Genomic DNA, 121,526 nt, shown 5'->3' with positions numbered 1-121,526 from the left:
TCTAAACCTGTGAGACACATCGAAGTGGACACGGTTCGAAAAATTAAGCTGGTTTTCGGTGAAAATTTTAACGGCTGATGAGAGATTTTGAGGTGATTCTGTCGCTTTAAGGACTTCCCACGGAGCGAGACGTCGTGCAGCGCTCCCAGGCGGCGTCATCAGCCTGTTTCAAGCTTAAAACCTCCACATTTCAGGCTCTATTGATCCAGGACGTCGTGAGAGAACAGAGAAGTTTCAGAAGAAGTCGGTTTCAGCATTTTATCCGGATATTCCACTGTTAAAGGAGATTTTTTTAATGAAAGACGTGCGGGCGGATTGCAGCGTCGGCTTGCAGCCGCCGCGACGCTCCGCCACAGGAAAAACACCTCCGTTGGAAGCCTTAAGGACAAGTTGGAACATGTCCAGCTGTTAAACAATTTCTCATATACTCACTCCACTGAAAGCCATCAAAAGCCGCCTGGATTTTACAAATGGTTATCAACACGGAGGTGTTTTTCCTGTGCCGCCGCACCGCGCCGGCTGCGTCCCGACGCGCGGACCCGTCCGCACGTCTTTCATTAAAAAAATCTCCTTTAACAGTGGAATATCCGGATAAAATGCTGAAACCGACTTCTTCTGAAACTTCTCTGTTCTCTCACGACGTCCTGGATCAATAGAGCCTGAAATGTGGAGGTTTTCAGCTTGAAACAGGCTGACGACAGCGCCTGGGAGCGCTGCACGACGTCTCGCTCCGTGGGAAGTCCTTAAAGTGACAGAATCACCTCAAAATCTCTCATCAGCCGTTAAAATTTTCACCGAAAACCAGCTTAATTTTTCGAACTGTGTCCACTTCGATGTGTCTCACAAGTTTAGAAAAAATTTTGATCAAACAAAGCGCCAGTCTCTCAGCAACTTCTCAGACAAAGGAATTCCGACGAGGGGCTGGACGACTCCTCCCACAAGGAGTGCTCACAGGCGAATGACGTCACCGACAGGCGTGGAAAAACTCACGCATGCGCACGAGGGTTCAAGCATGTCTGACGTAAAAACATATGAATGAAATCCATATAGTTTTTGAAAAAAATAAAAAGGACCTATACTTTATTGACAGACCTCGTATGTCGTGGACATGACAAGCGAAGCGCTTCAGCATCTTACCATGTTCAGACTGTTTTTTCAGGGGGGAGCATGAGCATGGCTAAAACCTAAATGTCTATTTTTGTTTTTATTGAAAGAGTGAGTACCCATGTTGTGCCCGTAGCAATGCTAATTTGCAAAGTTTTAGTTCACACGGTTTGCGCCCATCAAGGATCGAAAGGATCCCTCGGTTTGTGGCTTTTTACAACAATGTTGTCTGGTTTGTGCCTTCGTCTACCATAAGAGTGAGCTTTGCACCGCTGTGTGGCGCTTCGCTTGTATAGCTACATTAATACAAGCGGCGCGAAGCTCGCTGTTATGGTAGATGAAGGCACAAACTAGAAGTGGCACAAAACAATCCGGAAATGGCACAAAAAAATCTGCTCTTAGGGGAAAAAGCTGTGAACTGTGTGAAATACAACTCCGCTAATTAGTGTTTGCTATGGATGCAACATGTTTTGGTACTCACTCTTTCAATCAAAACAAAAATAGACATTTAGGTTTTATCCATGTTCATGCTCCCCTGAAGCATTTACTCAAAAAAGTCTGAAGGAGCTAAATGACATGGTGAGATGCTGAAGAGCTTTGCTCATCATGTCTGTGACATATACATATATAAATACAGTGCACAACAATAAAATAGCAATAACTGTAATATCATGGTAATAAAAAAAATACATGAAAATTAAAATACATGAATTAGAAAATAAATAAATAATAACAATAATAGTAATAATAATAATAATAATAGTAATTAATTCAAAGATAACCATAAGTATCAGCAAGTTAATTTTAATGGCATGCCACAATGAAATGAAGCCAATGGCACCCAGAGAGAGAGAGAGAGAGCAACGCCTTCACAACAGATATTTTTTTGGTTCAGACATTTTGTATCAGAAAAATATCAAAATATCAATATCTGTTTTGTTCACAAGTCTGTGCATATAATCATGACATGTTATGATAATGTGTCCTGAAATTAATTTAGACTGGTAGTATTTCTTGCAAACAAAGCACTTGCTGAAGGTGAGTGTAGCACTCGGAGGCCTGACAGCTGTTTTCGTAAAAAAGCAAACTTTTCCTTTATGAGTGATTTAATGTCATATTATTTCCCAGTGTCGGTGAATGCAGTGTGCACTTCCATTTGCATGGAAACACTGTGTTGTTGTCCCAATTGGAAAAACAGATGAAGATACGTAAATGTGAAGCTACTAGTTATAGATCAGTTGCACTGACTTCAAATTTATGTAAAATTACGGAGCACATGGTCACTTATAGAGTAACCTACATAGTAAAAATTAGAGGGTTACTCAGTCTCAATCAGAGTGGCTTTCGCAAAGGGAGGACGACCATGGATCCTGTGTTGTGTTTGGAGGATTTTATTAGGAGAGCTCAAGCTAATCAGGAACCAGTAGGAGTGGTCTTTTTTGATATCGAAAAGGCATATGATATGTTGTGGCAGGATGGTTTCATCATTAAGCTTGAAGCCAAGGGAATGGGTATGAGACTGTTTAACTGGATTATGGATTTTTTTTTTTTTTAAGAACAGAACCACTGAAGTAAGAGTTGGAGTAGCCCACTCTAGGATTTATCCAACAGACAATGGAGTTCCACAAGGGAGTGTGTGAAGTCCCTTAGTATTTAATATCATGATAAATGATATTTTCTCAGAGGCAGTTGTCAATTTAGGAAGGTTTTTGTATGCAGATGATGGCGCATTGTGGGTTAAGGGTCAAAATCATGCATTTATTGTGACAAAGCTTTGGGTTGCTGTCAGCGTAGTGGAGAGATGGGACAATAAGTGGGGTTTCTGTTTTTCTGTGGATAAAACACAGGCCATAATTCATCAATTCCAATTAATCTCTATGGCAGGCAGTTAAGCAAGTTCAAGCGGTGCGGTTTTTGAGTGTCTGGATGGATTGTAAATTGACTTTTGGTGATCATATCCAGAGAGTTGTCACAAGACATAAAAAGGCAACAAATATAATGAGGGTTTTGTCGGGAAGTAGCTGGGGAGCTAGCATGAAGTCTCTGAAGCAAATCAATACTGTCATAATAAGATCTGCCTTAGATTATGCATGTATTGTGTACAGCTCAGCTGCAAACTCTCATCTACAAAAGTTTGATGTGGTACAAGCTCAGGCCCCATGTCTATGTTGTGCAGATTTCAAGACGTCATCAATCCCAGTTCTTTAGGTGGAGGTTGGACAATTACCTTTCACCTTGAAGTATACTGGATGAATTTACAAGGTCACAAACAGACACATCCGACCAAATCTGTTTTAAACCAATATTGGGAGCATGGTAAGATTGAGTCCAGTAGTTTTGGTTGGGTAAGAAACTGTCAGGCTCGGAAACTAGGTTTGCCTAGTTTAACGCATAGTTGTGAAGTACTGTTGTCTATTCCCCCTTGTTTTTTTCCCATGCCCCAAGTAGATTTTGAGATGGAGAAACTGTCAAGGGACAGTAATATGTATGGTGGCATGGGTGGTCTAGTTCAGCGGTACCTTGCTATGAAATATACAGATGTAATTCATATGTGTACACTACAGATGAATCTAAAAATCTAGTCACTAGAGGTGGGTGGATCCATCCTAATATCGTTAATATCGATACCAATGCTGGAATTGATATTGAATGATCCTCATGTAAAAAGATCGATACTCAAGCTTTTTTTCTCTCCCGCACGGACTGACTGCTGTGCACACAGATTCATCAAAGTCTACTCTCTGTCTGTAAGAGCAGCACTGTGCTGTGTCACACAACAAAGAGCAGCACACCCTCCCCCCTCTGGTCTTTTGTTGTTGCGTCGTCACATGGCTCAGCGGCGCCAGTCAACAGCCATGCAGGTAGGCTCAGCCTGGCCCGCCCACTCAGCACTTTCCTCAAGTCAGCCCTCTACCTCAGGAGATTTTGTTTTAAATTGCGTTGAGTGATATTTTTTTAAACAAAAATGTTGATTGTCATAATAAGTATTTTGTTGTCACGTACAGTGTTTGGCGAAATTCTATCCTAGGTCTTTTGGATCCTTTGGATCTATGAAGCTTAAATATGAAAAAGTATCGGTATCAGTATTGATATCGGCGATACTGGGCCTGTATTTACTTGGTATCGGATCAATACCAAAATTCCCGGTATCGCCCACTACTAGTCACAGAGACGACAGGAGCAGCAATTTATAGTCCCAATTTAATAAGACAGCCATAAAAAGACTGTCAGGTCATTTAGCTGACTTTTCTGTGGAACTGTGAGTGATTTTACTCACACTATGGTGGGTAAAGGAGGTGAACATCAGTCACCGTGTCATCTGATCAGATTCAATGGCAGCATGACTCGGCATTTCAAATGGCAAATCTGTTTGCAGGCCAGACCTCTGATCAATGAGATTCTGCAAGGCTTATTTAACTACAGCAGCAGAATGTTTCAGTATGTTTCATGTGGGTTCAATCTCATTCTGGAATTGAGGCCAACAAAATAGTAGATCAGCTGGCAAAAGCAGCTCTGAAATAAAAATACAGATCAACATTCCACTTGGAAATCCAACATCATTGTTGGAAATCCAACATCAATGGAAAACATGAAATTGTTCAGTGTTTGAGATGAAGCAGAAGAGAGACTGTTGAGCATGTGTTACTGGAGTACCAAGAATATAAGACACAGCGAACAATTGTATTAGATGATGTTAGAACAAAAGGACAGAGCGGTTTATCACTTCAGGGATTACTTTCTTTTGCTAGAATTACACCACCAGTTTGAAAGCATGTGTTGGCATATTTGAAGGGAACAGGATTATTCAAAAGAATATAGTACAGTGTAATTCCCCCTTTTTTCTCCACAATTCCTTATTAATATAGCATCAGAATCAGAATCCATTAATGCTCCACACCCAAACAGTTGGTGGCGGTAATGCACCGTGTTGGTTTGCAAACCGTCAATAAACTCAAAGGAAGAAGAAGAACAATCAGACGAAGAAGAAGTGACAGCAGCGTGTCCCCTTTTTGTCCAATCAGCTTCCACTGATCTGTGACAAGAAAACAATTTGAAAGTAGGCGCGTTTTTCTTCCCTGCTCTCCCTCATCGAAAAACGGGAGGTTTTTTCTTTATCCAGAATGGGCGAGCATATACAGAAGAAACTGAAAGAAAATGTTTTTAGTTACACGAAAACCCTGGAACGAATAATCGATAAGGTATGTTTGCTAACTTTAACGCAGGGCAGCGGTGTTTAGCTGTACAGATTGCTGACCTGTGAAAAATCATGTCCAACAGTATTCACACCTTCAGGACGACGGAGAAGAAGTTGACCTCAGCGAGATAAGCGGGAGAGGTAAATTTAACTAACAATCTGTGCTTATACTCTTTATTTCGATAAGTTACAGCAGCTGGTCGTCAACTGTAAACCTGACAGACGCAGAATGGATAAACAGCGCCCCTGTGGTGTTTCTTTTAGATTGTTGGGCACTGATGTACTTTTTGATGTCGAACCCAGAATTTTGGGATTCGAAGCCAAAATGGCAAACATGAGCTCAATGGAGAAGGTTATATTTGATTTAAGGTGCCCTTCACAACACCTCGTGATCAAAAGTCCACTCTTGAAAACATTTTTCGTACTACTACGTATAATAATTTCTTATTGACAACTAAAATATTAAAATCAGTATTAATCTGGGACTAATTCTTATCATAGGTCTGGACTAAGTTTAATTGAAAGTTTGCTTTAACTTTGGGCGTTACTGGGTCCATTTGGGGTTCTAGCTTTAAAATCAGGTCAGTTAGGATGAGGGAAGCCAAAAATATGGAAGTGATTGCGACTCTTGTGGTTAGTAATCTTATCAAACAAACATGTAGGTTGTGATATCATTTTTTTTTAAAGGCAAAGAAAAGGTAAAAATGTACAAATACAACACACATTAAGAGGAACAGATAAATTGGAGGAAGGGAGAGATCAGGATGAGAAAATAATAGTAAAAAACCCCTCTGGAATGCATCCCTGGACATCAAAACCCCTCCAAATTTTTGGGGGACCTTGAGCGGCCCCCAGACCCCCTTCCGGCAAAGGTCCACTTTCACTACAACCCCCCCCCCCCCCCCCCCCCCCCACTCCATTTCAGATTCTGCCTACAGGCCTGAGATTTTAATTGGTATTGAATTGAGTAAGTTCTAGAAAAGCTGTCCTGTTAAGTTTGTTTACCCTGAAGTATTTAAATAATGTGTGGGTTAAAGCCTCTTTACTCGTATAATATGATAGCTGCATTAGAAAAGAGCAGCAATGGTTAGTGAGTGAAACAATCTTGTTAAGCAGAAGAACAATTTCCTATTTGCTTAGCTGTCTCAACCTTGTTTTACCTTACATCCTAGGATTTGATCACAAAAAGGTTTCTGTAAAACAGAAGAACATCTTATGATTTGGCTGTAGGGGGGAAAAAAAATTCAGTCTGTTGTTTTTTTTTGCTTTAATCCCTGCAAAGATAATCAGTTTATTGTTGGAGAGGAGTGAAGAATATAGTAAATAATTCATTTTTTATGAAGTGGAAATCAGAGAATGTAGACATGGAACAGACTCAAATTCACCAGTTATCAGAATAACTTGCGACAGCTAAATACTGCTGGATTTAAAGCGGTCATTCATTTGCGCAGTCTCACTGATTTATTTTGCTTTGCTCTTTGCATGATGAAGCGTTGGCACGCTGTATGACCCTGGGGAAAAGGACACTGTCCAAGATGGATTCAAAGGTTTGTCTTTTTATGAACATACAGCATTGTTTGTCACATGTGACACAGTACGGTGGTTTTCTGCTTGTGAAGCACAACTGACTACTCTGTTTGCGCTTTGGCTCAGTGTCAGTACGGAGTGACATCACTGCACCGAGGTTTGAATAGTTTCTTCCCTCGTATCTTGTCCAGATACGAGGGATGTCTAGTCATGGTTTTTTGCTATTGTCTAATATTATCCAGTAGTTCAAAACAAATTCACCACTTTTTAAAGAAATCTTTATAATGCTGCACAATCAAACTTTCAAAAGGATCCCAGTACAACTATTTAAAAAAAGTTTGACTTATGAACATTTTACATAATATTTTAAAATGAAATACTTAATTAAAATTAAATTACGATATGAACCATGTCAGTGAATAAAGAACAGCCTTTGTCAAAATCTTGAAAAGTAAAAAAAAAAAAACAGTTCATAACTACAAATTATTTATTTGTTTATTAACAAGAAATGAGTGTGTATATTGTCTGATGAGAGGGTATGCCAATTTTATTTATAACCCTTTCTGGATAAATACATTTATCGTATCCATTGGTCAGAATTCATTCAGATCAGAATCTGGCTTTAATTTGACATTGCACAATGAGGTACAGCAACATTTAGGTGCTCATTACTACAAAACGGTGTACAAGACACTAAAAACAATGTTCAAAAACTATAAAAAAGATATGTTACAAAAATACACATACTAAAACATATATACAGATGTGCTTATAAGAGAAAATGTGTGAACATAATAAGTCTTCCAATGCAGTGCAATGTGATGAGGCAGTATTAAAAGTGTAAAGTGATAATAAAGTGTACAGTGGCTACATATACTGAGGTAGTAGTATGTGGTTAGGTGTGAGGACTGTCTGTTCTGAATTCTTGTGGCTCAGGGGAAGAAGCTGTTTTTAAGTCTGGCAGTGTGGGATTTGATGGACCTGTAACCCTGTCGAGAGGGCAACAGGTCAAACAGGTGGTGGGCTGGGTGAGAGGGGTTCAAAGTTTGGAAAACATGGACTGGGATGTGTTCAGGACTGCCACCAACAATCTGGATGTGTACACAGAGGCTGTGACTTCATACATCAGATTCTGTGAGGACTGCTGCATACCATCACGCACCACAGTGAGGTATAACAGTGACAAACCCTGGTTAATCCTAAACTCAGACAGTTGAGGCTGCGGAATGAGAAGGCTTTCAAGAGTCTGGACAAGGTCAGATTTAAAGAGTCAAAGTACAGGTTTAGCAATGCAGATAGGGGAGCTAAACGGCTATACGCTGAGAAACCTCACCAATTCTCAACCAATGACTCTGTGAAGGCTCTCGGTTGTCCAGGTGATTTCCGTAGTAGAGAAGCTTGAATCTTCGACACACCTCTCCATTCATAAGAAGGATGTCAACAGACTCTTCAAGAGACAGAACCCAGGCAAAGCCGCCGGACCTGTCTCTGTCTCCCAGCCATACTGAAGAACTGCACAGACAAACTGTCTCCGGTGTTACAGACATGTTCAACACCTCACTGGAGACATGCCAGGTGCCAGCATGCTTCCAGACCTCCACCATCACCCCCATCGCCAAAAAAAACAAAGTAGTACAGAACTTGATGACTATTGACCCGTCGCCCTGACCTCTGTAATGATGAAGACCTTTGAGCACCTTGTCCTCACACACCTCAAGGCCCTCTCTGACCTACTCCTGGACACCCTGCAGTTCGTCTAAAGAGCCAACAGTTCTGTAGACGATGCTGCCAACATGGCCATCCACTTTATCCTCCAGCATCTGTACTCCCCAGGAGCCTATGCTAGAATTCTGTTTGTGGACTTCAGCTCTGCTTTCAGTACCATCATTTTTGCCCTGCTACAGGGCACACTCTCTCAGCTTGGCATGCCTGACATTGTTAAAATATTAGGGACAGATTGGGCAGACCCCACATATAAAAGACATCATCTGCATACAAAGATATATTGTGTTTAGTGTCATTCACCATTACAGGGGTAATGTTATCAGATGGACGAGTTATTTGAGCCAGAGGCTCCTGAGAGCGCAAATGGGAAAGGGCTTAAAGGACATCTCTGTGTGGAACCTGTGGCTATCTTGAAAGTGGAGTAGCATGTTTTACCTGTGAGTACCAGAGCTGTTGGATTACTGTAAAGCACTTTGACCATGTTTATAATAGAGCCTGACTGATATGGATTTTTTGAGGCTGATAACGATATTTGGATGAAAAAAAATGCAGATAATCGATAAATCGGCTGATTTGCCTATAGCCGATAAATCAGACGATATTATTTATTTATTTATTTTAATGAATAAAATGTTCTTTTTTGGACACTTAACAAAAAATGTATGAGCTAAAAGCTGAAGCATTGTCCTCGTATTGATTAACTTTATAACTGAGAAAAATTTTCAAGTTCAAAAAAATGAAAAAATGCAATTGGACTAGTTAGGGGGCTATTCAAACGGGACAACTAGTAACATATCACTCCTGAAAACGATCTTTGCCATATCACGTGAGGTAAATCTGGATCAAAAGTCCACGGAGTTAACTTGTCAGCAAAAAAAAGTAAGTTTCTATCTCATATCATTAAAAAGTTATTTACAATTTAGTAAAGCTTGGTCCCAGCCGTCGTATACAACAGCATCGGCCCCAGAGGGTTATATACAACAGCATCGGCCCCAGAGGGTTAATGGCGAACGGCAGTAATTCCAACCCTTCCGGACAACCAGTGAATCTGAATATTTCAACCTCTTAGCAGTAAACGAAAGTTTTCATGCGAGAAATGAGGTCTACACAATGTGGGCTTAATAAAAAGTGTGACCGATGCAATGAAGCACATTTGACACATTACTACATAAATTGAGTTAATCAAGCTGAGTTGAACTGAAACGGGAGAAATGTGGGGTGAATGTAATCGCAGTTATTACAAACAACATCCTTATAAACTTACTTGTATGCTTTTGTCAGCCGATCAGTGCAGTGTGACGGGGAACTACAGGGGCTGGTGATGAACACATTTAAGCAGGGGTGTAAGCAGCTCTCAGTTGAATGGAGTCAGAACTCCATCTACTGGACAAACGGTGCAAGGACATTTTACATTGCCGACAAACATTATTTCAGTAACTGTTCTGTTTATGAGAAATTATCGGCGTTATGTCGGCAAAATTTTGGCCGATAATGAGTACTTTGAAAAGGGCTTATATCGGCTGATAATATCGGCTGGCCGATATATCGGTCGGGCTCTAGTTTATAAAATCAGATCCAAGGCCTAGTGAATGAAGCGGAGACCACAGATAAATGGTAATGTATATGGATTTCATTTATATAGCACTTTTCCATCTGCATCAGACGCTCAAAGTGCTTTACAATAATGCCGCACATTCACCTTGATGTCAGGGTGCTGCCATACAAGGCACTCATTACACACCGGGAGCAACTAGGGAATTAAGGAGCTTGCCCAAGGGCCCTTAGTGATTTTTCCGGTCTGGTGGTGATTTGAACCGAGGATCCTTTGGTCTCAGGCCCAACGCTTAACCACTAGACCATCACCTCCCTTCATATACTCAGATACTGCCATTCAAGGCAGTCAAACGCCTTCATGGCATCTAGAGAAAACACAGCAGCAGGGAGAGGTGAAATAGATGCACATTGTATAATTATGAAGCAGTCTCCTCCTCATATTAGCTGAGGAGGTCCTTGATTTAATGAAGCCCGCCTGGTCACAGTGAACTAGTTTAGTTATTAAAGGCTGAAGCCTGTGAGCCAGTAACTTAGCAAATATTTTAATGTCTGCATTCAAGAGGGATAAGGGCCTGTAGCGTGAACATTCCTGGGCGTCTTTAATTTTCTTAAGAAGAAGCAATATAATTGCTGTATTAACATCTCTTGAAAAAGAACCAGCATCCAACGAGGCATGGACCATGTCAAACATTAAGCTTGGTTATTCGACAGTTTAATTTTGGCAAATCTTCCTCTGGTAGTCTAGACAGGTGCACATCATTAAGAAAATCCACACAGGTCTATTCATTATATGTTCATTATTGTTTAACTAAGTCATAACAAGATGCAGTCTACCCATCAAAGCGTTGCTGCAAGAGGTTGTCAAAAACAGCAAGCTTACTTTTTCAAATAATTTAAAGTACGAGATTGTTTATTATGAGAAGCAAAGCATATGGTATTATTGCGACTAAAACTTTTAACAGCATTCCAGAGAATTCTTGGATCATTGACAGACCCTTTTTTAAAGGTAAATTTGGAAATACTACATTCTGAAATATTCGCTACAGAGGAATGTTGTGTTAAAGTGCCACCTAGGGGCACTTTAACACAAGTGGTGGAAGTCAATGCACAGGCAACTACTGCCTTGTGATCAGAGAGCGCAAAAGGCAAATGAATAATACTGGAAATATTATGATAGCAAATATATAATCATTACAGGAAAATGATTTATGTCTAGCTGATCAATGTGCTGGGATTAAGCATATGCCAGAGATCTACTACTCCAGTCTCCTCCATCCATGTGCAAAGAACTTGTGAAGGATGTTTCTGATCTAAGTTTTCAGAGCTGCTAGACCTATCAATCCAATAGCTGACCACAGAATTGAAGTCAGCACCTACTATAAAATTAAAACCAGGAAGTTCAAGCATTATCTTAGTTGTCAGATTAAAAAAAAAAAAAAAACTCTTATCAATAACATTAGGGGCATATAAAGAAATAAAAGCTACATCAGTACACTATGTGGGGGGGGGGGGGGGGTCCTGGACCTGAGTAAACATAAGGAACAACAACAAGAACAAACAGTAATGCAAACACAACATAAGAAGCAGAAAGTAAACTTCCTCACCTAAAGCTCCCATGGAGAAGAGGAAGAAAAAGGACTCATCTGTTCTGCACTGCGTAATTGCAGCTAAACAAAATAAAATAATATAGACTAAATAAATTCTGAAACTACCTAACTTGTTCTTGGAGATGAAGTCAGTACATAAGTAGTCCAAGTTGAGGATATGATCACCATAACTACATTGGCCTGATTTGCGTATAAATAATTAGGTCATGGGGTCACCGAGTGCAAAATCTAATTTTGGTTGAGCTCGGCACAAAACTTTAGTAAAACCTATAACTGATGCCAAGGTGCTTATTTGGGCTTAAATAATTTCACAACTGCAGTTATCCAGTGTATGATTTCATCCAGACGTATGCAGCTATTGCTGGTTCATGGCTTCTTTTTCATTTTTCTTTCTCCGCTCCACCAACAGTTTGACTTCTGTCAAGATGGTGACGCTGATGAGACTTCCCTTTCCAATAGTGACGGTTTTGTAGAAGAAGATGGTGCGAAACTGTAATAAATAAGCAAATATTTAAACTGTACCTTGGCAGGGAATTATACAGCAGATTTAAAATGGAGCAATCCATTTACTTCCTTTTGAATTTCAGGTGATCTGTATTTTTCTTTTTTTTCCCAGGGCTGTCTAGAACTGATGGGGCACCAGTGACTCTGCAGTCACTAGATGAGAGTTGCAGAAACCTTTTTGTGACCGATCTCCAGCCGGAAGACCAAGATGAAGATCTGAATGCAACGCTGAGAAGTGGAGGCAGCACATTAGCAGATCTCTACCCCAGCATGGTCAGTCGAATCGGGAAGGTCTGGCACCGACAGCATGTGTCTGACGCTGCTGAATCCGTACTGAGGAGGTACCGAAGGTGGCGACAGTCATCAAACAGAAATAACCTCAACAAAACCTTTGATGTCCTGCCAGGAAACAGCCAAAGAAAGAGAAAAGTCCAGCCAAGGCTCAGTGCGACAAAAAGCAGTGAACACACTCTTAAATCACCCATACGTAGAGCAACAAATTTGAAGGCTTGGCAACACCACAATCAGTCTCCTGGCAGGGGGAGGAGCCAATTCACAAGAGGGCAGTATAAGCCCATCTTAGTCCTGGATTTCAGTGGCCCCTCGACTGTTCCTTCTGTGCCTGAGACTTCGAAGTCAAAGCAAATCCCACTGAATGAGATGTTCACTGTCTCTCAACTGTCCCCACATTTGCCACCACAGCAGGAAGAGCTGCCCTCCAAAATCACTGTCAGTCCTGCACGATTCTTTAGCAAAATGTCACAAAGAGTGCAGAAGTCCGAATCCCCTGTGGCTGTAACACAAACCACTGCTTTAAATGAAAGGTCCATCAGCCATGGCTCCCCAGTTACTCAGAGTCCCTTAAAAACAGGGATGACGACCAGAGAAGGCCTTACTGAATCACCTTTAGGGCTTTTCAGAAGCCCCAAATCAGAATTTGTGGGAAGCTGCTCCAGAGAACCTACCGAACCAAAGTCAATGCCTTATTTTCCATCTTCACCAAAGCAAAAGCTCTGTATGCCACCACGGAGGCTTTACACTCCAGAATCTGATTGTTCGGTCAGAGTACATCCATGTTCGTCTCAGCCAGGCAAAGCAACAAGCCGTCATGGTCTACAGCGCCACCATTCCTTCAATGACGCCTTGCTGTCAAGCACCCCGTCTTACTCTGCAAATCAGCTTGACGATGAATTGACTAAAATCTTCCACAAGTTTGTCTGCAAGAATAAACTGTACTCCAATAATTGCACTTCCTGCATTTGTGCTTGGAGCTCAGAGGCCAGCAGAGGTCACTCTTCTTCAGTTTTAGCAGCTCTCTCCTTGTCGCCCCACCGTTCTGTTCTAAGGAAACGCCAAAGGGAAGTGGACCATGTCTTCCAGCCACAGACCAAGCACTGCAGGAGGGAGACCTCCATATACTCACCAGGGTCCAGCTGTCATAGCAAAATGGTTCTGAGGCACCACCTCCTTCCTTCCGAGTCAAAGCCAACTTGTGAATTTTGTCTCTGCCGTAGACAAAGTGCTTTTCGAATGCTTGAATGCCAGCAGTCCTCAGCAGTCACACAAGAAACGTGATCGACTCCAGGCTGGCCTGCATCTGCAGCCGCGTCTTCTGGCATGTGTAAGTGGTTTTTATTTTTTTTATTGTATGCCTGCATTATGAACTTTTCCAAAATCAGAATATTATACAAATAATGGATATTTCAGTGGAATGGTAAGAATACTTGCATGAGTTGAAAGATGGAATTATCTCTTTCAGTCACGAATGGAAGTATTCTTTCCATTGAATGAATGGGCAAAGATTGAAGCCTTTATCTTTTTCTCTTGGTTGTTCCCGTTAGGGGTTGCCACAGCAGATCAATCATTTCCATCTCACCCTGTCCTCTGCATTTTCTTCTGTTGCACCAACCACCTGCATGTCCTCCCTCAGAACATCCATAAACTTCCTCTTTGACCTCCCTCTTCTCCAACTGTTTGGTGGCTCCATCCTCAGCATCCTTCTCCCTATATACTCTGGGTCCCTCCTCTGCACATGTCCAAATCACCTCAATGTCACCTTTCTGACTTTGTCTCCAAACTTTCCTACCTGTGCTGTCTCTCTATATTCAGTCCTAATCCTGTCCATCCTCCTCACTCCCAAAGAAAACTTCAGCATCTTCAGTTCTGCCTCCTGTCTTTTTGACAGCACTACCATCTCTAAACTGTACAGCATAGCTGGTCTTACTACTGTCTTGTAAACGTTCCCCTTCATGCTTGCAGATATCCTTGTCACAAATCATTTCTGTCACCTTTCTCCACTCACTCCACCCTGCCTGCACTCTCTTCTCTCTATAACGCTCTCCATTACTTTGGATAGTTGACCCAAGTATTTAAACTCCTACCTTTATCACCTCGACTCCTCACTATTCCACTGGGCTCCCTTTCATTCACACACTAACTCAGTCTTGCTCCTGCTGGCTTTCATTCCTCTTCTCTCCAGAGTGTATCTCCACATCTTCAGGCTCGTCTCAACCTGCTTTCTACTTTCACTACAGATCACAATGTCATCTGCAAACATCATAGTCCATGGAGACTCCTGTCTGATCTCATCTGTCAACGTGTCCTTCACCATTGCAAACAAGAAAGGACTCAGAGCTGATCCTTGGTGTAATCCCAGCTCCACCTCGAATGCAACTGTCACTTCTACTGCACATCTCCCTGCTGTCACACTGTCCTTGTATATACCCTGCACTACCCTCACATACTTCTCTGCCACTCCAGACTTCCTCATACAATACCACAACTCCTCTTGGCACCCTGTCATAAGCCTTCTTTAAATGCACAAACACACAATTCAACTACTTCTGGCTTTATCTATACTTTTCAATCAGCAATCTCAGAACAAACATTGCATCTGTAGTGCTCTTTCTCCGCATGAAAGTATATTGCTGCTCACCTGTTTTCTAAGCCTAGTTTCTACTCATTTTTCCTAACTTCATGATGTGGCTGATCATCTTTATGCCTCTGTAGTTACTGCAGTTCTGCACATCACCTTTGTTCTTAATCAAACCAGCACACTTCTCCACTCCTCAGGCATCCTCTCCCTTTCCAAAATTTTATTAAACGATATGGTTTGAAACTTCACTGCCATCTCTCCAAGACATTTCCTTGCATCCACTGGCATGTAATTTGGATCAACTGCCCTACTCATCTACCTCATAGCTGTCCTCACGTCATCCTTACTAATCAATTTCACTTACTGATTTACTTCCATCCATCCATCCATCCATTTTCCTCCGCTTTATCCGGAGTCGGGTCGCGGGGGCGGAAATAAAGGAAAAAATAAAGCGGAAAATAATTTTCACACACATTTACTCAAAACACACAGCAAACTATAATAAACAACTGTTTTGACACTTCCATCCATCCATCCATTTTCTACCGCTTTATCCGGAGTCGGGTCGCTGGGGCAGCAGCTCAAGCAAAGCCACCCAGACCTCCCGATCCACACACACCTCCCCCAGCTCCTCCGGGGGAATCCCAAGGCGTTCCCAAGCCAGTCGAGAGATGTAGTCCCTCCAGCGTGTCCTGGGTCTTCCCCGGGGCCTCCTCCCAATGGGACGTGCCCGGAACACCTCTCCAGCGAGGCGTCCAGGGGGCATCCGGAAAAGATGCCCGAGCCACCCCAACTGACTCCTTTGGCTTTATGGGTGATTCTTTAAGTACGGGCACTATTGGCCTTGCAAATGTAATTTCCACCACACCATTGCCTTACAATATAAAGCGCCTTGGGGCAACTGTTTGTTGTGATTTGGCACTACATACATGTGCTCTGATGTCACTGTTTATCTCCATAGAAACTACCCAAACAATCTTTCATACAAACTGTTTAAAGGGACACTACAGTGTTGTGATGGAAATTACGGCAATAGTGTGGGACAACTACATTTTGTTTAAAAAAAAATCACAACAGTTGTATGACATTGAATACCCCAATTATGTTTTGATTATTTTACTGATATTTTAATCAGAGATATTTTAAAACATTAGAAAAAACATTTCTTTACCATTCATTTTTATCATTGAAGATCAAAAGTCTGGGTGTGGGACAAGCACAAAACGGCAATATTTGCATATAATGATGCTGAAAAGTGAAAAAGTCATCATAGACTACTAGAACAAATTTCCTAACACACTTTCATTGTAAAGATAACTATAAAAGTGTGAAATTTCCCCTTTTTTCTGTTTTTCATACAATATGATCAAAGGACATAAGTGCCCATAGTCTAAGAATCACCCTTATATGACACCAACATAGATCAGTCATTTGATATCAAAATTACACAGCTTCCTTTTCCAAGAAGTAAAAACTGACAGCAGTGGTTCAAGGACAGCTCTGTGTGCACACAGCAGTTGACTTTGCCCAGAAAATGACGCGGCACTGAGCAAGACCGGATTAGTGTGGGTGGGGAGGTACACGTCTGCTTTCCTCAGTCCAGTGAAAAAAATCACTATAGGACCCATTCTTCATCCAAGTGATTCTAAGTTTGCCAAAGACGTCCCCAAGAACACTGTAAGCTTCTATCAGCTTATTGCATATTGGATTACACTCAAGCCACAAAAAAAAAAAAAAAAACCTATCTGGCTGACCTGATAAGCCCGTATGTACCGGCTCGGGCCCTGCGTTCTCAGGGTGCAGGACTTCTGTGTGTTCCTAGGGTGAATAAAATGTCTGCCGGTCACAGAGCTTTCTCCTACCGTGCCCCAGCTCTATGGAACGATCTCCCAGCACACATTCGGCAGTCGGATACTGTGGAGACTTTTAAATCACGTTTAAAGACTCATTTGTTTTCCCTGTTTTATCATTAGTGTTATGTGTTTTTATTCTTGTATTCTTTTATGGTTGTCTTTTTATTGTTTTAAATTTGTTTTTTTATGTGTGAAGCGCCTTGAGCCAATTTCATCGTGAATTGGCGCTATATAAATTAATAAATTTGATTTGATTGGATTAGTTTCCTTGTATCGGGACATTTTTTCAGAGGTAGTTGAGTCGTTCAGTGGAGTGAAACTTATGGGACAAAAATGTATGAAAAATGACTTCAGTCATATAATGGAGCAAATAAAGTCATGTGACATACCATACAATCAAATGACAACGATCTGTGTAGGTATTATATAAAGATCTTTCATTGTCAGTTACATTGTTTATTCTCATGTAATATTTTGCAATTTCAACCAGTCCATTAATTGACTGGTTTATGGCAGGTATGTGTCATTGTAACAGACCCAGGTCCATGTTGGAGTCCTCTTCTTTAATTCAGCACTTGGAAATTATCAGTTTTGCCTAGTTTCTGATGCTCTGCAGGCAGCAGTGGTTGAACTGCTTCACAACCCTGCTACAGATTAACACATTTCTGGGGGGATGCCAAAACACTTTATCAGTGCATCATTAGGTGGCTCCTCTCCCAGATGTTTTGAGCTTTTATTTCAGTGTGTGTGTGTCTGCTGGTTTCCTTTGTCCAGACTCCTGTTTGAGAGGCCATGCATCCTGGAAAGGTTCTTCATGCTGTTGTGTTCCAACAGATGGCGCTTGTAAAGACGTGACCATGTCATTGGCATTTTTTTTTTGTAGTACTGTTAGTACATAATATACTGAATACTTGTATAAACCTGTGCTAATCAACATACAGACCCACCTTGGATCTACTGTGGTGACCCCAAATGAAAACAAGGGCGCAGCTGAAGGGACTTTTACTATTGAATACATAAAAATGTTTATCTTTCAGCGGTTAAATTGATGGCTGCTGTACATTTAAGTGTTTTTGGTAACTGTTCTATGCCCCCTGTTATGTTCTAACGGACCACCCCCCCTCCCCCCAATGTTGTATTGTCACAGCTGAAGTTTCAAGTCTTAATTTTTCAAATAAAACTGTTCTGTAAAATTATGTTTGACTTTTCTTCAAGTCAAAATAATATACAACACTGCATTTTCTGTGACTCATTGTCGTTCCACTTGATGTAATTTCACACAACCATCATATCCTTATAAACAGTATATTTTCACAGAAATGTTTCTAAAAGTACACTTGAGGAAAAAATGTCGATACGATTTCACTTTTTTGGTAACTAGCCTTGCACTTTTCTGATAGAAATGTTTTTATTTTTTTAAATAAATGTGGCAGTTTATGGCTTGGAATGCAAAAAGTACAACAGAAAGCATTTACAGTTACCTTGAAGATCAACATATACAACCACAGGAGGGCAGCAAAAACACTTCACTACAAACAAATTACTCTTGAGGTCCATGAGCACAATTATAAAAAAAAAGAAAACTTGAAGGCTTATTGTCCATTTAGTGGTGCAGCTTTCCTAGAATTTCCATAATTGTGCAATTTGTGATAAAGCATAGAATTTGGTACACATAGCAAAAGGTATTCCAAATAACATTGGATACTGAGCCATCTTGAATTTTCAATATGGCAGCCATTTGTCAAAATGAAAATGCTCTAATCTTAAAATATACCACATTATTTAATCATAAGATTCTATAAAGGTATGGTTTGGACTGTGACTCCATGGCATGGCTTTATGGGGTAAAAATGGCAAAAAGGATGACAAAGGTCAATTTCAGTTTGTACAGGTGTCAAAAGTTGCTCTAATTTGATAAAATACGATAAATTGGTTAATAGTTAAAAAAAAATAGTTTGCACCATCTGTCATGTTTAGTTATCACTTTACAGGGTAACATGTCAGAATCCAATGGACTTTGACCTTTAATTTGCAGACCAATCATTCAACACAGTCAAAACTATTCCATTTATTAATCTTAGCGCAACCAATAATTTTCACCACTTTATACCAAAATTGGAGCAACCTTATCTTTTGACCCCTGTACAAACAAAATGATCTCTGGTAACATTCTTCCTGTTTTTGCCCCATAACATTCAGTCACAGTTATTCAAACTATGCCTTTTTGGAATAGTTATGATCAGACAAATAATATGGTATACCTTTCCATATGACTGTAGCATTTAAAAAAAATTTGGTTCCCTGTGTAATTCTTCAATGACTACAGGAAGGCTTGATAATCTGAAAATAAAGTTAATTTAGAATATGTGTGCAAAATGTATTTATTTTTTTCACAAAATGGACAATTATTTTGCTCTGTTGCCCCACTAATTGGCTGAGTGGGCAGCTGGCTTGTTTTATTGGCTCTCTTTGAACAGGAGGGTGGAATGTCTGCAGTTTCTTGTTAAACAGTACACACGCCTGTTCATGCGATTAAAGAAAATGGTCCCAAATCTCAGACTGCATATATTTTTGCTCAGTGTTTATTTAAATAAAAGTGACATGTCCATTGGTTGTAACTTTAGAAGATTCTGGCTGTTGCTCTTGGGTCTCTACAAAAATCGGATGGAATGGATTTTAACACTGAAATGGGAAACTAATAAAGAGTGGCTACTGAAAGTCCAAAGATGAAGATTTTGGACCATTACATGCTATGATATTCACATTTCTGTGCGAGCCCACCAGGCTAGTGAAATTAAATTTGCATTCTATCAGGACACTTGATGCCTACCACTGCTCTGTGCAAATGCACAGTGTGCACGCTGGCAATCTTTTACCTTAGACAGTATTTCTAGGATGTAAATCCGGTAGTATTCTTCTGTACTGCATGAACCAGTATCAACTATAACTGATAACAGGACAGTTTGTAATAAATTTACAACAGTGACTGACTGCAGTTGGGCTTTCACCACTCTAGCTCCACTGGGTATTTCCCTGTCAGACAGGCAGTACAGTGGCCCACTTTCTTCTTGAATGTATGACTGGAGCTTATTGTCTTTGTCTCCTGCCACGAACTGATTCCTCCCTGGACGGCTGCTACGAGACCTTCCACCGTCAGATACTGAACACTGTCAGCACCTAAATGACAGTTACAGACAATCCATCAACACAAAATATTTGAAATCAAATGCCAAAAATGCACAAATTAAGCACAGAAAGAAAATTATGGAAACAAAAATTTAAACTGAGGTTGCATACATCTAAGAACCCACATTATCTTAAATAAAACAAGAAAGCACACTTGTATACCAAGTATTCGTATGTCTTGGTATTGGTTTGATAACTGGTAGTCTTGTGTTTTTACAATCGGGCAGATCGAGAATTTTGTAGGGGGGGGGGGGGGGGTGAACAAGTCTGTCACAGAGATTGAAAGTTTAGGTGCCATTTCACCACAAAATAAAACCACAGAGAAAAGATACTTTATAATGTATTTTTAGTCATTTGAACTTGTATTGTACTATGTTGAATGTGATGTTATGACAACAAGTAACAGAACATTTGAAGTGTCTGTGGTTAAAAAAGTGAATATCCTTGCTACACCTTGCAGAATCATGGTCTGGTACAAATGTTTTAAGCTAAGTCACTTGTTGCTGAACAGAGGGATTGCCCCAGCGTGGCATGAGTTGGACCCACTTTGCCTGTTTGTAAATTGAAGTTACTGTACCCCATGTAAAGGAAATAATAATATCTTCTGTTGTGTGGGACTAAGTGCACAGCTCCAAACGCTGCGCGGTTCTCTGCTGAGTAAAGTTGGAATGACAGATTCTGGTCGGAATTAAAAACTTCAAAGTGAATTGCCATTTTAAATCAAAAGACACCTCTTTCCAATCGTAATATACCGATCTAAACAGTTTTTTTTCTCCCAAAATGAGACATCCTCCATTCTTTATGAGTTACATTGATCTCGACATGCAGTGCAGCTGTTTGTGAGACAGCAGCTCAAAGGCTATGGAGTTAAATTAGTCTCATTAATACCTGAAAGGAAATGCTTTTGACAAAACCTACAGATTTTGTTTATTGCTATTTATGTCCAGAGATCTACAATCCAGTGACCAATTTCATATTTATTTACTTTAAGACTCAATAAAATGCTGTTGACATTGAAAACCTGCAAAGCTTACTTTTAGTACACAGAAAATTCACATGAGGTATAGATAAGGGAATCGATAAAGAATCGGATCGATAAGCGGAATCGATAATGTCATCGATATAATCTTATCAAAACCCATCCCTAGCTTTAACAAAATGTGGGAAAAACAGAAGCTCTATCAATATTTTCCAGATGCACTGTATACTACCATTCTATATTGTTCAGTAAATATGGTGGCCGTTAGAGGGTCTTAAATTACACTCGTGCTCAATTTTGAACTTTTCCAAGCAGAGACTGCAGCTGAACCACTGGAGTATAGAAAAGTTTGAATCAAAGCTGGTCTCAAAACAAGAAGCCGCAGCTGATTAACTTCATCAAACTTCCAACAGTTTCATTAAATAGTGAGTTTTAAACCATGGTTCAGATACAATAGACAGGTTCCTATATAGTCTAACAGAGTAATAATTTGATGATCTGAACGGCTTCCTGAACAGCTTAAGACGGTTCCACGCTGTGATTGATAAATGCATCATTATTGTCATCTGACAGGTGGTACTCCGTGTGAATGAGTGAGAGAGAGCAAACAAGCGTTAGAAGGTTACTGTATTTGCCTACAAATATACACTCAGTTGCCACTTTATTATAGTGCCTTGAAAAAGTATTCAGCCCCTTGGAATTTTACACATTTTAATTTGTTTATGCCATGTCAAATATAAAAAGTAATTCAGGCTTCTCAATACTAAAATTATCCCCCTTAAATGCAAACTCAAAGCAAATCTCTACAACTTGATATAAATTAAATGAAAATATTAAAGTCAAGATGATGGATGGTCCCCTTTGGGGTAACACATACAAGTAATCAGTTTTATTGCCAGTTTTCTTCAGAAAAGTCAGGGGATGGATACATGAACATTTCCAAGTCACTGAGTATGTTTTGTACTTAATCTGCATCAGTCTTTAAGAAATACAAGCAGTTTAGTACTGTATAGTAACTGGAGGAGGCAGTTCTCAAAAATTGAGTGACTGCATATGAAGGAGAAGAGTGAGGAAAGCCACCAAGACAATTCAAAAGAAGTTATAGGCTTCTCTAGCTGTGCTTGGAGAAATTGTGCACAGTGCGTGCTTTGCATTTTGCATCACCAGTTATACAGCATCATGATGGTATTGAGAAGGATTTTCATGAAAAAAAGTCTTGAAAGTTCAGTTGCAATGTTCCAGAAGATGCAACTGAGATGCAAGCCTAATTTGATTTGTCATGTTCAAAGAAAATTCTTCTCTGCTCCACTTCACAATGAAGCTATGAGTGAAAAGTTGAAGTGGCATAAACAAATTAAAATGTCTAAAATCCCAAGAGGCTGGATACTTTTTCAAGGCACTGTACATATACCTAGCGAAACATAATGTAGCCCTGAAGCAAATCCCCCTTTATGAATAAATGAAGGTGCCCTTTAAAAACAACAACAAAAAAACAATACCACCAGCCACCGTTGGATATGAGTCATATCAACAGGCTGCATTGTTCGATGTGTGTTAACACTCACCAATGTATCCAGCGATGTCCTCAAACTCTGGCTTGTTGGCAATGAGCTCTTCCTTGGTTGGAATGTTTATGCCCATGTAACAAGGAAACTTGATGGGTGGAGACGCAACTCTGATGTGGACCTGCCAGTATTTAAGAAGTACACATTACATTAAGACTGGTATAAGTAGCTTGTGCACATTCTTCTTGTCAATAAAATCAGTGTCAACTTTGCCCAGCTGGCAGCATGCTGCTGTTGTGTTTTGAAGTACTCCAAGTAGTAATCATTCTGGGAACAGAGCCATATCTAATCTGGCTATCTTTGCATTTATGGAATTGCCTGGATCAGAGTGACAAAATAAAAATGTCCAAACAAAATGATGCAGCAATTTCCTAAACTGTCGTGTACCAACCTCTGTTGCACTAGCTTCCTTCAGCAGTTTTATGATGGGAGAGATGGTGTTTCCTCTGACAATGGAGTCATCAATTAATACAACTCGTTTCCCAGCAAAGTTGTCTGTCAAAGCCCCAAACTTCTTGGCAACACCCAACTGCCTCAAACGAGTGTTTGGCTGAATAAATGTTCTCCCAACATAGCGGTTCTTACACAAAACCTCGATGTATGGCAGCCCAGACTACAAGAGAAGAAACAAACAGTATGTGAGGTGTGTCGAGATCTTTGTGTCCTGTGACACTTGTTTCCAGTGTGTGTGAACTCAAACCTGCTGGGCGTATCCCAACGCAGCAGGGGTTGCGGACTCTGGTACAGTACTGACCACATCAGCATCTGTTGGTGCTTCAATGGCCAACTGGCGACCACAGCGCTGCCTGACGGTGTAGACCATCTGCCCTGCAGCACAAGTAAGATTCAAGGCATGATGAGTGTTTAGCATAATGATGAAACAGTAGTTGAAGGTGTTATTTTTGTAAGAGATGGACTTTATTTTTTTGAAATAGTATGTAGTCAGGAGCAAAGATGCGTACAAAAGGTATACTGGGTGTTAATTTTGAAGTTGTACACATCAGCGACAGGCATCAACATTTCATTTCCATCAAAGGGCCATATATTCATGCCAGCCTAATAATTACATAAAACTCATTGTAGCTTGATGTGCTTTTGTTTTTAATGAACAATACAGTTTCAAGTTTTTTGAAAGCTAGCTTCAAGAAGGTTATGTGCTTTTTCTTAGTCATTAATGCAGCTCTGCTGTATTAATGCATAAATATGGTTCAATAGTTATTAAGAACAAATGGTGTTCTCCGTCAACGTTTTTTTTTTTTTTTTACCGACAACCCCCACCGCCCACCCCAAAAAACAAAAGTAGTCTATATGAAGATGAAAGCACAAGAGATGAAGTGTCTGAAAATAATACATCAAGGAATTAACAAAAGCCCCCTAATGATGAATGATAAAGCATTTTTTATTTTCATGAGTCTGAAATACATCTCAGACCCAGACAGATTAATGGTGAGGACTGTCAGCCAAGAAGCAAAACATTACATACTGACGTAAAAAGATGCTTCGCCTTTGTCCTGGTGATAAACTGTACATTTTTGTCTAGATTTGTGTGTTGATACACACAAGTATGATGACATTCTGTTGTGCCCAACCCCCATACCAAATACACAATGGTGTGATGATACAATGTATTTAACTGGCATTAACTGTATAAGACAGCCACAGGTAACAGGACTTCAGAATGGTGATAAAAAAAAGCCTACCTTCAAAAATTGAGTCTGGTCTGGCAAAGTAAACATATTCAAATATACAGAAGGCAGGAGGGTCTCCCTCGGGTCGAGGAACAATGGTCAGAGATTTAACACCACGTTTGGATATCTGGACTATCTCTCCTGGTAGGACTTCTCTGTAATACCTAAGAACCACAAATGGCACAAAAGTCCAAACATACAGCTTGCACAGATGGACATCACAATAAGATAATGTTGACCATGGATTGAAAACTTACTTGGCACCGATGGACTGAAAGCTGCAGGACTCTGACGACACAACCCAGCCCTCAGTGTCGTCCTCTGCTGCATCTGTTAAATAGCCAAATAATGTCATTAGTGATCTACAAGGTCAAGGAGTTCCAATTAAATCACCATTACAACGGTCTGCCAGTGAAGTAAAAAAAAAAAAAACAAAAAAAAAAAAACAGAGGGTTTGATTCGAGGACTGATCTGGGTTGGAGAAAGAGGGTTAAAAAAATAGCAAGGACTGATACACATTTGGGGCAGCACAGTGGCTTCGTAATTAGCATTGTTGCCTCACAGCGAGAAGGTCCCAGGTTTGCTTCAGACCTGGTCCTTTCTTTGTGGAGTTTGCATGTTCTCCCTGGGTTTATGTGGGTTCACTCTGGGTACTCAGGCTTCCTCCCACATCCAAAGACATGCAGATTAGGTGAAGTGGAAACTTTAATTTGGCCGTTGGACACCACGCGAGCGACGGCGGTGACAGGTTGCCATGTAATCCCTATGGAAGGACGCGTTGTGGTGCCACACAAGTCCAAGCCACACAATGTGACACGATGGATGCGAATGAAGTGATTTTGAGCGATTGGTGCGTTTGTGGCGCGATATCGCGTTGCATCGCGTTGCGTCACCCTCGTCCCCAAGTTGAAAAATCTGAACTTTTTCATCTTGTCGCGCTGCGATGCCCAATCAGGGACTGGATATGTAGTGACGTGGAGATGTCTGGAGTTTATATTTGGTATGGACATGTCCTGTCTCTGGCAGCCAGCCTGTGAGCCTGACTTATGTCCCTTTTGTCCTCCATAATAAAACAAATGGTGACTGGTTTATAACACAATTATGACAGAGTTTTAGGGGAGAGCGAGCAGCAGCACTGCAGCAGCCAGTTTTTTTTTTTTCACGTGCGCACGTGAACGAATCGTCTGTGAAGATAATTTTATTAACTACACAGATGTATAATAAAACAAATGGTAACTGGTTTATAACACAATTATGACAGAGTTGGAGAGGAGAGCGAGGAACTGCAGCGGCAGAAAGTTTTTTTTTTTTTTTTTTTTAAATTGTTCACATGTGCGTGCACGAATGGGACAGGAGGTCATCAAACTGGGTCCTGGAGAGGTGAAGTACCGCTTGTCATGGCAGCAACCAAAGAACCCGGTGGTGGACACCTGTTGTAAAGGAAGCCATCAAGCTGACGAAGGAGGCCCTTAGTGTTTCATGTTTGCACAGAGGTCTTCGGAATAAGCCGACAGGTGCCAGCAGGCCAAAAGGACTGCAGCCTCAGTGGTAGCTGAGGCAAAAACCCGTATAGGAGGAGTTTGGAGAGGCCATGGAAAATGACTTCTGGTCAGCCTCAAGATCATTCTGGCAAACTGTACAGTGACTCAAAAAAAGGGAGGCAGTTCTTAGCCCAGACTGTGTTCAGCAGGGGTGGAGAGTTGCTAAACTGGACTGAGGATATTGTCAGGTGAAGGAAAGAGCACTTTGAGAATCTCCTCAATCCTACTGACATGCCCTCCACTGAGGAGGCAGGGGTGGAAGACTCAGCTTGATCTGGTGCCATTGCTCTTGTGGAAGTCATTGAAGTAGTCAAAAAACTCCTCTGTGGCAAGTCACCGGGGACAGAATAGATTTGTCCCGAGATGTTGAAGCCTCTGGATGTTGTTGGGTTGTCATCCTTAAAAAGGGGACCGGAGAATGTGTTTCAATTATAGAGAAATCACACTTCTCATCCTCCCTAGTAAAGCCTCTGCTAGGGTACTAAAGAGGAGACTTAGTCAGTCAAACCTCAGATTCAGGAGGAGCAATGCGAGTTCCGTCGTGGTCATGGATGGTGGACCATCTCTTTACCCTCACAAATATACTAGAAGGATCTTGGGAGTGTGACCAACTCGACATGGGTTTTGGGTCTTGGAAAAGACACTCGACATAGTCTCTCAAGGTATCCTGTGAGTTGCGTTGTGAGGAGTATGGGGTACCGGAACTGCTGCTATGTGCCACAACCTGACATCCACAGGCATCCACATTCTCAGCATTACATGGGACTTATTACTGGTGGGTGTTGGGCTCCACCAGGGGTGCTCTTTAGTCACCAATTCTGTTTGTGATGTTTATGGACAGTCAAGGACTGGAGGGTGTCCAGTTTGATGACCTCAGAATTACCTCTCTGGCTTTTGCGAATTATACCGTTCTGTTGGCTTCATCAGGCAGAGACCTTTGATGTGCAGTGAGCTGGTTTGAGGCACAGTGTGACAACTGTGATGAGAATCAGCACTTCCAAATCTGAAACCAAGGTTCTCTGTCGCAAGAGGGTGGATTGTTCCCTCTGGGTCAGGAGAGAGTTAGTACTAGTGTCCTATACTTTTAAATTTATTTATTTATACACAGTAATAAACTAATTTCAATTATCTTCTTTTTCAATTCTTTTCAAACTAATTGGAAGTCCAGACCAAGACCGTGACCAGTTCTGATCGAGGGAGTTGAGGTGGAGGCTGTGGATTCCTACAAGTATCTCGGACTGTGGCTGGACAGCAAACTGGACTGGACAACCCACACCAACCACCTGTACAGGAAGGGACAGAGCAGGCTGTACTTCCTGAGGAGGTTGGGGTCATATAACATCTGCAGGAAAATGCCTGTGGATGTTCTACCAGTCCAAGGAAGCCAGCATCCTCTTTTACACCGTGGTGTACTTGGGGGGGGGGGGGGGGACAGCACATCAAAGGAGAACACATCCAGGCTGGATAAATTGATGAGGAGGGCTGCTGGCTCTATGGTTGGCATGAAGTTAGACTCTCTAGTGACGGTGGCAGAGAAGAGAACACTGGACAAACTGCTGGACATTATGAATGATGCCAGTCACCTTCTGCGCACCACCATCAGCAACCAGAGGAGCCTCTTCAGCCACAGACTGCTCCTTCCCAAGCGCGGGACCAACAGACTAAAAAAAACTCCTTTGTCCCTCAGACCATACAACTCCTCACTCAGGGGGAGGAGGAGTAACAGAAAGCCAGAGGACAGGAAGGCGAGGCACAGTCGTAGCCAGTAAACCAGTAGCGAGCAGGATTTTTAGTATTTACATTTGTATTTATATTTTGCAAATTGTTTTTTTACTTCTGCTTTTGATACTCTGTGTACTTCTTACCCTGTGTGCTGCTATGCAATGTTGCTGGAACCTCAATTTCCCTAAGGGAGTCTTTCCAAGGGATTAATAAAGTTCTATCTAATCAAATCTAATCTCTGGCTGACATCCACACAGATACGCTGTTCACTCTCAACTTTGACTTAATGTTTTTTTCATATTAAATGTCCCCCCCACCAAAAAAACATGCTTGAGTACCTCCACGATGAAGCTGAGAAATGGGCACGAGGCGTCCAATGCACATGGGCCGATTACCATACGGGTCACGCACAGCATAAATCACATCTTTGAACATCACCAATAGAGAGTAGGATGTAGGTGTCTCAGTCATCAGATTTTTAATTCTACACAAAAAAAAAAAAAAAAAAAAACTTTGGCAAGGCATAGGAAGGTACAGTATTTCAGTGTTACAACATCTGCAAGGTTATGGCATAATACTGACCTGGCAACCCAGTCTGGTGCATCCAGCTCCTCCATAGGTGGAGTAAGCGCCAGCAGCTGGGTTATAAGTTCACTATCTGAACTGGTGGACAAACCAACACCATGGCGCATTACCTGCAGTGCACAGTTAGAATGACACTTGCATGGCATGTACACAAATTACTGCTCCAAAAAAGGTTAAAAATACACAATCAGTTACACAGGCACACATCCCTAGTCATAGTCACCTCTACAGCAGAAGTGCAAAGTGAGGAAATCAAAGAATAAATAAATAAACTACAGTGCTTCACCTACAATTTTTGAGGTAAACAAAAAACAACAAAAATGTCAAATCACAAGGTGCACAGACATATGTGTGGCACTCAGAAATGCAAAAGCAACAAAGAAGAAGAAGAAAAAATATAAGTGCGTCAAGAGCACGATATCCCACACTTGCAAATTGCTGCTTTGATACAATTGCTTGATACATTCTAATAACATTTCAAGGACGTGGACCAATTTTCATAAAATGCATCCTAAATATGTGAGGAGTTGATTTCAGAATGCAGGCACCAACTCGTGAAATTGGCAATGTCTAATGTTTGTTAATCAAGGGCCAAAATGTGCCAATCTTGTACAATATTACAATATGAGTATTATCAACCTATAACAAGGATTTGTACCAAGTTACATGAAATACTATCTAAAAGTGTGAGAAGAGTTGATTTCAGAATGCAAGCACCCAAGCATGAAACTGATCTGGTAAAATGAGTATTAAAATATACACATTCAATTCATTTTATTTACACAGCGCCAAATCACAACAAAGCTGCTTCAAGGCACGTCACATGAGTAAGCTCTAACCTTATCAACCCCCTTGAATAAGCACACAGGCGACAGTGTTAAGGAAAAAACTCCCTCTGATGACGTTCAGGAAGAAACCTCAAGCAGACCAGACTCAGCCAAACCATAATCTCACTTGAGTCACCACAATAGCTACAGCTGGCTCTGGCTGTGTGATGCTATCATGTCCATATGGACCAACATCTCTGAGGAATGTTTACACTACCTTGCTGAATCTACACCCCAAAGAATTAAGGCAGTTCTGAAGACACAAGGGGGTCCAACTTGATATGAACAAGGTGTACCTAATAAAGTGGCCAGTGTGTGTGTGTGTGTGTATATATATATATATATATATATATATATATATATATATATATATATATATATATATATATATATATATATATATATATATATATATATATTTTGTCTGTCCCGATCTCTCTCTCTTTCAGCGAGGAGACACAGCAGAGCTGTTCGAGTGAGGAAACATGATGCCATGCTTTCAGACTGCCAAACTACTCAAATACACCATGTTTGCCTGTAAAACAGGAAAATCCTTCATGGAAATGTGACGTCATCTGTCCATTAGTGCCCCAAATCCTTGCCAACAGACAAAATATTTAAATATGTAACTAACTAATCCTTTTACTGTATCTGTCACAGTGTGACTCTACCATAGTAACACTCACACCCACAAATAACAACAGTTTACACATAATGGAAAAGCAATGTCTTGGCCAAGTGGATCGTGCGCTTGTTTCCATAGCAAAAGGTTCTTGGTTCAAGATCACCTATGCCTGTTCTCCATGAAATGTAGAGTTGTGTCAGGAAGGCATAAAACTTGTGCCAAATCAACATGCAGATACACATCAGAACTGCTGTGCAACCCTCAGGGTTTTATGACTTAATTACTACATCACACCCGAGGATCACGTTGTCTATAACACATTTGAGTAGGCAGACGATGCTTTGTTTGTCCTCAAACTATCCCAGCATGCAATGCGCCAAATCCAATGTGGCAGTATCCGTGTGATGGTCTATAGTATTGAATCATTTTCAATCAATCAAATGGAGCAATTCTTTAGTCTCATTATATCAAAAATTCTGGCTTTGTTGTTGTTGAAGCAAAGGGTTAGCTGCCGGTGACCACATCAGTATGCTCTCTGCAACTGATTCTGCACCTTTTCTCTCTGTCTGAGATATCGTTGATGAGAATGGGGATCCTGAGTGCCTCATGGCTGGGCAAGTGGTCGAGCTGTGACTAGTGTTACATGATGGATGGCCAATCCAAACCACTGCATTCCACAAAGACAGCTAGAAGTGCCACTGCCAGTGGAAGGAATATGGAACCAATTCTTGGACTTTGTAAGTTGGACTTTTCACTAACATGCAATTTAAAGTGTAGATGACATGCTACACCATGTTTTATTGAATATTTGAGACTAAAATTAAACAACAGTTTGAAATTTATCCTTTCCTGGTGGGCATTTTCTGACGAGAAATATTCGGATTTTGAACCGCATGCCACTAAGACCAGGAACGTCCGGCCCAGTCACAACACTGGAGAAGAAGGAGGAAGTGATATCAGCACGAGAACCATTGTCTTAATAGTCCCATTAATTTATGGATTTTTACAGGCTACTGACAGCCCCGTTTCCACTGAGTGGTTTGAGTTGGAGCGGCATTGTGTTTTTGGTGTCAGAACGGTAGACCTGTTCAAAATGAAAAATGTTACAAAATCTTTTGCTCCTCATGTTCTTGTTCCACTAATAAAATAGAAGATCTCTACCAAATTTTATTGTAATCGGACATCGTTTAGGGGTCCCTCACAAAGCAACAATTTTCCCCAAACAAGCAATGTAGTAATCCAGTAATGTTCTCCTCTGGGTGACCAATCAACCACCACTTTTTGCGATTAGAAGCCATCACATGTACCTGTAAAGAAAAATAATGGCATCAGAGTCTTCTCCCATTAGGGTGACGCTGCCTTGCCAGCGGAGGGAGAGAAAAATGTGTCACTCTGGGGGACCTCTAAATCTTATCCGATTGAGTTCAAATTTGGTCTGCACCTATAAAACCCCAACTGGAACAAAAACCAACATGCGGCCCAAAGTCTCTCACAATTTTTATTATTTTTTCCACTATACAGCACGAATAGCCCTACAGAATGGTTATTCTCGCAGACAGAATCTTTTACGATTGGCAGGTGGAAACACTTATATTGACGAGCACGCACTTGCACGGTGTACCCAGCTTCTCAACTTGACACAGAGGCAAACCTGAGTATTTTCAGATTTTTTTTTGTTTTACTTGATTGTTTTATGGGATAATTTCATCGCGTGCAGACTGAGATGTTATAAGCAGATGAGGAACCGGGAGTCTTTTAACCCTCTGGGGTCCGAGAGCATTTTTTGGACAGTTCACTCACCTGGCATAAATATTTTATTATTGTTGTTAAAAGCTCACCCTGCATCCCACAATCAAGTGGTATGTCTCTTTTTTCAGGACAACCTGTACATTCAGAATATATATGATATAGTGGTGTTTCATAAGTGTAATAAAGGTTTACAATCAGAAATAAAGGAAAAAATAAATCGGAAAATAATTTTCACACACATTTACTCAAACACAGAGCAAACTATAATAACTGTTTTGACACTTACATCCATCCATCCATTTTCTACCGCTTTATTTGGAGTCGGGTCGCGGGGGCAGCAGCTCAAGCAAAGCCGCCCAGACCTCCCGATCCACACACACCTCCCCCAGCTCCTCCGAGGGAACCCCAAGGTGTTCCAAAGCCAGCCGAGAGATATAGTCCCTCCAGCGTGTCCTGGGTCTTCCTCCCGATGGGACATGCCCGGAAACACCTCTCCAGCAAGGCGTCCAGGGGGCATCCGAGAAAGATGCCCGGGCCACCTCAACTGGCTCCTTTCGACGTGGAGGAGCAGCGGCTTGACTCCGAGCTCCTCCCGAGTGACTGGGCTCCTCACCCTATCTCTAAGGGAGCGCCCAGCCACCCTGCGGAGGAAATTCATCTCGGCCGCTTGTACTCGCAATCTCGTTCTTTCGGTCATGAGTCATATCTCATGACCATAGGTGAGGATCGGAACGTAGATTGATAGGTAAATCGAGAGCTTTACCCCCTACTCAGCTCTCTCTTCACCACGACGGTCCAATACAGCGACCGCATCACTGCAGACGCTGCACCGATCCGTCTATCGATCTCACGCTCCATCCGTCCCTCACTCGTGAACAAGACCCCGAGATACTTAAACTCCTCCACTTGAGGCAAGGACACTCCACCGACCTGTAGAGGGCAAAGCACCTTTTTCCGGTCGAGAACCATGGCCTCGGATTTGGAGGTGCTGACTTTCATCCCGGACGCTTCACACTCGGCTGCAAACCGCCCCAGTGCACACTGAAGGTCCTGATTTGACAAAGCCAACAGAACCACATAGTCTGCAAACAACAGAGACGAGATTCTGTGGTTCCCAAACCAGACCCCCTCTACACCCTGGCTGCGCCTAGAAATTCTGTCCACAGAGATAATGAACAGAACTGGTGACAAACAGCAGCCCTGGCGGAGGCCAACGTGCACTGGAAACAGGTTTGACTTACTACCGGCAATGCGAACCAAGCTCTTGCTGTGGTCGTACAGGGACCGGATGGCCCTTAGCAAAGGATCCCGGACCCCGTACTCCCGGAGCATCCCACAGGGTGCCCCGAGGGACACGGTCGAACGCCTTCTCCAGATCCACAAAGCACATGTGGACTGGTTGGGCGAACTCCCATGAACCCTCGAGCACCTGATGGAGCGTGTAGAGCTGGTCTGAATTCTCCTCTGCAGTACTCTGGAATAGACCTTACTGGGGAGGCTAAGGAGTGTGATCCCCCTGTAGTTGGAACAAACCCTCCGGTCCCCCTTCTTAAACAGAGGGACCACCACCCTGGTCTGCCAATCCAGAGGCACTGTCCCCGACCGCCACGCGATGTTGCAGAGGCGTGTCAGCCAAGACAGTCCCACAACATCCAGAGACTTAAGGTACTCAGGATGGATTTCATCCACCCCAGAAGCCTTGCCACCGAGGAGCTTTCTAACCACCTCAGTGACTTCGGCCTGGGTAACGAGTCTGCCTCTGAGTCCCCAGTCTCTACTTCCTCTTCGGAAGATGTGATGATGGGATTGAGGAGATCCTCGAAGTATTCCTTCCACCGCCCGACAACATCCCCAGTCAGGGTCAACAGCTCCCCACCCGCATCGTAGACAGTGCGGGCGGAGAGCTGCTTCCACCTCCTGAGGTGTCGGACAGTTTGCCAGAATTTCTTCGAGGCCGACCGATAGTCCTCCTCCATGGTCTCCCCGAACTCCTCCCATACCCGAGTTTTTGCCTCTGTGACCGCACGGGCTGCAGCACGCTTGGCCTGCTGGTACCTGTCAGCTGCCTCCGGGGTCCCACCTATCAACAAGGACAAGTAAGACTCCTTCTTCAGCTTGACGGCATCCCTTACTTCCGGCGTCCACCACCGGGTTCGGGGATTGCCGCCGCGACAGGCACCAGAGACCTTGTGACCACAGCTACGAGCGGCCACATCGACAATGGAGGTGGAGAACATGGTCCACTCGGACTCCATGTCTCCAACCTCCCCCGGGATCTGGGAGAAGCTCTCCCGGAGGTGGGAGTTGAAGACCTCGCTGACAGAGGGTTCCGCCAGTCGTTCCCAGCAGACCCTCACGATATGTTTGGGCCTGCCAGGTCTGACCAGCTTCCTCCCTTCCCAGCGGATCCAACTCACCACCAGGTGGTGATCGGTCGACAGCTCAGCCCCTCTCTTCACTCGAGTGTCCGAGACACGTGGCCGAAGGTCAGATGATACAACTACAAAGTCGATCATCGACCTCCGGCTCCGGGTGTCCTGGTGCCACGTGCACTTATGGACACCCTTGTGCTCGAACATTGTGTTCATGATGGACAAACTGTGACTAGCACAGAAGTCCAACAACTGAACACCACTCGGGTTCAGATCGGGGAGGCCATGCTTCCCAATCACCCCCCTCCAGGTCTCACTGTCGTTGCCCACGTGGGCATTGAAATCCCCCAGGAAAACAATGGAGTCCCCAGTCGGAGCGCTACCTAGTACCCCTCCCAGGGACTCCAAGACGGTTGGGTACTCTGCACTGCCGCTTGGCCCGTAGGCTGAGACAACAGTGAGAGACCTCCCCGTGGGCAACGCCAGAAAAGTGGAGCGTCCAACCCCTCTCCAGGAGTTGGGTACCAGAGCCCAAGCTGTGCGTGGAGGTGAGCCTGACTATCTCTAGTCGGTATCTCTCAACCTCCCGAACAAGCTCAGGCTCCTTTCCCCCCAGCGAGGTGACATTCCACGTCCCAACAGCCAGGGGCTGTGAGCGCGGACCGGGCCGCCGGGCCACCCGCCCTCCAATCCTCTCTGCACCCAACCCCCATGGCCGCATTACAGCATATTGTCTACGCTGTAATGAGCAGCTCTCCGCCCACTTCACGAGGAGTTTTTTTTCTCAATACGCAGCCATATGTTGAGGGCTACGCGCGTAGGATGGAAGAAATTAAACCTGTTTAATTTTCTTCGGCGTACAGCACAGCATGGAGCCTTCATGCGAGAACACGCAGCACCGTGCTACTGTCCGCTATTGTGGGCCCGCCCACGCTTCAACACGGTACTGGACGCCACTTCACACCTCCTGCCGGGCTCCATTGTTCTTCGCTATAAATACTGCAAGATCATTGTGGCACTTTTATTGGACTCATTATTTGAGGACTGTTCACCGTTGCAAAGCCGTCGTCATTTCATTTCTGGTCATTTTTGATTTTTTGGGCAGCTTTTTTGTGTCCCATAGTTTTGTTTTGTTTTTATTCCTGCCCGCGTTTTATTCTTCTGGGCCACTTTTTTAAATTTCTCCCTTGGGCTGCGTTTCATTATATCCGAAAAAATGCCGAACAAGCCCACATCTCCTGCTCCTTCGGCCTCCAGTGATGTGGAGTCGTCATCGCCACCACTCTCCGAGCGAGCCCCCCCTCAGTATGTGTGTGTATAGAAAAAAATTGACGCTCAAAAAGCAGTTTTTATGTGTTCTGTGCGCACCAAGTGTTTGCGCTTCGCTTCACGTGCCAAAAGTGTGTTTGCGCGCCAAAACATTGTGTGTGTGTGCTCGCCCCCCCCCCAGTATGTGTTTGTATGTGTGTGTATAGAAGAAATTGACGCTCAAAAACCAGTTTTCGTGTGTTTTATGCGCTGTGCGCACCGTTTGCGCCTCGCTTCACATGCCAAAAGTATGTTTGCGCGCCAAAAAATTCTGTGTGTGTGCTCGCTCCCCACCCCATTATGTGTGTGTATAGAAGAAATTGACGCTCAAAAAGCAGTTTTCATGTGTTTTGAGCACTTGCCTCCTGCTTTCTCGTCAAGCGCTCAACCTCTGCCACATAATTAATCAATCTTTCCAGGACATCCAGATGTTGGAGGATTGCAGCTTTTAGGCGAGGGCTTAAAAACCTCATGATAAAATCACACTGATTTTCAAGCGCAGCGATGTGTTCTGCTCAGCCGTCTGGAGAGAACTGAAAAAAAAGGGGAAGTGGCTTTTTATAGCGGCAAAAGAAACACACTCTGTGCACACATAAACACGCAGCTATACGAACGGAATGAACACTCGAGGTACGCGCGCACTCGAGCGTATTAAAATAGCCACACACGCCGCAATACCCAGCTCTACTAACAGAATGCACAACGGAAAAAACCGAGCACGTGCGTATTTGGGGCGTATTTCAATGACTCACAACGCCGCAATGAGCAGCTGTACGAATACGCCACTGTGAAAGCCCCTTGAGAGTGAGAGGCTTATTCAACAATATTCCCTGGCCAAGTAGTGAATCATCCCTCCTACTGACACTCGTTGGTTGACCATGTGAGTTTGTATGAGGCCCTCTTACGCTGATCACTTCCATTCATATACGCAATGCTGCGCTTTTACACATGGAGCCAGCAGCCAGGGGGCTATTCAAACAGCATTCACATGCTAAAGAGTAAAGCCCCTTTCACACCGGGGTTGCTTCGAGTTGTTTCATGATGACGCAGGAACCTCTGCGTCAAGTGCGCAAAGCAGGGGGGCAGAGTTTATATTTGTTCTTGTGCAGGGCTGCGCTCTGATTTCTGTTATCATTTATCTTTCTTCCTTTGACCGCGAGGTGCCCGTGGGCGCGTGCGCGAACCGACCGTCCATGTGTAAATGTGGAGATGTCTGGAGTTATACTTGATGTGGACATGTCCTGTCTCTGCCAATCAGTCTGTGAGCAGGACTTATGTTCTTTTTTGTCCTTTATTTAACACAGTGATGAGAGAGTTTGAGGGGAGAGCGAGGAACTGCAGCCAGACTTTTTTCTTTTAATTGTTCGCATGTGCGTGCACAAACAAATTGTACGTAAATGGACTGGAGATGTCCGGACTTTTTACTGGATGTGGACATGTCCTGTCTCTGGCAATCAGTCTGTGAGCAGGACTTTTATGGACTTTATTTAAACACTTTTGTGAGAGAATTTAAGAGAGAGGAGCTGCAGCTGCAGTCAGGCTGCAATCAGCATTTTTTTTCTGTGCTCTTTTTGCGCGTGTTGTTTTACTGCATTGTGTACACGGTATAAAAACAATCCTGCATGATTTATACTTCGGGAACAATGGGATACAGCAGGGTTCATAAATTGGCGTCGGGTAATGTTGTATTGTGAGGGTGTGGCTTCCAGTCACATTGAGTACCGTCGCATTGCCCTGACTTGCGCTGAAACCACTTAATTTCTGCGTCCTGTGCGCGACACAAAAAATTAAACATGTTTAATTTTTGGCGTCTGATTCGCTTCGTCCTTTGCGTCCCTCGTGCTGTTGTGGCATTGAGCTACATCGTCTTGGCACTGGGTTGCTTCCACATGGTGTCGTCATGATGCTGCACGACACAACCCGAAGTGGGCCCCGTGTGAAAGGGGCTGAACACATCGCTGCTCCTAACAATCTTTGGCCTACCATGTGAGACTGCTCTGCCCTACAATTGGATACTGGTAAACCATGTGACAGTGAACCAATTCCAATTGGACACTCACATTGCGCACGTCATCACACAGCTTCTATTAGAACTACAAGCATGGTGGACGGCTGAAATTAAAGTCCGAGGAGTGTACTTTTTAGCAAAAAAAAAAAAAAAAAGTTTCTATCTAATGCCATTAAAAAAACGCCATATCATTTAATAAAACTTGCACACGACGGCACCGACCCCAGAGGGTTAAATTGCAGTGCAAAGCGGCTCGTTAACAACAGAGACTCAATCCATCAGCCGCAATAACGGATTACAGCCGGCGCTGCTGGCACCAAACTCCCATGTGACAAATGGACTTTTCTTCAACCAGGACAGAACAAATTAAATTATTTTCAGATGTCGTTTTGTAAAAGGTGGACAAGTTTAAAGATGATCTCTCTGAAAGGGACAGGCAAGACTATATTATTTACTCCTTCTGTGAATGGATTTAATATTTAATCATGTGTTACGCTACTAACATACAGTACATTAAGTGTATTCAAAAAGGAAACTCTGATATTGTCAGTCCCTGTCATTTCAAGGACAGTAAATCAAACTTTTCTTTCATTTTTTTTAATCAGTCGATTATGACCAGAGCTGGGGGAAAAAAGTTCATCATCTGCTGCATGCTGAAATGGCCTGCATTATTTATTTATTTTATAAACACCATTCTGTGTTCTGAACTCTGCAATAAATACTGTCACTGTTGTCAGACTGAAGGATTTTCTAAAAGGTTTCTTCTCCCTCATTGTGGTCTAAATAAGGCTCAAAACCAAGGCTGTGTCCCCACAGCTGATTCAGAAAAACCTTCAGATTGCACAAAAAAAAAAAAAAAAAAAAAAAAGCTCCACAGTAGAAGAAAAAAAAAGTCTGAAAACAGTTCGACCTCTGCCGTGTTTACAATTGTTTTGCGCTTGAATCAGCAGGTGTCGTTCTCGTGATGACATAGGAACAATATGGCCACGGCTGAGGACTGAAATATAGTGCATGCTTCAGACAGCTTTTGTTTATGTTGTTTACCTGCGCACTTAACTTTCATTATTCAGGGTTTTTTTTAAATATAAACACTTCATCATTTTTAGTGATTATTTGTGCGCATTTTTTGATGTCACCTACACTTTAACTGCTGTAACTGCTTGGAACTGTGTAACTGTTAGAATGGCCAGGGCAGTGGGTCACCCCACTGAGTCCGGTCTGCTTAAGGTTTCTTCCTCGTGAATGCCAGGTGGGAGTTTTTCCCTTCCCATTGTCACCTATGTGCTTGCTCAGGAGAGTTGGGTCTTCAACTCCAGTCCTTAGGGCTGGTGTCCTGCACCTTTTAGATGATTCTGTGGTCCAACACGCCTGAGTCAATTCAGCCATTTGACTCAGGGCTGAATTACCTTCTCAGTGTGCAGTCAAGTTCTCCAGAGTGCTACTAATGACCTCATGAATTGACTCAGGTGTGTTGAAGCAGTGACACCTCTAAAAGTTGCAGGACACTGGGACTGGAGTTGAAGATCCCTGTAGTAAGGCTAGACCTTGGGGCAGCTTTGTTGTGATTTGGTGCTATATAAATAAAATGAAGTGAGCAGATAGAGGTCTATGTGCTGGAGGTGGGGATGATCAGTTGTCTGACTGGATGGCTGCTATCCACGATGCAGGGAGGTTCTCTAGTGTCATGAATACAGCAACATATGACAACATGTTCTTGACAATGTTCTAAAACCTTTGAGATTTTGGGATACTGAACAATGCTCCATTGCCATAGCATGTGTCCAAAAATACCATTAACCTATAACCGTTTGACATCAACTGGTGTAAAAGTTATTTTGAAAGAAATCATCTCAGTGTCCAGCTACTGTAGATAAGAACATCCTGCTTCACTATAATTCACTAACAGCATTTATTGGAGCAAGCTCAAAGTAGGGCAGAAATACTACTGTGGTGTGTGTAGTATATGTAGATCAAGAAAATGTGTATCGAGGAGGTTATTTTGCACCAAGTTCAAATTAGGTGTACAATGGGCTCCGCTCACCTTTTTCCTCAGGGCATGAGCATTAACCAGCTCTCCATTGTGTGCTACAGCAATCTTGCCATGGAGTGTATCCACCACAAAGGGCTGGCAGTTCTGCAGCTCTGACATTCCACTGGTTGAATAGCGTGTGTGACAAATGCCAAGGTTACCACTGCGCAGCTTCAGAAGAGCCTCATGTGTGAAGGCAGTACTCACTAATCCCATTCCCTAAAGAATGCCAGGAGCCGACGGGGGAAGGCACAGAAAAAAAAAAGGAATTTAAAAGAAGCAATTTGTCATAGTACAAGCTAACCTGTGTTTGTCATGCTTCTGTTCACGCAATGTGCTTCTTCTGCTCAATGTGTTACCTTCAATGTCACGTATGTGGGTGGACTTGCTCCATTACTTGTGACAATTCCGGCACTTTCCTGGCCCCTGTGCAGACACAATCACATGGAAACTGTTTTGACAATTTACTAGAGGAAATATGGCTGTTATAATTCATCATCTCTCTCAACATGTATAAACTTGCTCAGTTGTGTTTGATGCAAGCTTCATGCTGAAGAAAACCAAACCGGTTTGATATGAGTAAAGGAAAGAGGAATGAGGAGAAGGAAAGGCAAGAAAAAAAAAAGCATGTTTGCTCCTGGACTGTGGAGCTGCCATATATGGAGAGTCGTCTTGCTGTAGCTTCAGCCTATTTACCAAGCTGCTTCTCGGATTACAGTTGGTCCCGCCTCCTCACCACACAGCTTAAGCCAGTGGTGAGGCTGCTTTTCTGCATGGAGGCGTTGCTTTCAGGCTTAACCGCCTGGTTGCCTAGGGAACCAGGCAGCAGAGGGAGACGGGCTGGGGGAAAAGAAAGCGTTTCCAGGTCAGCTCAAACATGGAGAGAGAAGCAGAGAGACAAAGAGGAGGTGATAGGGAAGTGGTAGAAGAAAAATGTGCGGTGGAAAGGCAGTGGGGAGAAGGAGAAGTGCTAGCTCTCATGTCAGTGTGGGAAGAAGTGGGAGTTCAGCAAACAGCTGAGAGCAGGTTTGAATTGATCTCAGAGCGTCTGAGGAGGCTCAGCATTGTGCGCAGCTGGTGGGAGTGTCAGGCCAAATGCAGGAGCCTGGGACTGCAGAGCAGGAATCCTGAAACAGCAGGCACATCAGCAAACTACAGCCCGGCAGTGGACAGGAGGCCGGTGGAGGGCTGGGAAGAAGAAGTGGAAGATGCGCGTAATCAAAGAGGAATCTACTCTTCCTCACTCACAATTCCAATGCAGGAAGGTAAATGTAGGCTGAAATCCAACTGTAGCAACACAGCTCATTTCAGTATCTAAACAGGAATGTCTATCAAAATTTCTATTTTTTTTTTTAATCAAACTAATCCAGAACATGTCCAGTGGAAAACAGGCATGTTCCTTCTAAACACTGAACTCTAATTAAAAAACAAACAAACAACAAAACAACCACATGCGCACACAAATAAAAACTTGTCATATTGAAGAACTAAATGTAAATATCTCACTGACAATATTGTGTATGTGTAGGAATCAAGAGCCGGCATTTTCGTGCCCTCCGGTACGGTGCAAGTGTGACTGAAGAAGGGGGCCGCCATTGGACTGATGATGAGGTGCGAGCATTACTGTGTGTCTGGGCGGACCGACGCATCCGAGAACGCTTGAAGTGCACACTACGCAACAAGTCCATCTTCCAAGAAATGGCCCGTCAAATGCAGAGAAACTTCGGGGTGGTGAGAAACTGGAAACAGTGCAGAACAAAATACAAAAACTTGAAGTATGACTACAAGACTGCCAAGAGTACGCACGCAGCTGAAGGCAGTGGTGCAGGTGGTCCAGGGAAGTATATGAAGTTCTTTGATGAGGTGGAAGCCATTCTGTTGGACAGAGGACTTGAAAATGGGACCCTGGAGATGCAGAAGAGGTTGTATGATGGAGAATCAGGACCAAGGAAGTTACAAACATTAGCAGGCCACACAGCACAAATGACTGCTTCAGAAAGTGAGGTCGTCATTGAAATTGATGATGGTATGTTGTCTGGCTATGCTGTACATGTTTCTCTGGCTCCCTTTAAGAAAAAGATGCCAACAAAACTTTTTGAACTTGGTTTTCAGATGACAACAGTGACGATTATGACATGGATGGAGACTTGGAAGAAAAATGGAGGCAAGCCGGTATGCGACAACAAACAAACTCTGCAGTTCATCTGTTTGTAACCGTTTCTTCTTTATTCATATTAATTTCAGATGTCTAACACCCACAGATCCATCTCGCTCTGATCAGTTCCATGTGGTCACAGTGTCAGACACAGGTCGAAACTGGAGTGACCACGAGGTGCAAGCATTGATTGAAGTCTGGTCTGATGAGCGTGTGCGCAGACAGCTGGAGAGCTCAACAAGAAAGAAAGATATCTTTGTCCAGATCTCCAACAGGCTAATGCAACAAGGCATTGACCGTGACTGGAAGCAGTGTCACACAAAGTACAAAAACCTGAAATACCTTTACCGTTCCCTCCAAAGGGGTAAAAGTGATGAAGCTGATCCAAGACGCCTTTTGAGATTCTACAATGAGGTGGATGCAATTATGAATCGAACAACCAATGGCTCACCACACCAAGAACCAGCTGTAGACCATCAAACAGATCCAAGCAGACTTCATATAGTGGAGGACCATGAAGAGAAAAATTGTGATGATATATGTACCAAAAAGGTGGAAACAGCGACTATGGTGGCCGGGCTGATGAAGGACAGGACTTACATTTGTGATTCCTCCTCATCAATAAGCCTCACTGTGACACCAAACAATGATGAACAAAGACATGAGACAAGTGGACAGCATCGTTTGGATCACCAGCACACAAGTGAGTTTCATATTCTTTACTCATGCATGCATGAAATCAAAGAAAGAAAGCAAACAGCTTTTTGTACCAGTTATCAAAGTTGAAAAGTCAAAAATCTTACCCTCATTAAAGGGGAACTCTGGGATTTTTCAACCTGGGCTATATTTCTAGATGTTTTTGGGTTAAATTTTCACTCATGACAAGAATGACAATCAGTCCAGTATTGAATCAGAACACTAATGCCATAAAGGACTACATCACTAAATAACGTAAGCCAGTAGAGGCAAGCTAAAAACCTGACGTAGCCCTCTTCTTGTCACCACTGAACAGAAGTGGGTAACCCCACTTCAGTGAGTAAAAGTCTGACCTTGTATTGCTTCTCCCTGTGCTACTACAACAATTGACGTCACTGACTAGCTTGTCTACCTGGCTGAAGAGTTGAATGAATTAAAATCAGCTGGTTTAGTGGTTGGATGGAACAAATACGCGGAGGACTTTTACTCACTGAAGCCGGGATTACCCACCTCTGCCACTGAATAGGTGAAAATTTCATGAGAAGTGTGTGGTAGCAAAGACAGGATTCCTATAGAGGTAAACTCATGCATGATTACCTCTGTAAATGTAAAGGAACTTTTTAAAAAGCAGCAACTTAGACTTCTTCCCGTTTTGCAATGGCATTCTCGAGCAAATCCATACAAAATCGATTGCTGATGAGGAGCTTGTCCCTGTTGAAACTCTGATATTGTCAGTCCCTCCTGTCAATTCAAGGACAGTAAAACAAACTTTTCTTTCATTTTTTTTTTTTAATCAGTCGATTATGACCAGAGCTGGGAGAAAAAAGTTTATCATCTGCTGCATGCTGAAATGGCCTGCATTATTTATTTATTTTATAATCACCATTCTGTGTTCTGAACTCTGCAATAAATACTGTCACTGTTGTCTGAGTGAAGGATTTTCTACAAGGTTTCTTCTCCCTCATTGTGGTCTAAATAAGGCTCAAAACCAAGGCTGTGTCCCCACAGCTGATTCAGAAAATGGAATGAGCAACAATAGGAATAAGCTCAATCAAGAGCAGAGGTACTCAAACTTTTCAACTTGGCTTATTAAATAAAGATCCCAAATGATTATTTTATCTGTTTTAATGTAATGTATTATAAGTGTAGAAATGAAATACAGCATTTCCACTGCTTGTTATACAGATGATAATAATAATAATATTATGTTATACGGATAATAAAAAAGACAACAGAAACAGGTTATTTAAAATATGACAGAGCCAACATAAAACCACAAAAGTAGGACATTCTCAGTCAAAAAAGTATTAATTGTCCAAAAATGGAATCTGGCCTACTGAAATATAAAGTCACTAATTTCAGTAATAAGTTAATATTAACTTACATTGTGAGGAACATAAACTATGATATTTCAGCCATGTGGGACATTTCTCTGGGAATGATACACAGCATGCAGGTGTCTCAGTGTTGAGGACCCCAAGAAGGCCAAGGGTGAAGCAGACCATTGGTTATTTTTGAGAGGTTGGGATGGGCCAAGTATCTGTCTGAGTGGATACCATCCATGAACCAAGGGAGGTGTGTGGCGGATACAGCAATGCGCACTACCAGCTCATGGTCCCAGACCTGACCTGACAAACCTTCATGGATGTTAGCAGCAGTCAATGAGATGCTTTAGCTTATCCCTCAGGCACCAGAGGATCCACTGGGGTGGGATGGAGGAGAGGCTGAGTGAAGTTCATCCAGTGGTTGCTGTTCTGTTTTACAAAAGGTATAGAATTATGAATGGGAGAAGAAACTTTGCAGCTCTCACTGTGAGGCATGGGTACTCCCTGCAAACCGTGAACCAGAAAGAGTTCAGGTTGACAATGACTCACTGCAACTTCAAGCTGGGATTCCAAATATGCGGGTAATGTCATGTCATTTGCAGTAGCATCCACAGAAAATTATTCCAAAATCCACAGATTTCATTCTCAGCAAATTTCTCTGTCCACTGGTGCTGGGACACACAAATGCAGGTAGTTCTCCAATATATCACACAAGTGGAAATGCCCATCTTGTCCTCCTGGACCCTCTTGATCTACAGAGCCAGTTTTTTATTTGAAAGCTTCAATTCTGCCAGCAACCAAAAATTTGCCGCTATTCCCCCCTTGCAGCGTGAGATTTAACTGGTTCGGCAATGAAAAGATTTCAGAGATGTAAGCAAACTTAGCCTGGAACTTCAAATTGAAATAGTGGTGCATAAGTGGGAATGCCTTCTCTAGGTGATTTGAGGACAAGGCCTCTAGAGTTGTCCAAAAAAGAACAAACATCTAATTAGTGCCCGTTCTCTGAGTGAAAATGTCATGCTGATGACAGAAGTCAGAGAAGAACAATTAAACTGGTTTAAGATTACAGAAAGCACCAGTAACTCAAATATCCATGCATTACAAAGAAGCAACATCGCTGAACAAATAAGATATTAAACCTTGAAAGAGATAAGCCACAGTAAGCAGAAGACCACACCTATCATCTATGAAGAACTTAAGGCTCACCAAAATTGTACAATGGAAGATTGTAAAATGATTGCCTGTTATGATGAGCTGCAAAATCTGCTTAAACACTCAGACGGTAGGGTTAAAGTCTGGCACAAACAACATGAAAGCATGGATCCATTCTACCTTGTATCAAGAATTTAGGCTGCTAGTGGTGATGTTATTAGTCAATATGAGCAAAAATGTCAGATGACTGGGACTCATGCATAACATTTTCATAAATTTCTCTCAGATTACTCTTAACTTTTTCAGTGCAATCAGTTCACGGAACTTGTGTGTAAGCCCAAGTTGCATTCACGCAGATAACACTAGTCACTGGTCAATACGATTTTTCTTGCTTGGACTTTTTCAACGTATTTTGGGTAATTTGGGGGCGCTGAATCCGAATCTGGTGTTAGTTTTTGCTAATCACATCATTTTTTTCAGATATGAAAACATATTTCTCGTATCAACATTGACGCAAAAGCTGCAGTCTCACACACCTCTTCGGTGCCATAAACAATATTATGGCTCTTGTTCATCTTTCACAAACCTGGTTTAAAAACTATGCTTTTGTGCATGATTAGTGGCATCAACCCTGTGAGTGAATGAGCAACTTTTGTGTAATCCATCAATACGGAACATGCAGACTGCAAAAAAACATGATGTGATAGAGGGAATCTGAGCTCAGATTTGGATTCAGCACCCCAAAATTACCCTAAATCAGTTCTCAAAGTCCATGCAAGAATTTTTTTTGGACCAGTGTAATGAATTAGCATAACTCCCCTTAATACCAAATGTGACTACGCACACAATCCATAAACATCAAATATAACACAATGCTAAAATACCCTTGGCTGTATGAGCATTGTGTTCTTATAATTTGCAGTTGTTTAATTATGAGGTTCCAAAAACTGAGTTTGCAGCTAGCAACCAGAGTGGAACATCACGGTGCAGCGCTACTCCGATTGGCTGTCACCCCCGCCACACAAAAAGTAAACTGAACAGATTGAATGATAACGTCTGCTAAATGGCTTTTAAACCACTTCAGAGGTACTATTAGGTCCTAAAAACAGCATTTTCAGTTTTAGAATTGTTTATTTCTTGCTCACTTTTACATAATATATGACAAAGAGAATATATTTACACACAAACAAAAGTTTGCAGCTAGCTACCAACCTGTGACGTCATCCTGCTAATGTCTGTGAAGTTCAGAGGTGTTATTAAGTTTTAAAAACAGCGTTTTCAGTTTTAGAAGTATGTATTTCTCGCTAGCTTTTCCATAATATATGAGAAACATGTATATAAACACACAAAACAAAGCCGTTTGAGAGACCAGCCACTGATGTCACTGTACAGCTCTACGCTTATTGGCTGTCACGCCCGCCACTCAAAAACAAAACATAACAGGTTCACACAGAATGTGAGTTTTTAACCTCTCAAAATATGTCAAGGTTATCCATCTTTGAACTTGTCCAAGGTCTGTATCCCAATAATTTTACGACTGTGGCAGTAATAGAACTGGACTTATGCTGTACACAGACAGACAGATGGACAGACAGATGGATGCCAGGTCTTCGCAATACTCGATGGCCACATGTTGGCCTCGGGTGAAAATGTCCAATCAGGACACGAGTTTGGCGACAGACATCCTCCACACACAAATAAGTCTTTAATGTTTAACAGTGTACACAGTGGATTTAACAAACCTGCTAAAGCTGGAAGAAAACGATGAGTGCTTTTAATGCATTTATTTTCACCCAAGAGGGTTGACCTCAGTTGTCTGAAATAAAGAATTAATTAGGACAGACATATAAATAAACTAAGGGAAAAAAAAAAGACAACGGCAGAGATGATCAAGAGAATACACGTCATAGGTGGTTTTACAGAGACATTCATATCAATTTGTGGTCGGGGGGCTGCATTCACATTTGCATCTTGAGAGAATGTCTCCCATTTTTTTGCTATGTGGTGCTTTTCGCTAGACATGAGCCGGCATTCGGGTGCCTCAGTGTTAAGAACATCAGCTGCTGGAAAAGGCCAAGGGGACTCCCACGTTTCACCTGGCTTTGACAGATAGATGGTTACTATTGAGGTGGTGATACACCACACCCACTTTTTAGAACTTCCATATCTCAAAAACTAAAAGACAGAAGCCTAAAATTTTGCACATGTGGTATTGGGCCCAATAGGAATATTTTCCATAAAGTATAAAGCAAACCTAAGATGCATTTATGGTGTGCATCATGAAGTATTTAACAGCCACTGGGTATGTATGCATATATTGAAAAATGCTATGTAGCTATTCCCAAATTTAAAAATGGTCACAACATCCACAAAGTTGGTAAGTTATTAATTTGCAGTTGCTTTAAAAATTCTTGGTTTAAATGTCAGTTTTCAGTTTGAGCTTTCTCTTATAGCCAAAGTGAATATGTATTGGACTTGCATGCTTAAAAAAAAAAAAAAGGCCTGTTATCATTACAAACATTTTGTTGTATGTTGCAGATGCTCTTGAAGCTAGAGCAGATAAAGAAGCTACAAAATCAGCAAACAGAGTCATGAAGAGGAAAGCTCTGGAGCAAGGTTTGAAAATGTGCTTCCTTATCTAGCAGTCTGCATGTCACGAGATGTCCACAACTGACTGAAGCCTTTGTAATCTCTCACTCGCTGATTCAGTTCCACGAGTTTCCATGTTGACACTTAATGAAATTATGGTTTAGGGTTAGTTTAATGACTGCTGATCAAAAATTGTGACTCGTGATGTACTCCATTATCAGAAACTGCAGCCATAGAGTGACTAAATGTTCACCCAGATAATGATGTTTTTTTTTTCTTTTCTGATTTTCAGAAATCACAGATGAGAGACCAGTTAAAAAGTTGAACTCTGGCACTTGTTTTCCTGACAACCCAGAGGCCCAGTGTAAAGAAGAGCAGGACCTCATCCCGATAATAGCCATCAATTCAGTCTGTTCAATGGCGTCCCCTAATCCTTCCCCAGACACACAGGTAATGTCTGAAAGTCCCCTAAATTTAAATAATTACATTAGCAATAAAAGGACACACAAAGAGAGTCGCATTATTACCTTAGTTTGCTTTCACACAGTAAAATTTTGAAACAGACTAAAACTTATGGCAAAAACCATGAACATACTATCCCCTCACTGGTCAGCAGTTCTGTGTTTATGTCATGAGGTTTATGTCATAGCTGCTGCTTTGGCTTCAGAAGTCTGTTAAAAGGAGACCCTCAAATCAGTGCCATAAAAAAACAAAAAACAAAAACACAAGACTGTACTCCAGACTACCCAAAACCTTTCAACTCATGTCTGTATGTAGTTCACCAAGCATTTCATATAGTGCTTTAGATTTTTGTGGATTCTGTACAAAATTCTTCTTCCTCTTCCAAAAAAAAAAAAAAAAAAGACTGATGCACATTAGGCATGGGCCGGTATGAGATTTGGACGGTATGATAACCGTGGGCAAAAATACCGCAGTTTCACGGTATTCACTCGTGATTCAAGCGCACTAATTGACGCGATGTCTACCGCTACGAGCACTATACCACTGATAACTTAGAGAAAATACCAAAATGATAGTCTCTTTTTTAGACATGCAGCATCTGCCCCGTGGGAAACGTGACTTACTTGCTTAGGGAGAAACATTGCTGGAATAAGGTCTGGAACTCTGGATGCTCAATACTTGGCCCAGCTTCACCAACAAAGTGCTTGGAATAGATGTATTTGTCCTTCTTGACATGTTTGTGGAAGAAATTTGGTCGACCACAAGCATGACTCGAGTCCACCACTTGTACTTCTCAGTGCTTTCAAAGATGGGACAAAGTTTACTCCTTCCATGTAATCCTTTGTGGATATCTTGAATCGCTCTGCGTCCGACACAGGCCATAGCTACACCGTTTTTGGCTGGAAGGGCTATTCCGCAGAAAATAAAATGAAAAAGCCGACTTGGTCCTTTTAGACGGAGGGAAAAGTTCAGTGCAGGCTTCGCCTCCTTCAGCCATGATGCAGAGCTAGCTAACGTTAGCTGCCTGTTTGTAAACAGAGACAGAGGTGCGTGCCGGGGGGAGGGTGGCATCGGCTGCCTCCGCTCTGCCTGTCAAGAATTTTCACAACCCGCTCATACCGTAGGGACGGTATAACGGAAAATTTTAGTTGTTTTGATAGTGCTTTTTTCATACCGCAGTATACCGTGAAACCAGTTATCGGCTGATGTCTAATGCACATCAACCGGAGGCTCATCCTGCCATGTCTTTTCACAGCAAAAGAAGCTATATATTGCGCAAAATTCACATCTGGTTCAGATATTTGGTCCAATAGTTTGGGTTGTGTCCTCACCAGAAGTGAACTGCTCCATAGTTTATTTGGATTCAGACTAACAGCACCTCACCAACTTCACACCTTTTGAAACCAGAGGTGCATTGCTTTGAAAAATACGAGTTGCTCAGAAATACAGAGATATCTAACTTGTCAACTAGTGTAGATAACATTCTGATCATTGGTGACTTTAACATTCATATAAATAAGCGTTCTGATCCGCTCTGCAAATCATTTATGGAAATTGTGGATGCATTAGGATTTCGGCAATACATTCGGGATTCGACGCACATTAGTGGAAATACCCTGGATCTGGTTCTCGCACGTGGTATTGCTGTCATGAATATTGACATCATGCCTCTTACATCAGTGGTCTTTGATCACTCACTTAATAAGTTTACAGTTTCGCTGCCATGTTTAGTGGAACAACAACCTTATATATTATTATGCCGATGCATCAACTCCTCAACTAAGACTGAACTCGAAGCTAGACTGCCTAATGTCTTAGCTTCACATCTGACAAATACCCAGTCAGTAGACAGACTTGTGGATAGTTTAAACTCAGTGCTCAAAACTACACTCGACAGGATTGCACCACCTGTGTTAAAACCGCGCTCCCCCAAATCACAGTCACCTTGGTTCAATGATTATCTGCGTGACCCCAAGCATAAAGCAAGAGGTTTAGAATGGAAATAGCGTCGTTCAAAATTAGAAGTATTTCACCTTGCGTGGCGTGATGCTATCTTAGACTATAAGCATGCATTATTGGCTACAAAGCGGACTTACTACTCTGATTTGATCAACAAAAACAAGCATAACTCAAAGTTCTTGTTCAACACGGTGGCAACACTTATGCATGGACAACCACCTGTAGTTCGCTCTCCTTTTACAGCACAAGATTTCCTAGATTACTTTGGGAAGAAAAAAGAAGACATCAGGTTAAACATATCCCGGCATGCCTTAACCCAGCCACTACACCCTGCTATTGAGGTGGGCGCCACTACTGAGGTATTACCTAGATTTACAGAATTTGATAGTATCTCACTAGGCATGTTGACAAAACTCGTAATGTCAACAAAAAGCACAACCTGTTTATTTGAACCTATACCAACAAAACTGTTTAAGGACCTGTGGCCCACTCTTGGGCCGACTGTGCTGGAAATGATTAGTCTGTCATTAACTTCTGGATCTGTTCCTAAATGTTTCAAATCTGCAGTGATTAAACCATTACTTAAGAAACCTAATCTTAACCCTAGTGTATTGAAAAACTATCAGCCGATATCAAATCTATCATTTTTCTCTAAAATTCTGGAAAAAGTGGTGTCACGGCAGCTCGTAGACTATCTTACTGAGAATAATCTCTTTGAGCCACTGCAGTCTGCTTTTAGAAAATATCATTCCACAGAGACGGCTCTCACTAAAGTGGTGAATGATCTTCTGCTTACAATGGATTCGGAAACCACTACGGTTCTGTTGCTGTTAGATCTCAGTGCTGCATTTGATACAGTGGATCATCATATTCTACTTGATAGGCTGGAAAATCATTCTGGGATTACTGGGAGTGCCCTTGCATGGCTGACGTCATATTTGACCAGTCGTACTCACTGTGTTTTGTACAGTATCACTACCTCTAACCTTAGTGACATGAAATTTGGGGTTCCACAGGGGTCTGTCTTAGGCCCCCTGCTTTTCTCCCTTTATATTGCACCCCTTGGGCACATATTGCGGCGTTCTGGGATTACCTTTCACTGCTATGCAGTTGATACTCAGTTATACATGCCGATAACTGCTGGTAATCTCGTTCACATAAAATCCTTAGAAGATTGCCTTGCAGCAGTGAGAAGTTGGATGTTTAGAAACTTCCTACTTTTAAACTCTGATAAGACTGAAATGATGGTTCTTGGTCCAGTGACACATCGGCATCAATTTGACCAGTTAACTAATGCTCAGCCTCGGCTCGTGTGTCATACATCACACTGACAAAGTGAGGAACCTTGGGGTCATTTTTGATCCTACATTGTCCTTTGGCCTCCACATTAGAAATATTACGAGGACTGCTTTCTTCCACCTATAAAATATAGCGAAGATTCATCCCATCCTGTCTATGGCTGATGCTAAGACCCTGATCCATGCATTTATTTCTTCTAAATTGGACTACTGCAATGTTCTATTTTCTGGTTTACCGCAGTCTAGCATTAGGGGTCTCCAATTGGTTCAAAATGCTGCAGCCAGACTTTTGACACAAAGCAGAAAGTACAACCACATTACACCCATTTTGGCATCCCTTCACTGGCTTCCTGTCCCAGTGAGATCAGATTTTAAGGTTCTGCTACTAACCTATAAAATTATTCATGGACTGGCACCTCCCTACCTAGCTGACCTAATTAAACCTTACGTACCGGCCTGGGGTTTACGTTCTCAGGGTGCAGGACTACTTTGTGTCCCTAGGGTGAAAAAGAAGTCTGCGAGTCACAGAGCTTTCTCTTATTGTGCCCCTGTTCTGTGGAATGATCTCCCTGCGTCAATAAAACAGTCAGATTCTGTGGAGATTTTCAAGTCCAGACTTAAGACGCACTTATTTTCCCTTTCATATGGCTAGCATACTGGTACAGTTTTGTTTTATGCTTTTTACTCTTAATTCATTCATTAGTAATTGGAGCGGGCTACTGCCTCAACTTTACTTAAATTCTGGGTCTTTTAGTGAAGTTTAGGGCTAGTGGCCAGCGATCACCTAGTATTTCTGTTTTTCTTGTTGTTTAATGCTGGCAAATTATACAGTATTTTTTGTCTTTCTGATGCCTGATTCTGTTTAAGGTGCAGCTCCACCCAGAGATGGGAGTTGTATTTGTGTTGGCAATCCTCCTGTCCCGTGTGCCAATAGCATTTCTTGTATACTCGTCCGTGAATTGTTCTGTAATTTATGTTTGTAGTATGGCCCAAGCAGAGGGTCACCCCTTTGAGTCTGGTCTGCTTGAGGTTTCTTCCTCAGACGGAGTTTTTCCTTACCGCTGTTGCTCTGGGGGTTGGTAAGGTTAGACCTTACCTGTGTGAAGCGCTTTGAGGCAACTCTGTTGTGATTTGGCGCTATATAAATGAAAATAAAATTTAAAATTGAAATATCCTACACAAAGTCCAGCATAACTCACATTCAACATCACCCTCACTGACATCAATCTCACTAACGTCACTGCTGGCAGCTGCATGAGTGCAAACACTGTACTTGGTAAAACGCAAACTCTACTGTGTATATTTATTGTCAGACTCTGCCATCATCACTGGCAGATGTCAGGGCGCATGCACAGTATTTTTTACTGAAACTTTGAGTACAGGCCCCTCCTGTGAACAGTGTTGGGGTTGTTACTCAAAAAAGTAATATATTATACATTAATCGATACTCCCCTGTGACAGACAGGCGTCCTGTCCTTGGTGTACCTTGCATCATGCCCTGTGAATGCTGGGATAAGTAGCGCACAGTTTACAACTACTTTACTCTCTGGCATGGCAGATTGTGTACCAGTACGGGGCTCAAATTCATGCACGTGTCAAGGTACCTTAAGTCAGTCCTATGAAGGCTCAAAGGCCCAATTAGGCCAGTGCTTGTCCCCAGACACTGCAGTGTGAAGCAAATGAGAGTGTACGAGCTCGTATGAACCCAGTCTTTTGCACGTTACAGTGCAACCGGAAAGTGTGCTTGCTCTAAGGGTTGGTAAGGTCAGACCTTACTCGTGTGACGAGCCTCGAGGCAGCTTTGTTGTGATTTGGCACTATATAAATTGAAATAAGTTGAATTGAAATTATTCACAACGCTTCACTTTTTCAAGGCAGCACGGTGGCTTAGTGGTTAGCACTGTTACCTCACTGCGAGACGGTCACAGGTTCGATTCCCACCTGTGGCCTTTCTGTGTGGATTTGCGTGTTCTCCCTGTGGGTTCCCTCCGGGTGCTCCGGCATGCAGGTTAGGTGGATTGGGAACATTAAATTATCCATAGGTGTGCGTGCAGGTGTGAATGTGTTTGTCTATATGCCCTAATGTGTTTGTCTATATGCCCTGCGACAGACTGCCATCCTGTCCAGGGTGTACCTTGTCTTGCGCTCTATGACTGCTGGGATAGGCTCCAGCCCCCGCAACCCTTAATTGGACTAAGCGGTTGAAGATGAGTGCATTTCAGTTTTTCCACATTTTGTTATATTACAGCCTTATTCCAAAATGGATGAAATTCGTCCCCCCCCCACTTTTAAACATAACACCCCATAATGACAATGTGAAAAAGCTTTTTTATTTTTGTAAATTTATTAAAAATAATAATAATAAAAAAACTAAGTAATCACATGTACATTTAAGTATTTGCAACCTTTGCCATGAAGCTCAAAATTGAGCTCAGGTGCATCCTGCTTCCACTAATCATCCTTGAGATGTTTCTACAGCTTCACTGGAGTCCACCTGAGGTAAACTTAGTTGACTGGACATGATTTGGAAAGGCAGACATCTGGACATGATTTGGAAAGGCAGACATCTGGACATGATTTGGAAAGGCAGACATCTGTCCATGTATAAAGGTCCCACACTTGACAGGCATGTCAGAGCACAAATGAAGCATGTAGTCAAAGGAATTCTCTGTAGACCTCTAAGACAGGATTGTCTCGAGGCACAAATCTGGAGAAGGTTACAGAAACATTACTGCTTACTACAGTGAAGCATGGTGGTGGCAGCATCATGCTGTGGGGAAGTTTTTCAGCAGCAGGAACTGGGAGACTAATCAGGATTGAGGGAAAGATGAATGCAGCAATGTACAGAGACATCCTGGATGAAAACCTGGTCCAGAGTGCTCTTGACCTCAGACTGGGGCGACGGTTCACCTTTCAGCAGTACAATGACCCTAAGCACACAGCCAAGATATCAAAGGAGTGGCTTCAGGACAACTCTGTGAATGTCCTTGAGTGGCCCAGCCAGAGCCCAGACTTGAATCTGATTGAACAACTCTGGAGAGATCTGAAAATGGCTGTAAATGGACTGCATTTATATAGTGCTTTTCCATCTGCATCAGACGCTCAAAGCGTTTTACACATCAATGCCTCACATTCACCCCAATGTGAGGCTGCTGCCATGCAAGGTGCCTAGGACACACTGGGAGAAACTAGGGGATTAAGGACCTTGCCCAAGGGCCCTTAGCAATTTTCCCGTAAGGCTGGGATTTGAACTGAAGATCCTCTGGTCCAAATCCCAACGCTTAACCACTAGACCATCACCTCCTCTAGCAGTTGAGTGGTTGTGCACTGATGCTCCCATTCAATCTGATGGAGCTTGAGCGGTGCTGCAAAGAGGAATGGGGAAAAACTGCCCAAAGATAGGTGTGCCAAACTTGTGGCATCATATTCAAGAAGACTTGAGGCTGTAATTGCTGCCAAAGGTGCATCAACAAAGTACTGAGCAAAGGATGTAAATACTTATACACGTGATTTCTTAGTTTTTTTATTTTTAATAAATATGCAAACATAAAAAAAAATAAATTAAAAAAAAACTTTTGTGTTGCTATTATGAGGTGTTGTGAGTAGAATTTGAGGGAAAAATTAATTTACTTCATTTTGGAATAAGGCTGTAACAGACCAAAATGCGGAAAAAGTGAAGCGCTTGTGAATATTTTCCAGATGCACTATAATTATCCAGCTATGGCGTCATATCGGTGCCAAAACCAAACTGAAAATGACCTTTCTCACCTGTTTTGCTCATTTTTACCCCATAACATTCAGTCACAGATAGTCCAAACTATACTTTTTTGGAATCTGTGCTCAGACAAATAATAATACAATAACATGCTTTTGGAGGGTGGTATGCATTTTCAAGAGGCCCGACGTCCATGCCCAGTCGCCCAAAACGACAGCTATTCGCCCGAGTTAGACAAGGGCGAATAGCTGTTATTGCAGGCGACGGCATGGATGGAGGGACTCAGAAAAATGCATACCACACGACAACAGTATGTTATTTACATTATTATCACTTTACTGAAATACACAACATGTAACGCGTACATAAAAAGTTGGCTCACTTTAACTTTTGTCGTGTCGGCTGGTGCGCACTGCTCTTCAAATTCGGCAGTGCATCCTGATCAAGCTGGCTGCTTTGGGTGCTGTTCATTGTCGTACTATCCATGAGAAAATCATCCAGAATATCCATATTGGGACCAACACACACTTCTCGCCTTTTTATCTTTTCCTCTGTGGACAGTTTTTTTTTTTCCCCTCTGCAGACAGTTCTTGGGCTGCGCGCTATGACATCATTTGTTTACGCACAGCGGGCGGGTATAGCCAGATAGCGTCAACGTAAATCTACGATACCAGCCCAGCAACGCCCCGGTAAAGTGATAATAATGTGGTATAGTTTTCAATACAGTCACTTGCCCAGTTCTGGATCATTGCCAGTTCCGGATCACTGCTGTAGTATTTGCACCGCCGTTTCTCGTAATCAGTGCGAATACCCTAATACTTGGTACCAATGGAAAGAGTGATGTTTTGTCTACAAACGACCACAAGCTCGCCCGGATCCAGCCATCTTTGTGATCAGCACAGGAATCAAAACATCCTGGTCTCCATGGTGTGCGCGCGTTTTCTGACTCACTCATTTGTGCAAGTGTGAAAGTGACGATCTCTAAGAAGTAGCAAAGGTGAGTTAGCCATTCAGTGTCATTGGTTCTAGAGTGGAAAAATACGTACTTACTTGGGTAGAAAATGTCAGTGTGTTATGTCTTGCTATTTGATTGCTGCACGCATTTATCTCTGATGCGAAAATTTGCCAGTTGTGGATCACTGAACCAGCAGCCTCGTGTCAGTACTTGTGAGCCATGTGTACTTTGGGGGTCATCTCAACATCACAAATGGACATGAATGTGGGGGATTTTACTTTTTAATTCGGGAGAAATCTCACCTCCACACGTTTAAAACCCTCCTTTGCTCTCCATCTCTAGCAATATAAGGTGTGAAATAATAGCAAGTTGGGGCATCTTGTGTGATCCTGACCCACTTCATTGAGTTAAAAGCTTAGGGGAAGATGTCAAAATCCAAGAATGTTTATTACCACAGATTTGATTTTATCTTCATTTATTAAGGAATGCCACCCAATTTGAGTACACACTTCATTTTTTGCTTGCAAAAATGTACAACAGTGCCTTTTGAAACTAAGTAAATTCTCATTTAATAAGTATAATTTATATCATTTTGTGTTCAAAATACATTCTCTGGCACAGTGTGTATCATTCTGCATTAGAAGGGCTCCAGCCAGATGCCAGGAATGCCCCCAAAGTGACACAGAGTGCCGTGATCCAGAACTGGGCAAAGTGATCCATTTCCGGCAAATATTTGCACCACACATAATGTGGCTTCACACTTTAAGTAGAAGGGCTACACCATCCTGACTTCTTCAGCTAGATAACATCCAAATACCCAATACAACAATACACAGTAAAGGATATTCAGTTGCATTATGGCTCCGTATATCAGGACTTTCAAAAAAGTGATCCAGAACTGGGCATGACTGTATGATTGGAGCATCTTTTAATTGGCTGCCTATTGAATATTCAAGTGGACACCCTGCCTTTTCAAAAGGGTGATGTTTAAGGTGTATTTGTGCCAAATTTGGTGCTTGCATCACCATCTAAAGGATTTTTTTTCCAGTTATGCGATGCACTATAAGGTTTTTCAAACATCATGGGAAAATTTAAGTCACCATGAAAAACAACTAAACTGGGTAGTAAGTCCCTTTGGCTGCTCCCTTGTTTGCACTTGGGGACGCCACAGCAAATCCAAGGTGGATCTGCATGTTGAATTGGCACAAGTTTTATGCCGGATGCCCAACCTGACGCAACTCCACAGACTCCACATGGAGAAATGTGGCAGGGGTGGGATTTGAACCTGGAACCTTCTGGACTGAAACCAGGCGCATTAACCACTTGGCCACCACCCCTGCAAAAATAACTAAACTGGATAATCCCTAAAAAAGCAAAATAAGAAGGGTTGGGTAGGATTACTTTGAAATGTAATCCAAAAGTAATCAGATTACAAGTAATCCAAATGTATGTACATACATACATGTAATCCACATGTATTCTTTCAAAGTAATCCTACCCAACCTTGAAAATTAGTCACATTTTCTCTATGTGGCAATAATATATATATGTGTGTGTGTGTGTGTGTGTGTGTGTTGTGTGCGAAGAAGAAACCTCCCGTGGTAGTATTCACTCAAGCTTAACAAAAATCCCTAATAATAATCTTTATAAACTTTATTTCCTGACTCTACAGCATACATAATGCCTTCCACTTTCGTCACACAAACACTTGTAGGAAACAGGCTGTTTTTTTTCCCCCAAAAAAGTCTACATGGTTTTCCAACAGTTGTGTTTCAACATCGAATGTAGGAAAGTTTGTCAGCTAACATTTTGTCTGTGCGGCTCTGCGCTTTTATCGTGAGCGTGTTTTACTGCCGTCGAGTATCTTAATAAAATGCGCTAAAACGTTTAGTACCCACCTGTGTTGTAAAGCCACGAGTCCCAGAGTTAAGACCTGAGCCACCTCCAGCTGTGTGGGCCATTCTCCGGCCGCTACGCAGCCGAAAACACCGCACTCTTCCCCGATCCCGGACTCTTCCAGCTCCATCGGCTTCGACCTGCTGTCACTCTTTGCCTCGCGGACGGTCTCGTGCGTGCAACCGACCAGACCACGTGCCTGATTAAAACAACATAACTTCAGCTTACTCCAACCAAAGAAGAAGAAAATCAAAAATCAACGCAAATTCAGCCTTTAATACAAGAACCCAACTTTTTTTTTTTTATGCGGAGCTCAAACCGGGTTTCATCGAAGTTTTGGTCTAGTTAGTTAAACACACGTGGTCCAGCAATGGCAACAATTCTGCGAAGTTCGGTTAATCGGTTTGGACAAAGTATTTCACTGGTTGAAACTGTCCGTAAACAAATCTATAACGGAGTGAAAATGCGTAGGTTTTTTTTTTTGTTTTGTTTTTTTGGCGATAAGTTTTTACAAATATAACGTCAAAGCGGTTTCCTCTCACGTGTTTCATTGCGCTGCTGTGATTGGTTGTCTGAATCAGTGCGGCGATGTGATTGGATGATAGAGTCCGTAAAACTGAATGTCTTCTCTCTTTCCGTCTTTTCATTTTTACTTTTTAGGGGTTGAGTGGCAGGTTTCACATTAGTTTGTTTTGTCTTTCAGAGCGAGCGGTTGGTTAAGAACACCATGGAGTCGACACCAGGTAAACTACAGACTTCTCTGGGTTTCAGTCGGTTTCACTGCTGCAAATGACTTCATGCAAGAAGAAAGTGGTGTGACGCTGTTCATTTTCTCTCCTTTTTCTTCTTTTCTCCCAGAGCTAAAGTTAGGCCAAAAGCTAAATGAGGGCAAGACTAAACAGATTTTTGAGCTTGTGGACCAACCCGGACTGGTTTTGGTGCAGTCCAAAGACCAGATCACGGCTGGTAACGCGGCGAGGAAAGACCAGATGGAGGGCAAAGCTGCTATCTCCAACAAAACTACGAGCTGTGTGTTTAAACTGCTGCAGGAGGCTGGTAAGAAGTCCCACATAAATCCTCACGAATAATCTACACACCAGAAATACTATGGTCTCATAGAACAGGGGTGTATTGAGGATTTTCTGCGGGGTGGGTGCTGCGTCATGTTTCATGTTGTCCATTCGGCTGCTCCCGTTTTATATTCTGGGTCCCACAGCGGATACAGCCAGATCCACATTGGTACTTGGCACAAGTTTTACGCCAGATGCCATTCCTGATGAAACTCCAGTATTACCTGGAGAAACACACACAGCTGCTGGTGTTCCAAAGAGGTCTCCCATCCAAGTACTTACCATGTCCCACACTGCTTAGCTTCTGAGATCTGACGGGATCAGGCTTACCCCTGGTAAAGTGATGATGTCTCAAAGGATAAATTGGTGACATCTGGTGGATTATAAAAATTATAGCAAGTATAATTTCCAGCCCAGATATTGCTTATTGAATTATGTGTTCTTCAGATACATGAAAATATGTTCGTCATCTGAAATATAGGATGGCTAATACACATGGTGCTTTGATCTACATTTCAAGTTTATGGAGAACCTTTTGGTTGCCTTTGTTCTCTTGTTTTATGATTAAAAAAATGATAGTAGCCAACTGGACGCCCTTCCTAAACATAAATCAGGACACTGATGGACTTTGAACTTTGCCCTTCTTGTTGTGCGGTAAGGGCACGACCATTGCACCACAGAGTTCATAGGGGTCCAAATAGAAATTTTTAAAATAAGTGGAAAATCGTGTGACTTGTCATCATGCATGTAGTTGCAGCTTCTTCTTTGTCTTTCGGCTGTTCCCGTTAGGGGTCGCCACAGCAGATCAATCGTTTCCATCTCACCCTGTCCTCTGTATCTTCCTCTGTCACCAACCACCTGCATGTACTCTCTCAGCACATCCATGAACCTCCTCTTTGGTCTCCCTCTTCTCCTCCTGCCTGGTGGCTCCATCCTCAGCATCCTTCTCCCTATATACACTGGGTCCCTCCTCTGCACATGTCCAAACCATCTCAATCTCGCCTCTCTGACTTTGTCTCCAAACCGTCCCACCTGAGCTGTCCCTCTGATATGTTCATTCCTAATCTTGTCCATTCTTGTCACTCCCAAAGAGAATCTCAACATCTTCAGCTCTGCCTCCTGTCTTTTTGTTAGTGCCACTGTCTCTAAACCATACAAAGCTGGTCTCACTACTGTTTTGTAAACTTTCCCCTTCACCCTTGCTGATATTCTTCGGTCACAAATCACTCCTGCCACCTTTCTCCACCCACTCCACCCTGCCTGCACTCTCTTCTTCACCTCTCTACCACACTCTCCATTACTTTGAACAGTTGACCCCAAATATTTATACTCATCTACTTTCACCACTTCTACTCCTTGTAACTGCACTATTCCACTGGGCTCCCTCTCATTCACACACACGTACTCAGTCTTGCTTCTACTGACTTTCATTCCCCTTCTCTCCAAAGCATATCTCCACTTCTCCAGACTAGACTCAACTTGCTCTCTACTCTCACTACAGATCACAATGTCATCTGCAAACATCATAGTCCATGGGGACTCCTGTCTGATCTCATCCATCAACCTGTCCATCACCACTGCAAACAAGAAAGGACTCAGAGCTGATCCTTGGTGTAATCCCACCTCCTTAAATGAGTCTGTCATTCCGACTGCGCATCTCACCGCTGTCACACTATTCTTGTACATGTCCTGCACTACCCTAACATACTTCTCTGCCACTCCAGACTTCCTCATACAATACCACAACTCTTCTCTTGGCACCCTATCATAAGCTTTTTCTAAGTCCACAAACACACAGTGTAACTCTTTCTGTCCTTCTCTGTACTTTTCCAGCAGTATTCTCAGAGCAAACATTGCATCTGTAGTGCTCTTTCTCGGCATGAAACCATATTGCTGCTCACAGATCTTCATCTGTTTTCTAAGCCTAGCTTCTACTACTCTTTCCCATAACTTCATGCTGTGGCTGATCAGCTTTATGCCTTTGTAGTTACTGCAGCTGTGCACGTCACCCTTGTTCTTGAAAATAGGAACCAGCACACTTCGTCTCCACTCCTCAGGCATGCTTTCACTTTCCAAGATTTTATTAAACAATCTGGTTAGAAACTCTACTGCCATCTCTCCTAGACATTACCATGCCTCCACTGGAATGTCATCTGGACTGACTGCCTTTCCACTCTTCATCCTCTTCATAGCAGCCCTCACTTCTTCCTTGCTAATCTCTTGTACTTCCTGATTTACTCTCACCACATAATCCAGCCTTTTCTCTCGCTCATTTTCTTTATTCATCAACTCTGCAAAATATTTCCTCCACCTTCTCAGCACACACTCCTCACTTGTCAGCACATTACCATGTGCATCTTTTACCACCCTAACCTGCTGCACATCCTTTCCAGCTCTGTTCCTTTGTCTGGCCAATCGGTACAAGTCCTTTTCTCCTTCCTTACTATTCAACTTCTTGTACAGCTCGCAATATGCCTTTTCCTTTGCTTTTGCCACTTCTCTTCTCGCCTTACGCCGCATCTCCTTGTACTCCTGTCTACTTTCTTCATCTCTCCGACTATCCCAAAACTTTTTCGCCAACCTCTTTCTCCTTATGCTTTCCTGGACCTCTTCATTCCACCACCAAGTCTCCTTGTCTTCCTTCCACTGTCCAGATGTCATACCCAGTACTGTCCTAGCTGTCTCCCTCACCACATCTGCAGTACTTTTCCAGTTGTCCAAAATTGCTTCCCCTCCAACCAGTGCTTCTCTCACCTGCTCGCTAAATTTCACACAACAGTCTTCCTCCTTCAGCTTCCACCATCTGATCCTTTGTTGAGCTCTCACTCTTCTTCTTCTTTACCTCTAAAGTCATCCTACAAACAACCATCCTGTGCTGTCTAGTGACACTCTCTCCTGCTACCACCTTACAGTCTGTGATTTCTTTTAGCTTGCATCTCCTATAAAGAATGTAGTCCACCTGTGTGCACCTTCCTCCACTCTTATATGTTACCCTGTGCTCCTCCCTTTTCTTAAAGTAGGTATTCACCACAGCCATTTCCATCCTTTTTGCAAAATCAAATACCATCTGTCCTTCCCCATTCCTATCCTTGATACCATATCTACCCATTACTTCCTCATCACCTCTGTTCCCTTCACCAACATGCCCATTGAAGTCCGCTCCTATCACCACTCTTTCATGCTTGGGCACACTCTCCACCACCTCATCTAACACACTCCAGAAATCTTCTTTCTCCTTCATCTCACAACCAACCTGTGGGGCATATGCACTGATGATATTCATCATCACCCCTTCAATTTCCAACTTCACACTCATCACCCTGTCAGACACTCGCTTAACCTCCAACACACTTTTTCCATACTCTTCCTTTAAAATGACCCCAACACCATTTCTCTTCCTGTCCTCACCATGGTACAACAACTTGTACCCACCGCCGATGCTCCTGCTCTTACTTCCCTTCCACTTGGTCTCTTGCACACACAATATGTCTACTTTTCTCCTCTCCATCATATCAGCCAGCTCTCTCCCTTTACCAGTCATATTACCAACGTTCAAAGTCCCCACTCTCATTTCCACCCTTCTAGTTTTCTTCTTCTCCCGCTGTTCGTGGCAGCGTTTTCCTCCTCCTCTTCGTCGTCTTCGCCCATCAGTAGCCCAATTTCCACCGGCACCCTGTTGGGCAATAGCACCGGTGGCGGACGTTGTTAACCTGGGCCGCGACCGATCCGGTATGGGAATTCGATTCTGAGTCTGCATAGTTCGGTTGGCTTGTTTTACGCCGGATGCCCTTCCTGACGCAACCCTCCTCATTTATCTGGGCTTGGGACCGGCACTCAGAATGTACTGGCTGCACACCCCATGTGGCTGAGTTATGCATGTAGTTGGAGCATTGTCTAAAATTTTGTGTGTGTGTGAGAGAGAGAGAGACCCTTAAGTGGAATAAGCAGGAATAATTACTGTCTTGTGACTTGGAGCTGTCTGTGTTAAATCACAAAAATGTGGTCGATCTTCCAACTTTTGCATAGATCTGTGCAGACACTGTTTTTATCAATAATCAATCCTTGGAACACATGTTTACTTTGGACAAATATTAGCATATGTTTTAATGCTGTTGTCTTAATCAAACATAAGCAATAAGGCCTTGTTCAGACTGCCAGTAAGAATCAGCTTTATGTGCATGTCAATTCGAATCTGATTCCATGCTGCAAGACTGAAAAGTCAAGTCACATGAAATCAGTTTCAAGACTCATTCTTAGGTGGTTTAAAGTGTGACTCAAATCATTCATTTATTTTCTATATCTGCTTACTCCAGTCAAGCGTCTCTGGGGTGCTGGAGCCTATCCCAGCAGTCATTTGGGCCAGAGGCAGCGTACAGACTGGACAGGATGATCTTGTCGGGTTCTGGGATTGCAGATAGAATGGAAATCCACCCAACATGGTTTGTCCAAGGCTTCCTGGTGTGAGACTGCACAGACAGGTCCTGGAGAACTTGATCTACTTTCCATATCTGGGCAATCATGTGTGATCAAACCACAACTCAGCTGTGCAGGAACTGCCTTCAGCTGGCTCTGCATGTGTGTTTTGAACAACAAAGACCTTTGACACAAGATGAAAATCTTTTTTGTACAAAGCAGTCGCCATGCCGACCTGAGACCTGGACCATCTACTGCTGCCACCTGAAGACCCCTGAATCATTCCATCAATGTTGCCTGAAGAGTATCTGCTACATCAGAAGACTACTGTACCAACATCCTGACTGAAGCCAGGCTCCAGAGCAGCTTCGGTGGGTCTTCACGTTGTTAGGAGAGATGACTGCTGACTTCCCAAGTAGATCTTCTACTCCCAGCTGAGCAAAGACAATGGTCCAGAGGAGGGCAGATGAAACTCTACAGGATATCTTGAAGCACAACCTCAAGAGCTCCTCCTTGACTGGAAGACCCAGGAATAATGCACTAGGTAGTGAGCCAGTTGCCAAGCAATGAGTCTAACGGGAGTGGAATTGATTGGAAAAATGTGTAGGGAAACACAGGACAAAGAGAGGGAACAAGATCCTGGTCAGCAGAGGCTTCCTGCAACATCCACATACAGCATCTGGTCAAACTGTGCGTGCCAGCCAGTAACACTTGCACTCACCTACAGTCAGTGTAAAGTTTGCACCTAACCTGCATGTCTTTGGAAGTGAGTGGAAGCCAGAGATCCTGGAGGGAACCCACGCAAACACAGGAAGAACATGCAAGCTCCACACAGAAAGGACCAGGTGGAAAGCCATCCCAGGACCTCAATTCAAATCGCATTTTTGCAAATCTGTTTTGGTCTGAAAACTCATCAGATTCTGGGCATGTCCCCAATAAAATCAGTTAATGCTTGCACCAAACAAGAAAGCAAGCGGGATGGAGACCAGGTTTAACATGTCCGTGTTTACTCTACAGTTTTTTTTTTTTTTGTTTGTTTGTTTTTTTTGCATGCTTGATGGTACTCACTAAATGCTGAAAGATGAGCAGCACTGGCCCATTAAACATTCATTTTCTATACCTGTCAATCAAGGGTCATAGGGTGGGCTGGGGCCAATCCCAGTGGTCATTGGGTGAGCGATGTTAACACACTAGATGGGCCGCCAAGCCATTGAATAGTCTCGTAAAGAACAGCACATACAGATGCTGTCACTTTAGAATGTCCGATTCACCTAACCTGCATATCTTTGAAAGTGGGAGAAAGCTGGCGTATCCTAGAGGGAACTCCATGCAGACATGGGGAGAACATACAGTTGTGTTCAGAATAATAGTAGTGCTATGTGACTAAAAAGATTAATCCAGGTTTTGAGTATATTTCTTATTGTTACATGGGAAACAAGGTACCAGTAGATTCAGTAGATTGTCACAAGACCAAGCATTCATGATATGCACACTCTTAAGGCTATGAAATTGGGCTATTAGTAAAAAAAAGTAGAAAAGGGGGTGTTCACAATAATAGTAGCATCTGCTGATGACGCTACAAACTCAAAACTATTATGTCCAAACTGCTTTTTTTTTAGCAATCCTGTGAATCACTAACCTAGTATTTAGTTGTATAACCACAGTTTTTCATGATTTCTTCACATCTGCGAAGCATTAATTTTTTTGGTATGGAACCAAGATTTTGCTTGTTTACTAGTGTGCTTGGGGTCATTGTCTTGTTGAAACACCCATTTCAAGGGCATGCCCTCTTCAGCATAAGGCAACACGACCTCTTCAAGTATTTTGACACATCCAAACTGATCCATGATACCTGATATGTGATATATAGGCCCAACACCATAGTAGGAGAAACATGCCAATATCATGATGCTTGCACCACCATGCTTCACTGTCTTTACTGTGAACTGTGGCTTGAATTCAGAGTTTGGGGGTAGTCTCACAAACTGTCTGCGGCCCTTGGACCCAAAAAGAACAATTTTACTCATCAGTCCACAAAATATTCCTCCATTTCTCTTTAGGCCAGTTGATGTGTTCTTTGGCAAATTGTAACCTCTTCTGCACATGTCTTTTATTTAACAGAGGGACTTTGCGAGCGATTCTTGCAAATAAATTAGCTTCACACAGGTGTCCTCTAACTGTCACAGCACTTACAGGTAACTCCAGACTGTCTTTGATCATCCTGGAGCTGATCAGTGGGTGAGCCTTTGCCATTCTGGTTATTCTTCTATCCATTTTGATGGTTGTTTTCCATTTTCTTCCACGCGTCTGGTTTTTTTTTTTTTTTTTTTTTGTCTATTTTAAAGCATTGGAGATCATTGTAGATGAACAGCCTATAATTTTTTGCACCTGTGTATGTTTTCCCCTCTCCAAACAACTTTTTAATCAAACTACGCTGTTCTTCTAAACTTCTTGAATGTCCCATTTTCTTCAGGCTTTCAAAGAGAAAAGCATGTTCAACAGGTGCTGGCTTCATCCTTAAATAGGGGACACCTGATTCACACCTGTTTGTTCCACAAAATTGACAAACTCAGACTGAATGCCACACTACTATTATTGTGAACACCCCCTTTTCTACTTTTTTTACTAATAGCTCAATTTCATAGCCTTAAGAGTGTGCATATCATGAATGCTTGGTCTTGTTGGATTTGTGAGAATCTACTGGTACCTTGTTTCTCATGTAACAATAACAAATATACTCAAAACCTGGATTAATCTTTTTAGTCACATAGCACTACTATTATTCTGAACACTACTGTAACTATTCAAAAAAGGCATAGTTTGGATAACTGTGACTGAATGTTATGGGGTAAAAACAGGAAGAATGTTGCCAAAGATCATTTTCAGTTTGTACAGGGGTCAAAAGATAAAGTTGCTCCAATTTTGGTATAAAGTGGTGAAAATTATTGGTTGCGCTAATAAGATTAATAAATGGAATAGTTTTGACTGTATTTTTTAATTTTATTTTTTTTATTAAATTTTATTTTATTGGACTTGTGAGAATCTACTGGTACCTTGTTTCCCATGTAACAATAAGAAATATACTCAAAACCTGGATTAATCTTTTTAGTCACATAGCACTACTATTATTCTGAACACTACTGTACAATCCTACAACCTTCTTGCTGTGAGGCAACAGTGCTAATGACTAAGTCACTGTGCCACTGTGTTAAATGGTAGAATAAAAGGTCACAATTTTCCCGACAAAGTCAGGTGACTCTCTGCACTGCTGCCTTTTCTCCTTGTTAAACATAAAAGGTTTTTTGAGTGTTGCTGTGCAGGCAGTAAAAGTTGAAAATATTCCCTTTTGATGGCCAGAACCATCACATGATACTGGTAAAAATAACAATAGTGTAGTTGCAACAAAAGGAGTTCTTTCTTTTTAGTTTTTTCTTAGTTTCAAGTTTATAAATTTATGGTAACACAGTGGACAACTTTCAAATGAAATGCATTTGACAAAGTAGCAGGCAAATCACTCAGCATCATCTTAAAGACAACATAAAATGAAAAGTAATAAAGTATGTGTGTGTGTGTGTGTGTGTGTATGTATATATATATATATATATTTTTTTTTATTTATTTACTTTTTTTAAAGGGCAGGAAGAACATAAAAAGGCACAAGTGACCAAAAGTATCTGTGTTGGATACTGTGAAAGTGTCCAGTGAGGTTTGACTGTAGTCTGTGCAAATCCAGTGCACTGAGGTGGTCTGTATGGTAGTTGAGAAGCCTGATGGTAGAAAGTGGTCTGTGCAGCCAAACTCCTGTAGCACTTGCCTGATGGTAGCAGAGAGAACAGCAGGTGTGCAAGGCAGCTCTCTGAACTGTGAGTGGGTGCTCAGAGGTTTGATTAATGGCTAAGGCAAACCATAACTCATCCTCCTTGATATTGGAGGATGGATGTTGTAGATTATTTCTCAGATCAGGGGCCATGGGATTGAGTAGACTAACTTGCATCCTGTTTTCCAGGTATCAAGACTGCTTTTGTAAAGCAGCAGTCGGACACTGCCTTCATTGCAGCCCAGTGTGAGATGATTCCCATTGAGTGGGTCTGTCGGAGAGTGGCAACAGGTTCCTTCCTCAAGAGGAACCCTGGAGTCAAGGAAGGCTTCCGCTTCTCTCCCCTCAAGATGGAGATGTTCTTTAAAGTATGTGAATTGGAGGTCAAATGGGTTTTGAGGTTTTTGTTTTGTTTTTGTTTTTTTACTAGCTGTTTCAAATCATGGTCTGACTCTGTTATTGACTTTTTAATGTAGGATGATGCCAACAATGACCCCCAGTGGTCTGAGGAGCAACTTCTGGAGGCCAAGTTCTGTCTCTCTGGATTCACCATTGGACAGTGTGAGGTCGACATCATGAACCGCAGTACTGTGGCTATCTTTGAAATTCTCGAGAAGGCTTGGGCCACTCAGAACTGTACCCTCGTGGACATGAAGGTATCTGGTGTGCAGTGTCTCCCTCTGCTGGTCACATTGACACAATAAAAAACAAATTTGAGTAATAATAAGACATTTCCTTTTTGTCCCTTAGATAGAGTTTGGTGTCAATGTGAAAACTCAAGAGATCGTCCTCGCTGACGTTATCGACAACGATTCATGGAGACTGTGGCCAGCTGGAGATCGGAGTCAGCAGAAAGATAAACAAGTCAGTGTCTCGTGGGTTTTCTATAAAATTTGAACCCCAAAGAATTTTTTATTTTGTGGCTCACATCTGTGTTATCTCACTAGGTGTACAGAGACCTGAAAGAAGTTACACCTGAAGCAATGCAGATGGTGAAGAGGAACTTTGAGTGGGTGTCTGAACGGGTCAAGGTACACTGATTTTTGTTTGACCATCTTCTTTTTGTAAACAGGATAGATAAGAGTTGGTGTTCTTGGTGAACCTTAAACTGCACATTCTGCTAAAAAGGCAGCTTCTGTTCAGCAGTTTATCTGCACTTTGGTGCATTTCAGATTCAGTGAAATTCTTTTAATAACAATCAGTCATACCGTACCAAAATCAAACCTTTGAAATTTGGATCTTTAGCTTTATTTATTTTGGGTTCAGTGGCCATTGGTCTGAAAGTTTGGGAAACACTGCTGTATACAGTCTTTCATACACTCATTTAAAGATCTGTTTAACTGAACTACATACGATATGTAACACTTAAATCTACCCCACCTGTCAAAATGATGCAGTGAAAAGTTTTGTGAATAATACACTTGAATAACTGTTACTGCTTTAAAAAAAGTTCCCAAGTAAATAAAATGCCCCAGAAGCTTTTACGTGGCAGCCATGATTAGGTGGTGTTGGTTTGCTAAATGCTTCGAAAAGGTGCTTCAGTGCTTCCTTCCAAATATCCTTTAGCATAGGGCACACATGATTATCAGTTAACAGAGTAAATGAGGCCATGAAGGCCAATAATTCCTTTTTACTGCAGTTTTTAAAGTGAGGCACCATGTATGAGACTTAAAAAAAAACAAACAAAAAAAAAAACTAAATGGCTGAGGGGAAATTTATCTTTTTCTTTACTGAATTAATTGAGTTAATAAAATGCACATATGAAATCAGTTGATTTCATTTTCTGTGGGGAAATTCAATCCTGGCTTCTTAATTGTATCTTTAGCTGCTACTGGAGTCTGAGGCAAACGGCAGGGTGGTTGTTCTGATGGGCTCCACCTCAGACATGGCCCACTGTGATAAAATCAAGAAGGCGTGCGCCTCCTATGGGATTCCCTGCATCCTGAGAGTCACCTCGGCACACAAGGGTCCAGATGAGACACTTCGCATCAAAGCACAATATGAAGGTAGCTCACTTTTAAACGCACTGTTACACAAGGGGGGTCTTGTGTTTCTGTTTTGGAACTGACTGGTACGTGTTTTGTCAGGCGACGGGGTTCCCACCGTCTTTGTGGCTGTGGCAGGCAGAAGTAACGGCCTTGGTCCAGTGATGTCTGGTAACACCGCCTATCCCGTCATCAACTGCCCGCCTCTCACTCCAGACTGGGGTGCACAAGATGTCTGGTCCTCCCTCCGTATGCCAAGTGGTACGTGTAGATACTCGTCAGGGATGATTTTTAGTCATTTTAGACTGAGCTTCATTTTGTTCTGCCTTTTGCAGGTCTTGGGTGTTCCACAATCCTCTCTCCTGAGGCCACAGCTCAGTTTGCTGCCCAGATCTTCGGCTTGACCAACCACCTGGTGTGGTGTAAACTCAGGGCCTCTATGCTCAACACTTGGGTGTTGCTCAAGCTGGCTGACCAGAAGTTGCAGGCCTGCAGCCTGTGAAGTGGGTTTCACAACCTTTGAGCTCTCTGAAGGCTCCTCTGGCAGTGTCATGCTTTTGTTTACCACGGGGGGGACCCTAGCCAATTAACTCTGCATAGTCTTCGCAAATCATTCCATTAATAAAAAAAAAAAAAAAAAATTATACATAACTTAAGCTTGATTGGTTCTTTAATCCAATTATATTTTTCTCTCTACAGCAGTAAATGGTGTCTGAGTTATTTATTTTAAATGCGGTTCTATCAGTTTTCAGTAGCTGCATGACTTGTCATATTTTGCAGCTGAAGGTTAATTTTTAGACGTTCTGGGTGGATCGACTTTTCACGCTGAACTAAAATGAATTTAATCTGAGAGTTGTTTTGAACATGGTAACTGGTTATCCCAGGCACGGCACATGCTTGTTCCAGGAAATGAAAAGTACCCCATTTCTCAAGGCAATTTTCCATAAATATACCACGACCACCAAATCGAGGAAATTTGTGGAGCCCAAAACAGCATTTTGAGGGGCTTGAACCTTCCCCTTTCAGCTGTTTAGTAAACTCCACAGGCTCCAGTTTCTATCAAATTCTACAGCTGATGGGTTTTCATTTTTTAAGCCACAAATGTAACCAGTTTTTCAGCATTTCAGAATTGGTTAATCTCTGGTTTAACACAGTCTGAATAAAATCTTTTAAATGGGTTAGTATTTGTGATTGGGGGGTAACAAAACTAAAAACTAGTTGAGCACTCTGCCCGTCTCTGTATCAGAATGATAATGGCCGACTATTATTCTCCTCACTGATAGCAGTTAAATTGAGATATCTGGCACTGTGAGAATATTGGTAATAAAAGCACAATTGTTCTTGCAATATGAATGGGGATTTAAAAAAAAAAAAAAAAAAAAAAACATGCAGTTGATTTTGCAACTCCCAGTACCAAGGTCCATTTGTAGAATTCCATCTACAGTTTGTGGTGGTGTACAGGGCCGCTGCTAAGGTTTGGGAGCCCCCCCCACACACACACACACACAACAATTTGTTCATAATAGGATAAGTGCATAAAATATGCATCAGTTTAGGTTTTCTGTTTAACTGTAAAACACTTCATTATGTTATCTAGTATCCGGTGTATTCCATAACGATAGGAAAACTACATGAAACCATTATATTAAATTATGGACACAGAAAAATACCTAAATATTAAAATGCTCAATACTACACATCAAGCAAAACAGTGGTGGCATTGTGAAACCATACACAACCACAACAAATGCTAACGTTTACCAGCAGGTGTCACCCTTTCCTTACCATAAGGGGGAATGGAGCACTCTACAGTACCCCCACCAACTAAACTGCGTTTCTTTCCAGCATTCTGCTGACTGCATGTGGATGTCATTTACATACATATGCCTTAAATAAAAGTTATGAAATTATTCTCACTATTCTTGCTCCAGACTCCTGCTGTCGCTTCATTGTTTAATTGTAGCATAGTGGCAACTTGTCTCGTGTCAGAATCGAATGTGGGCTAGCAGTGCTACTTCAGTTAGGTGCAGGGTTGCCAGATTGGGTGTTTTCCCATCCAATTGGTTTGTTTAGGGTAAAAATATGGTACTGGACGAGTTTTTTGTATAGAATTGCCACACACATTTTAAAAATCAGTTCAACTTGTGCAGGAGTTAGTGCCTCCTTGCATTTATTGGACTGGAAATCGTCACATCTGGCAACCCTGGTTAGGCGACACAGCGACCAGAGAAAGACGCAAACAGGGCTGTACCATTTCAGGGAATCGGGCGGGGGTGGATGGGAGCTTTATATTAGGCAAAAAACTGTTAATTTTCCCCAATTAAGTAATGGGGTAGGGGCCTACACAATGTTTAAAGACAAAAACGATGGGCCTATTCATAAATAATTCATAGTGATTTCGAAATGTAATAATGTAATAATTTCAACACATTTTTCAGTCAATTGGAGGCCCTGCAAACTAGTGCAACATGGTTGGTGCCCCACGCAGGCTGTGTAGTCTGCTTATGCCGAACGGCGGCGCTGGTGGTGTATATCTCCAATTGGGTGATCACAAGACTTTCTTAGTTGGTAAAGATATCTTTCTTCATAAATTATATGTAGGATTTTTTTTTTTTTTTTTTTTAAGGAGCGACACATCCTACAAAGGTAAGCGGTTGTGGTTTGTTTGCCCTTTAAATTACATTTTCAAATTGTTTTTGAAAAATGATACCGGCCCATGTGCACAAATACTTGCTCCAAAGAGGCGCCAGTTCACAGCCAGTGATCGAAGATTGAGATGTATGTCAGTATTTGAGATGTGGAGCAGATTCCTGCTGAGCATGATCAAATCAAAACCAGAGTCATGTCAGGAGAGTTGGGAGTCTGACGAATCACTGGAGTGTTGCGCTTGGCCAGGAAGGCCTGAGCAGGATGCGCAGGTGCACTGTCATGATTTAACTGGCAACTTTTCGCCACTCAGAGCCGATCATTTGTGGCACTCAAACGGCATCACGAAGGAAACAGGACCTTGCAATAATAGTCTTAATAATTTGGCTTTTTGGTGCGTAGTCATGATGCACCACCTTTACAAGAGTCAAAACAGACAGCATGACTTTGATCTTGCTACCCCATGCTTTTTCACACCCATTTTGGCGTCCTTGCACTGGCTCCCTGTCTCTGAGAGCAGATTTTAAGGTTTTGTTATTGACTTATAAGGTTGTTCATGGACTGGCACCATCTTATCTGGCTGATCTGGTGGAACTCTACGTGCGGTCCTGGGCTTTGTGGTCGCAGGACGCAGAGCTTTTCTGTGTTCCCAGGGTGAAGAAGAAGTCAGCAGGTCAAAGCATTTTCGTATCGTGCACCCACCCTGTGGAACAGTCTTCCTGCGACCGTGAGGCAGTCTGAGTCTGGACATTTTTAAGTCAAGACTCAAAACCTATTTTTATTCTATTTCTTATGAATAGTTTTTGTTTTATTCTTTTACTTCTGTTTTTATTTATGTATTTGAATTTTTTTTATTCATTTTTAATTTATTCAATTTTATGTTGACTTGTTTTATGTAAGGCGCCTTGAGATGGCTTTTGCTGTGATTTGGCGCATTATAAGCTAATTAAACTTTGATCTCTGTGATATTGGTTGTTTCTGTTGCAATGATGGAAATTTGGTTTCTGGGTTGTACCTGCAAATCCACATCTCATCACCAGTGATGACTGTGTTCAGGAAGTTGGGGTTGCTGTTTGCACAGTCTAGTATGTCCTGTGAGACTTCCAGACGCAGTTACTTCTGCTCCGCCATCAGCAACTTTGGCGCAAATTTTGTTGACGCTCTTTACGTGCCAAAATCCTCCATCAAAGTGGAATGTACCAAATTTGTGCTAATCCCCACCCCATCTCGATGATCTTGGATGGTGACGACAGACATCCATGACCAAAGTGTATTCTGTCAATCACTTGCTCGAATACCTTTTGCAGTACCTCAAGCGAGTCAAGTCATTCCGTCATAGCAAATGAGAATCAGATGAGTGCTCAGTACATGTATTCACGCTTAAGGCTGGCTGATAGTCACTGAGTCGATGTGCGGGCGAGGAAAAATTCAAACACACGCAAGAAGGTTCCCTAATCCCTACACTTCCCCACCGAATGATAACTTGCACTCTTGATTTCTTTCCATGGGATATATATATATATATAAACACACACTATAACCACGAAAGGCTTTGGACTACTTTTTTACATTATTTAAATTGATCCTTGCCCCCCCCCCCCCCCCCCCCCCAAACTCAAAAATATTCTAGTCCTGCCCCTGGAAAGAATTGCTGTTATATGAAACCTGCATTCAAGTTATGACTTTATTTTTGGAGATACACGAACCAAATGGTTTACAACATATTTAGGTAACCATTTTTGGACAGTTTGAATAATTATGACCTAAACTAAAACATGGGATAGATTAGTTTACAGCTGTAATCCACTCAGAAAGAAGTGGACATTAAAAATAAATACAATTCTGACATCAGTGCATTTTAGTTTTGTGAAAAGCTGTGCATTTGGATGCTTCATTTTCCTGGTTTTTATCCAATAACTATTAAACATAGAATTTTTTTGTGAAGCCCCTCAGTCCTGCTGTGCATCACATTGAGCCACTGTGCCATTTTAGAAATTCAAAAGTGTCACTTTTTTAAAATTACACTCAGAAGTGTTCTCCACTGTTTGAAACTGAACTTTTTTTTTTTAACCGAGTTTGAATCATCGGTCTTCGTCCTCAACACGGCCGCTAGAGGGCGCATATAGGTCAAGTTTCTGATCCAAAATTTGACCTTTCAGTTTTTCAACCAAATAAGGAATGAATCATAATGCAGCACTTTTTTTTCTTCTTCTTCTTCTGTTATAGCTTATATCTCCTCTTGATAACAAATGGATATAAGGACGTGTGATGTGCTGAATCTTTGTGTGGGAAGCAGTGGGAGGAAAAGAGTGCGAAGGGTTGAGAGTGGTGCACGAGTCCAGGGAAGCAGATATCTGAGAAAAACCATCCGTGTTTTAAGTTAGAGATGAATTTTGTCAGTGCGATTTCACTGCATGCAATGGAGTTTAATGCCTATGTTAGTGATTTGCCGTGTTCATGGCAACAACCGTTCCACACATATTGCGATTTCTTTTCTTTATACTTTGACCTTTTGTATGTCCACATTCACATTTGTAAGACCGTTCTTACTGTGCTGGCTTTTCAACGGCATCTCCATGGATACACTTACCTGAAACTAATGTGATTTGTCAGCAAACCTAGACTGCTGTAGTGCAGCAGACAACTGAAACAATCCTTCACTTGGTGACACAAGCATGAAATTTGGCATGAATGTTCTTCATAAATCAGTATTTGAGAAAAACAAGTGCTGGCCACTTGAAAATCCAATATGGCGGCCAGGTAGGTATGTAAGAATGGTGACAGGTCAGCTTCAGTTTGTACAGGGGTCAAAAGTTAAAGTTGCTCCAATTTTGGTCAAAAGTGGTGCAACTTATAGGTTGAACAAATAGGATTGATAAATGGAATAGTTTTAATGGTGTTGAATGCTTGGTTTGCAAAGTACATGTCAAACAATGTCCAACAACAATGTCAATGTCCATTGGATTCTATGGCATGTGACATATGTTACCCTGTAATGTGACAACTGTGCATGACACATGGTGCAAACTATTCCTTTTCAAAAACCCTATTAACTAATAATTTGGATCACATTTTACAAAAATTGGAGGAACGTTAACTTTTGACCCCTGTACAAACTGAAACTGACCTTTGTCACCATTCTTGCTGTTTTCCATAACATTCAGTCATAGATAGTCCAAAATATACTTTTTTGGAATATTTATGATCAGACAAATAATGTGTTAAACATTTCAATATGACTGGAGCATTTTTAAATTTTGACCCCTATGTAATTCTTCATTGACTCCTACCTGGCCGCCATATTGGATTTTGAAGTGGTCAGCGCTTTTTTTTCTCGAACACTGATTTATGAAGAACATTCATGCCAAATCTGATGCTTGTATCCCCAAGTGAACAATTCTGGCCAAAAGTCATACTTATCTGCTCCACTACTATGGATGTGAATTTGACTGGATTGCTGCTTTGTCACTGTACTCTTCACTGAAGTACGACTCTGTGACAACTAGTGTGTCAGCAGACCCAAAGTAAATACAAGGTGACTCCTGAAGACTCAAAAAAAAAAAACCAAAACATTTTATTATGTGCATAAAACTACTAGAGTGGACGATCACTAGTACAGTCTATGTACCTGTGTTCAACAGCAGTATTGTAATCTGCTTTGTTTGATTTTGTGTACAAAATTTCTTTGTAATTCTCCAATGCCAAACACCACTAACGGTTGTTGTCATTCTTGCCGGTGTCCTCTTCTGAGTGCACGTGATAATCATTGTCACGCCATCACTCATCTCTCTCAGACTTCACTACCTGCCATTCCACGTCAACACCAGGTTGTATACTAAACCACTTCCCACTGTTGGTGTGTAACAATCTAACCATTAATTTCTTTGTGGTGCTGATCACAGTGCCCCCAGGTCATGGCAAGAGCGGGATTTCTGCCGTAGGAACTTGCCCACTTCTCTTTCCCGAGGGTACCGGGGGACCAGGCTGGACAGAAACCGTTTGGCACGGGATGTGATGCTTTCACGTTGGCCTCCACCGCTCATGTCCTCCACACTGGTCCCCGGGGGCCATGGAGTCTGGCCTCGGGCTAGCCGCACTGCACACACCAGGAGTTCTGGGGTACGATGGTCCAGAGAGGCAGAGATCTCCAGATACAGACAGTTAAACAGGGCTGCACTGGACATGGCCTCTGAGGAGATACAGGCATGAGGAGAGAGAGTTAGCACTGTGTTTCAAGGATCACTTTTTTGTGTGTGGAAAAAAAACTCTTTTGAAAAATGAGTCCAGGAAAGGACGGAATAGGTTGAATAGGACAGGCATCCTTGGGAGTGGCAAAAATCCAGATGGCAACAAAATGACAACAGCAGCCTACTTAGATATTGTCTGTACATTACTTTGCAACTTACAGTAGTGTTCAGAATAATAGTAGTGCTATGTGACTAAAAAGCTTAATCCAGGTTTTGAGTATATTTCTTATTGTTACATGGGAAACAAGGTACCAGTAGATTCTCACAAATCCAACAAGATCAAGCATTCATGATATGCACACTCTTAAGGCTATGAAATTGGGCTATTAGTAAAAAAAAGTAGAAAAGGGGGTGTTCACAATAATAGTAGTGTGGCATTCAGTCTGAGTTTGTCAATTTTGTGGAACAAACAGGTGTGAATCAGGTGTCCCCTATTTAAGGATGAAGCCAGCACCTGTTGAACAACTGTCAATCAAGGGTCATAGGGTGGGCTGGGGCCAATCCCAGTGGTCATTGGGTGAGCGATGTTAACACACTAGATGGGCCGCCAAGCCATTGAATAGTCTCGTAAAGAACAGCACATACAGTTGCTGTCACTTTAGAATGTCCGATTCACCTAACCTGCATATCTTTGAAAGTGGGAGAAAGCTGGCGTATCCTAGAGGGAACTCATGCAGACATGGGGAGAACATACAGTTGTGTTCAGAATAATAGTAGTGCTATGTGACTAAAAAGATTAATCCAGGTTTTGAGTATATTTCTTATTGTTACATGGGGAATGAGGTACCAGTAGATTCAGTAGATTGTCACAAGACCAAGCATTCATGATATGCACACTCTTAAGGCTATGAAATTGGGCTATTAGTAAAAAAAAGTAGAAAAGGGGGTGTTCACAATAATAGTAGCATCCGCTACAAACTCAAAACTATTATGTTCAAACTGCTTTTTTAGCAATCCTGTGAATCACTAAACTAGTATTTAGTTGTATATCCACAGTTTTTCATGATTTCTTCACATCTGCGAGGCATTAATTTTGTTGGTTTGGAACCAACATTTTGCTCGTTTACTAGTGTGCTTGGGGTCATTGTGTTGTTGAAACATGCATTTCAAGGGCATGCCCTCTTCAGCATAAGGCAACATGACCTCTTCAAGTATTTTGACATATCCAAACTGATCCATGATACCTGCTATGCGATATATAGGCCCAACACCATAGTAGGAGAAACATGCCCATATCATGATGCTTGCACCACCATGCTTCACTGTCTTTACTGTGAACTGTGGCTTGAATTCAGAGTTTGGGGGTCGTCTCACAAACTGTCTGCGGCCCTTGGACCCAAAAAGAACAATTTTACTCTCATCAGTCCACACAATATTCCTCCATTTCTCTTTAGGCCAGTTGATGTGTTCTTTGACAAATTGTAGCCTCTTCTGCACGTCTTTTATTTAACAGAGGGACTTTGCGGGGGATTCTTGCAAATAAATTGGCTTCACACAGGCGTCTTCTAACTGTCACAGCACTTACACGTAACTCCAGACTGTCTTTGATCATCCTGGAGCTGATCAATGGGTGAGCCTTTGCCATTCTGGTTATTCTTCTATCCATTTTGATGGTTATTTTCCGTTTTCTGCCACGCGTCTCTGTTTTTTTTTTTGTGTGTGTCCATTTTAAAGCATTGGAGATCATTGTAGATGAACAGCCTATAATTTTTTGCACCTGCGTATGAGTTTTCCCCTCTCCAATCAACTTTTTAATCAAACTACGCTGTTCTTCTGAACAATGTCTTGAACGTCCCATTTTCCTCAGGCTTTCAAAGAGAAAAGCATGTTCAACAGGTGCTGGCTTCATCCTTAAATAGGGGACACCTGATTCACACCTGTTTGTTCCACAAAATTGACGAACTCACTGACTGAATGCCACACTACAATTATTGTGAACACCCCCTTTTCTACTTTTTTTTAGTAATAGCCCAATTTCATAGCCTTATGAATGTGCATATCATGAATGCTTGATCTTGTTGGATTTGTGAGAATCTATTGAATCTACTGGTACCTTGTTTCCCATGTAACAATAAGAAATATACTCAAAACCTGGATTAATCTTTTTAGTCACATAGCACTACTATTATTCTGAACACTACTGTATGTTGATTTTTGAAAAGCATTTCATTTAGATGTGGTGGGCACAGATAACCAAAAAATTAACTTTGATAACAGATAATCAGATAACTAAAAAGTTATCTTTGATAAAGATAAAACGATAAACCACCCAAAAATGTTTTTTTTTTTTGTAAAAACAGGCATTTTTACAGCGCCCGGGAAGTGTCATTGCAAAATGTTTTGCATGTGGAGAGAATGTGCGCTCATTTTATTATATTGTGTGCACGTTTTATTATATTGTGCACACGTTTTATTATATTGTAAAACGTGCACTCAATATTGTCTTGACATAAATGTTGGCTATTCGCCCTATTGACGTTTCGAATTCAGCAAAACCTCGGAGGGTTCGCCACGCTGCGAGATCTCAGTAACATTGAGAACTACATTGAGACGCTCTGATCACACTGCACTTTAACCGCTGCACACAGACAACACCATTAACATTGCAACATAAAACTATTTTTATTTTGTGCCTAAAACTCTTGTGAATATATTCTCTGGGTTTATAGACGTTGTTGTTGTGTTTATTTTATGTAAACATGCGAGAATCACAGGCTGTCTCCGTTTTTTTTCAATGGGAGCTGCTGTGAGCTACAATCACTTCCTGATCATGTCGTTCTGGGGGAAAGTGAAGTTTGCTCTTTAACGTCTTGATTATTGTTCTTTACAACACTGTTTGTCCTCTTTGTTCCAGACTAACATATATAAATAATATGTCTGAAATTTGGTTTTCGTTTATTAAATTCCACGCAGATTAAATGTAACAGACACGGATTATTTGTTATAATTGTTTAGCAAGTTTTCAGGGTATCATGCAGCAGTCTCTTATTAACGTGACAAAAAGCATAAAAAAAAAATACATTTTTGTAGTATAATATTAATTTACAACTGTCATCGTGTTAATTCTCTATATGTTGTTGACTGCAGCAACTCTCTGGCATGCAAGGGATTATGGGATACGTCAGTAGGGCAAATAAACACTACTGGCCAGTAGATGGCAGTAGAGACTTTGAAAACTTGCCAAAACAAAATTCCAGATAATCCGTGTCTGCTACATTTAAGATGCGTGGAATTTAATAAACGCATGACACAATGACAACATCTATAAACCCAGAGAATATATTCACAAGAGCTTTAGGCACTAGAGTTTAATGCTGTTGTCCGTAGAGCCTGATCAGAGCATTTCAAATGCATTTCTCGTGTCATGAACATACTGAGATTACTCTATCCTACCCATAATGCACTGCTGGGCACAGCATATATCCACACTAAAACCTCAAAAATTAGCGCATTACTTTAAAACTAAAACATATATCTGTTATTTTCACTTTATAAAACTTCAGACATGACATTAATTTAAATAACTTGTCCGACATTAGTTTGGTTAAAAGTTGAACCATAAGTTAAAAATGTATGTCTCTGGTTGACATGGGTGATATTGCCCCCATATCAGTATGGGATTAAAAGAAATTAGTTTTTTTTTTGTTGTTGTTGTTGCCTGCAGAGGATAGAGTGGTTTCTTCTTAAAGCAGCTCTTCTCTCTTTTGCAGAGGGTAGAACCACACATCAGCTACAAAACATTTAACAGGTAGGTGCTCAACTGATTTTAAGTTTTATAAATATTTGTAGCTGTTCAGCTTTATTTACCACGTTATCAGTCTAAAAATTATCAGACAAAAATTTAGCGCAAGATAATTAGTCCAATAATGGTTTTTAAAGTTTTCTAAAAAGATAATCCAATAATGAAAACATTATCTTCGATAATTATCGGATTATCGTAACTGTGCCCATCACTGGTGTTGGGTGATGGGCAGGGTTGTGGAACAGTGACTTTGGGTGCTTTTGTTGGCGAGGAAAGGTTTACTGACCTTGACTTCATGGACCATATTGTGATCTTTGCTGAATCAATGAATGCCCTGATTGCAGGACTTGATGAGTGAGAAATCAGCATGTCTGCATTTGCAATTGCAGTGGATCAAGACTACGTTCCAGATTTTCAACGATTTCCCAAGCTCAGCCATTAGAAGTTGATCTGAAATTTGGTTATTACAGGTTCAAATCTTCTTGAATATGATTCCACAAGCTTGGTGCACCTATCTTTGGGCAGTTTTGTCCATTCCTCTTTGCAGCACCTCTCAAGCTCCATCAGGTTAGATGAGGAGTGTCAGTGCACAGCCATTTTCAGATCTCTCCAGAGATGTTCAATGGGATTCAGGTGTGTGCTCTGGCTGGGCCACTCAAGGACATTCACAGAGTTGTCCTGAAGCAATTCCTTTGATATCTTGGCTGTGTGCTTAGGGTCACTGTCCTGCTGAAAGATGAACTGTCGCCCCAGTCTGAGGTCAAGAGCGCTCTGGAGCAGGTTTTCATCCAGGATGTCTCTAAACGTTGCTGCATTCATCTTTCCTTCAACTCTGACTAGTCTCCCAGTTCCTGATGCTGAAAAAACATCCCCACAGCATGATGCTATCACCACCATGTTTCACTGTTGGGATGGTGCCTGGTTTCCTCCAAACATGATGCCTGTCATCAGACCAGAGAATTTTGTTTCTCATGGTCTGAGAGACCTTCACATGCCTTTTGGCAAACTCTGCCATGTGCCTTTTATTGAGTGGCTTCTGTCTGGCCACTCTACCATACAGGCCTGATTGGTGGAATGCTGCACAGATGGTTGTCCTTCTGGAAGGTTCTCCTCTCTCCACAGAGGAATGCTGGAGCTCTGACAGAGTGACCATGTGGTTCTCTGACTAAGGCTATTGTATTTTATTGTTTTTATATGTTATTTTTAGATTATTTTTGTATGCCATGTGCAGTGCTTTGTGACCCTGGTCTGTGAAAGGCGCTTTATAAATAAAGCTTACTTACTTACTTACTTTTCTCCCCTAATCACTAAGTTTAGACGGGCGTCCAGCTCTAGGAAGAGTCCTGGTGGATGTGAACTTCTTCCATTTACAGATGATGGAGGCCACTGTGCTCATTGGGACCTTCAAAGCAGCAGAAATGTTTCTGTATCCTTCTCCAGATTAATGCCTCGAGACAATCCTGTCTCAGAGGTCTACAGACAATTCCTTTGACTTCATGCTTGGTCTGTGCTCTGACATGCACTATCAACTGTGGGACCTTATATATAGACAGGTGTGTGTCTTTCCAAATCATGTCCAGTCAAATTAATTAATCTCAGGTGGAGTCCAATTAAACTGCAGCAACATCTTAAGGATGATCAGTGGAAACAGGATGCACCATGCTCAGTTGTGTGCTTCATAGCAAAGGCTGTGAATACTTATGTGCATGTGACTTCTTAGTTTTTTATTTTCAATAAATTTGCAAAAATCTAAAAAAAAACTTTTCACATTGTCATTATGGGGTACTGTGTGTAGAGTTTGGGAGGAAAAATTTATTTCATCCATTTTGGAATAAGGCTGTAACATAAAAATGTGGGAAAAGTTAAGTGCTGTGAATACTTTCTGGATGCAGTGTACATACATTATCTAAGTATGTTTGGTTTTTGAGTTGCACTCTGGACAGTCTAACATAGACACAGAGATTCTGGCCTTGGAGAATTGTGGTATCATTATACTGTATAAACACACACTTGTGTTCGTTTTACAAACTCTCGATGGTTTACATTTTTTTTTTTTAAATGTAGCGTTTTTAACTCTGATCAGTCATACATCTGGCCTTGTTTTGTGCGGTGTCATCACAGCGAATCCATTACAGACCCACATTCGGATTCAGCACAGGTTTTGTGTCAGATGCCCTCCCTGACGCAACTCCAGGTCTCCCCACAGAAACACACACAACCCCTGGGCTTCCTAAGTGGTCTCCCAGCCAAGTGCTCATCTGGACCTGCTCTGCTTAGCTTCTGAGATCTGATCAGTCATTGAACAACATTTAACTTTTTCATTAACAGTTGAAAAAGTGTTTCCACTACAGAGTCAAGTTCAGCAAAAGTATAAAACTACAGAAACAAATTCCATGCCAGAAGGCTTGGAGTAAAAATCACTAAATATGGGCTACAGCTCAATGTGAACTGAAAAGGCTAAAATGTTGAGAGCTACACTTTAGTGTACTATGAGAGAGGGAATAATAAAGGAGCGTTACATAAAAATAAGATTTGTCGGGTTTTTGTTTTATTGTACTCCCTGAAGCAAGTCAGAGATGTCTATGCATAATTTACATTTGTAAAATTCTAAAATATTCAGCACATAATGGTCCTGTAGCCTCGGTCCATAGCCCATAATTTGCTGGCAGATGTATATTTGGAAATGAAATCCATATGGTTTTAGGCTCAGATTCTGTGTGGTGATAAATGTGACCAAGCAGTGGAATCACAGTTTGCCTTCAAAGTGTAATTATTGCTCTCACACTCCCACACTGACATTTACACTTTCCACTGTTTCATTTTTATGTTACTGTTTGTGAACAGAGATAAAAAAAAAAAGAGGTGAAAAGTCACTGCTGACTGCAGGAGGAAATAAATGATGAGTGAGCTTTTCAGCAGAATCAGGAGTTTTACCTTGCGAAGAGACCTCACGCGAGCGAACCAGATCGCTTTTATTACCGACGAGGATGATGGGCGTCTGCGGCTGAGTCTCCCTCAGGAGAAGTCGAAGTTGGGCAGTGCGGTGAAAACTACGCCTGTCTGTTACTGAGAACACCAGAACACACACGTCACACTGCAGAGCAGACAGATCCTGAGGGAAAGACAAAGGTACCACTTTATTAGGTACACCTGGTTGAATCTCCTTATACTTTCAGACCTACCTTAACTATTCTTAATTCTTCATTTGGTTTTAATCAGCAGGTGTTGGAGACATTCCTCAGAGATTTTTGTCCATATCTATATGATAACACTGGATGGCCATGGTGCTCTGCACGAACACTGACTGGGTTGGTTTGTATAGATGACAGGGGGCCTTGAATAGAATATTGATTTCATTTGATGCCACATGGCCCCAGTTGCTTCTTCACCTCTCTACCACACTCTCCATGACTTTAGATAGCTGATCCCAAGTATTTAAACTCATCTATTTTCACCACCTCTATTCCTTGTAATCTCACTATTCCACTGGGCTGCCTCTCATTCCTGCTCTGCCTGAATTTCATTCCCCTTCTCTCCAGAGCAAATCTCCACCTCTCCAGGCTATTCTCAACCTGCTCTGTGCTCTCACTGTAGATCACAATGTCATCTGCAAACATCATCATCCATGAAGACTCCCGTCTGATCTCGTCCATCAGTCTGTCCATCATCACTGCAAACAAGAAAGCGCTCAGGCCCGATCCTTCATGAAATCCCACCCCCACCTTGAATGCATCAATCATTCCTACTGTTCATCTCACTGCTTTCACACTGTAAATTTTCATATCTTGCACTAAAGATAGTGAAAAGTTTTTATTCTCATGTCATGTGGCATAACTGTTACTATGCAAGCAGCAGTACACCAAAAACAAGACAAAATCAATAAACCTAATTTAACATACTATAGTGAGTAATCAAATAGTTTTTGTAGAGCCTTTTAAAGCAGACCAGAGTACCAAGTCATTTTATGTTGTCTGGGCAATTATTCCAAGTGTTAACACCTTTACCAGAAACACAATGACTTTTTACGGTAGTTTGAATCTTTGATTTCTGAAATAACAATGGTCCTCGTAGATTATAACTGGAGTCCCTCATTTTAAACAGGTCCTGGACATGTTGTGGTAGAAGTTTATTTTGTACTTTGAACATATATAATTTGTATTATGATATAATCAGTCAAATTTCAAAATATGCAAATGGACAAACAATGGATTTGTTGACTCACAATATGGTTTCTTAGAAACAATTCTTATAGCTTTCTTTTGAAGTAAAATATAGGATTTGTATTAGTTTTGTAGCAGTGAATACTTGATCACTCACTCACTCATCTTCAACCACTTATCCAGGATCAGGTCGTGAGGGCAACAGCTCCAGCAGGGGACCCCAGACCTCCCTTTCCGAGGCCGCATTTACCACCTCTGAGTGGGGGATCCCGAGGCATTCCCAGGACAATGTGAAGATATAATTTCTCCACTTAGTCCCGGGTCTTCCCCACGAATAATAAATAAAAAAAAATAGAGTGAAAAGTTAAAAGTTCATTACAGGTCCAGGTACTACTAAAAATATAAAGCAATGCTAAAATACCCTCAGCAGTATGAGCATTGTCTTCTTTATAATTTGCAGTTCTTTAATTGGTATAGAGTGATATATATATATATATATATATATATATATATATATATATATATATATATATATATATATATATATATATATATAGTGATTTACATTAATAAATTAAGATCCTATTGTCTTGAGTACAGTTTGTACATGTTCAATAAAGCCCCTCAATCAATCAAAAACAATATTTACGTTTTAACGGCATTTTAAGGTCATGCGTGCGCATACATGAGCTTTTGACAAATGTGGAAGTTAGCTTTGAGTTAGCGTGCACGCTGACGTCCGCAAAATGTCCTGTAAATCACTGCAGATGTGTTATTAGCAGTGATGCCGGTAACGCGTTACTTAGTAACGCATTACTCTAATCTAACCACTTTTTTGTAACGAGTAATCTAACGCGTTAATCTTTCCAAATCAGTAATCAGATTAAAGTTACTTCTCCAAGTCACTGTGCGTTACTATTATTTTTGCATTGTGGGTCGACAGCAGCGGTAAACTTGGTCTGTAGGCAGAGGGTCGGGGTTCGACTGAACTGCCCACTTTAAGCGAGCTGTGAGCTTTTCATCAGATCCGACTCGTCCTCACCTCTTAAAGCGCGGTGAAAACAGCACACCTGCACTGAGCTTTACAAAGTCATTTTTATGCTTTATTTTTCTCGTTTATTTATAATTCTGAGCTGAGCCGCTCTGTATCGTCTCGTTAAAAACAGTTGATCCTCCGCGACGTGTCAACAACTAACACTGTTTTCCACTCAAATGCACCTAAACTCTCTTTCTGAGGACCACATGATGTGAAAACACAATAAAACTTTCTTACCTGTAAATCTGGTCATGTTTTCTGCATAAATAAATGTTATCCATTCTTTGTGCTCAAACGCCAAAGCAGGGGCGAATCCAGGTGGAATGGGGGCGTGGGGCAGGGATGTGCCCCCCTCCCCCACAACACCCCTAGATTAAAGGTCCAGTTTTGAAGCCGTTTTTTTACTACAACTACTAATACTACTTAAAATAATAATAATTTTGACAAGTAAAATGTTTATAGAGAATTTCAATGTTAGAAAAATGTTAGAATTTAATAGTTACATTTACAAACAATGTAGGTTAGAAATTGCAAGTTTTACTGTTACAGTGCTGTCAACAGTTAAATATGAGGTCAAGAAAGATTATTTTACTTTTTATAAAACAAGTATTTTCATTGAAGTCAAGAAAGGGTGACTATAAAGCGAGTTTTGGCAAAACAGGTATCATTATCATGTTGAGGTGGCAGAGGGTTGTTGTCGGCAGCTGGGGAAAGTAACTAAAAAAGTAACTAGTAATCTAACTTAGTTACTTTTACAATTGAGTAATCAGTAAAGTAACTAAGTTACTTTTTCAAGGAGTAATCAGTAATCAGTAATTGGATTACTTTTTCAAAGTAACTGTGGCAACACTGGTTATTAGGTTACAAAAACAGTGTTTTCAGTTTTAAAAGTATTTATTTCTTGTTAGCTTTTACATAATATAGGACAAAGGGGTTATATTTACACATAAATGAAACAGAGCTTGCAGCTAGCTAGACCAGCCACTGACATCACGGTGCCAAACAGAATGTGACTTTTTAACCTCTTAAAGTACCTCTTAAAATAGCCATCTTTGAACTTGTCCAAGGTCTGTGTCCCAAGAATTCTCTGTCAATTTGAAGACTCTGGCAGTAATAGAACTGGACTTATGCTGAGCACAGACAGACGGCTGGACGGATGGACGCAAAGTCTTTGCAATACTCAATGGCCATATTTGATGGCTTCAGGTAATAAAACCGTAAAATCTAAGAACAGTATAATAATGGGTAAACAGCAATATGCAAATAACAAAAAACACGCAAATAATAAAAAAACAAAATAGTAATAAATACTATCTGTGAAAAAAGAATTAAAAACAATTATGACTTATTCCTCAGTGCAATAGCTGTAGGAACAAAACAGTTTTTATATTGATTTGTTCTATACCCACAGGTTTTGAAGGTGTGTGTGTTGTGTGAAATTTAGCGAGCAGGTGAGAGAAGCACTAGTTGGAGGGGAAGCAGTTTTGGACAACTGGAAAAGTACTGCAGATGTGGTGAGGGAGATAGCTAGGGCAGTACTGGGTATGACATCTGGACAGTGGAAGGAAGACAAGGAGACTTGGTGGTGGAATGAAGAGGTTCAGGAAGTCATAAGGAGAAAGAGGTTGGCGAAAAAGTTTTGGGATAGTCAGAGAAATGAAGAAAGTAGACAGGAGTACAAGGAGATGCGGCGTAAGGTGAGAAGAGAAGTGGCAAAAGCAAAGGAAAAGGCATATTGCGAGCTGTACAAGAAGTTGAATAGTAAGGAAAGAGAAAAGGACTTGTACCGATTGGCCAGACAAAGGGACAGAGCTGGAAAGGATGTGCAGCAGGTTAGGGTGGTAAAAGATGCACATGGTAATGTGCTGACAAGTGAGGAGTGTGTGCCGAGAAGGTGGAGGGAGTATTTTGAAGAGTTGATGAATAAAGAAAATGAGCGAGAGAAAAGGCTGGATGATGTGGTGAGAGTAAATCAGGAAGTACAAGAGATTAGCAAGGAAGAAGTGAGGGCTGCTATGAAGAGGATGAAGAGTGGAAAGGCAGTTGGTCCAGATGACATTCCAATGGAGGCATGGAAATGTCTAGGAGAGATGGCAATAGAGTTTCTAACCAGATTGTTTAATAAAATCTTGGAAAGTGAGAGGATGCCTGAGGAGTGGAGACAAAGTGTGCTGGTTCCTATTTTCAAGAACAAGGGTGATGTGCAGAGCTGCAGTAACTACAGAGGCATAAAGCTGATCAGCCACAGCATGAAGTTATGGGAAAGAGTAGTAGAAGCTAGGCTTAGAAAACAGGTGAAGATCTGTGAGCAGCAATATGGTTTCATGTCGAGAAAGAGCACTACAGATGCAATGTTTGCTCTGAGAATACTGTTGGAAAAGTACAGAGAAGGACAGAAAGAGTTACATTGTGTGTTTGTGGACTTAGAAAAAGCTTATGATAGGGTGCCAAGAGAAGAGTTGTGGCATTGTATGAGGAAGTCTGGAGTGGCAGAGAAGTATGTTAGGGTAGTGCAGGACATGTACAAGAATAGTGTGACAGCGGTGAGATGCACAGTCGGAATGACAGACTCATTCAAGGTGGAGGTGGGATTACACCAAGGATCAGCTCTGAGTCCTTTCTTGTTTGCAGTGGTGATGGACAGGTTGACAGATGAGATCAGACAGGGGTCCCCATGGACTATGATGTTTGCAGATGACATTGTGATCTGTAGTGAGAGTAGAGAGCAAGTTGAGTCTAGTCTGGAGAAGTGGAGATATGCTTTGGAGAGAAGGGGAATGAAAGTCAGTAGAAGCAAGACTGAGTACATGTGTGTGAATGAGAGGGAGCCCAGTGGAATAGTGCAGTTACAAGGAGTAGAAGTGGTGAAAGTAGATGAGTTTAAATATTTGGGGTCAACTGTTCAAAGTAATGGAGAGTGTGGTAGAGAGGTGAAGAAGAGAGTGCAGGCAGGGTGGAGTGGGTGGAGAAAGGTGGCAGGAGTGATTTGTGACCGAAGAATATCAGCAAGAGTGAAGGGGAAAGTTTACAAAACAGTAGTGAGACCAGCTATGTTGTATGGTTTAGAGACAGTGGCACTAACAAAAAGACAGGAGGCAGAGCTGGAGGTCGCAGAGCTGAAGATGTTGAGATTCTCTTTGGGAGTGACAAGAATGGACAAGATTAGGAATGAACATATCAGAGGGACAGCTCAGGTGGGACGGTTTGGAGACAAAGTCAGAGAGGCGAGATTGAGATGGTTTGGACATGTGCAGAGGAGGGACCCAGGGTATATAGGGAGAAGGATGCTGAGGATGGAGCCACCAGGCAGGAGGAGAAGAGGGAGACCAAAGAGGAGGTTCATGGATGTGCTGAGAGAGGACATGCAGGTGGTTGGTGTGACAGAGGAAGATACAGAGGACAGGGTGAGATGGAAACGATTGATCTGCTGTGGCGACCCCTAACGGGAACAGCCGAAAGACAAAGAAGAAGTGTGTTTGTGTGTGTGTGTGTGATGCATACGTGCTTTGAGATGGGAAAAGTACTACAATGTCCTTTGTTATAATCTGCTACCTGTTGACTACAGTGAGGAAAATAAGTATTTGAACACCCTGCGGTTTTGCAAGTTCTCCCACTTAGAAATCATGGAGGGGTCTGAAATTTTCATCTTAGGTGCATGTCCACTGTGAGAGACATAATCTCAAAAAAAAAAAAAAATCCAGAAATCACAATGTATGATTTTTTAAATAATTTATTTGTATGTTATTGCTGCAAATAAGTATTTGAACACCTACCAACCAGCAAGAATTCTGGCTCACACAGACCTGTTCATTTTTCTTTAAGAAGCCCTCTTATTCTGCACTCTTTTCCTGTATTAATTGCACCTGTTTGAACTTGTTACCTGTATAAAAGACACCTGTTCACACACTCAATCAATCACACTCCAACCTGTCCACCATAGCCAAGACCAAAGAGCTGTCTAAGGACACCAGGGACATTACTGTAGACCTGCACAAGACTGGGATGGACTACAGGACAACAGGCAAGCAGCTTGGTAGAAGACAACAACTGTTATGATTATTTATTAGAAAGTGGTAGAAACACAAGATGACTGTCAAGCTCCCTCAGTCTGGGATTCCATGCAAGATCTCACTTTGTGGGGTAAGGATGACTCTGAAAAAGCTCAGAACTACACAGGAGGACCTGGTCAATGACCTGAAGAGAGCTGGGACCACAGTCACAAAGATTATATTAGTAACACATGATGCTGTCATGGTTTAAAATCCTGCAGGGCAAGGTCCACCTGCTCAAGCCAGCACATGTCCAGGCCCGTTTGAAGTTTACCAGTGACCACCTGGATGATCCAGAGGAGGCATGGGAGAAGGTCATGTGGTCAGATGAGACCAGAATAGAGCTTTTTGGAATCAACTCCACTTACCATGTTTAGAGGATAAGAACAACCCCAAGAAAACCATCCCAACCGTGAAGCATGGGGGTGGAAACATCATACTCTGGGGGTGCTCTTCTGCAAAGGGGACAGGATGACTGCACCATATTGAAGGGAGGATGGATGGGGTCATGTATTGCAAGATTTTGGCAAATAACCTCCTTCCCTCAGTAAGAGCACTGAAGATGGGTCGTAAGAAGCATTTCAAGGTCCTGGAGTGGCCTGGCCAGTCTCCAGACCTGAACTCAAAAGAAAATCTTTGGAGGGAGCTGAAACTCCAAACCTGAAAGATTTGAAGATGATCTGTATGGAGGAATGGACCAAAATCCCTGCTGCAGTGTCTCCAAACCTGGTGAGAACTACAGGAAAGCTTTGACCTCTGTAATTGCAAACAAAGGCTACTGTACCAAATATTAACATTGATTTTCACAGGTGTTCAAATACTTATTTGCAGCAGTAACATACAAATAAATTATGAAAAAAATCATACATTGTGATTTACGGATTTTTTTTTTAGATTATCTCTCTCACAGTGGATGAAAATTTCAGACTCCTCCATGATTTGTAAGTGGGAGAACTTGCAAAACCGCAGGGTGTTCAAATACTTATTTTCTTCACTGTATGTCCACACAAAGTCATGAGAATTCCGATTATTAGAAATAGTAACACACAGAACTGAGAGATTTGAAAAACTGACAGTGTATCTCTAGGATGTGTATTTGGTGTTTCCACGTTATCAGAAACAGAAAGCAGTGGAATGATTTGGCACATCTGCTCTGCGTTCAGCTTTCTCCCACACATACACACAGACGCCTCTGAACTAGTCTCAGGAGAAACAGTTGTAGAAAACAATCTGATAATGAGCTTTTCTCACTCGGCCAAATGCAGATACAACATATTTTTGTGCTCTTTTTGTCTGAGCGTGGCGTCAGTCTGGTTATCGTGTTTTCACGATGAACAAATGTGATCATCAGATAAAATATAAACCAACCTGCGCCTTATCAATACACAATATTAATTCACAATATAGTATGTACTGTGATCCAGTTTTGGCTTTTTTCCACTGCTTTGAAAACACAGTTTCTCTCTACTCTTGTTTCTTGTCCAGTTTAGTCTGTCTTTGTGTTTTCCCTTTGAGCTCGGCATGTACCCAGTACAGGCTGTTACCAGCTTTAATAAAAGAATAAATTCATGCATTTATCTTGAGACCCAGGCACAGTTTCCCCAGCTGGCAGCACACAGCAAGATGATCACCATGTTCTTTTTTGCAGCAGAAAGTGTTTCATATCCACTGAAGCAGTGGTAAACAGGATAATTATATAAAAATCCAAACTGAAAAGGGACTCGGCGAGCGAGCACTTTCTTTATATATCGCAAGGATTCAGCACCTTTCATCAACTAAATACATACAGCCAGATTAATCAGTATTTGGTGACGCTTCATGCCCTGGACACCACGTGTTCAGCAGGCTCCCATCAAGCAGGGTAGCAACCATGAGAGCAAGAACAAACAGGCTGAGGAACAGTTTTTATCCAAAAGCTGTGGACATACTGCTGAACTCATTATCACCCCCCCACACACACACACACACCCTACAAAGCCATATAGGAGAACTAGAGTCCGCAAGTTTCTCACCGGGCAACTCAGTGGCTAGCACGTAGACGTAGCTCATGAATCTTGTCAAGAATCAGCTGAAAAATGCCATAAAGCTGCACATGTTGGCAATGCCACAACCGGAGGAAGAAGAGAGACAGCATTTCCTTCCATACATAAGTTGCTTTGGTTATTCTTGTTACTTTTCTGTGACTTTTGGGCGGTAAACGGGTAAATGGGTGTATCTTGCAGAGTGTCATGCCTGTGCAATGCATGAATATGAAGTTGTATACCATATATATATATATATACAATATTGCCTGGCAGTGCCTGGACTAAAATGTGACTCATTAATGAGCATCCTCTAAAGAATTGATTATTGAATTTTTGCTGTAACTTTTGAAGGGCCTGTACCCAGTCTGAGGATTTAGAATCCACCTGAAATGGAATTTTACTCAAAGCTGAATTAATTCAGTACAATACAAAAATGGATTTAGCAGGGGTGGTGGCCAAGTGGTTAATGCGCTTGGTTTCAGTTCAGAAGGCTCCGCGTTAAAATCCCACCCCTGCCACATTTCTCCATGTAATGTGGAGTTGCGTCAGGAAGGGCATCCGGCGTAAAACCTGTGCCAATTCAACATGCAGATCCACCTTGGATTTGCTGTGGTGACCCCGAGTGCAAAAACAAGGGAGCAGCAGAAGGGACTTACTTTTACAAAAATGGATTTACCATGTGGAATTAATTAATGCGGCCTGTGTGCCCAGTTTGGATTGTCTGTATGGTGATATTGTGCCTTGTTATGTCTGCAGAATTTGGAAGCTGGAACACATCAGATCTGTGTAAACTTTCAACACTAAAACCACCTTGACACTTGCACAAATTTGATCCCCACAAGGTGCAGCAAAATTTGTTGTGCCAATGCGACCCGCTTTTGTCCCGCTTGATGCCACGCTATATAAAAATAAAATAAAATAATCAGTTCATAGCTGATGATGAATTTGCTCTCAGAACTTGGCTGATGAAACCATCTCTCATCGCTCCCAGAATCCTCTCAAAGGTAATTATTTATAATATATATATATATATATATATATATATATATATATATATAGTAAAGGATTGGTAAAACAGTTGCTGTTGGGGAAAGTGTAATGCACGGACCCACAACAGGGGGCGCAAATGAACGGTCAATAGAGAATCCAATAAATACAATTTATTGCGGCAAATGTGCACAACAGGTCGAATACTGCTTTTAGACAGTCGATCACAAAATACAATAGGTGACGTGGGCAGGCCCGAGGGTAGGAGACGCCTATCCAGAGAAGAGCCGGGGCCCACAAGGTTCCGCCGCCAACGAAGACCCGCAGTATACTGAAGCCGCCGAGTCCCCAGGTGGCCTCTGCTTCCAGCTGTCAGATCCGGTACTGCTGGCAGGAACAAAAACAGGTTAAGGGTGGGTGTGTGGACACCCAGTAAGCAGTCAGCAAACTCACAGTTCCTTCCTGAGTGGAAACAGTCCTCCACTCCAAGGTAGCAGGAAACACAATCCGTGCAGTACCTAATGTAACAACTAAGAATTTAGGAGTGGATTAGCCTACTCCTCCAAATTCTCACCAACCAGCTCCAAGCTGCAAGTTACAGAAGGTTACTACTGCAAAAACATTCAGAAAAACACTTATGTGCATGCGGCACAGAAGACGGCTGAGAGGTTACCTGTGTGGTAAACTGATATCTCGGCGGAGATGTGGTGTCTCTTCCAGGCTTTTATGGTGCAGTGATGATGATTGCTGACAGCTGTCAGTCCTGGCTCCTGGATAGTAACTGTGCCCTCTGGTGCCTGAAACCCGACTACAGGCAGGGCGCCCTCTGGTGTTGGCCAGCAGTACCTCCTCTTCGGGCGGCCCACACAACAGGAAACCCCCCCCCCCCCCCCAACGGGCGCCTCCTGGCGCCCGACCAGGCTTGTCGGGGTGCTGGTAGAACTCGGCCAGGAGGGCCGGATCCAGGATGAAGCTCCTTTTCACCCAGGAGCGTTCTTCATGTCCGTAACCCTCCCAGTCCACCAGATACTGGAGACCCCGACCCCTCCGGCGAACATCCAAGAGCCTGCGGACTGTCCACGCAGGCTCGCCGTCGATGATGCGGGCAGGAGGCGGCGCCGGTCCGGGGGTGCAGAGGTCCGAGGTGTGGTATGGCTTCAATTTGGAGACATGAAACACGGGATGAATCCGCAGTGAAGTTGGGAGTTTCAGCTTCACTGCGGCTGGACTGATGACTTTAGTGATCTTGAACGGTCCAATGTATCTGTCCATGAGTTTTGGTGACTCCGTGTTGAGAGGAATGTTCTTGGTTGAAAGCCAGACCTCCTGCCCGGGCTGATAGTCTGGGGCCGGGGCGCGTCGGCGGTCTGCATGGCTCTTCGCCCTCGTCCGGGCTTTCAGCAGGGCAGAGCGGGCTGTTCGCCACACCCGACGGCACCTCCTGAGGTGGGCCTGGACTGAGGGAACCCCGACCTCTCCCTCCACAGCCGGAAACAATGGGGGCTGGTACCCCAAACATGATTCAAATGGGGAGAGGCCAGTTGCTGATGAAACTTGACTGTTATGAGCGTACTCGATCCAGGCCAGATGTTGACTCCAGGCCGTCGGGTGCGCGGAGGTCAAACACCAGAACTGGCGCAGTAGAGAACCGGCGTTTCAACTCCCTAAACGCGGCTTCGCACCGATCCGACCAGGTGAAGGGAACTTTTGGGGAGGTCAGGGCTGTAAGGGGACCAACAACCTGACTATAGCCCTTGATAAACCTCCGATAGAAATTAGCGAAGCCGAGGAACTGTTGCAGCTTCCTACGGCTTGTCGGTTGGGGCCAATCTCTCACCGCCGCTACCTTGGCCGGATCAGGGGCGACGGAGTTGGAGGAGATTATGAACCCCAGGAAGGACAAAGAAGTACGGTGGAACTCACACTTCTCACCCTTCACAAACAGCCGGTTCTCCAACAACCGCTGCAGGACCTGATGTACATGCTTAACATGGGTCTCAGGATCCGGGGAGAAGATGAGGATATCGTCTAGGTATACAAAGACGAACCGATGCAGGAAGTCCCGCAAGATGTCATTTACCAGTGCTTGGAACGTCGCAGGGGCGTTACTGAGGCCGAACGGCATGACCAGGTACTCAAAGTGACCTAACGGGGTGTTAAATGCCGTCTTCCATTCGTCTCCCTTCCGGATCCGAACCAGGTGATACGCATTCCTAAGATCCAATTTCGTAAATATTTTGGCTCCATGCAGGGGAGTGAACACTGAATCTAACAGGGGCAACAGGTATCGGTTGCGAACCATGATCTCGTTCAGCCCTCTAAAATCAATGCATGGACGGAGTCCGCCGTCCTTCTTGCCCACAAAAAAGAAACCAGCACCTAACGGGGAGGAAGAGTTCCGGATCAACCTGGCAGCTAAAGAGTCCTGGATGTAGGTCTCCATCGATTCTCGCTCGGGGCGTGAGAGGTTGTACAGTTTTCTGGACGGATACTCAGCACCCGGGATCAAATCAATGGCACAATCATACGGTCGATGCGGGAGAAGCGTGAGTGCCAGATCTTTGCTGAAAACGTCAGCAAGATCGTGGTACTCAACTGGCACCGCCGTGAGATTGGGAGGGACTCGAACCTCCTCTTTAGCAGTCACACCGGGTGGGACCGAGGATCTTAAACACTCCCGGTGGCAGGTTTCGCTCCATTGAGCCACAACCCCAGACGGCCAGTCGATCCGGGGATTGTGCTTACTAATCCATGGATAGCCCAAAATAACTCTGGAGGTAGAAGGTGTTACAAAAAACACAATCTCCTCCCTGTGATTCCCAGACACAACCAGTGTTAAGGGCTGTGTCTGGTGTGTGATTAGTGGAAGAAGGGTGCCATCTAGTGCCCGTACCCTCACTGGTGAAGGAAGAGCCACTAGAGGGAGCCCTACTTCTTTAGCCCATCTGCTATCTAGCAGATTCCCTTCTGACCCCGTGTCGATTAGTGCTGGGGCTTGAAGGGTTAAATCCCCACAGAGGATCACAACTGGGATTCGTGCGGATTTTCGTGCATTACCCGCGTGTGTGTTATGGCCCACCCTAAGCCCAGTCTCTAAGGGCGAGCGTTGGTGTTTAACCGCTTGGGGCATTGTTTCTGCAAATGCTCGTTAGAGCCGCAGAAAAAGCACTCTCCGCGGGCCAGCCTCCTCTGTCTGTTTTCTAATTTTATTTTGGCCCTGCATGTGTCCATAGCTTCATCAGCAGGGGGAGCTGTCGTCACACGGAGCACTCTGGCTCAGGAGCGTGGGGAAGGTGAGGCTGCTTCGGACCGGGAAGGTAGAGGGGCGGCGCGTGCCTGGCCACGTCCTTCGTCTCGCTCCCGTCGACGTTCTTCCAATCAGTTGTCTAAACGTATGACTAAATTAATAAGCCCGTGTAAATCCCGCGGCTCATCTCTACCCACCAGGTGTTCCTTCAGGACCGAAGAAAGTCCATTTACGAAGGCGGCGCGGAGTGCTACCGTATTCCAGCCGGCCCTCGCGGCCACGACACGGAAGTCGACTGCATACTCTGCAGCGCTCCGACGCCCCTGTCGAATGGACAGCAGCAGAGTCGAAGCAGATTCGCCTCGATTAGGGTAATCAAACACTTGTCTGAATTCCCGTACGAACCCAGTGTAAGTCGTTAGGAACCGTGAATTCTGCTCCCAAAGCGCCATAGCCCAGGCGCGTGCCTCACCTCGAAGCAGATTGACAACATAAGCCACCTTGCTGGAGTCTGACGCGTACATTACTGGACGCTGAGCGAAGACGAGCGAGCACTGCATTAAGAAGTCCGCGCACGTCTCAACACAGCCTCCGTACGGCTCCGGGGGACTTATGTATGCTTCAGGGGATGGGGGGGGGGTCCGTTGAACGACCACTGGAGGGTCCCTGTTCTGCAACAGGTCGGCAGGAGGAGGAGCGGCAGCCGCGCCCTGTGCACGTGCTTCCACCTGTGCGGTGAGAGCCTCCATCCTACGATTGAGTAGTACATTCTGCTCGGTTACCAAATCCAACCGAGCAGTGAAGGCGGCCAAAAATTGCTGCAACTCACCCATTATTCCTCCTGCAGAAGCCTGTGCAGCTTGCGTCTCCATTGACTGTTCAACGGGTGGGTTGTGCCCCTCGGGATCCATGACGTTGGCCGAGATATCCTGTTGGGGAAAGTTGGACCCACAACAGGGGGCGCAAATGAATGGTCAATAGAGAATCCAGTAAATACAATTTATTGCGGCAAATGTGCACAACAGGTCGAATACTGCTTTTAGACAGTCAATCACAAAATACAATAGGTGACGTGTGGGCAGGCCCGAGGGTAGGAGACGCCTATCCAGAGAAGAGCCGGGGCCCACAAGGTTCCGCCGCCAACGAAGACCTGCAGTATACTGAAGCCGCCAAGTCCCGAGTCCCCAGGTGGCCTCTGCTTCCAGCTGTCAGATCCGGTACTGCTGGCAGGAACAAAAACAGGTTAAGGGTGGGTGTGTGGACACCCAGTAAGCAGTCAGCAAACTCACAGTTCCTTCCTGAGTGGAAACAGTCCTCCACTCCAAGGTAACAGGAAACACAATCCGTGCAGTACCTAATGTAACAACTAAGAATTTAGGAGTGGAGTCGCCTACTCCTCCAAATTCTCACCAACCAGCTCCAAGCTGCAAGTTACAGAAGGTTACTACTGCAAAAACGTTCAGAAAAACACTTATGTGTATGCGGCACAGAAGACAGCTGAGAGGTTACCTGTGTGGTAAACTGATATCTCGGCGGAGATGTGGTGTCTCCTCCAGGCTTTTATGGTGCAGTGATGATAATTGCTGACAGCTGTCAGTCCTGGCTCCTGGGTAGTAACTGCGCCCTCTGGTGCCAGACTACAGGCAGGGCGCCCTCTGGCGTTGGCCAGCAGTACCTCCTCTTCGGGCGGCCCACACAACAGTTGCACTTTCATTCCTTCTTATGAGTTTGATAATGTATCTGTAAAATTATGTTTATTATAGATGTAACATCTTGTCATAATTGTTCAGATGCACTACGCTATTCCAAAATGGAGTACATTTATTTTTTTCCTCAAAATTCTACTCACAATACCCCATAATAACAACATGAAAGGTTTTTTTTTAATTTTTGCAAATTTATTGAAAAATAAAAAAAAACTCAGAAATCACATGTACATAAGTATCCACACTCTTTGCTCAGTACTTTGTTGATGCAGCTTTGGCATCAATTACAGCCTCAACTCTTCTTGAATATGATAGCACAAGCTTGGCACATCTATCTTTGGGCAGTTTTGTCCATTCCTCTTTGCAGCACCTCTCAAGCTCCATCAGGTTGGATGGGGAGCATCAGTCCACAGCCATTTTCAGATCTCTCCAGAGATGTTCAATCAGATTCAGGTCTGGGCTCTGGCTGGTCCACTCAAGAACATTTACAGAGTTGTCCTGAAGCCACTCCTTTGATATCTTCACTGTGTGCTTGGGGTCATTGTCCTACAGACAATTCCTTTGACTTCATCCTTGGTTTGTGCTCTGACATGCACTGTCAACTGTGCGACTTTATATGTAGACAGCTGTGTGCCTTTCCAAATCATGTCCAGTCAAATGAATTAATCCCAGGTGGACTCCAATTAAGCTGCAGCAACATTTTAAGGATGATCAGTGGAAACAGGATGCACCTATGCTCAATTCTGTGCTTTATGGCAAAGGCTGTGAATACTTATGTACATGTGATTTCTTAGTTTTTATATTCAATAAATTAGCAAAAATAAAAAAAAAACCTTTTCACATTGTCATTATGGGGTACTATGTGTAGAATTTTGAGGAGAAAATGAATTTCATAAATTTTGGAATAAGGCTGTAACATAAAAAAATGTGGAAAATTGATGCGCTGTGAATACCTTCCGGATGCACTGTAGATTAGTGACAACTTAGCTAAATTGGCAACACTGAGACAGAGTTTACTTAGCAGACAGGATGTGGTGGTGCAAATTCAAAATAAGGACCAACCAAATTTGTTTCAGTGGTATTTAGTGACCCACTTTGTTCAGAAATATGCCATCCCTGCACAACAAAGACATGAAGCAACTTAGGCCTAATGAATATTTTACACATTAGATTTTTTAAAATTATATTCTTATGTAATCTGTTTGTAATCAGCAATACTGTAACTATTAACTATGTCCAAACCCTACACTGTTAACAGCACAAGAATTTACTGTACATTGTCACATTTAATGTTTAGTTGCCAGTCTGTTACCGTAAGTGACTGCTTGAAGTCTGGAACCCACAAACACAGAGTGACACCTGATTGGTGACGCTCTGTCAGGCTTCACATCCTGCTCGCTCTCAGGGCATTTTGCATTCAACATGTGAAATTCCTGCTCAGTTGGGTTCATTGGAGCAGAGAATATTCTGTTTCTTTGGCTTAAATGAGTTGGTTCCTTTTTCAGTGTGCTTTTTATAATTTTCCATCTGCAATGTCAATTACATTTAATGCATATGACTGAATGTGAGCAAATAAAACAATCAGTTCAAATTAACACTTCAGAATTCATCCTACAGTCTCCAGTCACATCAGTAAACACTTCAGATCCGGCTCCATTTACAGCTTCATAAGTCCACGCGATAAAAATATGTATCCGCTTCCCTTCTCCTTACTCTTCCCATCATTCAATCGCAAATGGGACCATTTCTTATCTAAAAAAAAAAAAAATCTAACCCTGCCTTCCTGGTTCTGAGCCTTGTCAGTACTAATGTTAATTATATAGCACATCCATCCATTTTCTATACCTGTGGAAGGCTGGAGCCTATCCATTATATAGCACGTTCAGGGCAGAAAATTTAAAAGTGCTTAACCCTCAAGCGACCAAGCTGTTTTAACGACTATGACCGAATGGGTTATTTATGACCCCATTGGCTTTATATTGGAATACTTCTATATACGAGTACATGATTGTTTTAGGGTTTTTCATATTTATTTCACTCTGTAATATATTTATCCATCGCCCTTTTCATCCTCACTCTGGGCATCAAGAATCAGTTTCGACGCTTGTGCAGCTGTAAATCTGTTTTTTCTAGGTCTGTTGTCTATGCTTCCTTGCCAAACAGTAAAATACATTGGATAAAGTCTTGAAAAGATACCAAGGCACTCATCTAAGAAAAAAGTTAAAATGCCTTTATTTTATGGGCAAATCATAATTAAAAAATGCACTTCTTCAACGCGTTTCGGCTAGAAGCCTTCATCAGGAAGTGAACACTCATTCTGAGACAAGTCTTGATTAAAAACCTCAAAATAGGTGGGTCAGCAGGTGTGAACAATTGAATCATCACTAAACCAATGAGAACAAAGTCAGATAAAGGGTATTCAAAGCTGAGAAAAAAAAAAGTGGCCTAGTGTCTGCCCAGCAATATAAAAATCTGTCAAACATATAAATATATTGCATATCACTAGGACTGTTTGTGATGTTTGGAGGTTTTAAATACAAAATCTTGTTCCCATTTACCCATATATAAACCTGCATAGGAGGGACAAGTTTTTGTATTTAATCCCTCCAAGCAGCCTTTCTGTGATAAGATAATTCATTGGGGTAGGTATATAAATGATGTGTTTCTATTGTGGTCAGGATCTGAATCGGAACTTGTGTCTTTCCATGAATTTCTTAATAGCACTAATAGAAACATCAAATTGTCTTTGGAATTTTACAAGCAAAAGATTTGTTTTCTGGATCTGGAAATATTTAGAGATAATGCAGGCTTTTTACATACTACCATTTTTAGAAAGCCTACTTCTCGTAATACTATTTTGCATGCTAAGAGTTTCCATCCCAGACACCTTAAAGATAACATACCCTATGGCCAGTTTATGCGACTTAGAAGGGTTTGTGATGAAATAAATGATTTTGATCAAAAAGCTGCTGAGATGGAAAATAGATTTATTCAAAGAGGTTAGAAAAAGAGAGTCCTTAAAGTGCTAAAAATAGAGCAAGAAGTCTAGAACGACAGTCTCTTTTAACAAATAAGACTGCAGGACAGAGATCTGAAAGGGTCTTTTTTTCCCACTAGATTCAGTACAGAATCACATCACATTAAAAATATTATCAAGAGAAACTGGAATTTACTACAATGTGATGCCTCTCTGGGTAATGTGTTTTTGGAACCCCCTATATTCAGCTTTAAACGTGCGCCTATTTTGAGCGATAAACTTGTTCATAGCTACTTGCCAGCACCTTCAAAAAATACCTGGCTTTTAGTCAAACGGTGTGGCAGCTTAAAATGTGTTGAGTGTAACCATTGCTCTAATGTGGTTAAATGTAATACGTTTTATGATACACATGGCGATAATACTTATGAAATACAACATTTTATTAATTGTAAAACTACTTTTGTGATTTACAAATTAGAGTGTCCAGTCTGCAATGTGTTTTACATTGGCAGAACTAAACGCCGTTTACAGGATAGAATCTCAGAGCATAAGTATGCCATAAGAACTAAAAATGACAATTATCCTATGGCTCATCATTTTAAGGATAAACATAATAGTGATCCTTCTATTTTAAGAGCTATTGGCATTGATCACATACCACAAACTATAAGAGGAGGCAATAGGATAAAACAACTGAATCAACGCGAGACTTTTTGGATTTTTAGATTAAAAGTAACTATATACCCAGGTCTTAATGAAGATCTAGAATATTGCCATTTCCTTTAAAGAGTTTATTGTCCTAGTGATATGCAATGTATTTATATGTTTGACAGATTTTTGTATTGCTGGGCAGACACTAGGCCCATTGTTGGTCACTTTTTTTTTTTTTTTCTCAGCTTTGAATACCCTTTATCTGACTTTGTTCTCATTGGTTTAGTGATGATCCAATTGTTCACACCTGCTGACCCACCTATTTTGAGGTTTTTAATCAAGACTTGTCTCAGAATGAGTGTTCACTTCCTGATGAAGGCTTCTAGCCGAAACACATTGAAGAAGTGCATTTTTTAATTATGATTTGCCCATAAAATAAAGGCATTTTAACTGTTTAATTAGATGAGTGCCTTGGTATCTTTTCAAGACTTTATCTCAACTAGCCATCTACCAAAGAGCACCATCTTAAAACAGATATAGTTCCAAGTAGCACTCCTACTTTTCAGCTTTTCAGTAAAATATATTGATTAGAGTTGGCAAATTACAATACCATCTGAAGCTATAATGTCAAAAATCTTATAGATCGTCCCAGGGTCATAAGTGACCCAGCACAAGTTTGGGTTATACTTGCCACACAGATCAGCTGATTGTTGCAAAATTCTATGAACAAATGCAGGACAAATAGATTGACAAATTCACGGTAGGAAACTTTTTTCTGATTAAAATTAGAAAAATGCTTTACAAAAATATATGCCCGGGGTCATAAATGACCCCACTCGGTTGCTTGAGGGTTGACATGATAATGAACATGAAGCACAGAATTTTTTTTTAAAGATATTTTTTAAAAATCTGATTTTTTTTTCTGCCTTTTCTGGATGATACGGTTATGTTGGCTTTATCAGAGTGTGACCTCAAGATTTGTACTAAACAGGATTGATGCTGAGTGTGAAACAACTGGGATGAGGATCAGCAAATCCAAATCTGACACCATGGTCCCTTTGGAAAAGGGTGGATTGCCCCCCTGGGTCAGGGAAATGTTATTGCCCCAAGTGGAGGTGTTCAAGTATTTTGGGATCTTGTTCACAGGTGGGGTTAAGATGGAACATGAGGTCGACAGATGGATTGGGGCTGCATCTGAGGTCCTGCAGATGCAATACTGGAACATCCTGGTGAAGAAAGAGCTGAGCTGGAAGGCAGGATTTATGACTTGCCAGTCAATTTATGCTCCTATCCTCACATATGGTCATGAGCTTTGGGAAATGACTGAAAGAACTAGGTTGTGGATCTAAGCATCGGGAATGAAGTTCCTTTGCCAGATGTCTGTGGTTATAGGGTGAGAAGCTCACCTGGGAGGGACTCTTGAGTAGAGTGGCTGCATTTTTGCATTGATAGGAGCAAGCTGAGATGGTTCATGGATCTGGTGATGATGCCCCCTGGTTGTTTCCCCCAGGGAGGTCTAACAGGCACATACAACTGGAAGGAGGCCTCGGGGAAAACCCAGGACACACTGGAAGGATGATATTTCATAGGTGGCATGGGAATGTCTCGGGATCCCCCATGACAAGAACTTTGCCAAAGATTGGGGAGTGTGGCCTGAGCTGCTTGGTCTGCAGTCACTGTGAGCCAGACCCGGACAAGCAGCAGAAACAGGATGAATAAATGAAATGATGAATAATAAAAACAGATTAAAAGTGTGATTGTACTGGCTGCTGCACTCTGGGGGTGTCACAGCAGGAGATCCGGCATGCACATTGATTTGGCACAGGCTTTGCACCAGATGCAAGTCCAAATGTACAAGGGTGGGCTTTGAATGCCAGACCTTTTGTTGTGAAGCAAGGGTGCTACAGCTCGCCCACCACAGAAAAGGGTTATATTTTAAGATTGGCCTAAAAGGCCGGAAACAGCCATGTGTACCTGCATTGTAAAAAAAATTCCTTGTTTTTACAGATTGGGAATTCTGTATTTATTTATTTATTTATTTTACATAAAATATGTAAATTTTACAATGTAAACCTGTTGTAATTTCATTGTCTATTTAGAAGATAAAATCTCAGCAAAATGGTCACCTTATATTTAAATATCCTCAAAATGTAGTTTAAACAGACACGTCACCTCTTTTTGCAAACCCTTAATTATAAGTACTGTATTTTACCGTATTTGTGAAAATTCTCATCTGTAAAGTCTAACTGTATTGTACAGATTTTGGTATTACAGTTTTTTTGGTGTTTAAACTACAGTCATTTGTAAATTCCACAATGGTATATGATTATTTTAACATATTAGTACTGTTAAATTCATAGTTCAGTTTTGTTCCACGTGTTACACATTATTGCTGTAAATTAAACACTACTCCACTGTTGTTGTTTTATGTCGTGATTTCATAGGATTTCCCTGTTAATTTCCAGCTCGGTCTCATGTTTTATTGTCGTGCCCCCGTCACAAAAAAGTGCCAGTTTTTTGAGACACATTTTTTTATTTTGCTATTTATAATCTTCCCCTTCTCCTACTTCTACACTCAAAAAATGGCTCATTGGATGAACTCAATTCAATTATGTGCAGGATTTCCATCTAATAAATATATGTAGCCCAACTCAAATAAAGCGCATCCATGCAAGATAATGTAATTTAATTTAGTTGGGACTACATATATTTATTAGATGGAATCCAATCCATTGAGTCAGTTTTTTGAATGTATTACTCAAACAAAGTACTCACTGGATGAACTCAATTTAATTATGGGCAGGATTTCCATCTAATAAATATATGTAGTCACAACTAAATTAAATTAAATTATGGATGGATGAATGGATGAGATTTATGTCATTGTCATTACAAGTGCAACAACAACGAGATTACGTCCACACTCAAATTGCCACAGACAAGATACAGTAATTAATCCACAATTATTACTTGTTTACTGTAATAATGGCACGCATCAGAATTAAGACAACACATATACATTTGACATTGTTTATGTACACTAAACGTGAAACAGTCCGTTTTCTGAATTGAGGCAATGTGAGTGTGTGGTAGCCGCAACAACAGGACTCGTGCCGCCACCAGCTTGGAGGGAACGGGGACCTGCCACAGCTAAAACTTTGCAGTCCCCGGAGGGGAAAAGGGGTGGCGTGAGCGGTGGCTGGGATGGGGTGTGTGATGGGGGCAGGAGGGGAGGTGGGGGTGGGTGGGTGGAGCATGCTTCAGTCTTTGTCCATGTGCGAGTCAGTTTCTGTTCTTGTGTACTGGCGTTAGAGAGATAAGGAGGCAGCCAAAGTTCCCCAAGGCCGTAGAGATTCTTCTGGAGGAAAACAACAGGGCATTTTATCTTCAGAGGCTGATAAGCCTGCCATGTTTGTGGTTGAGCAGTGAAAAACACTTTTACAGTCTCATATGAACAAACCAGATCCCAAATTATGAATATTCCCCGGGCTCTGAAATCTTCATCTCCATCTACAAGATGCGCATTTGCTCCGAGATGCCATCCAATTTGTGCCTGAGTTCAGGGGTTAATGCAGTCTGAGAATGCATCGCCTTGCCCAACTCATTAATCATGATGGACAAGCAAGGGGTCGTGGTTTTGGTGGCAGACGTCTTGCCAATTTTCCGGTAGGTCAAAGCAGCACATAAGCCAATAAGTACCAGCCCTCCTACTATGAAACCAAATATGAATAAATCCTCGACGTCCTCCACAGAGAATGGCACAAAGCGTGCGACTTGCCACGTCTCCCAGGCACCGAGAACATAGCTCACAGCGTAGGTTCCATCTGGGCACGCAGGGTCCCCTGGCCCTGATCTTCTTTTAGAAAAAATGGTGTCAATAGCTTTCAGAGACCAGCTGATCAATTCCATGGTTAATCCAATATAGTTTGAAAAATTCACAGCCTGGTGAAGTAGGGACTTTGAAGGTTGGAACAGAGATAGAGGAGGAGATGCAACCACCCTCACCAGAGTCCCAAGCATGGATGTGCTTTATTTGAGTTGGGGCGACATATATTTATCAGATGGAAATCCTGCACATAACTGAACTGAGTTCATCCAATGCATCAGTTTTTTAGTGTAACCACAACCATAGCCTAAGTATGTACCCTCCCCAAAGGTTAACCATGACCCCCCCCCAGACCCCCCTTTCACCCCACATTTTGTGTCATGAAATGAATTCTTGCCACTGTTAAGAAAAATGCCCCGTTTTCATACCCCCTGTCACAAACACATACAACCCCTGGCAAAAATTATGGAATCACCAGCCTCAGAGGATGTTCATTCAGTTGTTTAATTTTGTAGAACAAAAGCAGATCACAGACATGACACAAAACTAAAGTCATTTCAAATGGCAACTTTCTGGCTTTAAGAAACACTATAAGAAATCAAGAAAAAAAGATTGTGACAGTAACGGTTACTTTTTTAGACCAAGCAGAGGAAAAAAATATGGAATCACTCAATTCTGAGGAAAAAATTATGGAATCACCCTGTAAATTTTCATCCCCCAAATTAACACCTGCATCAGATCAGATCTGCTCATTAACATTGACCCTATGCCATGACATTGACCCTATGTGTCTTTTTGCAAGGAATGTTTTTGCAGTTTTTGCTCTATGGCAAGATGCATTATCATCTTGAAAAATGATTTCATCATCCCCAAACATCCTTTCAATTGTCCAAAATATCAACATAAACTTGTGCATTTATTGATGATGTAATGACAGCCATCTCCCCAGTGCCTTTACCTGACATGCAGCCCCATATCATCAATGACTGTGGAAATTTACATGTTCTCTTCAGGCAGTCATCTTTATAAATCTCATTGGAAAGGCACCAAACAAAAGTTCCAGCATCATCACCTTGCCCAATGCAGATTCGAGATTCATCGCTGAATATGACTTTCATCCAGTCATCCACAGTCCACAATTGCTTTTCCTTAGCCCATTGTAACCTTGTTTTTTTCTGTTTAGGTGTTAATGATGCCTTTCGTTTAGCTTTTCTGTATGTAAATCCCATTTCCTTTAGGCGGTTTCTTACAGTTCGGTCACAGACATTGACTCCAGTTTCCTCCCATTCGTTCCTCATTTGTTTTGTTGTACATTTTTCGATTTTTGAGACATATTGCTTTAAGTTTTCTGTCTTGACGCTTTGATGTCTTCCTTGGTCTACCAGTATGTTTGCCTTTAACAACCTTCCCATGTTGTTTGTATTTGGTCCAGAGTTTAGACACAGCTGACTGTGAACAACCATCTTTTGCAACATTGCGTGATGATTTACTCTCTTTTAAGAGTTTGATAATCCTCTCCTTTGTTTCAATTGACATCTCTCATGTTGGAGCCATGATTCATGTCAGTCCACTTGGTGCAACAGCTCTCCAAGGTGTGTTCACTCCTTTTTAGATGCAGACTAACGAGCAGATGTTAGTTTTGGGGATGAAAATTTACAGGGTGATTCCATAATTTTTTCCTCAGAATTGAGTGATTCCAAATTTTTTTCCTCTGCTTGGTCTAAAAAAGTAACCGTTACTGACTGCCACAATCTTTTTTTCTTGATTTCTTATAGTGTTTCTTAAAGCCAGAAAGTTGCCATTTGAAATGACTTTAGTTTTTTGTCATGTCTGTGATCTGCTTTTTTTCTACAAAATTAAACAACTGAATGAACATCCTCCGAGGCCGGTGATTCCATAATTTTTGCCAGGGGTTGTAGATTAATGTACTTATCATAACCCATTCCCACGAACCGCCGCAATTCTGAGTTGTTAATTTCACAGACTTTGTTTTTTTACAGTGTGGCTGCCATGTTTCTGTGTCAGCTGGATGGCGAGGAGTTGCACGAGCAAAACCTCGTTTTTCCATTGGGCCTGCTTGGAGCTGGAAGCGCAGTTCTTCATGCTCCTGGTGTGCCATTTGTTCTCTTGGAGGAGCTGATCTCTAGCGTCCTGAATTTCTTGCCACAGGTGAGTTTGCGCCTGCTGCAGCTGGGTGGACCGCTCGTCCTCTTCACCAGCACACTCTTGTGCTCCAGGATAATATAAGGACATGAGTTGACTGAGGTTGTTGATTTAATAAACAGCCATCTGGAGCTTTTTGTTACAAGTGCTAACCCTGTTGCTGTGGAGGATGCTTAGAGCCTCTCTGGGCAGGTTAATGTGTTCAGGGACAGCATCCTGCAGGCGTGGGACATCTGGCTCCTTTTCTTTGCCACTTGTCACATATAGGTCTTCTCAGCTGTAACTGCCACTTTCCAGGACTAGCTGCTGTATGGATTAATAATGAGGACTAAATATGGATGTATATTTAGGGAAGTGCCCATCCTTTATACTGTATGTGTTGTGTGGGCCGCCAGAAGAGGAGGTACTGCTGGCCCACCACCAGAGGGTGCCCTGCCTGAAGTGCGGGCTTCAGGCACGAGAGGGCGCTGCCGCCACGGACACAGCCGGGGGTGACAGCTGTCACTCATTATCTCATGCCAGCTGTCATCCATCTTCACTACATCATTCCACTCCATAAAAACCGGACGTCATCTCCACCTCGTTGCTGAGATATCATCTACCTGTGAAGGTAATTTCTCTGCTGTATTCAACGCTGACAAATAGTCTGAACTCTTTTTGCAGCCGCTTTCCTGTGGTTTGCCTTATCTGTGGGATTGGCGTTTGGTGTGATCAGCGACTGCTTCGCTTCACACTCCAACCAGATAAGTGGTTAGACAGGAGCTGCACGAGTGTGTGTTAGAGGTGGAGGTGGAATCCCCACCATTGTTGTTACTGGGTGTGCACGCACCCACGTCTTACAGTTTTTGCTCCTCGCCAGCAGTACCAGATCCGACATTCGGAGACGGTGGCCACCTGGGGACTCGGGACTTGGCGGCTCCAGGTTCGGTGGCGGAGGAAATCGTGTGGTTCCGGTTCTTCTCAGGACAGACGTCTTCTATCCTTGAGCCTGCCCACACGTCACCTTTGTGGATTGACTGTTTTCTTAAATTCTGTAATCCTCTGTGTTTTGGTTGTGCTCTTTCACAACAGTAAAGTGTTCATATTCGACTCTTTCATTGTCCGTTCATTTACGCCCCCTGTTGTGGGTCCGTGTCACTACACTTTCCCAACAGTATGTGTGTTTGTGCACTTGCACATCGCTCAATTAAACTCAGAAATAAGACATATAATGCAGTAAAATAAAAAAGGACAACACTCAAATCTAAATTCTGTTTGATTTATTTGCTGAATTTTTTTAATAGAGTCCTTGCTCGGCTTTCAACCCACTACTGTTGAATTAGTCAGAGATAAGTAGGCTTTCAGAAAGAGGTCTTGCTTTCTCTTGGTCCAGTTAGACATGACTAGCTAAAGCTCAACCTAGGCTTGTGTGTCATGCATCACACTGACAAAAAGGGAGGAACCATGGGGAGATTTTTGATCCCGCATTGTCCTTTGACCTACACATCAGAGAAATCACAAGAACTACTTTCTTCCACCTTCGTAACATAGCAAAGATTCTTCCCATTCAGTCTATGGCTGATGCACAGACTCTGATCCATGCATTTGTCTCTCCTAGATTGGATTATTGCAATGGTCTATTCTCTGGTTTACCACAGTCCAACATTATGGGTATCCAACTGGTTCAAAATGCTGCTGCCAGATTTTTGACAAGAAACAAAAACTTCAACCACACCGACTTTGGCCTCCCTTCATTGGCTTCCTGTTTCTGTGAGGTCTGATTTTAAGTTTCTGATACTTATAAAATTATTCATAGACTAGTGCCTCTCTACCTAGCCAACCTAATTACACCCTACATACCGGCTCATGCTCTGCGTTCTCAGGGTGCAGGACTATTTTGTGTCCCTAAGATAAAAAAAAAAGAAAAAAAAAGTCAGCAGGCCACAGAGCCTTCTCTTACCTTATCAGGGCCAGCAATTTAATGGATGCTGGCCTTGCACCCTAGGGTGCCAGACTGACCTCAGGATACCCTACCTATTCAAAACCTAGAAACAGAGACCAAGCACCAAGATGGACTGTTTTATCTCAGTAATGAATTCTGTTTTTGTTGCTTTTCTTTTTTTTCTGTTTCTGTTTTCTGTTTCTTCTGTTTGTTCCCATCACTGGTAAAAAACCTTGTAACCTTGTTAGAATGGCCCAAACAGTGGATCACCCCCCTGAGTCTGGTCTGCTTGAGGTTTCTTCCTCAAAAACACCAGAGGGAGTTTTTCCTTACCACTGTTGTCTGTGTGCTTGATCAGGGGGGTTGATAAGGTTCGACCTTACCTGTATGAAGTACCTTGAATCAGCACTATTGTGATTTGGTGCTATATAAATAAAATAAATTGAAGTGAGTTTACTTGGAGGCGGCACGGTGACTTAGTGGTTAGCACTGTTGCCTCACGGCGAGAAGGTCGTGGGTTCAATTCCTGTGGCCTTTCTGTGTGGAGTTTGCATGTTCTCCCCGTGTTTGCGTGGGTTTCCTCTGGGTGCTCCGGTTTCCTCCCACATCCAAACACATGCGGGTTAGGTGGATTGGAAACTTTAAATTGTCCGTGGGTGTGTGTGGGTGTGTCTGTGTTTGTTTGTGTGTTTGTGGCCCTGCGACAGACTGGTATCCTGTCTTGGCTGTACCCCGCCTCACGCCCTATGACTGCTGGGATAGGCTCCAGCCCCCCCGCGACCCTTAATTGGACTAAGCGGTAGCAGATGAATGAATGAATGAATGAATGAGTTTACTTGGGGAGTTACAAATACACAAATAAATAAATAAATAAGCACTATGATAGATTGGCATCCTGTCCAGAGTGTACCCAGCCTCTTGACCTATGACTGCTGGGATTGGCTCCAACACCCCTGTGACTCTTAATTGGACCAAGCGGAGAAAATAAATGAATGCATAAATAAAAAACTAAATAAATCAGTTGGAAAATTTGAACACACTACAGGCTGATCAAGTAAATTCTGTCTTAAAAGAGTGTCAAAGAAGGATTATACTTAATGCTGTTTATTAAATTAGAACAGTAAGTTGTCTTAGGTGATTGAGCATTTCTCTACTCAGCCAAGCAATCATGTCATCCATGACAAGCTACCTCCAGCCTTGAGTGAAGACACATATGCTCCACACTCCTACATTTATGTTTATAGCCAGCTGTACAATACATGATCACACGATACTGCCAAATCCTTTGACACAGCAGTTTCATAGGATACTGATGTGTCATAGATGCATCATCGTAACGTAGCGTGTATTGCAGAAGAACCACAAAATAACAGACTGCACATTACAATATGTTCCCCATAGTCTGCTCCTTGCAGCAAAGGGGCTGTGTAACAGGTTGTGGTTCCATCTATGATTAATGAGTGACATAGAAAAAAAATATCAAGACTACATTTTACTGCGCTAAAGCACTTAAATCTGTACTCACAAGATGCAGTTGGTTCACACACTTTGATTAACTCATTCCCTTATTTTGCTATACTACAGGGTGACCCACCCCCCAAAACCCCCAGAACCATAAAATTGTAATAAATCCTACAAAGGTCCACCAAATTTCCTGAAATTTGCTAGACTTAAACTTCAGTCTGTGTACGTATGATCATTCCTCAAAGTTCTACTTATCTTGGCCGCTTTGCATAGAAGTCATGTTCTTTCCAAATTATACTCCAAATGAATGACAGAAGAAGATGGAAGATGATTGTTCCAATCATCTTCCCCAACATGTCTTGGTCAACCAAGGACGAGACATTGTACCTGGAGGCCGATTTTGCCAACAAATTCTACTATTTGGAGCATAATTTGGAAAGAAAAGGACTTTTATGCAAAGCGACCAAGATAACTGGAACTTTGGGGAATGATCATACACAGACTGAAGTTTAAATCCAGCAAATTCCCTGAAATTTGTGAGACCTTTGTAGGATTTTTTTTTTTACAATTTTTATGGGTTCTGTTTTTTTGGGTCACTCTATCAGTGTTGTATAAAGTACCGGAAAATCACACTTAAGTAAAAGTACAGATACCCATTAAAAAAATGACTTTGGTAGAAGTTCAAGTAACTGATTGAAATGCTACTCAAGTAAAAGTCTTAAAGTATCTAGTATTTATTGTACTTAAGTATGACAAGTAATGTACAACTAAATGTACTCAAGTATTGAAAGTAAAAGTACAAGTAAATGTTAATCAAAAACGGACTGATTTTTTTTTTATTATAAAAGTTTATCGAGTCTTGTAAATGATATTAGTCAAAATACTGAAAATTGTGCACATCACACAAAAACACTTCAGAAACAAGGTTTCAAAACCTAAACAAGAGTAGGCTACTCAATAGGTGTTTACAGGAAACAGTTATTTATTTCTATATGTATTTATTTTCATTGTTACATGGTTTTATCTTTTTTTTTTATCGTTTTGTTTCATTAGGTTCTTTTTGTCTCTTTCTCTAAAATTGTATTGTAACATTATTAGTCTATTATTATTGACTATTATTGTCTATTATGTAGACTATTATTGTTGTTGCTATAATATATGAATAAAAATTTAAAAATTACAATTTGACTCTTTTACGACAACGAACATAAATCAACACAAATGTGCTGATGCGAACAGCTTAATGCTACCTTTAACATTGAAAACGCTATAGACATGCTAACGCGTTAGCATCGGTCCCGTTTTTAAGTTCTTTTAAGTTAAATTGTAGATCGAAGCATTGCCTCGACCTGCGAATCACTGCTTCGATTGGTTCAAGGTTCAAAGCAAAGCCGCGCTGCAGAAAAGTCGATTACAGACCCGCTGCAGGTCTGTAATCAATGTAGAGAAATGTTCATTTTCCTGACAAACACCCCACAAGTGCGCAACTGCAAAAAAGCCTACCGGACTTGCCTCATGACAAATCGGCCTGACTTCGTTGCAGTCACTAGTAATCAGTGGTGTCTCTGGCTGAAAACATGACTTTTTTCATGTGGGTGTGTGTGGTTTTTTTTGTTGTTGTAATGAGTAATGGCATGGCACATGTTATAGAAAATGTATGGGAGTAGAAGTGTGCAGTTAAGGTCGGAAATGTAGTGAAGTAAAAGTGAAAGTAAGCTGAATAAAAAAAAAAGTAAAGTACAAAGTCTCCCAAAACGTACTTAAGTACAGTAGTGAAGTATTTTTACTTCGTTACTATACAACACTGCTCTGTATATTATGCTATACTGTATGAGTATGTCTGCTCTGTGTGCTATGCCAAGTTGCACATGCACAGGGCACCGATGCTGAGAGAGCAACTTGCACATTGTGTGACATATTACTGTGTGATTATGTGGAAAATACTAAACATAGAAATACATCACAGAATGGATTTTATTATGTTCAGTAAGTGAATGTGAACCAGTACATCAGACCAGCCTTTTCATAAGGTGACACTTTGTATTTAGGTGTATGTGTGTGTTTGCCTAACTATCAGTGTGTACCTATGCACCCCTGTATGTGTCTCTGTGCTTGTAATTACATGTATGTAATACATGTAATGATTATATGTGGCACAGCTTGTGTCACAGAAGCGTCGAGCATGTACAAACTTCTTCAACGCTGTCCTATCTCACCAACACGCACGACCCCATAACAATTACAGTAGACATGGTGGAATATGGCCTGCGGTTCTGTAACATCCTGTCATATGATTGTGTTGTGTCATATAGGTTTAAACAGCTCATATCAATGAATCAGTGAACCAGAACATCTATCACAGGTTACAGGTTAATCTTCATAGGTGCAGCTGAGTCCATGAGACCATGCACTGCTGAGTTAATGTTATCAATGATACTATCCACAGATCCATCCTAAGCAGAGAGTGACCCAATTTTTGATCATTCCATGAAAAGACAGCAAAGTCAATATGAAACTGGTACGAAAGAACAGATGAAAAGGAAAAACGTCAACAGTGGAAACACCTACCCCATGAACTGAAATCAATCTTTCCACCACTGTGAGTGAGTTCCTACACAAAATGTTGAAACCCAAACATGTCCCACACAGGCAGAAAAGCTCTGTCTAAACGATAAGTCCAAACCTTTTCAGCATGTACAGCAGATCTGAAATGAATTCACTAATTTCATCCAAGGATTTTACATATGCTTTTTTGGGGGGTGGGCGTGTATGATACATCAAGCTAAAACCAGATGACTTCACCAGTTTGAACACTGCTACTTTTAACCAGATTAAAAGAACCTAAAACCAAAGACTCAAATGAGATCAATTTAAAACCCACCTTACATTTCAGACAGAACATCCATCCATTTTCTAAACCCACTATTTCAGTCGCTGAGTGATGGTGAGGGGCACGCCCTAGACAGGTTGCCCAGTCTATAGCAGGACCGACACATACAGATAGCAAATTCAGTCACACTCCCACTCAGTTCTGTTCAGAGTTTCGATTCATCAAATCACCTAACCTGCAAGACTTTGGAAGTAGAAGGAACCTGTAAACTCCACATAGAAAGGACCAGGTTGGAGGCGAACCTGGGATCACCTTGGTGTGAGGCAGCAGTGCTAACCACTAATCCACCATGCGGACCCATACAGAACAGGGACTTGTAAATGAAATCCACCTCTCCGATATGTGCTCCTGTTATACATGTCTAAAAAAATTCTAAAACAGGCTCTTTCAGGCCTGAATTTGGCTTGGAGCAAAATAATGTCTGCAAGCACAGTCAGAACTGTGGGTTGTTGAGGATGTTTAACATGAAACCTCAGCCGCATGCAAGTGTAAAATGCATGACAAATTGGTTTTGCGCAACACAACCCCTTTAATGCTTTAACTATCTCTGATGGGTTTTACGTATTTAGACTTTTCAGCTTCTTTCACTGTTTTACTTTAAGTCACCAAAGAAAGGGGAAACTGCTGCACTGTTCATCCAGTTTAGATGTCAATACTCTCAAATTAAAGTAGACAGTCTGTACTTTGTGTACATCATTACTTGCTATAAGCACTAATATGTTACAGGGTTGCAAATGAACATTAACATTGTCAGGGGTAAATCTTTACCAATCCAACTTTATATACTTAAATGCAGCGTGCACAGTTGAGGGCACTGCTCGGTGGCCTAATGAGGCTGCGGTTGGAGCAGAGTTCTTTTTGGCTCACCTGTCTCCAGTTGTCATAGATAATAATGGTGCTCTCCTCGTCATCCACGGTTACCGTGCGTACATAACTCTCCCCTAAGGACACGGAGAGCAGCAGTTAGAAGTGGGTGCTGTCATTTATTTACCTGTGAGTGAAGGGCACGGTGCTGCACTAATGGAGGCATTCATGCAGCTTTGTACCGTCAGAATCGACAGACGCAGTCCTGTCCATGTCCCCGGCAAGGCCGATAGCGAGGGATGACTTTCCCACACCGTTCTGCCCCAGCAAGGCAATCCTCAAAGGCCCCTCATGTCTGTCCTCTGTGGTCACGGTCAAAGCGTCATCTAAGGCGGAGCTGAAGCTGACTGGCGACGCTGAAGTTCCAGCTGCTGCTGATGTCCAATCGCAATCATCATGGACAGCTTCTTCTCGCCTGAGCTGGTGCTTCAGAGGCAAAGGAGTGCTTCCTCTGCGGACAATCGGCGTGCTGGGCAGAGTCATGTCACACTGCAGGACAGATGATGATATGGTGTTTGTCAGTGCAGCCAAAGGTGGCTGTTATGCAGTGTTTCTCAGACATTTTTCAGAACAGGGACCATCCATCCATCCATCTATTTTCTACTCCCACGTATTCCAGTTAAAGGTCATGGGTGGCATTCATAGGGCTTGAGGCAGGTACACCCTGGACAGTCTGCTGCAGGGCCGCAAACAAACACATTCACACCCACACGCACACATACAAGCAATTTCAAGTTTCCAGTGCACCTAACCAGCACATCTTTGAATGTGGGAGGAAGTCGGAGCACCCAGAGGGGGCTCACACAAATCCAGGGAGAACATGCAAACTCCACACAGAAAGGCCACAGTTGGGAATTGAACCCATGACCTTCTTGGTGTGAGGCAACAGTGCTAACCACTAATCCACCCTGCTGCCTACAACAAGGACGATTAAAAAAAAAATCTCGCAGACCACCTAGCTCCCCAGATATCCAAAAACAACAGGTATGCTTACCACTCCAACGTTATATTAATGTAATGCCGCGTTCACACCGGGCACGACGCGAGCGACTGCAGCCACAGGTTGCCATGTAATCCCTATGTAAGGACGCGTTTTGGCACCAAACCGCGCAGCGCGACGCGATGGAGGTGAATGAAGCGACGCGAGTGAAGCGATTTTGAGCATTTTGCGCGTTTGTGGCGCTATATTGCGTCGCCTCACGTCGCGCTGCCCTCCTCCCCAAGTTCAAAAATCTGAACTTTTTTGTCTCGTCGCGCTGCGATGACCAATCAGGGACTGATTATGTAGTGACGTGGAGATGTCTGGAGTTTGACTGAAGATGTGAACATGTCCTGTATCTGGTAGCAGCCTGTGAGCAGGACTTATGTCTCTTTTGTCCTTTATTTCACAATCATGACAGAGTTTTTGGAGCGAGCAGCAGCCCCACAGCAGCGGGGAGCGGAGTTTCTTTTTATTTTTATTTTACGTGCGCGCGCGAATCATCCTGGAGATTATTTTACTTATTAACTACACACCTGTATAAAGCAAATGGTGACTGGTTTCTAAACACAATTATGACAGAGTTTTTTGGGGGAAGAGCCAGCTGCAGCAAGCAGCGGAGTTTTTTTTTTTTTTTATTATTTACATGTGCGCACACAAACGGGACAGTTGATCCTCAAACTGGGTCCCGCAGAGGTGGAAGGACCGCTGAAAGCGGCTGTCACCCAGACACAGCTCTTGCAGCAAATAATGATACTCTCTGTATTGGGAGCTTTTCACAGCAACTCGCTCAGTGTGATCAAGGTCCGTCATGTTAGCTTGACTGACAACCAGAGCCGGCGAGCGGAATGGAAGCTCCTCCTATTTGATGACGCACCGGGGCGAATTTTCGCAGCGAAAGTCCACCCAAGCAGAGCGACACACCGGGCGAAGGAGGCGCGTCTGTCGCCTGGCGACCCACGCGAATTTGTAGCGTCTGATTGCGCCCGGTGTGAACGCAGCATAAGACTTTGGAGTCATTTTTAAATCCTTTGAGCAGAAATTTGAAGTTAGACTATGATATAAATTCAAATACCCCCCCCCCCCCCCCCCACACACACACACATATATATCTATATATATGTGTGTGTGTGTGTGTGTGGTTCGTTATATTTTAACAATATATTCACAAACCACTAGGGGTCACTCATGGACCACTCTTTGAGAAAGGCTGCTCCAGGGTGATGCTTGATAGGTTTCTTGTAAGCCCCCCTTCCCCCATAACATAAAGAGAAACATTTCCATTTGAAATCCTGCCTTTAAGTTTAATATCTCCACCACTCTCAGATTAACGTGTCACCTGACTACAGCAGATAGATGGTTACTGTTCAGAGCTGTGGAGATGGACCAGTTGTATGTCTGGGTGGTTTCAAGGTGCAGTGGATGCAGCAACATGTGGCACCAGCACATAGTCTCAGAACTGATCTGACCACTAACTCTGCTTTTAAACTATTAAGTGGTCTGATTTGGATCGTTGACTCACATGTGGCATGCATTTGATCTGCAGTGTGAATATGTGCTCTAATTGCTAAAAATGCACAGTAAATCAGATATTCTCTCATTTGATTTGGGTGGTGGTCTAAATCTGATTTAGGATCCTTGCAGTTGCAGTCTATCTGTATGGTTGTCAGAGTTGGACACTAACTGGTGACATAAGGTGACGACAAGATGCCTTTGGCAGCAGATCTCTCCTGAGGATCCTTGAGCATCGCTGGAATGACTGTAGGTCAATGTGCCGTTCGTTAGGGAGACTCAGATGAGGAGTATCACTTATGAGGGAATGTCAGGTACAACACAATGGCCATGTGGCACGCTCCACTGAGTATGGTCCAGTACTGTCATGCCTCAGTGTTGAGGACCACAAAAGCTAGAACAGGTCAAAAGCAAGCAAACCCACATTTCACCTTGGTGTGGCAGATAGATAACTATAAAACAGAGTGATGGTCTAGAGGGAGGTGTGTTTGAGACCAGAGGATTCTCTGTTCAAATCCCCATCAGACTGAAAAATCAGACCACTAAGAGGGCTTGGGCAAGGTGTTTAATCTCCAATTAGTGCCCGGGTTGTGTGCTTGGAAGTTTGCCATCCAGGACCTGTGGCAGTTCCGTAGTGTCATGCATCACCACATGCTCACAGACCTGCTGGCCATGTGGCAATAAATCAGTTAACTGTCGGGTACGAGCCAATGCGACTGTGATCTAGACACACAGAGATTGGAATTTCTTTGTCATTACAACTTTTTCCAAGTTCTCATTTGCACTTCCCTGTGACAGAGGATAGCGCTCGTTGTTTTAACACCCACACCCAAGCTACAGGTGCTTTTCAACAGCTTATCCAGGTCACAGTGGCAGCAAAGCAAGCAGCTCATTCCACACTTCCCTATCCTCAGCCAAGTCCTGTAACTCTTCCCAGGGGGGGTCCCAAGGCATTCCCAATCCAGATGGGAAATATAATCTCTCCAGCATGTTCTAGGTCTCCTTGGCCTCCTCCCTGTTGGACGTGCCTGGAAGACCTCCTTACAAAGATGACCAGGGGGCATCCTCATCAGATGCCTGTACCACCTCAACTGGCTCCTTTCAATGCAAAGAAACAGCAGCTCTACCCTGAGTCCCTGCTGGATGGCCAAGCTTCTCACCATGTCCTGGAGTGTAAGACCAGATACCCAACAGAGGAATTTGATTTCTGCTGCTTGTATCTGTGATCTTATTCTTTCCATCATTACCCAAAGCTCATGACCATAGGTGAGGATAGGAGTGTAGATCGAATGGTAAATTGAGAGTCTCACCTTCCAGCTCAGCTCCTTCTTTACCAAGATGGATTGGTACAACGTCTGTAAAATTTCAGAGACTGCCGCAGTTTGTCTAACGATCTTACATGCCAACACACCTCCATTTGTGAACAACACCCCAAGATACTTAAACTCTCCCACTTGGGGCAGTAACTCTCCTCTGACCCAGAGGGGACAATTCACTGTTTTCCGACAGAGGGCCATGGTCTCAGATTTGGAGGTGCTGATTGTCATCCCAGTCGCTTTACATTCGGCTTCAGACCTGCTCAGTGCGCATTGGCGGACACTGCCTGATGAAGCCAACAGAACCACATCATCTGCAAAGCAAAGCAGAGATGTAACTCTGAGGTCACCAACCTGGACATCCTCTGGTCCCTGACTGCGCCTTGAAATCCTGTCCATGAACATCACAAACAGGATTGGTGACAAGGAGGGAGCCCTGGTGGAGTCCAATGCCCATCAGAAACAGTACCAAGCATGGTATCTCAGCATGTCTTTGCTCAGCCATTGCACCCTGCTATGGAGGTGGGTGCTACCACTGAGGTGTTACCCAGATTTACAGAATTTGATAGTATCTTACTGGGTGAGTTGACAAAACTTGTGACATCTACAAAAAGCACAACCTGTTTATTTGATCCTATACCAACAAAACTGTTTAAGGACCTGTGGTCCACTCTTGGGCCAGCTCTGCTGAAAACCGTTAATCTCTCACTAACCTCTGGATCTGTTCCTAAATGTTTCAATTGTGCAGTGATTAAACCATTACTTAAAAAATGTAATCTTGACCCTAGTGTATTGAAAAATTATAGGCCGATATCAGATCTATCATTTTGTTCTAAAATTCTGGAAAAAGTGATTTCACTGCAGCTCGTGGACCACCTTACTGAGAATAATCTTTTTGATCCACTGCAATGCGCTTTTAGAAAATATCACTCCACAGAGACAGTGCTCACTAAAGTAGTGAATGGCCTTCTGCGAGCAATGGACTGGGACACCACTACGGTTTTGGTGCTGTTAGATCTTAGTACTGCGTTTGATACCCCCTGCTTTTCTCACTTTAGGTAGCACCCCATGGGAATATACTGCAGCGTTTTGGGATTGCCTTTCATTGCTATGCTGATGATACTCATTTGTACATGCCGATAACTGCTGGTAATCTCATTCACTTAAAATCGTTAGAAGATTGCCTTGCATCAGTGAGAAGTTGGATGTCTAGTAACTTTCTACTTTTAAACTCTGATAAGACTGAAATGATGGTTCTTGGTCCAGTGAGGCATCGGCATCAATTTGACCAGCTAGTGCTTAGCTTAGGTTTGTGTGTTCTACATCATACGGACAAAGTGAGGAACCTTGGGGTAGTTTTTGAGCCTATGTTGTCCTTTGATCACCACATTAGAGACATTATGAGGACTGCTTGCTTCCATCTGCGAAATATAGCGAAGATTCGCACCATCCTGTCTATAGCTGATGCAGAGACCCTGATTCATGCTTTTATTTCTTCTAGATTGGATTATTGTAATGTCCTATTTTCAGGGTTACTGCAATCCAGCATTAGGGGTCTCCAGCTGGTTCAGAATGCTGCTGCCAGACTTTTGACACAAAGCAGAAGGTTTGACCATGTTACCCCCATTCTCGCATCTCTTCATTGGCTTTCTGTCTCTGTGAGAGCGGACTTTAATGTTTGGCTGTTGACCTACAAAATTGTTCACGGATTGGCGCCCTGCTACCTTGCCGATTTGGTGAAACCCTACATACCGGCCTGGGCTCTGCATTCGCAGGATGCAGGACTACTTTGTGTTCCTAGGGTGCAAAAAAAAAAAGTCAGTGGGTCAAAGAGCCTTCTCTTACTGGGCCCCTGCTCTGTGGAACAGTCTCCCAGTGTCACTGAGGCAGTCTGATTTTGTGGACATTTTTAAGTCTAGGTTCAAAATGTATTTGTTTTCACATGATTATGATTAGCATTCTATGCCATTGCAATTTTTATTGTGCTATTTGTCTTTCATTTCTTGTATTTAATCATGCCTTTTAAATTGTGCTTTGTAATCTTTTAATTCTTTTTTATCTGTTTTTAAATTGTTTTATGTGAGGCACCTTGAGACAATGTTGTTGTGAGTTGGCGCAGTATAAAATTGAATAAATTACCAATGTAATGCAGGGAATGTGGACACAGCTACTACTTTGGACATATAGAGACCAGATCGCATGTTGCGGCGAATCTGGTACCCCATACTCCCGCAGCATCCCCCACAGGATACCCCAAGTGACCAGGTCAAACGCCTTTTCCAAGTACACAAGACTGGTTGATCATACTCCCAAGACCCCTCTAATATCCTTGCGAGGGTAAAGAGCTGGTCCACTCTGTCAACATCTGCCTCTGAAGTATGTGTATGTCTTTGCATCGTGGGAGTTTCATGTAAATGCAGATATCAGATATGGGCCAGATTTAAAAAAAACTAACAAAGAAGATGAACTTCACTGTCTAAAACAATCAGATACCGGCAGAAGATGGGAGCTGAGCATGAAGATCTGTAGCCAAGATAATCATGGCCCCACCTATAGCTCCCCCTCCAAAACACCCCCAAAATATTATGGAGCTGCTACTGAGCCAGAAGAGACAAGACCAAACTTAATGTTTGAGCTCTCAGTGCTCAGTCCTGAAGCACAACCAGCCAAAAGTTGGATTAGTATTTAAAATGCGAAACTGACTCATACTGTAATCCACCTACACGCACGCACACGCACACACACAACCACCATCCAACCTGGCACCTACAATAACAGACTGATCAAACATTTGAGACTGACCCTGTGATTATTGATTATTGGGGACGAGCTGCAGCCCCTCCAGCTTACCTGGGGCTCCTCGATTCTGAGTCTGCCTTCGGGCACATCTGTCGGCATCTGCAAACTGAAAAGAGGATGACGGGGGGGAGGAAACAACCACTGAAGTGCTCCCCCCTCCCCACTCCCCCCACCCCGAGAAACCAGCCACCGTCCGTCTCTCACCTGTCACGCGGCTCCTGTCAACTCAAAGTACGCACGGTGTGTCTCCTTCTGCGTCCCTCCTTTGCGCGCGCTTTACCACTCTCCCCTCTCTCTCTTTCTTCTCCTGCGCTCCCTCTCTCTCTCCGTCTCCTTTATCTCTCAGTCTATCTGCACTCTTCCAGCGCAGATGCAGGTTTTAGGGCCCAGGTCCAGCTGTGGGCGCAGCGCCGTCACCCACCAGCGCGCTCCAAACCGACAGTGACTCACCCACCTGACGCGTAAAAATCCACAGAGTTAGACTTTTTCTTTTTTCTTTTGCAGAACACAAGTGATTTTTTTTTATTCCTCTCTGCATGAGTGAGGAGCTGCTTCTCACATGGTGTAATTACAAAAAAAGAACAGGCGATTGAGCTCGATCATATTTGGGTTTTAAAGTTAAAAGGCGCTCGTTGATCTCTGATGGATGAAGGCGATATGCAGACTTGCCACTAGGGGGAAGCATAACACAATCCTCATTATAATTCTGTGCGTGCGTGTGTGTGTGTGTGTGCGCGCGCGCGCACGCGCTTTGTATATATGTTTTGTATTTAAAAACAGGCAAGACAAGTCTATTGTGTCATGTTGGTTTTATATCCTTTCGATTACACTTTTTAAAACTTGATTTAATTTATATTCCCCAATCCAAGGAGAGAATTTGTGCATGTTTTCTGTCATATTGTGAGGGAGCGGTGTGGTGGTTCGGGTCCCTCCTACACAATGCCACAATAGACCCCGGCAGTGAGCAGTCAGGGGGCTATTATAGCCCTAATCCTGCTCCTATTATACAGGCCAGAGACAGAGAGACAGAAAGAGAGACAGGCAGAGCTGAAGATGAGGTCATCCCAAACAGCATACACCCAGGGTCAACGCCTCACTGTGGAGGCACAGAGATAAAGAGAAAGAGAGAATGGGGGTGCTCGACAGGGTGAAAAGTCCTGTGCCCGGTCCAAAGCCGGAGCTGCTCCGAGGGGTGACAGGAGACAGGGTCAAAACCTGTGCAACAGGTGCACAAAAACACACCAGAGTGCGCAGCAATGGTAAAGTACTTGTTTTATTTCATATACATATGAAACCACACTACAGTATGAGCAGGAAACCATGACAATGGCCATCATTTTTGTTGTTGTTGTTTCAGTTATTTTAATTCTAATCACAAATGCATCAAAAAAAAAAAAAACTGTAGGAAAGTAAAAATACACTCTATACTTGGAATCAAATGATAAACCAGTAAATAATTAGAATCAACACATACATACAACGATGAATAAATACTGAAAAAAGGAATAAATTAAAGAACAATTAATTTATCCTACGCCCAAAACAAAATAAATATCTCTAATGCATGAACCCTGTAATGATTCCATGAGACTGTTATGAATGTGTCTCCACAAAGAGAGGATTTTTCATTAAAATCCTGCATTATTTTTGGTTTCTTGTGCATCCCAGTTCACAGTAACCCCCCGTCCACAGTGACCAGCTCTGT

The 121,526-nt window shown here is 42.4% G+C and overlaps 4 protein-coding genes across 5 annotated transcripts; 2 read left to right on the top strand and 2 right to left on the bottom strand.

Moving 5' to 3' along the window:
• The first annotated feature begins 6,775 nt into the window (after positions 1-6,775).
• Positions 6,776-14,057, top strand: si:dkeyp-117h8.4 (uncharacterized protein LOC572032 homolog). Its single transcript, XM_034180487.1, has 3 exons — positions 6,776-6,846; positions 12,122-12,194; positions 12,329-14,057. The coding sequence occupies exons 1-3, from the start codon at positions 6,805-6,807 to the stop codon at positions 13,789-13,791; spliced, it is 1,578 nt and encodes a 525-aa protein (XP_034036378.1). The 5' UTR covers positions 6,776-6,804; the 3' UTR covers positions 13,792-14,057.
• Positions 14,058-19,403: 5,346 nt separating this feature from the next.
• On the bottom strand, positions 19,404-57,830 carry ppat (phosphoribosyl pyrophosphate amidotransferase). Its single transcript, XM_034180486.1, has 11 exons — positions 57,333-57,830; positions 39,488-39,554; positions 39,141-39,347; positions 28,208-28,320; positions 27,964-28,109; positions 24,620-24,692; positions 24,375-24,526; positions 23,375-23,502; positions 23,066-23,287; positions 22,675-22,795; positions 19,404-20,121 (listed from the first exon to the last, which is right to left on the bottom strand). Exons 1-11 carry the CDS (start codon positions 57,458-57,460, stop codon positions 19,949-19,951), a joined length of 1,530 nt encoding a protein of 509 aa, XP_034036377.1. The 5' UTR covers positions 57,461-57,830; the 3' UTR covers positions 19,404-19,948.
• paics (phosphoribosylaminoimidazole carboxylase, phosphoribosylaminoimidazole succinocarboxamide synthetase) lies at positions 39,991-69,186 on the top strand. 2 transcript variants are annotated; one of them, XM_034180484.1, is made up of 15 exons: positions 39,991-40,393; positions 40,657-41,154; positions 41,241-41,300; positions 41,390-41,986; positions 46,995-47,072; positions 47,338-47,495; positions 58,034-58,073; positions 58,189-58,386; positions 66,820-66,998; positions 67,107-67,286; positions 67,381-67,494; positions 67,578-67,661; positions 68,456-68,636; positions 68,718-68,876; positions 68,951-69,186. In XM_034180484.1, the coding sequence occupies exons 1-15, from the start codon at positions 40,006-40,008 to the stop codon at positions 69,115-69,117; spliced, it is 3,081 nt and encodes a 1,026-aa protein (XP_034036375.1). In that variant the 5' UTR covers positions 39,991-40,005; the 3' UTR covers positions 69,118-69,186. The 2 variants fall into 2 exon arrangements, with proteins under 2 accessions (XP_034036375.1, XP_034036376.1); XM_034180485.1 differs by lacking the exons at positions 39,991-40,393; positions 40,657-41,154; positions 41,241-41,300 and having other exon boundaries at positions 41,797-41,990.
• A 5,618-nt stretch (positions 69,187-74,804) lies between these two features.
• Positions 74,805-120,118, bottom strand: LOC117519171 (GTP-binding protein REM 2-like). Its single transcript, XM_034180483.1, has 6 exons — positions 120,026-120,118; positions 119,873-119,927; positions 113,398-113,704; positions 113,219-113,292; positions 82,185-82,362; positions 74,805-75,450 (listed from the first exon to the last, which is right to left on the bottom strand). The coding sequence occupies exons 2-6, from the start codon at positions 119,918-119,920 to the stop codon at positions 75,158-75,160; spliced, it is 900 nt and encodes a 299-aa protein (XP_034036374.1). The 5' UTR covers positions 119,921-119,927; positions 120,026-120,118; the 3' UTR covers positions 74,805-75,157.
• Positions 120,119-121,526: the final 1,408 nt, after the last annotated feature.

This window comes from Thalassophryne amazonica, chromosome 10 (assembly GCF_902500255.1).
Source record: "Thalassophryne amazonica chromosome 10, fThaAma1.1, whole genome shotgun sequence".
Classification (NCBI taxonomy): domain Eukaryota; kingdom Metazoa; phylum Chordata; class Actinopteri; order Batrachoidiformes; family Batrachoididae; genus Thalassophryne; species Thalassophryne amazonica.
This window is presented reverse-complemented; position numbering and strand designations above follow the sequence as displayed.

What these genes read in the sequence shown, in the direction of transcription:
- si:dkeyp-117h8.4 (XM_034180487.1), top strand. Translation starts at nt 6,805, where the DNA reads ATGACCCTGGGGAAAAGGACACTGTCCAAGATGGATTCAAAG. An exon ending in TGTCCAAGATGGATTCAAAG is followed by an intron (nt 6,847 to 12,121) that starts GTTTGTCTTTTT and finishes CTCCACCAACAG; the next exon opens with TTTGACTTCTGTCAAGATGG. An exon ending in CGGTTTTGTAGAAGAAGATG is followed by an intron (nt 12,195 to 12,328) that starts GTGCGAAACTGT and finishes TTTTTTTCCCAG; the next exon opens with GGCTGTCTAGAACTGATGGG.
- paics (XM_034180484.1), top strand. Translation starts at nt 40,006, where the DNA reads ATGGAGAGAGAAGCAGAGAGACAAAGAGGAGGTGATAGGGAAGTGGTA. An exon ending in AGAAAAATGGAGGCAAGCCG is followed by an intron (nt 41,301 to 41,389) that starts GTATGCGACAAC and finishes TAACACCCACAG; the next exon opens with ATCCATCTCGCTCTGATCAG. An exon ending in GAGGAAAGCTCTGGAGCAAG is followed by an intron (nt 47,073 to 47,337) that starts GTTTGAAAATGT and finishes TCTGATTTTCAG; the next exon opens with AAATCACAGATGAGAGACCA.
- ppat (XM_034180486.1), bottom strand. Translation starts at nt 57,460, where the DNA reads ATGGAGCTGGAAGAGTCCGGGATCGGGGAAGAGTGCGGTGTTTTCGGC. An exon ending in CCACATACGTGACATTGAAG is followed by an intron (nt 39,348 to 39,487) that starts GTAACACATTGA and finishes GGCATTCTTTAG; the next exon opens with GGAATGGGATTAGTGAGTAC. An exon ending in TTTCAGTCCATCGGTGCCAA is followed by an intron (nt 24,527 to 24,619) that starts GTAAGTTTTCAA and finishes TGTGGTTCTTAG; the next exon opens with GTATTACAGAGAAGTCCTAC.
- LOC117519171 (XM_034180483.1), bottom strand. Translation starts at nt 119,920, where the DNA reads ATGCCGACAGATGTGCCCGAAGGCAGACTCAGAATCGAGGAGCCCCAG. An exon ending in TCAGAATCGAGGAGCCCCAG is followed by an intron (nt 113,705 to 119,872) that starts GTAAGCTGGAGG and finishes TCTGTCCTGCAG; the next exon opens with TGTGACATGACTCTGCCCAG. An exon ending in TGCGTCTGTCGATTCTGACG is followed by an intron (nt 113,293 to 113,397) that starts GTACAAAGCTGC and finishes CCGTGTCCTTAG; the next exon opens with GGGAGAGTTATGTACGCACG.